General features: G+C 37.9%; 1 protein-coding gene and 1 long non-coding RNA gene across 6 annotated transcripts; one reads left to right on the top strand and one right to left on the bottom strand.

Annotated features, from left to right (window-relative positions):
- Window positions 1-60,031: 60,031 nt before the first annotated feature.
- LOC101724211 (histone H3.3A) lies at window positions 60,032-60,600 on the bottom strand. Its single transcript, XM_013068354.2, has one exon. It carries the CDS (start codon window positions 60,440-60,442, stop codon window positions 60,032-60,034), a length of 411 nt encoding a protein of 136 aa, XP_012923808.1. The 5' UTR covers window positions 60,443-60,600.
- A 19,159-nt stretch (window positions 60,601-79,759) lies between these two features.
- On the top strand, window positions 79,760-141,472 carry LOC101724561 (uncharacterized). 5 transcript variants are annotated; one of them, XR_002391638.2, is made up of 7 exons: window positions 79,760-80,346; window positions 103,494-103,582; window positions 104,952-105,064; window positions 133,329-133,426; window positions 136,008-136,075; window positions 136,652-136,771; window positions 136,965-141,472. It is a non-coding gene; the product is annotated as an uncharacterized LOC101724561 (long non-coding RNA). The 5 variants fall into 5 exon arrangements; XR_002391640.2 differs by lacking the exon at window positions 136,008-136,075 and having other exon boundaries at window positions 79,761-80,346; XR_002391639.2 differs by lacking the exons at window positions 79,760-80,346; window positions 103,494-103,582; window positions 104,952-105,064 and adding exons at window positions 130,410-131,964; window positions 132,713-132,798.
- The last annotated feature ends 2,707 nt before the right edge of the window (window positions 141,473-144,179 follow it).

Below are 144,179 nucleotides of genomic sequence, written 5' to 3'. Positions count from 1 at the left end.
AGCCCCTGTCCCACCTCTCCCAGCTCAGAGGAGGTAATCTGTGCAGGCGCTAACAGCCCGCTGCCCCAGTTGAAATGAGAAAACACATAAATAAGTCTCAAAACCAGACTTCCAGATCACCTAGAGCAACCCCAAAGGGAAATGAGATGGAACCCTCTGATACTCATCCACCTGGACCCACTGAACTGGCAACAAAAGGGGATCTGGAAAAAATGAAATCAGAAATAATTTCTCAGATAACAGGAGAAAGTGTGCCCTTACTGCAAGACATGATTAATAAATCTAGAGAGGAGCTGAGGAACATGATGGAATCCCAACATAGGAAACAAATGGAATCCATAAAACAGATGCAAATAGATTTCCAGGACATGAAAAACTCCATTGAAAGTCTACACAGAAGAATGAGCCAGTGTGAGGACAGAATTTCAGATATAGAAGATAAGATTGCAATTAGTGGCCAGGAAAAGAAAAATTGCTTCAAAATTATAAGGGAACAGGAGAAATCAATCCAGCAGCTGCTAGATGATGCAAAAAAGAATAACATAAGACTGATTGGGCTCAATGAAGAAACAGGAGAGAGTGCAGATGACAATAAAATCTCTTCACAGAAATAATGGCAGAAAACTTCCCAAGCAGGGGACAAGAGCTTGACATACAGATAAGTGAGGCATATAGGACTCCAAATAGCCTTGATCAAAAAAAATCTACACATAGGCATATAATTGTTAAGATTCCAGAAAAACAACAGAATAACAAAGTTCTCCAAGCAGTTAGAGAAAAGAAACAAATCACATAGAAAGGAAAGCCCATCAGAATCACAGCAGACTTCTCAACACAAACCATCAAGGCAAGAAGAGCTTGGAGTGACATATTCCAAGCCCTAAAAGAAAGCAGCCTCCAACCCAGATTGATGTGCCCTGCAAAACTGTCTTTCAAAATGAATGGAGAAATAAGATACTTTCATGACAAAGAGCACCTTAGGAACTTCGTGAATACCAAACCAGCACTCCAAACAATTATACACAGTGTCCTAGGAACAGACATTGAGGATCACAACCCCAGGAAGCAAAGCAGAATGAACCCATCTGGCATGACAAGAAATTAAATGTAAAGAGGGAGAACCCAACAAAAAGAAAAAGTCATGGCAATGACAAGTCAATACGTTTCAGTTATAACCAGCAATGTTAATGGTCTCAATTCACCAATCAAAAGAAATAGACTGGCAGAATGGGTCAAGAAGCAAAATCCAACAATATGCTGCATACAAGAAACACACTTCATTCAAAAGGAAACTCATAGACTGAAAGTTAAAGGGTGGAAAACAATACTGCATGTGACAGGAATCCGAAAAAAAGCAGGAGTAGCTATCCTCTTGGCAGATCAAGTAGATTTCAAACCAACACTAATTAAGAGAGACAAAGAAGAACACTACATCCTTGTAAAGGGAAGAATCCAAGAGGAAGAGATGACAATCATAAATATCTATGCACCAAACACTAGTGCACCCAACTATATAAAACAAATACTAACGGACATGAAAAGTCACATATGCACTAATACAATTGTAGTGGGGGACCTCAACACCCCACTGTCACAAATAGATAGATCAACTAGACTAAAAATAAGTAATGAAATACTAGAACTAAATCGAACTCTTGAACAAATGAACTTAGCAGATGTTTACAGAGTCTTCCACCCCACAAAATCAGAATACACATTCTTCTCAGCTGCACATGAGTCATTCTCCAAAACAGACCACATCCTCACACATAGAACATGTTTAAGTAAGTGTAAAGGAATTGAAGTTATCCCCTGTATATTATCAGACCATAGTCCAATGAAATTGGAGATCCATAGCAAAAGAAATTCAAAAAATTTCATAAACACATGGAAATTGAACAACACACTTCTGAATAACCAATGGGTCATAGAGGAAATTAAAGAAGAAATCAGACAGTTCCTTCAATTAAATGACAATGACAATACAACATATCAGAATCTATGGGACACAATGAAAGCAGTCTTAAGAGGGAAATTCATAACAGTGAATATGCACATTAGGAAAACAGAACGACCCCAATTAAACAACCTGATGCTGAACCTCAAGCTTCTAGCAAAAGAAGAGCAGGACAACCCCAAAGCTCATACAAGGGAGGAAATTATAAAGATCAGAGGAGAAATCAGTGCAATGGAGACTAAGAGAACGATACAAAAAAATCAATGAAGCCAAGAGTTGGTTCTTTGAAAGAATCAACAAAATTGACAAACCTTTAGCCAACCTTGTCAGAAAAAGGAAAGAAAAGGCCCAAATCCATGCAATTAGGAATGAAAAGGGTGAAATAACAACAGACCCAACAGAAATCCAGAGGATCATCAATACCTATTTCCAGAACCTATACGCCAATAAGATGGACAACACAGAAGAAATGGACAAATTCCTAGATACATATGAATTACCAAAGTTAAATGAAGAAGACCTAAAAATTCTGAACAACCCAATATCAACCAATGAAATTGAAAACATAATTAAAAACTTATCACCTAAGAAAAGCCTGGGCCCTGATGGCTTCACTGCTGAATTCTACAAGACATTTAGAGAGGAACTGCTGCCACTACTGTTTAAACTCTTCGATGAAATTGAAAAGAAAGCAATACTCCCAAATTCATTCCTGGAAGCAAGCATCACCTTGATCCCCAAAGCAGAGAAAGACCCAATTGAAAAAGAGAACTATAGGCCAATCTCACTAATCAACATAGATGCAAAAATCCTTAATAAGATACTGGCAAACAGAATGCAGAAGATCATCAAGAAGATCATACACCCTGATCAAGTGGGATTCATCCCAGGGATGAAGGGATGGTTCAATATACAAAAATCAATCAATGTAATACACTATATCAATAGAGCCAAGGACAAAAAACATATGATTATCTCCATAGACACAGAAAAAGCATTCGACAAAATCCAACATGCATTTATGATAAAAACCCTACAAAAAATTGGAATAGATGGTCTCTACCTCAAACTGATAGAAGCCATCTATGAAAAACCAACAGCCAATATCATACTAAATGGTCAAAAACTGAAATCCTTCACACTCAAATCAGGAACAAGACAAGGATGTCCACTATCACCACTCTTGTTCAATATAGTTCTGGAAACATTAGCCACAGCAATTAGACAAGAGGAAGAAATAAAAGGAATAAAGATAGGTAACGAAGAAGTCAAATTGTCATTATTTGCAGATGACATGATACTCTATATAGAAGACCCCAAGAACTCCACCAAAAGTCTTCTAGACTTAATAACCAAATTCAGTCAAGTAGCTGGTTACAAAGTCAACACACAAAAATCAATAGCTTTCCTCTACACGAATGACAGACTCACTGAGAGAGAAATAGGGCAAATAATTCCTTTCACAATAGCATCCAAAAAACTGAAATACCTAGGAATCAACCTAGTGAAAGAAATCAAAGACCTCTTCTCTGAAAACTATGGTACTCTGAAAAGAGAGATTGAAGATGATATCAGAAAATGGCCAGACATCCCCTGCTCCTGGGTAGGAAGGATTAATATAGTGAAAATGGCCATACTTCCAAAACTGCTATATAGATTGAATGTAATTCCAATTGTGATCCCAGCAGCATGTTTCATAGATCTTGAGAAAACAATCCAAAACTTCATTTGGAGCAAGAGGAGACCCAGAATAGCAAAAGCAATTCTAGGTAACAGAGACATGGCAGGGGGTATCACAATCCCCAACCTGCAACTCTACTACGAAGCTACTGTGATAAAAACAGCATGGTACTGGCAAAGAAACAGACCTGAGGACCAGCAGAACAGATTAGAAGATGCAGAAACAATGCCAGACACACTCAGCCATCTCATCTTTGATAAAGGAGCCAAACACCCTCACTGGAGGAAAGATAGCCTCTTTAATAAATGGTGCTGGAAAAATTGGGCTTCAACTTGCCAAAGATTAAAACTAGACCTGTATCTCTCACCATGCACTAAACTAAAATCAAAATGAATTAAAGATCTAAATATTAAAATAGAAACTCTAGCCATTTGGAACAGAGGTTAGGTAGAACCCTTGAAGACATCAGTGTAGGAAAAGATTTTATGAACCAAATCTCAGTTGCCCATGAACTAGCACAAACAATCAACAAGTGGGATCTCTTCTTATTAAAAGGCTTCTGCACAGCAAGAGAAATCACCAGCAGTGTGAAAAGACAACCCACAATGTGGGAAAAAGTCTTCACCTGCTCTTCCTCAGACAGAGGTCTATTATCTCGAATCTATAAAGAACTTCAAAAGATCAGACCTCCCAAATTTAAAGACCCAATCCAAAAATGGGCACCTGAAATGAACAGACTTTTCTCACACAAAGAAGTAGAAATAGCAAAAATAAATACATGAGAAAATGTTCAACATCACTGGTCATTCAAGAGATGCAGATGAAAACAACACTGAGATTCCACCTCACCCCAGAAAGAATGGCTGCTCTCATGAAATCAACCAATAACAAATGCTGGCAGGGCTGTGGGGAAAGAGGAACCCTGCTCCACTGCTGGTGGGAGTGTAGACTGGTGCAAGCACTGTGGAAATCAGTATGGATATACCTCAAAGAACTAGGAGTGGAAATCCCATTTGACCCCACTATTCCACTCTGGGGATCTTCCCCGAAGAACTAAAAGAATCATACCACAGTGATATATGTGCACCCATGTTCATAGCAGAGCAGTTTGTAATAGCTAAAACTTGGAAACAGCCCAAATGCCCATCAACTGGAGACTGGATAAAGAAAATGTGGATTTTTTTATAAAATGGAGTACTACTCAGCCATAAAAAATGAGAAATTAGAGACATTTATAGCTAAGTGGATGCACATTGAGGCAATACTCTTAAGTGAAATAAATAGGACACACATGAATAAATACCAAATAGTTTCTCTGGTGTGAGAAACTGAAAGTGTAAATAAGGACTAAATTTATAATAGGTCATGTGAAATAGGAAGAAAAGGGGCAAAGGGCAAGGAAGTGGGAGGGCTAGGGGAAAGAATAGAAGGGAATGGGATTAATATGAGAAAATGGAAAAATAGAACAAAATTTTTGTAAATAGAGAGGGCTGGAGGGGTTGAAGGGAGGGCTGGGCAAGGGTGAAAAACAAGATCCAAGAGAGACTAGGTAAAGGTGCAAATTTCCAATGATGAATGTCATTATATTGTATACCTAAAATGTACCAATGATTAGAATAAATAATCGATAATGTAAAATAGGAATAAAAGGTCCAAAAGGGTAGGGGTAGTGGGAGGGGTCAGGGGAAAGGAAAGAAGGGAAAGGAAAAAATGCTGAGAAATGGAAAAAATGGAAATAAAGTCTTTGTAAATAGGGAAGGGTGGAGGCAGTGAAGGGAGGGCTAGGAATGGGGAAAAAATAAGAACCAAGATGCATTATATAAAGGTACAATTCCCAATGAGAAATGTAATTGTGTTGTATACCTACAATGTACCAATAAAAGAATTTAATACAAAAAAAATATTTTTACCCATGGTTGGTTAAGTCTACGGGTGCAAAACCCACAAATAAGAGGACTGAGAGTATCTTCTATTACATTTATTTTAAAGGATTTTTATTGCCCTAGGAATGGATTGGTATCAATTATATTTAAGTAATTCAGAATTTAGTTATGAAGAAGCAGGCGTGTAGGGGAAATTGCCACTCTGACTACATACCTGTCTTCCAGGAAAGCACATGGGAAAGGTACATACTCTTAAGAGAGAATGTTAGTAAAGAGCAAAATAAAAGATAGATAATAGGAAATTGGGACATATATCTTTGAAAGCGGGAAGGAGACCAAGAGATGTAGGGAGGGGTGGGGAAGAGAGAAAGGAAGAAGAAAGAATTGAGATGTGTTATGTATATGTACCAAATTGGAATTAGCAAGACAGCTATTGTGATTATTGTATGAAAAGAACTTTGAATGTAAACTTGTTTAAGCTTTAGACAAAGAGAATGCTGACTGCATAGTCAGTAACTGTAAGTAGGATAATAGGCTTCAGTAAGCAATCAGATTTCCAGAAGATAATTAAACATTCTGGTTCAGATGGAGGAAGAATTAGAAGTTTGATCTTGCCTTGTTTCACAAATGACATTTAAGATAGAGAAATAGGGCCGGGGATTTAGCTCAGTGGTTCCGCTGCCTCCCTTGCAAGTGCAAGGACCTGAGTTTGATCCCTGGTACCAAAAAAAAAAAAAAAAAAGACAGAGAAATGAGATGGCCAGGAAGAGGGCTGAATATTCAAAAATTATTGAAGGTGTAAGGGTGTAAGGAAGTTAAAAAGGTAGAAAAATAAAGTTCATATGATTAATTTTTGCAATGGAGAGAAATAGACACCAGAAGGGATAGTTAGAACAGTCACAGGTCTTTAACACAAATCAAAGTAAAATTGCCCAATTCTTTTAGGAGAAAATGAAGTAAGGTCATATAGAGAGTACCATCTTCTCATTGTAAAGGATCCAGGATCGAATTCTTTTTCCAAGTCCTTGCTCATATTTTTCCTACTCCATTGAGTACTATAATAAAAGAGAATACAAAAGAACCCATTTAATAATCCATTCCATGCTGTCCATTAAAGAAAAGGTGTGGTTACTTGTACAATAGACACAGAGGTAGTATGTGTCTAGATAACCCTCTCTGGGAAGACCTTGAAGTCTCCTGCTCAGTTTCTCCCTGAAGCTCCCAGCCTGTCCGGGAGGTCACATCCTTCCAGGTGCTGATTCAGCCACTCACATGCTCTTGGGTTCTAACCCTTCCCCAGGTGTCTACTTCACAGTTTGAGTCTGTAGAAAGTACATCATTCCTCTAATTGACACACAGGTTTTCTTATTTGTGAAAGTAGGATAATAATGCAAAGCATGGATATGAAGAATGCATTTTAAATAATGTATGTTAAAAGATTAGTGTGGTGCCTGGTTCACAGCAGGTGTACAGTAATTGTCAACTCCATTTCCTTCCAACAATAGCAAAGCAAGAAAAAGACTATAATTTATGAATTCCATAAATATATTCCTGGGGGGAAAAACAGCAAAGTTGGGAGATTTTGAAAAAAATTGACTTGTTTGTTCATGTCATGTGTTGTTTGTAATGGAACAAAGTTTTCTGGATGTTAGTTTATAAAACTCATTAATGAAATAAGCAGAAAAATCATAGTTGGGCTATGTGTGTATGTGTGTGTGTGTGTGTGTGTGTGGGGTCTGAAGTAACATTTGTTGGAGCTGTAGTAAGGATAATGGTCTCTTGGGCTGGGGATTTAGCTCAGCAGTTCTGCTGCCTGCCTTGCAAGCACAAGGTCCCGAGTTTGATCTCTACCAAAAAAAAAAAAAAGAATAATAGTTTCTCACACCCAAAATGAATCTATAAACTTTCCTTCACATTTGGATATTACAGAAAGAAATCTCCATTGATAGTCTAAGACAGGTTGTACCAGCTACTGAATAGTAAGATTGGCTGGAGAGAAGAAGAATTATGATGGAGAATATGAGGAGGTAAACTCAAGGAGGGGACTTGGTAACTGTAAGAGTATAATAAAATGCATTGAGTTATAAAATTCAGCATCAAATTTTCATATAGCCTGTAATACTGTAAAATGTCTTCTCTGTAGTTCTTCACATTCCTGACATCAGTGGAATAAGCTTTGCTAACTGGATGAAAAATCTTGGCAGCTATGCTCTTGTAATGACACAGGTCAAGTCATGAGCTCTCAAAGTGCAAGATTGGCCTTACCTTGGAAATCATTGTACCTGCTATAACTTCAAGTTTCCAGGCACCTTGGAATCCATTCATGGCACTTAGGAAATCTTGAGGAGTAGGTGCTCTAGTTTTTATCTCTAGTATGAAATGGTATTTCAGCCTATAGCTCCTAAGGAGTGAAGCTGGTGTCAAAGATTTAATGCCTTTTCACATTAGTGATGTCAGCACAAAATGGCCATCTTCTCTGAATAATTTATCTTCCCACTGCATAATTTTCTTATCTTTTTTTCTACATTTTGGCTTTTTACTGTAGATGAGGAGGTAAATGGCTGTTAGTCTCTGACAAAACCTGTGGCGCATCCTTCCCATCAATCAATTAAAAAACACTTACCTTACATTCAACATGATTTATTTCTTGTTAATACAATTGTCTCACTATATCCTTCTATTATTATACCCTTAATTCCATTAGCCATTCACTTAATGCTCACTTTAAAGCTGACCCCCAAAGAGCTTGGAAGAGAGGGAAGTCCGTCTAATAGTGGCATTGCCAATAAAACTCTGGAAGCTCTTCTACTAAAGCCTTGTAGGTCACAGAAAAGATAGGTCACAGAATGTATCCTGCTTGAGAAGAGTAGAGCAATCTCCCATTTATTTGTTCTGATGGATACTGCCTGATGGCTTAAAAATCTTTAAGAGCTCTTATCTTAAAAGTCAACACAATAGGTCCACCAAGCACAATCCTATACATTGCAAGGGACGGCTGCCACTCTACCAGGCATTCCTTAAATACATTTCAAAGGGAGGAATAAAGGAAAAACCATTTATAGTTTGAAGATTAATGGCTCACTTGTTTTGGGGTGGGGCAAAAGGTTAACCTCTTAAACAGTTAAGTGACACAAAGAAATTGCAGTATTATTTCTCATAGTGGTAGTTACATGTTCTCTGGCCAATTTCCTCCATTTGGGTTGAATTCCGAAAGCTATAAAAAGAAATCCTTAGAGTGCACTTCTAAAATTATACATGAACAGATGCATAAGGACATATGCTTTCTTTCTGAAATTGAAATGTATAGATGTCTTCACACAATATGAAAGCAAATATATTTCCATACCAGTGCATAATGCCTCAGATCATATGTAGCAGATACTTGGTAACCTATTAGCCATTTCAGTTTCCTTGACAGAGACATAGCTTAATCAGGAGTTCACCCTTAGGAGACAGGAATCCCATCCACAGATTAGGGAAATCTGGTCAATGAAACCAGTACCATAATATGGAATCATAGTCCTTGCTGGTCATTGAAGTTTGGGCTGGCTTCTGGGACAGGATTGCTCATTGCTAAAAGTAACTGAATATGAATGTGGTTAAGACTCAGTGGTAGTTGAAGGTTTGATCTACACCTTGTATCCCTGGGGAGAGGTAGCAGTGGACAAATCCAACATCCTGGGACAACAGAGTCTGAGGACAGAAGGTATTTCACGGTAACATAACATCCCTGGGATTCATCAAACTGAGACTACCCTACTCCAGAACTTTTTACTCCATGAAATAATACACACAATCATTGTTTATGCCAGTTGTCTGTTAATGACAGCTGGAGGCATCCTTGCTGATATTCCTTAAATACTTCTTAAAATCAGACTTCCATATTTTTGCTAATTATTTTTCCCCAAAGCTATAACTATTCACAGTTTTACCAGCAGTTTGTGAGAAAAACTAATTCCCCAAAGGGTTACCAGCACTAAAGTTCACTTTTGCCAACTTGACTAACATAATTTGCTAACTCTGTTTTACTCCAGTTTGGGTCTTCCTCTCTGGTGGTGAGAAGGTTTTGTTTGCTGACCATTTGTATTTGCCCCCCGAGAAAGAGCACACCCTGACCGCTGTCTTTTTGTAGTTGTTGTGTGGCTTGTCTTTTACTTGTAAAATCCTGAGTTCTTTATATCATACAGATAGCAACTCTTTATCATTTACATTGTAATATTGTCATAAAAACAATTCTTTGTCTTTGGGTATTCGTACTTTTTAAATACAAATTTTAAATTGGCAAATATTTCCATATTTGTCCAGTTTCTAGGTTTACAGTTAAGAATTTTGTTCTACTCTACCCTCACCTTCATCTGTACTGTACAAATAAGACTATTTCTTACTTTAAAATCATAGTTTATTTTTTTTTAAATCCTACTATAGGTAAAAAGCCATTAAATTATGTACATGCAATATCCAGACTGATTTGACTTTTCATTTCTACTTTAGATCTTTTGCCACATAGATTGATTTGGTTTAAACTGTGCAGGCAAGCCTTTTAGATAGTGATAATAGCCAGCTGCAGCATGTGTGCTGTGGTTCATTACCGCTGCTAGCTGTTCAGGAGCAGCTTGTCTGGTTTCAGGCTTTTTAGTTAATAATTATTTTGTAAAGTAGCTTCTTGTGAACTACTTACGCCAAAGGTAGTAGAATCACTCTGTGCTTGTTTGTACTATACATTTTGTCTTTCATCTTTCTCTTATGGTACTTTCTCTATAGTATGTTAAGAAATTTTTATCTCCTATAATGTACTTTTTCTCTTTAGGTAAATGTCTTGATTTATTAAGCTATATATATATAAAGCTATATTAAGATATATATATATTAAGGTATATGTCTCTATACATACATATAGAGATATATAGCCTATAGAAGCAGAAAGTACAATATTACATCACTATATTTCACATTCAAAATTTTAGTAAGTGTAGGTTTCATTTTACATATTTTTTATTATAATAGAATATTTTATATGAATTTAAGAGGAATATTATTATGTATTTTATCACAACTTAAGAGGCAATCTAATTTTATGGACTAAAAATGTTCTACTTGGTGAAAATAAGTCTATGTAACTAATACGAACAAACAGAAAATAAATATCAATACATAAAACATATGTATGTTTTGGACTGCTTTTTCCTCTTTCTTTACTAGTCTCCCCACCAATTTTTCAGCTTTTTAGGAGATTCCTGGTTACCTTATATTCAAACTGCACAGAAAATCACCTTTAGATAAAAAATAAAAACTTAATAAGAGCATTTCTAAAGCTAGAAATAGTACATGTGCACAATAGATTGAAAATATGGAGAAAAATAATTTTTCATCCCTGTCACTTGACAGATATATGCAAACCAAAATATTTTGTTTTCATCCAAATAAGGCACTTAATCCAAATTTATTATACAGGCTAATCTCTGACTGAAAATTATGTCAAATAAATGGTGTGTCTGTCTGAAGTCAAAATGTCAAAATATAACTTATTTTAGTCCATTTATTTGACTTGGTTTGGTATGATAAAGTTATTATACCAAAAAGTAAAAAGAATCCTAATCCAAAAAGTGGTCTAATATTAGAACCACTGAAGACAAGTTGTTAACTGAATAGTTATTATGAGAAGATATTCTGTATTTCCCTAGATTTTTAAATTTAATTATTTTATATTTCACACTTGTGTGAAACACAGAAACTTATTTTTATAGACATCATAAGGGAAAATTCAACTCAGTTTTATTCAGAGGGATAGCATTTGAATTAATATCACTTTTTAAATATTCTATTTATTTTAAATATTACTTTTTCATGGTTATTTCTATATTTATATTCTCAGTTCCTTTCCATAGATGTATTTTGTCTACTCATACACCCAAATCATATTTGTTTTTCCCAACTTTATTGGCATATAATTGACAAATAAAATGGAATATTTTTATGATATATATGAAGTTGCTTAATAATCATTGCACAATTTGGTACATGTATCACTTTCCTGACTTCATTTAGTTTTATATATTTTTGTCTCTTGTAACTTACTGAGCTTTAAGACAGTTGTTTTGAATTCTTTTCGGGTAATTCATATGTCTCCATTTTATGGCCAGTCACTGTATTTTTCCTTTGGTGGTGTCATTTTTCCCTTGTTCATTGGTGATTCTGATGACCTTGTGTTGGTTGGTATCTGCTCGTGTGAAGACACAGACATCTCCTATAGATTGGCTTCAGCAAGGAAAGTCCTTTACATGTCAGGCATCAAGAGATTCCTGTGGGTCCTCTGCAGGTTTGATTTGTTTTTGGAGGGGCTTTCTAATGGAGTCCTCAGGGAGTCTGGCTGGCATCCTTGTCTGTGGAGGCAGGCCTGGAACCTGGGTCTACGGGTATGAGTTTCTTGCAAGGATCCACTGAGGTAACCCTGAGATGCCTGGATTGGCAGGTTCAGGCCTGGAGCATGGATCCCTAGAGGTGGGTCTGGTGCTGGGGTAAGCCTGGAACCTCACTCCATGCATGAGACTCTGATTGTTGGGTTTGTAGGGGCTGCTTGAAGGCTAGACCCATGATGGTGGGCCAGAAGCCTGGATCCACGGGAACCACCCCAATGCTGGATCTACTAGAGTGAATTTGGACCTTGAATTTGCTGGATCCTAGGTGTGTGGGTGTTGACCTTGAGCCTGGAACTATAGGGGCTGGCCTGGTATTGGGGCATGCCTGCACCGTGGTACCTGGAGCTATGGAGGTACCCAAGGGCAGCCTAGAGTCCGGGTCTGTGGGCCTAGGCTTGAGCCTGTGCCCATGAGCTTAGGCCAGGAAGCTGGCATTATGGTAGACCTAGAGCCTGAGCCCAAGGGTCTAGGTGGAGCCTAGGGCTGCTGGGGCTGAATGATGCTGGGGTTCACATGGGTCTAGGTCAAGGTTCTGTGGTGTACCCAGATTCTCACTTCATTCTGGTTCTTCCATGTGGAGGGAATCTCCGCACTGATATTCCCAGGCTTGGAAGAGGAACTGTGGAGTAATATGAAGTTGTCTTTCCTACCCTTTTAATTGTGACTTTTCTTATTTCTTTGATCCATGTGAGTGCTGTAATCTGCAACCTGAATTCCTTGGCTCTGATGAAGGTATTTTCATGTGTGGATGGTTGCTCAAGTTGATGGTTCTGAAAGGGGACAAGGGCTAGAAATTTGTATTCTACCAGCTTCCTGACATCAATCTCAGGATTTTCTTTTATTAAATGGATATAATAATATCCATCATATAGAATAATAATGATTATCAAATGAGGATAAAATACATAAAACATCCCAAACATTGTGAACCTTGTGTAAGGGTATTTCAGGTATTCTTTCCCCTCTCTTTCCTTCTTGTAGTAGGAGGCACTGGCCATATATTGCATGAGCTGTAGTTGAAATATCCATTGGGCTCTCTCTTCCAATTGGTAAGTCATTATCAAACCATTTTAGTAACACGGCAAAAGGTAGACGGAACATGTGGATAATGTTACAGTGGTAAGATAGCTAAATAAAAGCTAAATAAAAGACTGTTCACTACAGTGAAGACCATTCTAATCAAAGTCCTAAAGGGACTGCACCCCATTCTCTCACCATTCAGTCAGCTGAGAATCTAGGTTAGGACAGTAATGAATCTCTATAGCCACAGGCACAGACTCTTGGCCACAGGAGGCATCTGCTATATATTTGTTGCTTCATTGATTCTAAGAAGAAAGGACAAGATAGTGACCATTTTGAATGTAGGGATAAAAATCAATTTTCCAATTTTAATAATAAAATTATGAGAAGTCATTCAGTTTTTACTTTTCTTGTAATTTTCTATCACAATAATCTTTGTTTAGACTAACCAGAACCTATATACACAGAATAATTAAATTTACCATCTAAGAATCTGGATGTGCTACATTGAATGTAAATTTTTTACTTTAAATGGTCAAAGACTACATCTGGGTATCATAAGGAAACTTATACCATTAGTGATCATACGTTTAATTTCTTCAATGTACCAAATACATTAAAAGTTAAAGTATAAAAGGATAATATCACCAAAGGAGAAAACATACAGTACAGTATCTAACCCTAAAGAAATAAAGAAACTGAGGTTGAAGAATTACCTTAAAACAATTAAAACAACCTTCTTAAAGCTCAGTGAACTACATGAATTCAAAAGTCAAGTGCAAAAATTTATTTAAAAAACTCTCAGAGCAGATTTACTATTGATAATAAAGCTAAGAACATTTTGCCATTTATTTATTTATTTATTTTTTGGTACTGGGGATCAAACTCGGGACCTTATAAGGCAGGCAGCGGAACCACTGAGCTAAATCCCCAGCCCTGCCATTTATTTATTTATTTATTTATTTTTTCTGTTTCTCTTGAATATATATATTTATTGGTACATTTTAGGTAAAAAATACATTTACATTTATCATTGGGTGTTTGTACCAGAACATGATGCATCTTAGTTTTTATTTTTTCTCCCATTGCCTGTGCACCCTTCACCCCCTCCACCCTTCCCTATCTACACAGAGTTTGATTCCAATTTTTTTTTCTCATAATTTTTTTCTTTCCCTTCTTCCCTTTCCCCTTTCCCTTCCACCATCCCCAAACCCTTGGACCTTTTCTTATTTCAAATTATCAATTATTCATTTTAATCATTTTCATCCTTATTTACACTTTCAATTTCTCACACTAGAGAAACTATTCGGTATTTACACATGTGTGTCCTATCTATTTTACTTAAGAGTATGGCTTCAATATGCATCCATTTAGCTATAAATGTCTCTAGTTTCTCATTCTTTACAGCTGGGTAGTACTCCATTTTATAAAAAAACCACATCTTCTTTACCCAGTTTCCAGTCAATGGGCAGTTAGGCTGTTTCCAAGCTTTAGCTATTACAAAGTGTGCTGCTATAAACAAAGGTGCACATATATCACTGTGGTATGATTCTTTTAATTCTTTGGGGAAGATTCCCAGTAGGGGAATAGCTGGGTCAAATGGGACCTGTAGTCCTAGTTCTTTTTTTTTTTTTTGGGTACCGGAGATCGAACTTGGAGCTCGCGCTTGTTAGGCAGGCACCAGAACCACTGAGCTAAATCCCCAGCCATTAGTCCTAGTTCTTTGAGGTATCGCCATACTGATTTCCACAGTGGTTGCACCAATCTACATTCCCACCAACAATGGAGAAGGGTTCCTTTCTCTCTACATCCCTGCCAGCATTTGCTATTGGTTGATTTCTTGATAGCAGCCATTCTTTGTGGGGTGAGGTGGAATCTCAGTGTTGTTTTCATCTGCATCTCTCTATTGACCAGTGATGTTGAACAATTTTTCATATATTTACTTACTGTTTTTACTTCTTTGTCTGAGAAATGTCTGTTCATTTCGGATGCCCATTTTTGAATTGGGTCTTTGAATTTGGGAGGTCTGATTTTTTTCAGTTCTTTATATATTCTTGATAGTAGACCTTTGTCTGAGCTACAGCTGCTAAATATTTCTTCTCACATTGTAGGTTGTCTCTTAGCTCTGTTGGTAGTTTCTCTTGCAGTGCAGAAGCTTTTTAATAAGATGAGATCCCAGTTGTTGATTCTTTGTGCTAGTTCCCATGCTACTGATTTGTTCATAAAGTCTTTTCCTATGCCAATGTCATCAAGAGTTCTACCTAACTTATCTTCCAGCAAGTTTAGTGTTTCTGACTTAATATTTAGATCTGTAATCCACTTCAATCTTAGTTTAGTGTGTGGTGATAGGTATGGGTCTAGTTTTAATTTCTGACAGGTTGAAATCCAGTTTTTCCAACACCATTTATTAAATAGGCTATCTTTCCTCCAATGAGGGTGGTTGGCTCCTTTGTCAAAGATGAGGTGACTGAGTATGTCTGGAGTTGTTTCTGCATCTTCTAATCTGTTCTATTGATCTTTGGGTCTGTTTCTTTGCCAGTGCCATGCTGTTTTTATCACAGTAGCTTTGTAGTATAGTTTCAAGTTGGGGATTGTGATGCCCCCAGCCATGTCTCTGTTGCCTAGAATTGCTTTTGCTATTCTAGGTCTCTTCTGGTTCCAAATGAATTTTTGGATTGTTTTCTCTAGTTCTGTGAAGTATACTGTTGGAATTTCAATTGGCATTGCATTGAATCTATATAGTAGTTTTGGAAGTATGGCCATTTTCACTATATTGGTTCTTCCTACCCAGGAACAAAGGATATCTTTCCATTTTCTTATATCCTCTTCAATCTCCTTCAGAGTGTTGTAGTTTTCAGTGTAGAGGTCTTTTGCTTCCTTTGTTAGATTGATTCATAGACATTTCATTTTTTAGATGCTATTGTAAAAGGAATTATTTCCCGAATTTCTCTCTCAATGGGTCTGCTATTTGCGTATAAAAAGGCTATTGTTTTTTGAGTGTTAACCTTGTATCCAGCTATTCTACTGAATCTGTCAATTAGGTCTAGAAGACTTTTGACTGAGTTTTTTGAGTCTTCTATGTAAAGTATCATATCAGCAAATAATGACAGTTTCACTTCTTCCTTTCCTATCTTTATTCCTTTCATTTCTTTCTCTTGTCTAATTGCTATGGCTAATGTTTCCAGAACAATATTGACCAGGACTGGTGATAGTGGACATCCTTGTCTTGTTCCTGACTTTAGTGTGAAAGTTTTCAGTTTTTGACCATTTAGTATGATGTTGGCTGTTGGTTTTTCATAGATAGCCTTAATCAGGTTGAGATAAAGACCTCCTATTCCAATTTTCTGTAGCGTTTTTATCATGAATGGGTGTTGGATGTTGTCAAATGCTTTTTCTGCATCTATTGAGATGATCATGTGGTTTTTGTCCTTGACTCTGTTAATATAGTGTATTACATTTATTGATTTATGGATGTTGAACCATCCTTGCATCCTTGGGATAAATCCAACTTGGTCAGGGTGTATGATCTTGATGACACTCTGTATTCTGTTTGCCAGTATCTTGTTGAGGATTTTTGCATCTATGTTCATTAGAGAGATTGGTCTGTAGTTCTCATTTTGGGTTGAATCTTTCCCTGGTTTTGGAATCAAAGTAACACTTGCTTCCAGGAATGAATTTGGAAGCCTTGCTTCCCTTTCAATTTCCTTGATGAGTTTAAGGAGTAATGATGATAGTTCTTCTTTATATGTCTTGTAGAATTCAGCAGTGAAGCCATCAGGACCTGGGCTTTTCTTTGTTGGTAAGTTTTTTATTACATTTTCAATTTCACTCATTGTAATTGGGGTGTTTAGAATTTCTATATCTTCTTCATTTAATTTTGGCAATTCATATGTATCTAGGAATCTGTCCATTTCTTCTGTGTGTTCCATTTTATTAGTGTACAGGTTCTCAAAGTAGGTATTAATGATTCTCTGGATTTCTGCTGGATTTGTTGTGGTTTCACCTTTTTCATTCTTAATTGCATGTATTTGAGCCTTTTGTTTCCTTTTTTGATAAGGTTGGCTAAAGGTTTATCAATTTTATTTATTCTTTCAAAAAACCAACTCTTTGATTCATTGATTTTTTTGTATCATTCTCTTAGTCTCCATTGCATTTATTTCTGCTTGGATCTTTATAATTTCCTTTCTTGTATGAGCTTTGGGTTTGTTATGCTCTTCTTTTTCTAGGAGCTTGAGATTCTACGTTAAGTTATTTAACTGAGTTCTCTCTGTTGTCCTAACATGGACATTCACTGCTATGAATTTCCTGCATAGAACTGCTTTCATTGTGTCCCACAGATTCCTGTATGTTGTGCTGGCATTTTCATTTACTTGTAGAAACTGTCTGATTTCTTCTTTAATTTCCTCTGTTACCCATTAGTTGTTCAGGAGGGTGTTGTTCAATTTCCATGTGTTTGTGGGTGTTTTGCGGTTTCTTATGTTATTGATCTCCAATTTTATTCCACTATGGTCTGATAATATACAGGGGATAACTTCTATTCTTTTACATTTACTTAGATATGTCCTATGAGCTAGCATGTGATCTATTTTGGAGAATAACCCATGTGCAGCTGAAAAGAATATGTATTCTGATTTTGTGGGGTCGAACATTCTGTAAATATCTTTTAAGTCCATTTGTTCAATAGCTTTGTTTAGTTGTAGAATTTCATTGTTAATTTTTTTCCTAGTTGATCTGTCTATTTGTGAGAGAGGGGCATTGAGGTCCCCCACTACAATTGTATTAGTGCTTATTTGGTTTTTCATGTCCATTAATATTTGTTTTGTATAGTTGGGGGGCATTTGTATTTGGTGCATATATATTTAGGATTGTCATCTCTTCCTCTTGGATTGCTCCTTTCACAAGGATGTAGTGACCATCTTTGTCTCTCTTAATTAGCTTTGGTTTGAAATCTACTTTGTCTGCAAATAAGATGGCTACGCCTACTTTTTTTGGGTTCCTGTTGTGTGGAGAACTGTTTTCCATCCTTTTACTTTCAGTCTATGGATTTCCTTTTGAGTTAGGTGTGTTTCTTGTATACAGCATATTGCTGGGTTTTGCTTCTTAATCGATTCTGCCAGTCTATTTCTTTTGATTGGTGAATTGAGGCCATTAACATTGATAGTTATAATTGACAGATATTGACTCATCCTTGTCATGATGTTTTACTGTTGTTGGCTCTTTTCTTATTTTCCCCCCTTTTGCTTTAGTGTCTTACCTTGCATGGTGCCTTCTCTCTGTTGGGCCTCATGGAGTTGTGACCTTCATTGTCTTTTTCTAGGATATTGCTTAAAATTGTTTGGAGTGCTGGTTTGGTGTTCATGAAGTTTCTCAGGTGTTCTTTGTTATGGAAGTATCTAATTTCCCCATTGATTTTAAAAGATAATTTTGCTGGATACAACAGTCTAGGTTGGAAGTTTTTTGTTTTAGGGCTTGAAATACTTCATTCCAGGCTCTCCTTGATTTGAGGGTTTGTGTTGACAAATCTGCTGCGATTCTGATGGGTTTTCCTCTGTAAGTGATTTGTTTCTTTTCTCTAACTGCCTGTAGAATTTTGTTTTTCTGTTGGGTTTCTGGGAACTTGACTATTATATGTCTAGGTGTAGATTTTTTTGGTCATGGCTGGATGGAGTTCTATATGCCTCACTTATCTGTATGTCCAACTCTCTACCTCTGTCTGGGAAGTTATTTACTATTATTTCTGTGAACAGTTTTTTTTATGTCCGTTGTACTTTCTCCTGTTTTTTCATGGACTCCTATGAGTATTATGCTATTCTTCTTTTCATCATCTAGCAGCTGTTGGATTGATTTCTCTTAGTCCCTTACTATCTTTAAGAAATCTCTGTTTTCATGGTCCTTAACTGCAAACCTGTCTTCTATATCTGATACTCTGTCTTCAGATTCTCTTAGTCTGCTCTGCATGCTTTCAATGGGGTTTTTAATCTTCTGAATATCTGTTTGAATCTCTTTCATGGATTCCATTTCTTTCTTATGTTGAGTGGTCATGTTTTCCATTTCTTTCTCATGCTGGGCATTCATGGCTTCCAGCATGCTTCTGATCTCATCTATTTTCTTATCTGTTTCTGCTCTAGAGCTTCTAATTATGTCTTTCACTCTGCTCACCATGTCTGTATTTATCTGGAAGATTATTTCTGTTTTGAAATTTTCTAGAGCCTCATACATCTTCTTTGTTACTTCTTGTGCTATCAGTTCAGGGTGTCCAAGTGGTTGCTTATCAGAGTTTTCCACCTCATTTCCCCCAGAATTTCCTTTTTGTCCTGCCATTTATTTTTTTAAAAGTAATATTCTGAGTAGTGACAAGAATTAAAATTGGTGACTTCCTGGCTGAAATAGGTTTTCCTGCTACATGATAAAACTGACATTGTACCCCATTTAGAATGCATATATAAAATATTTTAGGAATATGTTGCGCAGTTGCTTCCTTTTTCAAACCTTTAAATGAACTTGATGTCTATTTTTCTAAGTGGTAGGAAATTTGGATCTAAAGTGAAAACAATATGATTGTTGTAAACTCTCTCCTTTCCTTCCTTCCTTCCTTCCTTCCTTCCTTCCTTCCTTCCTTCCTTCCTTCCTTCCTTCTTTCCCTCCCTTCCTCCCTCCCTTCCTTCTTTCTTTCTTTCTTTCTTTCTTTCTTTCTTTCTTTCTTTCTTTCTTTCTTTCTTTCTTTCTCTCTTTCTTTCTTTCTTTGTTTCTTTCTTCCTAAAGCCTCTGAATAAGTCAAATGCTGACCTTTGCCCAAAACCCAGGATTTGTGGGAACTGATATGCACTGCATGGGTCCTGTGGTGACACGGGTGTGACAAGAAGCAGAGATCCTCATGCACTGGTTGTTTTTCAGTCTCTATTTGCCAGCCTCTGGAGGGCTTGGATGTCAGCTTCATCTATTCTTAACATGAGGTGCAGTAGGTGTTGCTTCCTCAGCAAAGTTTTTCCCTCAGCCTGCCTTCATCAACCCACCTGCATCTCTTTTCTATTCTTGGGGTTTTGTGGATGGTTAACTGCTTGACTTCTGTGAAGGCAATTGATTCCTACTGACAAAGTGACTGAATGCCTGAGAACACCCTGTTGGCCACTGCGTTAAATTGGCCATTCCCTTCCTTTGTTTCATTGCTAGAATTGTGAGGCTTTATGGATCTGGAATAACAGGGATGGCAGAACTGGGGACCTGCCAGCCTCTCACTAATGGCCCTGCCTCTGCTCACTCTCCAGATCCCTCCCAGGAAAGCCCCGAGGCTCAGCCTGGGAGAGCCCTGCAGAATGAGGCTTCCACTGGGAGAGTGAATTCTGAGTGGTGGCCATGCAGAGGCTTTAAATGGTGCCAATTTGTGAGGAATTGTCTGGGAGCTCCACTAATTGCACCTTCTCTTTCAGTGAACAATGATGATTACCCTAGGTGCACCCCAGAGCTACTTCCCTGAGACTTTGTCCAGGGGCTCATTTCCACCACTTCATTCATGGTGGCTGCTCACTCAGCCTCTCCAAACCCATCATCTTCCTGAGCGGAGATTATGTCTCAGGTTCATGCTGACCTGCTTTGAAAATGAGAGGAGAAACAGAAGTACAGCTGAAAACGGAAAGAAAATCACTCAGATGTCTTTTGACCTAAAAGATGCTATAAAGACTTATGTTGTTATTATTCCCAAGGCTTAAAACAGCCTCACTGTCACCATGCTGAGTAAATGGCCCTCAAGATCCCTGCATGGTTTTGTGGCACCATTCTGCACCACATCCATGTGGAAAGATGTGCAGTGGCCCAGCCCTGCTGGCTTCAACAGAGAGCTATTTATGGAAATGTTCTGTGAAAGGAGAGAACTCTGGGATTATCCATTGTTCCAAATGGCCCCCTTGGCAAGTCAGAAACAAATGGAATCCAAATTAAGTTTTATATTATCATCGGTGGTATTTATGCAATTCAGTGTGGAAATGTTGGAAACTGATCCCTATGGTCGATTCTGGCTCTAGGCATGCTGTGTAGGCAATAGTCAATTATTTTCTCATTAAATACAATGTTAGCTTTTTGTTTCGTTGATGCCCAGAATGCAGGGAGGCAGCAGAAATGTAATAAAGGCTCTGGGGAGATGAATAGAAGGATGCAAAACTCTCACCCTCTGCTTTTATTCCATTGGCAGCAATAGATTCCTCTTAGACCCTTACAACAGGAATGGGATCAGAGCTATAATAAGAGATAAATAGTGTTTTCATGGGGAAAGGTCAAGATATATAGAGATGAAAAAAGTCAAGAATTAAGTTTTTTTTAACTATAGGAATCATTTTTAAAAGATAATTTAAGCCTGAAAAAATGTAACAAGTGAATTAAATAGAAAAGGCTCTCATTCATTTATTCAACAAGTATTTATTGAATGTCCCACTGTGTGCCAGGCACTAGATTATATTATAAGACTTGATCTTTGACCTTGAGGAATATATGCTCTGAGCAGATGAACTTCAAATGAGTGGCAAGCAATTAGCATCCTCTGTTTCTCTTCCTCTCTCCTTCCCTCTCTTCCTCTCTCTCTCCCTTCAGGCATGATATTGGAAACTAAATAAATAGATGCAGGTAGAAATTTTAACATTTCCACCCCCAACCTCTATCCTCTCACCTTCCCATGACCTAGCCCACATAGGTTAAACAGTACAACAGAGGCTTTGTGCCTGAGTCGCTGTCTCAGGACCCCACAGCCCTCTGCTCTGAGCTGGCAATCTGTGCTGGCGTTAGCTGCAGGTGGAGCTCCTCTCTGCTCCGGGTTCTAGCAGGTACTATTGAATTTTTGTGTCTTGAAACTGGTTATTCTACTTTGTTTTGCTTTGCTTCTTCTTTTAAAAAATCAACTCTACTGGCCTCTGAACTTTTACTTTTGTCAGGCTACTGTTATTAGAAATGCAATTGGGGCCGGGGATTTAGCTCAGTGGTTCCACCGCCTGCTTTGCAAGTGCAAGGACCCGAGTTCAATCCCAGGTACAGAAAAAAAAAAAAAAAGAAATGCAGTTGGATGAAGGGTACAGGAAATTCATTTAGTTTACACAATAAGAAGTTCGGGATAAGTTGCTCAGGGTTGGTTTGATTCTTTAGTAATGCCATTGGGCCCTGAGCTGTCTCCAGATTTTGCTCTGCTTTCTATGCATTTTTAAAAGAGAATATTATCAATACAGAATGATGGGGTTGATTTTAGGAAATTGGTACATGTCTTTAGCAACTTAACATATCTTGAATATTTTAATTTTATTACTACCCTCTTGTATTCCTCCCTCTTCCTATAAAACCCTTCCCTATCTCCAAAAGTCTACCTCTAGTTTCCTGTCATCTCTCCTTTATTAGTTAATTATTCATTTAGATTTCTTATAGAAGAGAAACTATGTTATATTTAACTTCTGGATCTGGCTTATTTCACTTATCATGATGGTCTACAATTTCATCCATTTTCTGCAAATTACAGTATTTTATGCTTCTTTATGGGTGAATAATGTTTCATTGGGTATATATACCACATTTTCTTTATCCTTTTATCTGTTGACAGATCTATAGATCCTATAGGTTGCTGGGAATGTAAACTAGAAAAAGCACTAAGGAAATCAGTATGGAGAGTCCTCAAAAAACTGATAAAAGAAAGTTCATTGGATCCAACTATGCCTCTCCTGGGCATATTTCTGAAAGAACTAAAGACAGCATACTTTAGTGATATACACATACCCATGTTTACAGCTGCACACTTCTTAGTATTCTTTTATCCTATTGATTGTTGTCTCATGATTACCATGTATTCTAATGTTCTGTAGGGTTTTTTTTTTTGCTTAAATTCTTTCATTGGTACAATTTAGGTATACAAATTCTGTAGGGTTTTTACCATAAATAGGTATTGGACCTTGTCAAATGCTTTTTCTGCATCTATTGAGATGATCATATGGGTTTTTTTGTGCTTGGCTTTGTTATTATAGTGTATAGCATTTGTTGATTTGTGTATGTTGAACCATCCCTGCGTTTCTGGGATGAATCCTACTTGTCATGGTGTATAATCTTCTTGATGATTTGCTACATTCTGTTTACCAGTATCTTATTGAGGATTATTGCATCTATGTTCTTTAGGGAGATTAGTCTGTACTTGTCTTTTTTAGTTGCATCCTTCCCTGGCTTTGGTACCAGGGCAACACTTCCAGGAATTAATTTGGATGTATTTCTTCCTTTTCAATTTCATTAAAGATTTTGAGAAACAGTGGCCATTGGTCTTCTCTAAATTTCTTGTAGAATTCAGCAGTGAATCCATCAGGGCCTGGACTTTTCTTTGTTGGTAGGTTTTTAATTACCTCTTCATCTTCATTGACTGGTATTGGATTACTTAAAATTTTTATATCTTCTTGGTTCAGCATTGTAATTCATATGTATCTAGAAATCTGTCCATTTCTTCTATGTTTTCCATCTTATTAGAATAACATGTTTTCAAAGTGGATATTGATGATCTTCTGAATCTCTGCAGGATCTACTTTGATTTCACTCTTTAAGTCCTAAGTGCCTGAATTTGAATCGTTTCTTTCCTTTTTTTGATAAGGTTGATTAAGGGCTTGCCAATTTTATCTAAACCTTTCAAGGAACCAACTCTTGGATTTATTGATTCTTTGTATTTGTTCTTAGCCTCTGTTGCATTAATTTCTCCTCTAATCTTTATAATTTCCTCCATCATTTGAGTTTTGGGCTTGACTTGCTCTTCTTTTTCTAGAAGCTTGAGGTTCACCATTGGGTTGCTAATTGGAGTGCTCTCTGTTTTTCTAATTGAGAATTTACCAGTATAAATTTCCTTCATAGGACTGCTTTCATTTCATCCCATAAGCTCTGGTATGTTGTATTGGTATTACCATTTAATTGTAGAAACTGTCTCATTTCTTTTTTAATTTCATCTGTGATCCATTGGTTATTCAGTAAGGTGTTATTTAATTTCCCTGTGTTTATAAAGTTTTTGTGGTTTCTTTTGCCATTGATTTCCCATTTCATTGCACTATGGTCTGATAATATGCATGGAATAATTTCAATTCATTTGCATTTACTTAAGCATGTTCTATGAAGTAGTATGTGGTCTATTTTGGAGAATGTCACATGTGTAGCTGAGAAAAATGTGCATTCTGATATGTGGTGGAACATTCTATAGATATTTACTAAGTTCATTTGTTCAAAAGTTTGGTTCAGTTCTGGTATTTGTTTGTTCTTTTTTTGTCTAGTCAATCTATTTGTGATAGTGGGGTATTGAAGTCCCCCATTACAATTGTATTAGTGCTTATTTGATTTTTATGTCTGTTAATATTTATTTTATATAGTAGAGTGTGATGGTATTTGCTACATATATATTTATGATTGTTACCTCTTGGATTGTTCTCTTTATAATCATGTAGTAACCTTCTTTGTCGCAATCAGTCTTGGCTTGAAATCCACTTTGTCTGCAAATAGAATAGCTACCCCTGCTTTTTTCCAGGTTCCTACCACATGGAGTATTGTTCTCCATTCATAGGCTTTCAGTCTATGCATTTCTTTTTGAATTAAATGTGTTTCTTGTATGCAGCATATTGTTGGATCTTACTTCTTAATCCATTCTGCCAGTTTCTTTCTTTTGATTGATGAATTGAGACCATTTACATTAATGATTTTAACTGATATGTATTGACTCATCTTTATCATATTACTTTCCTTTGTTGGTTTCCTTTCTTTTCCTTTTGTTTAATTACTTGCCTTGGCTGATGGCTTTATTCTGTTGGGGTTCATGGATTTATAGTCCTTGTTATCTCTATTTAGAATGTCCTTCAAAACATTTTGGGTTGCTGGTTTGATGGTCATGAATTTCTTCACATGTTCTTTTTCAAGGAAGACATGTTCTTTGCCCATAAATTTTGAAAGATAGTTTTGTGGAGGTACATCCATCTGTTTTCTTTTAGGGCTTGAAATTCTTCACTCCAAGCTCTCCTTGATTTCAGGAGAAAGTATATTGAGAAGTCTGCTGTGATTCTGATGGATTTTCCTTTCTTTGTTTCTTTTTTCTAACAGCTTTTAATATTCTGCTCTTGTGTTGAATTTCTGGAACCTTTTTTTTGTTTTTGTTTTTAGTACTGGGGATTGAACTCAGGACCTTGCACTTGCAAGTCAGGTGTGGTGTCACTGAGCTAAATCCCCAGCCTGAATTTCTGGAATTTTAACTGTTATATCTCTTCATGTAGTTTTTTTTAAAAAAAATTATGGCTAATTATGGCTATATGCCTGACTTATCTGTATGTCAAATTCTTTTTCCATTCTTGGGAACTTTTCTGCCATTACTTCTGTGAACAGGTTTTTTACATCATTTGGGCTATCTCTTGCTTTTTGACTGACTCCAAACACATGTTATTCTTCTTTGCATCCTGTAGCAGTTTTTGGACTGACTTTTCTTGGTCCTTTACTTTTTAAAGATGTTTCAGATATAATGATTGCTAACCTCAATCCAATGTTCTACATCTGATATTCTGTCCTCATATTGCTTCGTTCTTCTGGGTATGCTTTCAGTGAAAATTTTAATATCATGGATATTTGTTTCAAGGATTCCGTTTCTTTCCTATGTTGGGCTTTCATGGTTTGTTGCATTTTTCTAAGTTCCTCTCTTTTTTTTTTAATCTGTATTTGCTCTAGAGTCATTAACAATGTCCTTCATTATGGTCACCATCTTAGTAGTTATCTGAGAAATTATTTCTAAGATTTTTCTTAAATTTTATTAATTTTATTGGTACATTTTAGGTATACAATATAATGACATTCATCATTGGAAATTTGCACCTTTACATAATCTCTCTTGGTTCTTATTTATTCCCCATTCCCCTGCCCTCCTTTCAACCCCACCATGCTTCCCTATTTACAGAGGCTTTGTTTTCATTTTTAAATTTTCTCATATTAATTCCATTCCCTTCATTCCTTTCCCCTATCCTTCCCACTTCCCCTTCCCATTTGCCCCTTTCTTCCTATTTCACATCATCTATACCTTTTAGTCCTTATTTACACTTTCAGTTTCTCACACTAGAGAAACTATTCAGTATTTACACATGTGTGTACTATTTATTTCACTTAAGAGTATCATCAAAATGTGCACCCATTTAGCTATAAATGTCTCTAATTTCTTATTTTTAATGGTTGAGCAGTATTCCTAAAAAAACACATTTTCTTTATCCAGTCTCCAGTTGATGGGCATTTGGGCTGTTTCCAAGTTTTAGCTATTACAAACTGTGCTGCTATGAACATGGGTGAACATATATCAATGTGGTATGATTCTTTTAATTCTTTGGGGAAGATACTCAGCAGGGGAATAACTGGGTCAAGTGGGACTTCCAGTACAGTTCTTTGAGGTATCTACATACTGATTTCCACAGTGGTTGCACCAGTCTACACCCCAACTAGCAATGGACCAGTGTTCCTCTTTCCCCACAGCCCCGACAGCATTTGCTATTAGTTGATTTCATGATAACGCCATTCTTTGTGGGGTGAGGTGGAATCTCAGCATTGTTTTCATTTACATCTCTCAAATGACCAGTGATGTTGAACATTTTTTCATATGTTTATTTGATATTTCTACTTCTTTGCATGAGAAATGTCTGTTCATTTCAGATGCTCATTTTTGGATTGGGTCTTTAAATTTTAGGATCTGATTTTTTTTAAAGTTCTTTATAGATTCTAGATAGTAGACCTTTGTCTGAGGAAGAGCAGGTGAAATTTTTTCCCCACATTGTGGGTTGTCTCTTCACTCTGTTGGTGGTTCCTTGTGCTGTGCAGAAACTTTTTAGTAAGAAGAGATCCCACGTGTTGATTGTTTGTGCTAGTTCACAGGCAACTGAGGTTTTGCTCATAAAATATTTTCCTACACCAGTGTCTTAAAGAGTTCTACCTAATCTCTGTTCCAGCCAGTTCAGCATATCTGTTTTAATATTTAGATCTTTAATCGACTTTGATTTTAGTTTACTGCATGGTGAGAGATACAGGTCTAGTTTTAATCTTTGGCAAGTTGAAGCCCAATTTCTCCAGCACCATTTATTAAAGAGGCTATCTTTCCTCCAATGAGGGGGACTTGGCTCCTTTGTCAAAGATGAGGTGGTTGAGTGTGTCTGGCATTGTTTCTGCATCTTCTAATCTGTTCCACTGGTCCTCAGGTCTGTTTCTTTGCCAGTACCATGCTGTTTTTATCACAGTAGCTTTGTAGTAGAGTTGCAGGTTGAGGATTGTGATACCCCCTGCCATGTCTCTGTTACCTAGAATTGCTTTTGCTATTCTGGGTCTCTTCTTGTTCCAAATGAATTTTTGGATTGTTTTTTCAAGGTCTGTGAAGTATGCTGCTGGGATTTCAATTGGGATTGCATTGAATCTATATAGCAGTTTTGGAAGTATGGCCATTTTCACTAGGTTGAGTCTTCCTACCCAGGAGCAGGGGATGTCTTTCCATTTTCTGATATCATCTTCAATCTCTCTTTTGAGAAGGCTATAGTTTTCAGAGAAGAGGTCTTTGATTTCTTTCACTAGGTTGATTCCTAGGTATTTCAGTTTTTTGGATGCTATTGTGAAAGGAATTGTTTGCCTTATTTCTCTCTCAATGAATCTGTTGTTTGTGTAGAGGAAAGCTACTGATTTTTGTGTTGACCTTGTATCCAGCTACTTCACTGAATTTGATTATTAATTCTAGAGGACTCTTGGTGGAGTTCTTGGGGTCTTCTATATAGAGTATCACGTCATCTGCAAATAATGGCAATTTCACTTCTTCATTTTCTATCTTTAGTCCTTTTATTTCTTCTTGTTGTCTAATGGCCTTTGCTAATGTTTCCAAACCTAAACTGAACAGGAGTGGTGACAGTGGACATCCTTGTCTTATTCCTGATTTTAGTGTGAAGGATTTCAGTTTTTGACTATTTAGTATGATACTGGCTGTTGGTTTTTCATAGATGGATTTTATCAGTTTGAGGTAGAGACCATCTATTCCAATTTTTTGTAAGGTTTTTATCATAAATCTATGTTGGATTTTGTCAAATGCTTTTTCTGCATCTATTGAGATGATCATATGGTTTTTGTACTTTGCTTTATTGATATAGTGTATTACATTTATTGATTTGCATATGTTGAACCATCCCTGCATCCCTGGGATGGATCCCACTTGGTCAGGGTGTATGATCTTCTTGATGATCTTCTGTATTCTATTTGCCGGTATCTTATTAAGGATTTTTGCATCTATGTCCATTAGTGAGATTGGCCTATAGTTCTCTTTTTTGGTTGGGTCTTTCTCTGCTTTGGGGATCAAGGTGATGCTTGTTTCCAGGAATGAATTTGGGAGTGTTGCTTCCCTTTCAATTTCATTGAAGAGTTTAAACAGTAGTGGCAACAATTCTTCAGTAAAGGTCATGTAGAAATCAGCAGTGAAGCCATCAGGACCTGGCTTTTCTTTTCTTTTTCTTTTTTGTTTTTTTTTTAAAATTAAATTCTTTTATTGGTACATTGTAGGTATACAACACAATTACATTTCTCATTGGGAATTGTACCTTTATATAATGCATCTTGGTTTTAATTTTTTCCCCATTCTTAGCCCTTCCTTCACTCCCTCCACCCTTCTCTATTTACAAAGACTTTATTTCCATTTTTTCCATTTCTCATCATTTTTCCTTTCCCTTCTTTCCTTTCCCCTGCCCCTCCCACTACCCGTACCCCTTTGGACCTTTTTTCCTATTTTACATTATCGATTATTCATTCTAATCATTGGTACATTTTAGATATACAATATAATGACATTCATCATTGGAAATTTGCACCTTTTCATAGTCTCTCTTGGTCCTTATTTTTCACCCTTGCCCAGCCCTCCCTTCAACCCCTCCATTCCTCCCTATTTACAAAGATTTTGTTCCTATTTTTCCATTTTCTCATATTAATCCCATTCCCTTCTATCCTTTCCCCTAGCCCTCCCACTTCCTTCCCCTTTGCCCCTTTTCTTCCTATTTCACATGACCTATTATACATTTAGTCCTTATTTACACTTTCAGTTTCTCACACCAGAGAAACTATTCAGAATTTATTCATGTGTAGGACCCAGCTTTTCTTAGTTGGTAAGTTTTTAATTACAGTTTCAATTTCATTGGTTGATATTGGGTTGTTTAGAATTTTTAGGTCTTCTTTGTTCAACTTTGATAATTCACATGTATCTAGGAATCTGTCCATTTCTTCTGATCCATCTTATTGGCATATATATTCTCAAAGTAGTTATTGATGATCCTCTGTATTTCTCCTGTGTCTCTTGTAATTTCATCCATTTCATTCCTTATTGCATGGATTTGGGCCTTTTCTTTCCTTTTTCTGATAAGGTTGGCTAAGGGCTTGTCAAATTTGTTTATTCTTTCAAAGAATCAACTCCTGGCTTCATTGATTTTTTTGTATCATTCTCTTAGTCTCCATTGCATTGATTTCTGCTCTGGTCTTTATAATTTCCTCCTTTGCATGAGCTTTGGGTTTGTCCTGCTCTTCTTTTTCTAGAAGCTTGAGGTTTAGCACCAGGTTGTTTAATTGAGGTCGCACTGTTTTCCTCATATGAGTATCCACTGTTAATGTATTTCCCTCTTAAGACTGCTTTCATTGTGTTCCATAGATTCTGATATGTTGTATTGTTATTGTCATTTAATTGAAGGAACTTTCTGATTTCTTCTTTAATTTCCTCTGTGACCCATTGGTTATTCAGAAGTGTGTTGTTCAATTTCTATGTGTTTTTGAAATTCTTGCAGTTTCTTTTGCTATTGATCTCCAATTTCATCACACTATGGTCTGATAAAATACAGGAGATAATTTCAATTCTTTTACACTTACTTAAACATGTTCTATGAGCAAGCATGTGGTCTATTTTGGAGAATGACCTGTGTTAAGTTCATTTATTTCAGTGTTTGATTGAGTCCTAGTATTTTGTTGCTTATTTTTTGTCCAGTTGATCTTTCTATTTGTGACAGTGGGGTATTGAGGTCCCCCACTACTTTTATATTAGTGCTTATTTGATTTTTCATGTCCATTAGTATTTGTTTTATATAGTTAGGTGCATAGTGTTTGGTGGACATATGTTGATGACTGTCATCTCTTCCTCTTGGATTGTTCCCTTTTCAAGGATGTAGTGTCCCTCTTCATCTCTCTTAATCAGTGTTAGTTTGAAATCCACTTGATCTGCAAAGAAGATAGATATTCCTGCTTTTTTTGGGGTTCCTGTCACATGGAGCACTGTTTTCCACCCTTTAACTTTCAGCCCATGAGTTTCTTTTTGAATTAATTTTGAGTTTCTGTTTCTTTATGCAGCATATTGTTGGATCTTGCTTCTTGACCCATTCTGCCAGTCTATTTCTTTTGATTGGTGAATTGAGACCATTAATATTGATGGTTATATCTGGTACATATTGAGTTATCGTTGTAATGACTTTTTCTTTTTGTTGTATTCTCCCCCTTTACATTTAATTTCTTGACACTCCAAGGGTTCATTCTGCTGTGCTTCCTGGGGTTGTGATCTTCATTGTGTGTTCCTAGGATATTTTCTAAAATTTTTTGGAGTGCTGGTTTTGTATTCATGAGGTTTTTAAGGTGCTCTTTTTCATGAAAGTATCTCATTTCACCATCAATTTTGAAAGATAGTTTTGCAGGGTACATCAATCTGGGTTGGAGGCTGTTTTCCTTTAGGGCTTGGAATACATCACTCCAAGCTCTCCTTGCCTTGAGGGTTTGCATTGAGAAGTCTGCTGTGATTCTGATGCACTTTCCTTTGTATGTGATTTGTTTCTTTTCTCTGTTGTAGGATTTTGTTCTTCTGTTGGGTTTCTGGGATCTTGACTGTTATATGTGTAGGTGTATATATTTTTTTGATCGTGGCCAGTTGGAGTTCTACATGCCTCATTTTACTCTATGTCAAATTCTTTACCTCTGATTTGGAAGTTTTCTACTATTACTACTATTGTACACAAGTAACAGACTCACTGAGAGAGAAATTAGAGAAACAACTTCTTTCACAATAACATCCAAAAAAATGAAATATCTAGGAATCAACCTAACAAAGGAAGCAAAAGACCTCTACACTGAAAACTACAGCACTCTGAAAAAAGAGATTGAAGAGGATATAAGGGAATGGATACACATCCCCTGTTCTTGGGTAGGAAGAACAAATATAGTGAAAATGGTCATACTTCCAAAACTTCTATATAGATTTAATGCAATGCTGATTGAAATCCTAACAATATCTTTCACAGAGCTAGAGAAAATAATCCAAAAATTCATTGCAACCAGAAAAGACCTAGAATAGCAAAAGCAATTCTAGGCAATAGAGACATTGCAGGGGGTATCACAATCCCCAACTTGAAACTATACTATAAAGCCACTGTGATAAAAACAGCATGGTACTGGCAAAGAAACAGGCCTGAGGATCAGTGGAATAGATTTGGAGATGCAAAAACAACTCCAGACATACTCAACCACCTCATCTTTGACAAAGGAGCCAACCATCCTCCCTGGAGGAAAGATAGCCTATTTAATAAATGGTGTAATATAAACTGGTTTTCAACTTGCCAAAGATTAAAACTGGACCCATATCTATCACCATGCACTAAATTAAGATCAAAGTGGATTAAAGATCTAAATATTAAAAGAAAAACACTAAACTTGCTGGAAGATAAGTTAGGCAGAACTCTCGAAGACACTGGCATAGGAAAAGGCTTTATGAGCAAATTCTCAGTAGCCCAAGAACTAGCACCAAGAATCATCAGCTGGGTTCTCATCTTATTAAAAAGCTTCTGCACTGAAAGAGAAACCACCAACAGAACTAAGAGACAACCTACAATGTGGGAAAAAATTTTTAGCAGCTGTACCTCAGACAAAGGACTACTGTCTAGAATATATAAAGAATTTAAAAAAATCAGAATTCCAAAATAGGGATATGAAATGGATGAACATTTCTTAGACAAAGAAGTAAAAGCAGCAAATAAATATATGAAAAAATGTTCCACATCACTGGTCATTTGAGAGATGCAGATGAAAACAATGTTGAGATTCCACCTCACCCCAGAAAGAATGGCTGCTATCAAGACATCAACCAATAACAAATGCTGGCAGTGTTGTGGGGAGGAAGGAACCCTTCTCCATTGTTGACGGGAGTGTAGACTGGTGCAACCACTGTGGAAATCAGTATGGAGATACCTCAAAGAACTAGGACTGGAAGTTCCATTTGACCTAGATATTCCTCTGTATCTTCCCAAAAGAATTAAAAGAATCATACCACAGTGATATATGCTCACCCATGTTTATAGCGGCACAGTGTGTAATAGCTAAAGATTGCGAACTGCCAAAGTGCCCATCAACTGGAGACTGGATAAAGAAGATGTGGCTTTTTTATAATATGGAATACTATTCAGCCATAAAGAATGAGAAATTAGAGATATTTATAGCTAAATGGATGCACATCGAGGCAATACTCTTAAGTGAAATAAATAGGAAACACATGTGTAAATACCAAATAGCTTCTCTTCTGTTAGAAACTGAAAGTGTAAATAAGGATTAAAATGAATAATTGTTAATGTGAAATAGGAAGAAAAGGTCCAAAGGAGTAGGGGAAGTGGGAGTGGTAGGGGAAAGCGAACAAGGGAAAGAAAAAAATAAGAGAAAAGGAAAAAAAAATGGAATCAAACCTTTGTAAATAGGGAAGGGTAGAGGTGGTGAAGGGAGAGGAGGGGAATAGGGAAAAAATAAGAACCGAGATACATCATGTAAAAGTACAAGATCCCAATAATAAATGTAAATATATTGTACAATGTACCAATAAAAGAATTTATGTGGTGAAGAAAAGAAATAAAAGAAGAAAAATAATGTCCACTTCAAGGCATGTCTCTGCTATCACTGGTAGAGTAGGCAGCCCAGATCCATGTTGATTAATCTCAGCAAGCCATCAGTAGATTTACAGTATGACAGTGGATAATCCCTGAACATCTGCTCCTTTAGTTCCATTGGAGTTCAGGCTGGTTTCTGGTTGTAAGGCTGGAATTTGCTTTGTTCAGCCTGCAACAGTCCATGTGCCTCCTGCTAGTTTGAACTCAGCTTCCTGACAGCTTGAACTTGGCTCCTTGACTTCCTGCTGATTTGAATTCAGCTTTGCATCACCCTAACACTGGGAGCTGCTTGATGGAGCCAACCTGCAGCTGGTCTGTGTTCTGGCCTTACTTGGCTTCTCACCAAAATAGTGACCAGCCAATTGCCCTCTACTGGGGGATATCAGAATCGCAATAACTGACCAGCCACTGCAATCTGATGTGCCCACTGCTTTGTTCCCCTAGTACATTTCTCTATAGAAGCCTCTGGGGTCACCAGTGGTAATCATGAATCTGCAGGTTTGTGCTCCCCTTCCCACAGAGTGAGCAAGGGCTCAGGGAGAAAGCACCACTTGCCACCTCCTTCTTCTGTGTTGAAGTCCCTCTCTTCGCTCTCCCTGTGGGCTTCAATTCTCACTTCAGAGCCTTGCTGGGTCCCGGAGACTCACTCCCCTCCTTCTTCTCTTCTTCATGTTGCTATATCCCAGTACCTGGCCACTGAATTGTGGAAAGGCTCTTTCTCTGCAGTTCACCACTATGCTGTTTTCCTGGAAGTCACAATCAATATTTTTAAATATGTATTCGGACTTGCCTTACTTAGTTTTGACACCTGTAATAAATAACATGAACTATGGCTTGCATGACAAATATTTTTTTTCTCATTATTTTAGCAGTTGGAAACCCAAGATCAGGGTACCAAAAGATCCAATGTTTGGTGAGGAGACTTTCTGGCTTATACAAGGGATGATCAAAATATATAGTGGATGTTTACATTTTAAAAATTTACCGTTAAAGACAGATTGCCAAGAATGAAGGGATAAGTGTGTATTAAATGAGTGGGAGTATTTTGAGTATCTTGAGGGGGGATTGATGGCAATGTGTCTTTTATTGTAACAAATTTAAAAAACTTTAAAATATTTACAGCATTTCTTCAGCATATCTTGTAGAGAGCCACCTTCTCACCATATCTTCTTCTGGGGCAGGGAGAGGAGAGAGAATATCCTATTACTGGGAAACATCCTCAGGACCTTATCTAAACCTTATCTCACCTCCCAAAGGCCCTGTCTCCAAATACCATCCCATTGGAGGACAAGGGTTCAACATGTATTTTTTTTTTTTTTTTTTTTGGTACTGGGGATCAAACTCGGGACCTTGCACTTGTGAGGGAGTCAGCAGAGCCAATGAGCTAAATCCCTGGCCCTCAACATGTATGTTTTGAGGGCACACAAACATGTAGTCTATAATAGAACATCTTAAAAAATAGCAGATTTTCTTGAAACTAAAAGAAAATAAGCATTTTCCAAATTCCACCACAGATGCTGGGGTCAAACTGAAGTTTAGTTCCATGGGAACAAACTAAAAATAAAAGATGAACATAAATCAGTTGAACTTAAGTATTTTAGTGCTGGTTCTTGCTAGACTTTCTGTATCTTCCTTCACACTCTCAGGGTTCGGGCTATCATACTTTTCAGCTGAGACTTTTTATGGTGTTACCAATAGTGTTCTCATATGTGCCTCACAATCAAAAGATATACATTTGCTTAGAAAACACATTTCTTATTTCTTCAAAATAAGACAGAAAATAAAATAATCTGCCTTTAATTGCTAAATGACAGAAATCAATGAAAATATATCACTTTCCCCTTTTTGGTCATCCTGCCAGATGTCTTAGTTGTGGGAGCATGGATTCTTCCTCCATATATACAGGTTCTGCATCCACAGATTCAACTGAGGACTGAAAATATTAACAAACATTGTGTCTGTACTAAACATATGTAATGTTTGTGCTTTTCCTTGTAACTATTCTCCACAAAATATAGGGTTACAACTGTTTACATTGCATTAGGCACCAGTATAAGTGATCTTACAATGATTTCAGTCATCTCAGAGATGGTAGTTAACTTATGGGACTCATGCTGAAGGCAGCTATGTGTTATCATTGAAGGCTCTAAAAGGTTCACCATCACTGGCCTATGTAATATACAAATACTCTCCTATTTGGTATGAGAGACTTGAGATCTTTGCGTTGTGTGTTGTGTGGGTGTGTGGGCTGGGGCTGGGGCTGTGTCATAGCACCAGTGTCCTGCGCACACTGAGAGATATACCTGTGCACACTAAGAGTTTTCTCAAAACTCAACCTTCCTTGTTCAGTTTACAAATGAAAGTTTGTTTTGTTTTGTGTTAGCTTTGTAGGAATTTTTCTCCTGGGTCTAACTTTGCCTTTGGACCAAAAGAGATGGTGCTTAAGACTCAGCAAGATTAAATTTGAGAGTGGCAGCTTCTTGGGTACTCCAATCCATCACATCGGAGAACCCAATTACCTTAGTGATCAGTTGACTAACCACAGTAAGAGAATCTCCAAAATGTTGTCCTTCTAAGCCAAGGCCAAAGTCCAAATAAAACTTCCAGTTAACCAAAACACCCCATCGTTTCAACCTCCATTTACAATGCCATCCTTTAGAAGTCTGCCACTCTGATTCACTTGTTTTCAAAAAAAGGACCAATACCAGGGCATACTCACTTGTCCATTTGTAAGGTTCTAGTTTTTACAATGGTTGGTACATGTCCTTGTGCTTACATGGACCCACAGTTTCATGGAAGACAGATTCAATGAGGTGATTAGTCAGAGTGAGATAATAGGGCTTCTCTGTGTCTAGAATGAAATGAATCCAGCTAGAGAAGGGAGTGCAATCTTTCCCCACAACACATACATACCTATGGCTGGGAAAAGCGGTATTATGATAGTACATACCTATTGTTATGGACATTAAGCAATGTGGTATAGTTAAAGCGCACTACTGAGTGCTACCTAGTAAATATGAAAGTTTTGGGCTTTAAAGACTAAAAGACATGGATTCAAATCCAAGTGTAGCCATTTGCAAACTGCATAGTTTGGACAAGTCTCCAAATGTTTCTAAGCCCCAGTTTCCACATGGGGATGATAAAAGGACTTACTTATCTTGTCAAAATTAGTGAAGGTTAAATGAATGCATGCATGGAGTACTTGGTGGAATATGGTGTGTGGGAAGTAATGTGAAATAAATAATTCTGATTATTTTTTATCTGCATCTCTACTTTTGAAATATAATTCTGGCAAGTGTTTAGTAGCAGATTCAAAGTAGCAAGACTAGTGAAGAGGTTGTGAGAAGCCAGGCAAAGTTCAGAGCAGGTAGGTAGAGACAGAATATCCAGAAAGGCAGGGTAGCATGACCTGAGGCACAATTCAGTGACAGAGGGTATGAGATGGGGCTGATTGAAAAGGGGTATGGGGGTATAGGAATAAAAAGTAGACTGTGCGGTTTATGAGAGTCAACTCAGCTTTTTTATCTTGGTGATTAAAACAAATAGTCAAGCTAGCATTTGAGAAATGAGGAAAAACTGTAACACAAATTAGATTTTGAAACATAAGATGCATAAAGACAGACAGATGTAGAGATGGAGGGATTGGGGAAGGACCAGGAGGCAGATGGCAACACAGGGTGTTATGGCTTGTGTCTAGATGGTCCCCCAAAGCCTCATGTGGTCATAGGTAGGGCTTTTTCAGTGGTGGCTGGATCTAGGGTGTGTGATGCTGGGATCAAGGGTATGTGATTACTAAATTAGTCTACTAATTGGGTTGGCATAGTTCTGAGTGTGGATAATGGGAAGGCCCATCCTGGGTGTGAGTACTACCCACCCTAAGTATGTATAGCCTGGATATACTATAAGGAACAGAAAGAGGGTCATTGCTTGTTGCTTGCTACTTTGCTGGTTTTTTGCCTTCTGCCTGAAATGAACTGTTTCTCCTTTGCAATGTCCCTCTGTGATGCCACCCTGCCTCAGTGACAGCTGGTTATGGGCTGAAACCCTTATCAACAGTAAGCTAAATAAACCCTTCCTCCTTTTAACTTTGGTATTGGGTATTTTGTCTCAGCAAAGAGAAAAAAGTAACTAAGACACAGGCCTAAAGGGGAAAAGAGAGATCTGGGCTGGAAATGTATATTTTGAAATGAGTCATAAATAGATCATGGGGTTTTGCTATAAAGCTAGTGAATATTTTAGGCTAAAGGAGCAAGGCAACCTATGTTGCAACTTCTCAACTCTGCCAGGGCAGTCATAGACAAAAATCTAAAAGACTGAGTATGTCCATGTTCCAATAAGACTTTATTTACGAAAATAGGATGATGGAGAAATTAGTCCATGGATTTTACACGATCAACTCATGTAATGGTAAAGTTATAGGAGCAAATAAGCTTATGTAAGGATACAGAGTACAGCAAGGCAGAGGCTGGAGCAGGGAAACAACAGTGTCTGAGTAGGTGAGCAGGGTGGGGGTGGGGCTAGAAAGTTGAATATGGGCTATCTTACTTTGGACCTTTGTGTTTTCCTGAGAGCACTAGGAGAAGATGCTGAAACTAAGCCCTCATGCCCTAGTTCTTTAATCATGAATGAAAGCCTGTCAAGAGGTGGTAAAGAAAGGAAGGGCCATGCTACCATTTTAATGATGGTGCCAGCATGCACACTTTATGAGATTTACCAAACTTCATGTGTTCTGATGAAAACTTTCTTTCCTTTTCTCCTCATCTCTTGGTCTTATGCCTCTATTTCTTCCTCCTCCCTCCCTTTCTAAAGTTATTCTTCCTGCTGTCTTGCTCCCCACCCTGAAGAACCCACCACAATACCAGGCAGGTAACATGATAATCATCAAGCCAGCTATTATGAGCAGTACAAACAAATGACAGATCTCTGGACGTAGGAAAGTAACAAGAGGCTGATCAGTAGTTCTAGTTATCTTTCCTTCATGTTTATTGCAGTTTGCTGCAGTTATTTCTAAGGGCCTGACATTGATCGACAGCTTCTATTAAGGCCTATCCAGGGCAGCTGGATTGAACAGATACATTAAATAAAGCAGTTATTGCTTTTCATTGCCTTTCTGTAAAATATCACTGCTAAATAGCTTCTGCCATCAGATGCAGTTAGGTACACGGTTTTAATTTGAGGGACTGCTTTATAACACTGCACAATTGACACTGGCCTTTGTTTCCCCTACAATAATGATTGTGTACATCCTGGAGAATTGATGGGCTGTCCTTTGAGGTGGAGCTGGGGGGAGGCGGGGAGGAGGGGCGCTGGCTTTGTTGTTCTGCCTCTCCTTTTTATACATGCCAGGTTTCTCACTTGTCTGCAGCACTGGCAGGAACAATGTCAAGGGAGGGCCCTTATCTCAGGATGTTGTAATGTAGAGACTGTAAGCCTTTGCCTGGAGACGAGATAAGCACACCCTTACAAGCACGAGGAAGCCGGGTGGAAGGTGAGAGATTGAGACAACAATGGGGAGCTGTCAGGCGCCTAGTACAGCTCTTTCTGGTGCCATGGAAATATATGCATGTGGAATGGTGCATAACAAGCAAGAAAATAAAAGTCTGGAATGTACATCTAATAATGATGTATTTGGAGCCGGATTATGCTGCCCAATGATATTCTTGTTTTATCTCCTGGCTAAATGCTGGGGCAGCTGTGTGCTTTGGCACAGTCTTCTGTCCCTCTTTTTGTGCACTGCATATTAATCCTTTATTGAACTAATTAAATGTGTGCTTAATGGCAATGAGCTGGCCGAATGAACGTACAATTGAATTAGCAGTTATGATTGGGAGCATGCTACAAGATGAACTAAATGCAATTACTGTAGGCATTTCTTTCTCCAAGTCAATCTGGCTACATGACATGACTTAATTAGAGGTTGTTAGATACACTTACTCCCTGATCTCCTCTTGTATGCGGCCTGGATTGCGTTTACCCCCACCCCCACCCCTTTGCTCCCTGCACCAGCCCTAGTCAGACTTTGCTCAGACAAGACCCCTGGTTCCAGCTCTTCTGTCATGAAGACAAGTCTAGCTTTTCACAGACAAAATAAGAGCTCACGACATCTTCGGTGGAAATTTCCTTTGGTAAAGTCTCCTGATCGCTGGCCCAGCTGTTTTTGCAGGTGAGTGAGGGTCAGAGCCCGGGGAGAACCTGGCAGCTCTGTGGGCTCAGCAGGATGGATGCCCTGATATCAGCAGCAGAGCTTTACCCAGAGAGTGGAGCACACTTTAACCCTTCAGTTTTCCAGGCACTGAAGAGTCCAGGGGAGAGGGCCATTTTCTTATCCAGAGGTCTTGTGTGGAGGGGACCCGAAAACATTGTCAGACTTGAGGGGGATACCAAGGCAGGCACGCAAGCCTGTGCCCCATGGCTCAGTGGAGAGCTCTGAACACGATGCAAGTGGTGTGCTGTGCCATCCTCACTGAGAGCTTACATCTCTGCTCTTACATATTTGTTCACTTTATGCTTCTTGATCTTGCCTGCACACAAGAATTCCCTGGAGCACTGTTACAATATGGATGGTCCAGCACATCAGTAAAGATCCTGCTCATTTATAACTTCTCCCAAGTGATTTTTTTACAATAATATTAATATATTAATAGCAATATACAAATGCAACTATGTATTCTCTTTCCACAATGTACACAATTACACCAACGCACCAACCAAAAAAAGCCAAGCCAAAAACTCTTAAGTAATAATGATTTGAATGACAAAAGGATCTAGTCACTTACAAATTAAACAGCAAGCTACTAAACAGCTAATATTTATGGATTGTGGCAAAAGCACTTCTCCAAAAAATCTGTGACATTAAATATTTACATAATCTTTAGAAAGAAAAATGAAATAATTTAAGCATTCAAGTCAAATAGCTAGAAAAAGATTGAAGAAAACAAAAGGAAGAAACTGCTAAAAAGATAAATAAAATGGTAAAATAAATAAATAATTAAATAAATAAAGCTGGTCCCTTGAAAGTCTCAACAAACAGATGCAGTACTAGCTAAACTAATTTTTTAAAAGGAGAAAGTAGGATGAAATAAACACTCAAAATGACAAACTGAAAAATAATAAAAGAGAAATAATCACCAAGAGATAAAAGAGAGAGATAAGAAAAAGGAATATGAAATGAAGTACAGGCCGGGGATTTAGCTCAGTGGTTCTGCTGCCTGCCTCGCAAGTGCAGGGTCCTGAGTTTGATCCCTGGTACCAAAAAAAAAAAAAAAAAAAAAAAAAAAAAATCGATGAAATGAAGTACAGGAAGGAAGTCTATTTTTTTTCTTAAATTCTTTTATCGGTACATTTTAGGTATACAATACGTTTGCATTTATCATTGGGTGCTTGTACCTGTACATGATGTATCTTGGTTCTTATTTTTTTCCCTCTCAGGTGATTTTGGTTATACCAAGAACCAAGGATACTAATTTAGCTAGGATAAGATTTCTTTTTGAATTTTTAAAAATGTGGTCTCCCACCTTTCTTTTAATTGTGCTTCTTGGCACTCTTTCATATCTTGTTTGGAGGAGTGGGGAGCCTGACTCGAGGGTGTGAGTAATGGTGGATGTCAGCAGATGGTAATGGGTAATGGGCAGCAGTTGCCTTCCTTCGTACACAAAGCCATGCCTTCTTCTCATCCCAATGTGGAGCCTCAAGCTAACTTGGAAAAACGGTGCTAGGATTTATAATTTCATCAATTACTGACCTCCCTGATCTTCCCAACAAGAAAGGGCTCTCATTAGTTGTGCCCCTCTGTTTTGCTTAGAGTTATTTACCAAGAGGCCAATCAATATCCTACAAGCAGACAGTTGGGAGGAGAAGGCCTCATCAATCCATTCCTTTTCCTTTGCTCAAAATGGTGGATAGAAGCCAGAGAGCCACCTCACTCTAAAATTGAAGGCAAAATCCATGGTCACTTTTGAACACTTAGCATGTACATGTTTTTTATTTTTATTTGAGTGTAATGAGGCAGGACTTCTGGTCACCGAGAGCTCCTGGGTCTATTTTATAGCCTTCATTCTCTTTCCCAAGGCCATAAATGAAACCCTTTCAGCCCTAATGACCACAATGACTTTCCTCGATCATGTTATTGCTACTTTGGCACATTTATTGCTTTCACATGCACTAATGGATGAGTTTGGATATGTTAACAATTTATATATCATTTGATCCTAAAAAAGAAACCCTACCAAACTAACTTAGCCTCCACGATTGAGTAGCTTTTAAGGAGTATAAATGAATTTAATGCTTTAGAAAGAGCTTCTGTAAATTATGAACATGACACCTATTACATTAAGCTGCATTAAGCATTAATACATCTTCATTACTGGCAGGTTGCCCAAACCTCCAAGGTTGAAAAAGCTGCCTGATAATGTTCAATGTGACAGTCACCTAGGTAAAGATTGATGGTTCTTTTTTGGGGGGTGTGAGGAATACCTATTGACTAGGTCCCTCTTCTGCTTTCAGAGAAAGAAATATAAGTGGTGTCAACCAGAGTGCCCCAAAGGCTGAGTTTTAATAACCAGGCAAGAACTTCTGTATCTTCTGAGAGCTGGTCCATTACCATTCCTGGACAAGGTCCTCAAGGAGAGACATGTTAGGCACCCAAGCTTCTAAACTGAAAGGTTCGGGTGGGGACATGATGTTTCATTTTGAGAGTTGCACTAATTCTCATTATCATGTTACTGTATAGCAATGCTTATTGATAATAATGGCTGGTATTTCTTGACTATCATATGCCAACACTGCTAAACATTTTGTATGTTTTATGTCATTTAATCTCTTTATTGACTCTGTGAGTTAGATATTATTATTTATTGCCCAAGGGTACTGTGGGCTGCTATAACAAAACATCATGAACTAGATGACTTAAGACAATACTAGTTTATTCTTCCATAGTTCTGGAGGCTACAAGTCTGAAATCAAGTCATCGCAAGGCCATGCTCTCCCTGAAGGCTTCAGAGGAGAACTTGTCCATGTGCCTTTCTTTTAGCTCTGGCAGTCCTTGGTATGCCTTGGCATGTAGCTGTCTCCACCACTGTCTTTGCACAGTGGTTTATATGTGTCTCCATGTCTGTCTCTTCTTATGAGGACACAGTCATACTGGGGTAAAGGTACTTTCTATGCTAGAGTAATCTCATTTTACCTTAAAAAAGTACATCTGCAATGACCTTATTTCCAATATAAGGTGTGTGGGGAGGGCAGCACCTCAAATTTGGTCAATTTCAGATAAAAAGGTTTTATTTCAATAAGACATAGGATTCACTGGTATTATAACACCTAAACAATTGTGACACTTGTGGTTTATTCTGTGTGACTAGAAAGGTAGAATAGCAACTAAAGTGGACAAGCATCTCAAATTTTCACAGATTCTATTGACTCAGATCTACTTTATTTGAGTCATGTCAAAGGTCAATACTGTTAGTAACTGTACACCTCAACATGTCCCTTGAAAAATCAGGAGGAGTTTGAACCTGAACATGTGGTCTTTGAGCCCAGAAATAATTTCTTTAAACCAGGATAAAAATTCCCACTGTAGTTAGTTGGGCAGAGGTCGGTATATCTGACAAACATTTATTCCTCAACTGCTGCATTAATGATAAGGGAACAGGCTCCTGGATGAAAGGAAGAGTCAGAAAAACTAATAAAAGCACTGATAGAAGAACACACGCCTATGAAGAGGAGGAAAAGGACACGAGGTGATCATGGAGTTGGACTGGACTATCCAGAGAGTCTGGATTTTTGATATTACGAGCCTCTAGTCACAGATGTTAGATAAGTTATAGGACCTTTCTAGGTCTCAATTTCTTGGTGTATAAATGTGGCACCAATATCTTCTTCTCAGTATTACTTTGTATTTGAAGTGAGAAATCATTTGTGAATTAGTAAGGACTTTGTTGGTCATTGGTAATAATCCCATTCTAGTCAGTTAAAATACAAAAGACAATTCATTGGCTTATATAATTTGGACATTATGGGTCCAGCCACAGACACGTCCAGGTATTCAGTGCTGCCACCAAGGTACTATCTTCATCTTTATGTGGGTGGACTTAATTCTCAGATAGGCTGTTCTAGAATAGGGGCTTTGCCCATATCAGTGAGAAGTGGATGTTGCTGTACTCACAGTTCCTGCAGAAGTCCTGGAGGAATCTCACTCACTAAACTTGAAAAGTATCATCTTTTCTCAAAGTTGGGAAGAAGGTGGGACCTATCACTGAGATTGAGGGAACAGTGGGATGTGCTGGTCAAGAGGAGAAGATATGCTCACCGTATAGACATGGAGAGCTAATGACATTTATTATGCCCTCCAGGGCCTGTCTATCATCTATTATTATCTATTATGGTTTTTAAGTCAACCATCCTAGATCCTAATCTGTCTCTAAGAAAACCTGGGCTTCCAAATATGGAGGTGGATATGAATAGAATGTGCAAAATAGCTGAATTTGAAACAGAGAGAGAAAAATAATGTTTAAAAATGATAGGGTCTATTTTGTATGAAGAGTCCAAAGAGGCAGAATTATTATCCATATATCTGCTATTTTTTGCCAATAAAATATAGAGCAATCAAAAAGAAATTGGTTAGTATAGTCATGTTTTTTCTTATTAAACAAAATTTGATTCATTCCTTTATAGACAGAATAATAATATCTAGTAGTTATATAGTATGTATTATATGCCAGGCACTGTTCTAATTAATTTATTTACATCAATTTTTTAATGCTATGAAGTTGGTTCCATTTTATTGCCATTTTAGAGAGTGAAATATTGGTTCATGGAGAAGTTAAGAATCTTGCTCAAGTTCATGTGACTAGTGAGGGACAGAGCTGGGACTCTAATCTTGTCCTGCTTCAGAGGCCAACATAATGAATACACTCCTTCCATAAAATATGAAAAGTACAACAGCAAAAGAAAGTCTGTCATTATACTGTTCATGAGACACAATTACTAATGATCTAGTGTATTTGTACTGTTTTCCTTTAAACTCATAGTTTTTAATTGCATTAATGGAATTCAACTGTGTGATGTTGAATATTTTTGTATCACCTTTAATTTCCTTTATATCCATGAGTATTTCCCCTCATTGCCATTTTCCCTTTAACAGAGTTTTTGTTTGTTTTGTATGTTAGCATGTAGATATGAGAGATCTTAAATATAATTTTGATTGCATTTTAGATTATTGACAATATTTTACTCTGAAAATAACTGCTTGATTTTTTCTTTGTACAGTATTGGTTGACTTGTCCTTACAAATAGGTATTAGTTTTATGAATATATTTAAATAGAAATCTATGCTGTAAAAACAGAGTAGCTTTTGTGATCAGTTCACAAATTTTGCTATCAGACAGATGTGGCTCGAATCTGTCTCTGGCCACTCAGATCTAGGACCTTGGACACCAATTTTATGACCAATGAAATAAGATAATATGTGATGTTCCTTTTTTTTTTTCGTCTTCCACCCTTCCCTATTTACAAAGACTTTATTTCCATTTCTCATTATTTTTCCCTTCCCTTCTTTCCTTTCCCCTGCCTCTCCCACTACCCCTACCCTTTGGGCCTTTTCTGCCTATTTTACATTACTGATTATTCATTCTAATCATCAGTACATTTTAGGTATACAATATAATGACATTCATCATTGGAAATTTGCATCTTTACACAGTCTCTCTTGGTTCTTATTTTTCACCCTTGCCCAGCCCTCCCTTCAACCCCTCCAGTCCTCCCTATTTACAAAGATTTTGTTCCTATTTTTCCATTTTCTCATATTAATCCCATTCCCTTCTATCCTTTCCCCTGGCCCGCCCACTTCCTTCCCTTTGCCCCTTTTCTTCCTATTTCACATTACCTATTATACATTTAGTCCTTATTTACACTTTCAGTTTCTCACACCAGAGAAACTATTCGGAATTTATTCATGTGTGTCCTATTTATTTCGCTTAAGAGTATCGCCTCAATGTGCATCCACTTAGCTATAAATGTCTCTAATTTCTCATTTTTTATGGCTGAGTAGTACTCCATTTTATAAAGAAACACATTTTCTTTATCCAGTCTCCAGTTGATGGACATTTGGGCTGTTTCCAAGTTTTAGCTATTGCAAACTGTGCTGCTATGAACATGGGTTCACATATATCACTGTGGTATGATTCTTTTAATTCTTTGGGGAAGAGCCCCAGCAGTGGAATAGTGGGGTCAAATGGGAATTCCAGTCTTAGTTCTTTGAGGTATCTCCATACTGATTTCCACAGTGCTTGCACCAGTCTACACTCCCACCAGCAGTGGAGCAGGGTTCCTCTTTCCCCACAGCCCTGCCAGCATTTGTTATTGGTTGATTTCATGATAGCAGCCATTCTTTCTGGAGTGAAGTGGAATCTCAGCATTGTTTTCATTTGCATCTCTCAAATGACCAGTGATGTTGAACATTTTTTCATGTATTTATTTGCTATTTCTACTTCTTTGTGTGAGAAATGTCTGTTCATTTCAGATGCCCATTTTCAGATTGGGTCTTTAAATTTGGGAGGTCTGATCTTTTTAAGTTCTTTATAGATTCAAGATAATAGACCTTTGTCTGAGGAAGAGCAGGTGAAGACTTTTTCCCACATTGTGGGTTGTCTCTTCACACTGCTGGTGGTTTCTCTTGCTGTGCAGAAGCCTTTTAATAAGAAGAGATCCCACTTGTTGATTGTTTGTGCTAGTTCACGGGCAACTGAGGTTTTGTTCATAAAATCTTTTCCTACACCGATGTCTTCAAGGGTTCTACCTAACCTCTGTTCCAACTGGCTAGAGTTTCTATTTTAATATTTAGATCTTTAATTCATTTTGATTTTAGTTTAGTGCATGGTGAGAGATATAGCTCTAGTTTTAATCTTTGGCAAGTTGAAGCCCAATTTTTCCAGCACCATTTATTAAAGAGGCTATCTTTCCTCCAGTGAGGGTGTTTGGCTCCTTTATCAAAGATGAGATGGCTGAGTGTGTTTGGTGTTGTTTCTGCATCTTCTAATCTGTTCCACTGGTCCTCAGGTCTGTTTCTTTGTCAGTACCATGCTGTTTTTTATCACAATAGCTTTGTAGTATAGTTTCAGGTTGGGGATTGTGATAATCCCTGCCGTGTCTCTGTTACCTAGAATTGTTTTTGCTATTCTGGGTCTCTTCTTGCTCCAAATGAAATTTTGGATTTTTTTTCTTGAGGTCTATGAAGTATGCTGCTGGGATCTCAGTTGGAATTGCATTCAATCTATATAGCAGTTTTGGAAGTATGGCCATTCTCACTATATTAATCCTTCCTACCCAGGAGCAGGGGATGTCTGTCCATTTTCTGATATCATCTTCAATCTCTCTCTTCAGAGTGCCATAGTTTTCAGAGAAGAGGTCTTTGATTTCTTTCATTAGGTTGATTCCTAGGTATTTCAGTTTTTTGGATGCTATTGTGAAAGGAATTATTTGCCCTATTTCTCTCTCAGTGAGTCTGTCATTCATGTAGAGGAAAGCTATTGATTTTTGTGTGTTGACCTTGTAACCAGCTACTTGACTGAATTTGGTTATTAAGTCTAGAAGACTTTTGGTGGAGTTCTTGGGGTCTTCTATATAGAGTATCATGTCATCTGCAAATAGTGACAATTTGACTTCTTCATTACCTATCTTTATTCCTTTTATTTCTTTCTTTTGTCCAATTGCCATTGCTAATGTTCCCAGAACTATATTGAACAAGAGTGGTGATAGTGGACATCCTTGTCTTGTTCCTGATTTTAGTGTGAAGGATTTCAGTTTTTGACCATTTAGTATGGTATTGGCTGTTGGTTTTTCATAGATGGCTTCTATCAGTTTGAGGTAGAGACCATCTATTCCAATTTTTTGTAGGGTTTTTATCATAAATGCATGTTGGATTTTGTCGAATGCTTTTTCTGCATCTATGGAGGTAATCATGGTTTTTGTCCTTGGCTCTATTGATATAGTGTATTACATTGATTGATTTTCATATATTGAACCATCCCTTCATCCCTGGGATGAATCCCACTTGATCAGGGTGTATGATCTTCTTAATGATCTTCTGCATTCTGTTTGCCATTATCTTATTAAGGATTTTTGCATCTATGTTGATTAGTGAGATTGGCCTATAGTTCTCTTTTTCAGTTGGGTCTTTCTCTGCTTTGGGGATCAAGGTGATGCTTGCTTCCAGGAATGAATTTGGGAGTATTGCTTCCCTTTCAATTTCACTGAAGAGTTTAAATAGTAGTGGCAGCAGTTCCTCTCTAAATGTCTTGTAGAATTCAGCAGTGAAGCCATCAGGGCCCAGGCTTTTCTTAGTTGATAAGTGTTGAATTACATTTTCAATTTCATTGGTTGATATTGGTTTGTTCAGAACTTTTAGGTCTTCTTCGTTCAACTTTGGTAATTCATATGTATCTAGGAATCTGTCCATTTCTTCTGTGTTGTCCATCTTATTGGCGTATAGGTTCTGGAAGTAATTGATGATCCTCTGGATTTCTGCTGGGTCTGTTGTAATTTCACCCTTTTCATTCCTAATTGCATGGATTTGGACCTTTTCTTTCCTTTTTCTGACAAGGTTGGCTAAAGGTTTGTCAATTTTGTTGATTCTTTCCAAGAACCAACTCTTGGCTTCATTGATTTTTTGTATTGTTTTCTTAGACTCCATTGCATTGATTTCTCCTCTGATCTTTATAATTTTCTCCCTTGTATGAGCTTTGGGGTTGTCCTGATCTCCTTTTTCTAGAAGTTTCAGGTTCAGCATCAGGTTATTTAATTGGGCTCTTTCTGTTTTCCTAATATGCGTATTCAATGCTATGTATTTCCCTCATAAGACTGCTTTCATTGTGTCCCATAGATTCCGATATGTTGTATTGTCATTGTCATTTAATTGAAGGAACTGTCTGGTTTCTTCTTTAATTTCCTCTGTGATGCATTGGTTATTCAGAAGTGTGTTGTTCAATTTCCATGTGTTTATGAAATTTTTTGAGTTTCTTTTGCTATGGATCTCCAATTTCACTGGACTATGGTCTGATAATATACAGGGGATAACTTCAATTCCTTTGCACTTACTTAAACATGTTCTATGTGTGAGGATGTGGTCTATTTTGGAGAATGACCCATGTGCAGCTGAGAAGAATGTGTATTCTGATTTTGTGGGGTGGAAGACTCTGTAAACATCTGTTAAGTTCATTTGTTCAAGAGTTCGATTGAGTTCTAGTATTTCCTTACTTATTTTTAGTCTAGTTGATCTATCTATTTGTGACAGTGGGGTGTTGAGGTCCCCCACTACAATTGTATTAGTGCCTATATGACTTTTCATGTCCATTAGTATTTGTTTTATATAGTTGGGTGCACTAGTGTTTGGTGCATAGATATTTATGATTGTCATCTCTTCCTCTTGGATTGTTCCCTTTACAAGGATGTAGTGTCCTTCTTCATCTGTCTTAATCAGTGTTGGTTTGAAATCTACTTGATCTGCAAAGAGGATAGCTACTCTTGCTTTTTTTCGGGTTCCTGTCACATGCAGTATTGTTTTCCACCCTTTAACTTTCAGTCTATGAGTTTCCTTTTGAATTAAGTGTGTTTCTTGTATGCAGCATATTGTTGGATTTTGCTTCTTGACCCATTCTGCCAATCTATTTCTTTTGATTGGTGAATTGAGACCATTAACATTGATGGTTATAACTGAAATGTATTGACTTGTCATTGCCATGACTTTTTCTTTTTGTTTGGTTCTCCCTCTTTCCATTTAATTTCTTGTCATGCCAGATGTGTTCATTCTACTTTGCTTCCTGGGGTTGTGATCCTCAATATCTCTTCCTAGGATGTTGTGTAAAATTCTTTGGAGTGCTGGTTTGGTGTTCATGAAGTTCCTAAGGTGCTCTGTGTCATGAAAGTATCTTATTTCTCCATCCATTTAGAAAGATAGTTTTTCAGGGCACATCAATCTGGGTTGGAGGTTCTTTTCTTTTAGGGCTTGGAATATGTCACTCCAAGCTCTTCTTACCTTGATGGTTTGTGTTGAGAAGTCTGCTGTGATTCTGATGGGCTTTCCTTTCTATGTGATTTGTTTCTTTTCTCTGACTGCTTGGAGAACTTTGTTCTTCTGTTGAGTTTGTGGGATCTTAACATTTATATGCCTATGTGTAGATTTTTTTTGATCAAGGCTATTTGGAGTCCTATATGCCTCACTTATCTGTATGTCAAGCTTTTGTCCCCTGCTTGGGAAGTTTTCTGCCATTATTTCTGTGAAGAGATTTTTTGTCATCTGCACTCTCTCCTGTTTCTTCATTGAGCCCAATCAGTTTTATGTTATTCTTCTTTGCATCATCTAGCAGCTGCTGGATTGATTTCTCATGTTCCCTTATAATTTTGAAGCAATTTTTCTTTTCCTGGTCACTAATTGCAATCTTATCTTCTATATCTGAAATTCTGTCCTCACATTGGCTCATTCTTCTGTGTAGACTTTCAATGGAGTTTTTCATATCCTGGAAATCTATTTGCATCTGTTTTATGGATTCCATTTGTTTCTTATTTTGGGATTCCATCATGTTCCTGATCTCCTCTCTAGATTTATTAATCATGTCTTGCACTAGAGGCACAATTTCTTCTGTTATCTCAGAAATTATTTCTGATTTCATTTTTTCAAGATTCCCCTTTTTTGCCAGTTCAGTGGGTCCAGGTCGTTGAGTATGTGATGTTCTTAAGACAATGTCACTCACTAAATTATCAATATTCTGCTCATAATTTACTTTGCCCATTGTATTGAGAGATGAACATTAAGTTTTTATTTAGTTCTTTTAAATTCAGAAAATACAAAATGTGTGACAAAGAAAATAAACATCTGCTGTAACTGTACCACTTAATAGTGGTAAGTGATACAAATATTTTCTTGTATTTCTTTGCAGGCTTTTTTCTATGTATATGTAGATATGTTTAAAATGTATTTATATAGCAAATAGTAATATAAATTAATCTCTTTCAAGATTGGAATTTCTAATTGTTTCATTTAACTTTATATTATCAAATATTCTTAGCATGCATTTTAATGGGTTGTAAATATATTATCTTTAGAATATGCCTTAATAATAAGTTATTCATTTATTTTTGGACTTTTAGTTTATTCTAATTAGTTTTGCAATACTGCAGTGAAGAATTTCCATTAATGTGACTTAATTATCTGCATATATCCCAGCCTTGGAGGCTGTGCGTTCAGGTGATACTTTGTTAAAGAGCTTTCTCCTCCCATCCAAAGCTGCTGTGCATTCCTGCCTGCCATATTCGAACACATGACCTAGTTTATATTTTATATTCTTCATAGCATTTATTATTACCTGCAATTTTCTTATTCATTCATCACTCTTACTTTTTATGATCTATCTTCCCTGCTGTTCCAGGAACAGGCTCTCTGTCTGCAGAGCTCTTCTGCCATGCTGGGCATGTGCTAAGGCCAGTTATTATATGGGGCTTCGAGGCCAGGCTGGCCAGGCTCAGGCTCAGCCACTACTTGTAGTGTTGCATCCCTTTTGTTAGGTTTGCCATTACACCTACATAAAGGTCATAATATAACCTATCTGGGAGAGTAGCGGTGAGGATTAAACGAATGAAAGCAAGAAAAGCTTTTCAATCAAAAGCTAACACATGATAAAAACAAAACATATATAGCTTTTCACAATGTGTGCCAGACACTGTGTTCTTAGTGCTTTATAAGTGACAACTTGTTTAACCTCACACAAAGCCCTCTATTATTATTTCCATTTTTACATGAGGAAACTGAGGTATGGGAGGTCAAGTTGCCAAAGCTGGTCCATGAATAGCTGAGCTAAGATTTAAGCCCCAGTAATCTGGCTTAGGAGCCTGTGTTCTTCACCACTACCTCATACTGCTCTCCAAACCTGGCAAATACCAGAGTAAGCTTTAATGCATGTTAACTAATGAATAAATCCCATTAATCTCTCAAGATTTCTTTCTAGAACTGGATATATTAAACACTTGTTTAGAAATAAATTACTGCACTTATGATAATAAGTAGTTCTAAAGCTGTTAGTATATGTTTCCAGAAGATGCTGGAGCCAGGGAACACATTAAGACATTTGATGTCCCAATGCCAATTTTCTATGGTTTTGATCTAAAATGTTCCCCAAAGTGTCATGTGTGAAGGTGGGGCCTGGTTGGAAGGGTGGGACACTGAGGGAGTGACCTGGAAAGATGTATTCTTATCTCCAGCCCTTCCCTTCTCTCTGCTTCCTGGCTGGCATTGTGTGAGCAGCTTTTTCCTGTCTTGGGGCCAGCCAACCGTAGACTAAGCTCACTGAAACTGTGAACCAAAGTAAACCTCTTCTCTTTTAAGTTGCAAGTATTACATATTTTATCCTAGCAATGAGAAAATGCCTGATTTGCCATTGACCATTCAGTAAGTGTTTAACAAATATATGAATAACAAATTATCTCTAAAAGGACTGGCTATATCAGTATACACTATTGCACTAAATATAGAAGAAGTATGTTCATTTCACCAGGAGCACCATAATTTTCTTTTTCAATTTGATAGGTAAAAATAGTTTCTAAGTTTTTGGTTTGCATCTATAACTCTTTGAGTTCCTTAATAAAACAAATACTTCTTGTATGTCTACAGTGTTCTAGGCACTGTTGTAGGTATTGTAAATGTAGTGGCCAATGAGATCCCTGAAGAAGATTCACATACCTGCCTAGCACATGTGCTCTGACGATTAAACTATACCAATAAATACTTTAGAAAAATGCAGCAGAGATGAAGACTGAACCAGAGTGTTAGAACTCTGTAAATGTGACTGGGGAATAGGGAGATAGTAATTGGAATTCATGGCTCCCAAGGGTGCAGTGGCTCTGGTGACCATCCAGGTTTTCATGTGAAAACTCTCTCAGTAGCTACATCTTAAGAGTTAAGGCTACCTTTTGTAATTAAGAGCAAAAGAAATAGATCAGGCTTCACAATGACAGAATTCTAGCCTTGAGTAGAAAAAGCAATCAGTTTCATTCCCTGTGTTAGAAGAAATTAAATTCCTTCTGGTGGTTGATAACATCATCTGGAATATAAAATTTTTATACACAAATATGCAGTGTGTACATAAATCACCAAGAATGTCAATGTCAATGATCTTTTTTCTACCAGATCAAATAGGTGAAAACCAAGAAAAGAAGTAATAAGAGCAGAATCATAAATGACCCAGAAATTGAAATTATTAGATGTAGGCTATTAAATAACTATTATTAATATGTGCAAGAAAACAGAAGAACATAATATATTTTAATAAAGGGCTGGAATCTATAAAATTAAATAAAACAGGAAGAGTACATTATGGGTAAATTGGGTGAAATGCAAATAACCCTGGGGATTATTATTAGAGATATACCAATATCAGTTCCCTATTTTTTTTTTTTTTTTTGGTACCGGGGATCAAACTCAGGACCTTACACTTGCGAGGCAGGTGGCAGCACCACTGAGCTAAATCCCTAGCCCCTCAGTTCCCTATTTTTGACAAATATATCATGGTAATATAAAAAGTTAACAATAGGGGAAATGGCTAAGGGATATGCAGGAACTCTATACTGCCTTTTTAACATTGTTGTATATCTAAAATTTCTTTCCTATTAATCATTAAAATATAAACTACATAAAGGTAGGGATTTGTTTTTTGTTTGTTGCTGTTTCCATAGTAACTTGAGCAGTAGCATGTCCTCAGTAAATACTTGTTGATTAAGGCAGTGTTTATATTTATGCTTTTGCTTTTATTTTTATCAATTTTTAAATTATTTTTATAATTTATTCTACTTACCTTGGGTTTAATCTATTTTTTTTAAATTCTTGAGTTTGATACCTATTGAATTAATTTTTTTACGTTTTCTCCTTTCTAATATGTGTTCTTGAGCCCTAAGGCACTCTCTAATTTCTGCATTATTATGATCTTAATATGGAATATGTTCATTACTGTACAATTGTAAGTATTTTCTTTCATTAAGATTCTTTTTTGAATAACAGTTACTTAGATTGGGCTTTTCATAATTTCCAGACAAGCCAAATGTTTTTATTTATGGGTATCATTTTGTTATTGATTTCTAATACTGACAATGAAGTTTCCAGCTTGCAGTTACTTCGTCCTGCATAGGCTCCAGCACGCGCTTCCTATCCTCTCTGGTGTGGAAGCCTCTTCCTGTCGCTTCTGCTCTGACACTCATGCCAGGACATAGGATGGTTGCTCCTGTCCTGTTCAGGCCACATCTGTGGTGTGATGTTCTTCTCAACTCCAGGTTCCCCAGATGCCATCTGACATCCCCGGAGAGCCTACACAGGTGCCCTGCTCCATCCACCGGTGGCCATGGCTTCCTGAGCAGGACTATGACCTTCCTGAGAGATAGCTTAGTGACCCTGCCTTCACAATTCCTCCCAGCCTGCCCTTCCCAACTAAGTCTTTAGGAATAAAAAATATAGGGAGCAGTTCCTCTACCTCATAAAATTTAGTGTGTATTCTTAACCTAATAAAATCTAAAGCTAATTATCTTTGTCTTCTTCACAAATAGTTCAGATGCTTTAAAATACCTTAAATCTGATAACTTTCTCCCCTTATTTGTATGTTTTTGTCCAATTTTCAGTCTCTTTGCACTTTCACACCAGCTTTCTTTTGGGTAGCACTTGTCTGCAATATCCTGTTCCATCTGTTAACTTGTACCTTGATATGTTCTGTAATGCCTGATACCCTCCCAGGGCACTGGGGCTTAAGCAAATCATACAAGTGTTTGAATCTTACTTTCATTATTTTGAAATTTAAATAAGCCTGGGTTAATCTTTCAAAGTTTTATTTTTAACTCTAAAATTGTAGAAGTCATGCTATCTGTGAATGATATTATTTGAGAAAATAATTGGAAAACTTAAAATGCTACTAAAAAGGGAGTAAACATCAAGCCCTCAACACATGGTTTGTTCCATCCATTTGTTATATAATTCCCAGTGCTGTGATGTACAGTGCAAACTCAGTAGCTACTTAAAGAGCAGGATACCCTAGGAAGGGCCCTGACTGAGACTTAGAGAAGACTTTTAAATAATTTCCCATGGCCCATGTTTTGGTGCTGGACCTGGTGTTGCCATGAATCTTTCCCAGGCTACCCTTGTTTCCTGGTTTCTTCCTCCTAAACCACAATAGAGGATAATCATATAAGAAATTCAACAAATACTTGTAAATTGGACTAGTTTGAATTTTTTCACTCTCAAGAACTAAGGATGGCCAGGCTATGAGATCTGTGGTGTAGCCGGGCTACCTCTGGGTGCAGCCCCTTCATGGTTCCCAGCTAAGGCCTGCTCATCCTCTCACTTGAGGTCTTCAGGGACTGTGCTAAGTTCAGTGTCATCACAGATGACAAAGCATAGATGAGTGGGAGGGGCACATGCATAATCACAGTACACAGTGCTACCATGACACACTTGTGTGCAAGAGAAGAATGGAGAAGGAGCAGCAGCATGGAAGTCAGGGGTTTCTAAGGCCAGGTGCAGCCTGTCTGAGAGTTAAAGCCAGTGTTGCATCAGAACGGGGAAGGATGAGTGGACACAGGGACCTTGATGTCCCTCTGGGAGAGCATGAACAAAGGGGGTGATGGTTAAGGCTGGAGCAGGGAGGAGGTGATGCTGTGATGTTTTTGGGTGTCTCAGAGGGTGATGGTGAGGAGCTGGGTCTTGGGCTGGACTTGACTTTTGATGTTCCTGACCTTGGAAGTTATGAAGCCTTTCTGTGCCTTCGCCCTATCATTGGAAAACTGAGGAAATAAATTGTAAATACTTTATAGGGACAGAGTGAGGTTTAAATGATCGTCAATTTAAAAAGCTTACCATAATGTCATAAGTGATCAGAGTGTTAGATGTTATCATATTATCATCACTGTTACTAAGTGAGGAAATAATGGAAAATCAAGCAGGAAAGGTAGCTAAGAGCTAGAGACTGAAATCTGGATTTTATTTTGTAGGTTATGAATTAAGGTGATGTAAAAGAATTAAGCAGGGAAGAGGCATGGCCAGGTTTATTGTTTGAAAAGGACTGCAGCCTCCATGTTGAGTGTCAACCAGAGAAAATGAGACTATGGCTCAGCTCACTTTAAACGTTCATTCACTCGCTCTTCATTCATTAAAAAGAGTGACTAGGTGTCAACTCTGACCAGGAACTACTGCTGCACAGCCATCCAGGGAGATGTCCAGAGACTGAGGGAATATAGGAAGCGGGGACAGGAGGGAGCTGGACTGGAGAGACATGAGAGAAGAGTGTGTCAGCACATGGCACCTGCTTCCATGTGGAAAGGGAGTGGATTTCTAAAGAGACTACTTGGACATTGGGGTCGAAATAATGGAGCAGGAGTCAGACTCCTTAGAGAGAAACTGAGTTCAGCCTTGAACAGGCTCAGCGTGAATGTGGAGTAGAGATGGAATGCAATGAGATTGCAGGTGGGCAGAATGTAGAGAGCATGGCCCACAAAGCAGGGTGTGGTGGTACACACTTGTAATCCCAGCAACTCTGGGAGTCTGAGGTAGGAGGATATCAAGTTTGAGCCCAGCCTGGGCAATGTAAGGAGTTAATGAGACCTTCTCTCCAAAAAGAAAAAAAAAAAGGGCTAGAGATAAGTTCAATCCCCAATATCTTAGAGAGTGTGTGTGTGTGTGTGGGGGGCTGTTAAGTCAGAGAGTTGGATGAGAGTTATTCTCAAGGAGAATCATGGAGAAAATGATGACTAAGAAGAGGCTGTGGTGTACACTTAAGGACTCAGTAGAGGGTTCAGATTTAGTAGTTCCCCACATGTGATAAGAGACCTAAGGAACTACAGTTTCCATGTAGGATGGAGGTGGAGCCGCTTTGCTCCACCCTGAGTCAGGGGGTGATAGGAGGTAATCATGGTTTATTTTTACTTATATTTAAATTTTTATTGGTACATGTTTGCAGTACATTCAGTTTACAGTCATCTTGAAGAGTGGGTACACTTAAATAATGCAGCTTGGTTCTTTTGTTCTTTTTTTTTGAATTTTATTTTTTTTAAATTTTTTCTCATTAAGTTTATTGGCACATTTTAGGTATAAAATACAGTTACATTCATCATTGGGATCTTGTACCATTACATTAAGTATCTTGGTTTTTATTTTTTTCCCCTTCTCTTGCCTTCCCTTCACCCCCTCCACCCTTCCATATTTGGAAAGACTTTGTTTCCATTTTTTCCCTTTTCTCATATTTTTTCTTTTCCCTTTTTCCTTTCCCCAACCCCTCCCACTTCCCCTGCTCCTTTAGACCTTTTCTTCCTGTTACATAATATCAATTATGCATTTTTTAATTGCAATATCAAGATGTAGGAGACATTACCACAGATTTTACAGAATTTAAAAGGATATAGAAAGCATATTACAAAAATCTCTTTTGAAATAAATTTGACAACTTCTAAGAAGTACCTTGGAAGACAAATTAATGAAACTAACTCTGGAGGAAATAAAAATTTGAATAGCACCTATTAAAGAAAGTATATTCCTAGCTTGAAAACTTACCTATATGACAACAGCAGGCTCATATACATTTTAACTGATAAATTATATCAAACAATTAAAGCAGAAAAAAGAAGGAACACTTCTCCCCTCATTTTAGGAACTCAACATTGTGCTAATCCTAAAACTGGATAAAGATAATAGAAGAAAAAAGTATGAACATAGATAGAAATTTGTTTAACAAAACAAACTATTAGAAGTCAGATCTGGCAGGATGTAGAAAGTAGTTTTGTTATAGGTTTGGCAGTGTTGGTTCAGCATTGGAAGATCCACCCCCAAAAGTCATCATTTTAACAGAGGAAAGGATAAAGCCATATGATCCTGTCACTATTTGGAGAAAAAATATTGGACTGAATTCCACAGCTGTTCATGATAAAAGCTATCAGGAGACTAAAAGTAGAACAGAACCTTCCCAACAGAATAAAGACATGTACTCCATACTTCCAGCGAGAATGCCTTATATGAATGGAGAAGATACAATGCTTTCCCCTTAAGGTGGGGAACAAGGGCAGATATGCTTACTCTTTATCTGTCCATTAAACTTTGAAACCTAGGCCCAACCAAAATAGTCTGGCAATAAAATGACACAATTAGGATAGGATTGGCAAGGTGGAAGCAAAATCTTTATATGTGGATGAAATGATCATCTATGAAGAAAATACTAAGAAATCTCTAGGAGCCCCTAGAACTTGTATTTGAGTTTAGCAGGATCAGAAAACACAAGGCATATATAAAAATTCAAGTCTATGTATGCTTGCTATAAATGAAGAATTGGATATTGAAATTTAAAAGTTATGTAGGAGTACAAAGGACATAGAAAAGGTAGAAAAAAAAAGTGTTGGAAGAAGTTTAGTATCTAATTTTAAGACTCCTTCTAAAGCTACAGTAATCAAGGCAGTGTTGGTGTAAGGAAAGACATATAGGTCATTTGAATAAAACAGAGAATCTAGAAATAGAACCACACATATATGGTCCCCTGAGTTCTGAAAGATTATTTAACATTAGCATTTTATAGAATATAAACTCAATTCAAGAGCCAAGGAAGAGATAGTGTTTTCAGCAAACAGCACTAGAACACCTGGTATCTGTATGTGAAAAATTAACCTGAACCCTTTATTTCCATACATGAAAATAACTTGAAGGGATCTGTGAACCTAAGTAAGAAAGCCTAAAAGTATAAAACTTTAAGAAGAAATTATAAGGGAAAATGTTTATGAATTCAGGGTAGGCAAAAACTACCTAGTATGCAAAAGACATGATGTATAAAAGAAAAAAATTGATAAATGAGATTCCATCAAAATTTAGAACTTTAAATTGCATCATTAAAATGAAAAGCAGTCCTTAAACAGACCATATTTACAATGCATATAACCTATGACCAGAATATATAAAGAATTCTTAGAGCTCATTAATAAACAACCCAATTAAAAAGTAGACATAAGAAGATGATAAATAGTCAGTATAGCATAAGGAAAGGTGTGCAACTCTAGAATCAGGAAAAATACTAATCAGTACAATAACAAGATTGAATTACACACTCATTAGGGAGATGAAGTTAAAAGTTTTAAAAGCCTTGTCATGACTTCTTCTTTTTGTTGGATTCTCCTCCTTTGCATTTAATTTGTCACGCCCAATGGATTCATTCTGCTGAGTTTCCTGGGGTTGTGATCCTCATTGTCTTTTCCTAGGGTATTGTCTAAAATTTTTTGGAGGGCTGATTTGATATTCTTGAAGTTCCTGAGGTGCTCTTTATCATGAAAGTATCTTATTTCTCCATCAATTTTGAAAGATAGTTTTGCAGGGTACATGAATCTGGGTTGGAGGCTGTTTTCCTTTAGGGCTTGAAATACATCACTCCAAGCTCTTCTTGCCTTGAGGGTTTGCATTGAGAAGTCTGCTGTGATTCTGATGGGCTTTCCTTTGTATGTGATTTGTTTCTTTTTTTTCACTGCTTATAGAATTTTGTTCTTCTGTTGGATTTCTGGAATCCTAACTATTATATGTCTATGTGTAGATATTTTTTGATCAAGGATAGCTGGAGTCCTGTATGCCTCACTTATCTGTATGTGAAGTTCTTTTCCCATCCTTGGGTAGTTTTCTGCCATCACTTCTGTGAACAATTTTTTTTATGTCATCTGCACTCTCTCCTCTTTCTTCATTGACTCCAATCAGTCTTATGTTATTCTTCTTTGCATCATCTAGCAGCTGCTGGATTGATTTCTCGTATTCCTTTACAATTTTAAAGCAATTTTTCTTTTCCTGGTCACTAATTGCAATCTTATCTTCTATATCTGAAATTCTATCTTCACATTGGTTCATTCTGCTGTGCAGACTTTTGATGGAGTTTTTAATCTCCTAGAAATCTGTTTGCATCTATTTTATGAATTCCATTTGTTTCCTCTGTTGGGATTCCATCATGTTCCTCAGATCCTCTTTTTTTTAATGTGTCCTCTCTAGATTTATTAATCATGTCTTGCACTATGAGCATAATCTTTGCTGTTATCTGAGTAATTATTTCTGATTTCATTTTTCCCAGATCCTCTTTTGTTACCAGTTCAGAGTCCAGGTGGCTGAGTATCAGAGTGTTGCATCTCGTTTCCCTTTGGGGTTGCTGTAGGTGATCCAGAAGTCTGTTTTTGAGGCTTGTTTACGTGTCTTCTCATTTCCACGGGGGTTGGAGGATGCTTCTGGCACCCATGTATCTCTCCTTCTCTGCCCTAGGAGCTTGGGATGGTGGCATGGGAGCTTCCTTCCAGTGCTCGGACTGGCTCAGCTTCCCTGCCCTAGGAGGGTGGGATGGCAGTGGGGGAGCGTCCTTCCAGGTGCTCAGCTTGGTTCTTTTTTTTTATGTCCCTCCCCTTCTCTCCCTCTCCCTCCCTCCACCTCTAAATGCCCCCCTTTTTTTGATACCAGGGATCGAGCTCAGGACCTTGCCCTTGCAAGGCAGGCACGGCACCACTGAGCTAAATTCCTGGCCCCTCCTTTACCTATTTTTGTTCTTGTTGATATTATTAACCATTTCATATTTATGACATATAATATTTGCTTACATTTATTTATTTATTTATTTATTTATTTTTTACAGTTTAATGTATTTTAACAGCAAACTTATAGGAACAGCACAGAAAGACAGCATTGAAAACATGTACTAGCATGTTTAAGACAACTCAGGAAAGTATAATGACTAGATGGAATCTACTGTATGATAAAAATGCTACAAATACCATTTAGTTGCTGTCAATAAGAAATTTACTTATTTTAACAAAATCCAAATGCTGGCATTGTCCAGAAAAATTTAACAGGTTTATTTATAATTGTTATAAAGTTGAACTGCTGAAACTTGTTCACTGAAACATTTTGACTTGCATCAATGCTTTACATCCCCGCATTAATATTAAAAATTCACACACAAATGAAAATGGAAAAACTGCCAATACCTGATTTCTGTCCCCTATTTTCCACTCGCAATCATGTACTTAGGTCCCTTTTGACCCCATGGAAAAAAATATATCTAACATTCAGAACTACCAATAACAGGAAGAAGAGGAAAAAAATTTTTTTATAATGAAATGTTTCCCACCATAATGGACTCTTAAGCACGTTCTCCATGTATGTGGCTTGCTAGTTGGATATCTTTTGGTATAATTGTTACATGTTTGGCATGGATAGCACACAGGTTGGCATCTTCAAACAGGCCAACCAGATAGGCCTCACTTGTCCGCTGCAAAGCACCAACAGCTGCACTCTGGAAGCGCAGATCTGTTTTGAAGTCCTGAGCAATTTCTCGCACCAGATGCTGGAAAGGGAGTTTGCGAATCAGAAGTTCAGTGGACTTCTGATAACGTCTAATTTCACGTAGTGCCACAGTCCAGGGCCTGTAACGATGAGGTTTCTTCACCCCTCCAGTAGAGGGCGCACTCTTGCAAGCGGCTTTTGTAGCCAGTTGTTTCCTGGGCGCTTTACCACCAGTGGATTTGCGGGCAGTCTGCTTTGTCCGAGTCATGGTACAGGGACCTCCTTACCCCCTTCTCCTTCGGCCGGAGCTTGGCGAGCTAGAGGCAGTGCTGGCATTGGAGAGTGACGGCCTGCTTACATTTATTGAGGTTATTAGTACCTATACATGGCATAACTTTATTCTCCTTATTTCCCCTTCCCTTGCCCCTTTCCCCTCACCATTGGTCTCCCGGACCCCTTCCCATTTATAAGAGATTCACCCCCTTGTCTCCTTCTATCTATCTTTGTGTGTGCTTTTTGTTTATACTTTACCTTACTCAAAGGAGAGATACCATATGGTATTTAAGGTCAAGTGCCTGATTTATTTCATTCAACATTATGTTTTCCAGGCATAGATCCCAAATGTCCCCTGAATCTCTTGGGTAGAAGGTGATTGGATCTATACTCATCAGTAAACTCACCTGTTGATGAGTTCAGTAGCTGAATGTGCTGTTAAGAGGGGGTCTATGTGGACGTGGTCACTGGGCCAGACCCAGAAGGGTACATTCTTATCCCCTGCTCCTCCCCTCTCTCTGCTTCCTGGCTGCCATGGGTTGAGGAGCTGTCCTTTGCTGGCCCCTTCTACCATGCTGTTTCTGCCTTGGAGCCAGCAGACCATGGACTGAAATAAACCTCTCCTCCTTTAAGTTGTAGATGTCCAGTGTTTTGTCCCAGTGATAGGAAAGTGACTAAGACAGATTGAAGAGGGCACAGAGTGAAAGAAGGCTCAAAGTTCAAGAGTGGTTCATAATCAGGCTTGATAGTTTCTCCTGGGAACAATGGCAATGTGTGGAGTTTTTGCTGTTCATGGATATGCTCCTGGAATCTAGTGCTACTGGACTCCAGGGATGCTACAGGGGACAGGGCAGTCCTGATGCCATGTGTTACCTGCCTCAAGCTGTCAGTAGTAGTGGGATCGAGAAGCTCCACTAAAAACAAGAAGGAGAATGATGGAATAGTTGGTAGACTAAATGTGAGCACTGAAAAGCTATGAGGGGAGGGGGGAAAATGAGAGATCTTTATTAGGATAAAAAAAGAGCAATGAAGATTGGATAATTGAATGAAAAAATGAATGAGAAATGACTGAATCATTGGTGGTGAAAAATTTTGTAGGCAATATCAGAAGGACGCAGGAGCATAATTATGTGGATTACAGTGATCCCCAGGAAGGATTCCTCTCTTCTGAACAAGGGCATGGAGGTAGAAACTGAAGTGTGAATATAGATATATTTTGTATCGTGTCAGAGAAGGTAAAGTGTTAACAGCTTTCATTATAGAATTTTGGTCTTGCAACGTCTTTTTATGAGTATATTGTTTTGTGTATATTAGATTAGAACTCACAAAGTGATATCTAAAATTAAAATCAATTATATTGCAACATGTCTGAAAAATGTTAAGAAAACCAAATTAGTTGTATAGTAATATACATACTTTTTAAATAGCATATTAAAAACAAAATCTTGCAATGTACTTAATAGCTAGCATAATTTTGAAATTATGATAAGAGTAAATTATATCGAGAGACTTGCAACAACTGCAATAAAATATGAAAACATCACTGATTTCTCTTGGCAAAAAAGTCACAGATAATGACTGCTATTACCACTCTATACTGCCCTCATCTTAAGGAAAGAAATGCACAAAGTCAGCTACAGATTAGTAAGAGTAAAAACATTATTTTTTTTCTTATCCAAGTTCATAGATGGCCTGAATTCTTAACCATCAGCCCTGGCCATGTCTCATGGTCAGTCCCATTTTTCTTCCCTGTCTTTTCTTATTCTTTGTTTTCTAGTCTTTCCCACCCTTTGCTCTTCTGACTTTAGGTCTATGTTGGCCCCCTTATCACTGTGAACTATGATAGTATCTCTCTGGAGAAGGTATTGGTCCTGCAGTGATTAATGTGGCCCTCCCAACACTCCTCCTTACTGCTGGCCAAAAGGAGGACCACACATGGACAGCTGCTCTCAGAATCTGGAGCAAGGTCATCTCTATAGGTGAGTGGGGGCAGAGAATGCCCCAAAGTTCAGAACAGCCTTTAAGGGAAGGTGAGTGAAGCTGACTCAGAACAGGTTGAAACATGGTGTGGAGTATTTGGTGGGAGTAAAAATACCTATATCTGTGATGGCATCCCTCTGCAGTGTTACATGAGTCTCTCCAGCTGTGCTGGGCATTCTTGGTCTAGGCATGGAGAAGATAAATTGCTGGAGGAATATGGAGTTGGAGGTTGGGAGGGGTCATGTGGCAGAAGGCAAAGGGGCCAGGAAATTGAAGGTGCTGACAAGGGAGGGGTTGAAATGGTGCACCATGGGGTGCTGGCTCAGTAGGGTAGGAAATGAAGCCAGAGGGGGCTGATGGACCAGCAGAGAATGGCGAGATGCAGGGAGGGGAGGTCTCACTGAGGTCAACACGCTGGTAAAAAATTGAAATAGGATGTAAGGGAGCTGGACCTCCTCGTCTCCATCCCTGTTTCTGCATGGCTGTAATTAGTGAGGCTGGCATGGCCCTCCCTAGTGTATGCCTTAATGACTCAAAACATTATTACAAATGGGCCCTAAATGTGCCATTAAAATAGTTCTGCTTTACATTCAAGTATGCTCCACAAGACAGACTGGACTCAATCAACTACTGGAATGAGAGAGAAAGGAGAAATGTAGGGAGTAAGCCAAAAAAAAAAAAAAAAAAAAAAAAAAGCCCTCAGTCATTTTTTGCAAATTGCTTAAAACCATTAAATAAATTAAGCTGCTGGGCACACATTTCATGGAGTTCCAATTTAGCAATTACTGTTCCTGCTGCAAAATCAATAAAATATGCATACATAATCATAGAGAGAAAACATGTCTGAGGACCAAGTCTGATCTTGGTGCAGAAACTGTCCTTAGGGAAGGCTAACTAGTTAAGGTGTGGTGGGTTTAGCACGGGACTGTGGTTGCTAAAAACATGTTATTGGACTTTTTGAAGTGGCTGTAGTACATGGTCTAGAAATCAAAATGCCACCAATGGTGTATGCGAAAATTCTCAATTTCATCTTATCCTTATCTACCTTGGGCCCCTTCATCCTGTATTTTAATTTCTCCAGTGCTTCCTGTGCCAGCCAAACAGATAAAAATACATGTGTGTTCATTCTCTTGCCTTTCCCGCACACAGGTTGGCATAGCATAAATATTTTAAGCATCTTGATTTTGTTTCCCACTTAATAGATCCAGAGTACCAGTTTACGGGTGTCATTTTTTTCAGGTGTGTAGAATTTCACGGTGTTGATGTGCCATAATTTAACCAACCCTGCCCAGGTAGCTTCTAATCTTTTCTGAATATTTTATAGACTAGATTACTTTACATAGGTCCAAGTACATCTCTACAGACAGTCTCAGTTGTATCATTGCCAGGCTCTCAGGTCAATACATGGTAACTATTGCCAGATTCCAATCCAAAGGGATCTGTACTCCTACTAATGCCAATGAATGTGAGAGCTCCTGGTCAGGGAAATGGTTGAGTACTGAGTTTAATCTATGAATGACACATGTAGGGGTCAGATTGTGATTTTAAAAGTTGGCCACCATATTGTGAAAATAACGAATACCATGCACAGGACCGTGGCTGTGCTTGTGCCTTGTCCTGAACCTCATCTGCAAGGCTGATTGTGACAACCAATGGGACACAGGCTGTGACAATGTTGCATCACCAGCTGTAGTGTCTGCACAGTGATTTTTGCTTTCAAAGGGCTTCAGTGTTCATGTATTTAACACGCCTTTATGAAGCATTTACTATAATTTATGGGGAACAGGACCTACTATTGGTTCTTTCCCTCTGCATGTAGGGCAGTCTTCAAAGTGTGTTCATGTGTGCACTTTAGGAGAATCTTGAAAGCTTGAAAAGCTTAGAATCTCCTTATGTATTTTAAGAATCAATAGAATTGTTTAAATGATGGATATGTACCATACAGTATATATTTACCTCTTAAAATATTACACATTATCTAATCTGTAAATAAAATTGTTACATTACCTTCTAAAATGGATCCAATGGAATCTAAATACTAATAGGATATCAACCATCACCTATTTAAAAATACAGAAACACATTCTCCTTTTAACAGGCTGAATGCATACAACATTCATTTATTTTTCTTTAGAAGTATTTTCCATTCCATTTTCCCCAGGCAATTTTATCTTTATGTAACACATTTCATATTTGAAGTTCTTATAGACCCCTGCCCAATAATTCTCTGCTAAAAATATGTATATACACTGGAATTTTAATTAAATTTCTTCCATCCCACCTCAAGTTGTAAATGTTACAATATTATTGACTGAATTATTTTTGATTATTAATAATACACAATCGGTCAAAGGAACATAAATATACTTTTTGATAAATATTTTTAAAATACAGGCTTTTATTGAAAATGCATCTCTTATAGATGCCTGGGCTGTGTTTATTTTATTAGTTCAATGGAATTGTGACTGTCCCAGTATTGCCAGAGTGAGACAGGGTTCAGCATCATTTCCATTTGACTATATTCTCCTTCAATGTGGCTCAGAGAAAAGACTTGAAAACTAGTGACAGACACAGATAATTTCCCATTGTCTCTTTGTTTGACACCCTTGGGATCTTTATGCTCTCAGACTTTGCTGATAAAAACATGCTTTTATGTGCAAGAGGGAGAAATGAAAGCAGAAGTGGGAAATAAGTGTACAATAGCTTGTTTCTTAGAGTAGTCTTTCTGAAAGGTAAATTAGAATTAGGAAACAGTATGCATAAAAGTCCAAAATCTGGGAAGGTGATATGGGGGAAGAGCTGTAACTCCCAAACCTACTAGATATCCGAAACACGAGTTCGTGTTCTCTAAAATTGAAGAATGAATTTTAGGAACAATGGAGGTTAAGAGTAGGACAAATTTATTAGGAAAAAGAAAGTTTCTGCCTAAGAGAGACAGAAGGGGGACCAGAAAGTGTGTTGCCCACCCACCCCACTTTTCAAAGATGTTTTATACAGCAAAATCATATGGTGAGGCGGGTACAAAGTGGGACAAAACTATATGACCCAATGGAAATTTACAAGGTGGGCATGAGGTGGGACAAAACCATGACCAACCAATAAGATTACAAGTGCAGTCACCCAGGTAATATTGATTAAATGGGGGTCAAATGAAAAGACAAGTCACATACAAGGAATTTCCCATTTAGAATATCAATCACTGCTCTCTATCTCTAGGAGAAGTAGTGCTTCTTTTCCTTTTTATAATGCTAACCAGTGAATACCCCAATTGTTCTCCATGTTGGTTCCTTTCTGTGTTGGCTCCTGGAGGCCTGGTGCCTTAAGGGAGGACCTGTCTACCCACCAACAAGATATCTAATTAACTTACTTATCTATAATAAAGGGACTGTCTTCAAAGCTCCCCTGGGCACCCTATCTGGGAAGGCTATATGCTCCTGCAGGTGCCTGTGCTCAAGTTCCAAGACCACGGGTGTGTGTGACCTCTAGGAGGAAGAGCAAGTTTACAATGAAGTCACCAGACAATGGAAGACCAGAGTCCAGGAATAGCCCCAAATGAGGAACTGTCAAGAAACCAAGAAAGAGGATAAGAGGGGAAGAAAATACCAGCCACAGAGAAGTATCTGAAGGTATTTCACAGTGAGGACATTGCAGACTATGTGCTCCAGTACAGCATTCCTAAGGCCAGCCAGGTTCATTCAAAATAACCACAACACCATCCAGTCACCAGAAAGCGTGTGTCTATATATATAATATAATCACACAATACCTGCATAGGGTGAGATCCCAGATGGCCAAGAAGGAGGTGGTGTCCTGAGGACGAGCTCATGTCTGAGTGCATCACCTTGAACCTCCATTCCACTAGTTCACAAACTCAGGCAAGTTACTATACTATTCTAACTGCTACCTTTTTATGCTTGTTAGTAGTTGTACCTAGTTCAGGTGGTTAATGGAAGAATTGAATAAAATAATTTAATAAAGCTCTGAACACAGTGCCAGGTCATTTAATATTGGTTCAACCAAAAATGCTAAGTTATGTGCTCACAAACTAATAAAGGGAGACAGTGCTGCACACATACAGGCCAGAAAGTGTCATTAAGCAGGTATCTGTGGTAGGTATGGTTAATCCCATTATCCAGATGGGGATAAGGAGGCCACAGGAATTGAAATTATTTGCTTAAATTTACCAGCTGGTGAGTGGCAGAGCACAGACTTGACAGAAAACAGAAGGATGGATTCTCATAGCCTCTTCAAGAATGTGGAGGCATTCTTGCTCCTGGGTCCCATGTTCTGCAACCTTCCTTGTCATTCCAGATCAGAGAAAGGCTCTGGACACACACGCATCATGACAGCCTATAGCTGAGCCTCTTGATCCCTGGCCTGTGAGTGCCTTGGCAGCTCTGTAGGCGAGGGAGACCATCCCACTATGCATGAAGGGCATTCCAAGGTCAACAAAGTGCTTCAAGCTCCATAAAGAAAGCAGCTATATAAATGGGGGTTCTTGTTAAGATAATAAAGCTTGAAAGGCCACTTTCGAAAAGAGAGGTCACTTGAAGGGTTACCAGGAAAAGCCACATGCCCCAGATATGCTAGTTAATCTGCAGTTTTCATAAAATATACACATGCTATTGGAATATATTTTTAATTATTTTACTTTTAGAAGATGATGGCTTTATCATTGTTTAAATAAATTAAGCCAATTCCCATTAGTAGAGGCAAAAGTGTCTTGCATTTTACACGTGGTGGCAGGGAGGAATGGAGTCACCAGAAAGCTCATTAAATGTGTCATTGCTGCTGGTCAAATCCTAGAAACTCTTTGGAGCAGGATATGGTTCCAACTGTCTATGGTTGTGCATTAATAGCGGAGAGTGCCTCCGAGTATTTCCTTGTTTTGAAAAAATTGTGGTATTAAATTCACAGCCTTCCTTCATCAGAAAGGGAAAATGATTTGACCCTCACATTCCTTGGGGCTGAACTCACACTTTGGAGGCTCACTTCAAAGCTCTGTAAATACTATGAGTAACACTTTGGCCCCTTCTGAAGCAGGAGGGCAATTCGCTTTCTGAGGAACACCCAAGTCTTTAAAAAGAAATGGTCAGGTTTAAATATCTCACTGTTTTTCTTGCTTGAGGCTCCATGCTGAGGATTTTATTTTCCTTATGCCGCCCCAGCTCCTTTCTCAGAGGTTGGCTGGCGTTGGCGTGCAGGGCAGCTTGAGGTTTGCAGCGCAGTTTATTTGTAGTGTGCCTGGGGCGGGCTGAAGATTCTTTTAGGATGCGGGAGGCTCCCTGAGTTTGGAATATCAATGGCACTTCAAAGGGCTGGAGCTGCGAATTAGCAGTCAGGCTTCTTCTCAGGCCCCAGAATAGAATAAAATAACCCCCAGAGAAGTGTTTCAAGATAGGGAAGGGGAGACCTGTCTGCAGTGGCCCAACAGCAAAGCAGAAGCCCAGGTCTTCACAGATGTCTTGGCGTCTCTCTGGGCGCAGGAAACTGTCATGGATTTTCCAGAAACCCCCAAATCTCCCCGACTGAAATCATACACACAGTGCTTGGCATGGCCCCAGCCAGCCAAGTCTCCCCAGTTCCATTTATGATAACCCCCACTGAGCTTTCAAAAAAGGGTAACTCAAAACTGTGTAGCCTAATTTATTTCCAAAAGGTCAAGCACCATGTAGATTTCAAGGTTTTCTAACATATTCATCCCCCGCCCCTTCTCCTTTTCTGTGAACCCCTGGCAAAAGATAAGGAAAGTTAGGGCCTTTTAAAAAATCCCCTTCAAATCTTCAATATGAGTCAGCACCTGTCCGGCCACAGTCAGGCAAACAAAACAAAACTCAGCAGAATCATGAGCTTTCTCATCACTCCAATATGTGAGCATGTTTAAGTAATTCTAGAAAGAAAATCAGTTCTATTCGGAACAGGCAAGGCTTTACAGCTCTAGGATTCAACTCCCAGTGCCTCTTTCCCGTTCTATTTAAAAGAAAATGGAAAGTATACATGGGGAGGCTGGAGCTGCATCAGTGCTCACGTTGATTGGCCTGCTGGTTCTCATGGTCATGGTTATTCACCCAGCTCTGGGGTTCTTCCAGTGGAGTTTTGCCTCCCAGGTCTTCTTTAAGAAAGGACTAAGCCTTCAAAGGCAAGAGTGGGAAGTGCCCAGGACTGGGACTCACCTGCAGTTGGCCCATCACTTGGCCTCCCTGGTCCTCAATTTTCTCATTCGCTGATAGCTTCCGATTGGCTGGAGTTGAGTGCAAGCACCCACTAAAGCGTGAGTGTGGATGGCCTCTATTTTAGTTATTTTTTCATTGTTGAGGCAAAATATCTAACATCTATAAGTTAAGGGAGGAAAGGTTTATTTAGCTCATGGTTTGTAGAGGTTTTAGTCCATAATCAGCTGGCTCCAAGGGAGGGTAGCATGGCAGACAGGTATTGAAGAGGAGAAACAGTTTACAGTGAAGTGAAACAACAGGGAGTGACCACAGCTCTTTTTATCCCTTTTATCTTATCCAGGCTACTTAGGGCGGGCAGCACTCACACCCTTAATCCTAGCACCCTTGATCCCACCATTGCACCAGGAATCAATTCCAGTATTCCACGCCCTAGATCCAGCCACCTCTGAAAAAACCCCACCTATGACCATGTGGGGCTTTGGGGGGACATCTAGACACAAGCCATAACAGCCTCCTTTATGTTTCTGTTAGTCCATGTTTGCAGAACAAGATGATTTCATTCCTCATGGGGGGTTGTGCATGTACATAACACCTCTTTTGCACCCTCTTCCCTGCCATTCTCTCCCTCCACCTCTTGATCTCCTTCACCTTTGAGAAAGATGTTTCCATACTTCCCATTATCTATCTTTTATTTTGCTCTTTATTTATATTTTGAGTTTCCCATGTAAAATTTGAATTTGTGTATGTGATTTATTTCCCTTAATATTATGGTCTCAAGGTGCATCCATTTTCCAACAAATGACTCAAGTTTATCTTTCTTTATGGCAGAGCAGTGCTTATATATTCTAGATAGTAGTCCTTTGTTTGAGGAATAGCTGGCAATTTTTTTCCCATTCTGAAGGTCGTCTCTTCACTCTTTTAATTGTTTTCTTTTCTGTGCAGAAACTTTTAAATTTGATATGATCCCACTTGTTGATTCTTGGTACTATTTCCTATGCCATCAGGTTTTGGTTCAGGATGCTCTTGCTCATGCCTATGACTTCAAGAGTTTACCTATTTTATATTTCAGCAGATTAAGTGTTTCTGTTTTAATTTGATCTTTGATCCATTTTGATTTTAGTTTAGTGCATGGTGAGAGAGATACGGGTCTAGACTCAATCTTTTGCATATGAATACCCAGCTTTCTCATTTATTATATGTGCTGCCAAGGTGAGCACATTCAGCACCATTTGTTAAAGAGGCTACCTTTCCTCCAGTGTATATCATTCTTTAAATGATGCACCTTCTTTTTCATTCATTTATGCTATTTGTCCAGCTCCTAGGCATTTTGATCTGTATCCTGTGGCCCTAAATGTCACCTCTAGGCCTTCACTCCCCTGGTTTTCTCTGGAATACTCTCCCTTTTTATTTGGCTGACTCTGAATGAGGTGCTTTAAGTCAGCAGCAATCCAGCAAAGTGTCAGTCTTGGCCATCTTTAGCATTCTTTGGCATCTTCAACCTTCCCATCACAGGTTCTATTGTGCTGCATAATTATCTATGGGATCCCTTGCTGAGTTGGAAGCTAACCGGACAGGAATTGCATCCTTTTTGTTTATTATTTTATCCTGGGTACTTAGCATAGCATCTGGAATCTGGTAGATGCGCAACAAAATTTTTTTGTATTAATTAATTAACCAATCAATCAAAGTGAGCTTTGAACATTACTCTGAATTTTAGAGGATCATTAAAAAATTTCTTCCAATATTTATTTGCCTGATTTCAACTGTACTGAAATGTTAAAAAAACACACACACAATGAATAGTCCTATAGCCTCTATTTAGATTCAACAATCATGCAGTTTTTACCAAGTATGTATAGAAATGGATGATTTTTGCTATTAGAAAGTCCATTGCCCATATCATGATACTTTATGCCTAAAGACTTCTGCATTTCACTTTGAAAAAGGAGTAAAAATGTTAATCTTTCATATGAAACAATACCATTAAAATACTTAAGAAAATTAATAATTCCATGATGTCATCTAATATCAGTTCACATTTAAGTTACACCAAATTTCAATGCAATTATATTTTTTTAAAAAATCAAGATGAAATTCACAGAAGAGGAAATTAGTCATTTTAAAGTGTACAATTTGGGGCATGTAGAACATTTGAAATGCTGTACAACCATCACTTCTTCTGAGTTCCACATCACCTTCATCACCCCCCAAATTCACTTTCATCACCCAGAAAAGAAGATCACCCACTAAGCAGTCACTCATTCTCCTCACTTCCCAGTCCCTAGCACCTACTTTCTGTCTCTATAGGTATACTTATTTTGGATATTTTAGGTATAATGAAACCATAAAACATGTAATCTTCTGTGTTCCCTCAAATTGCCTGATATCTATTTTTTATGAAGAAATTTTGAATAAGAAAAGAAATAAAAACTGTTTTTCAGTATCATTACCTCGACGACTATTTTGAAAAGATGATATTACATTTTGATCTGAGGTCTTCTCCAGCCCTACTCTAATGTCTCCTACCCAGCCACGCTGACAAAGGGAAACATCCATGAAAACAGATACATGGTCTGCACTTTAGGAAAAGGGACCCAGGCATTTGCCCTAATCTCTTGGTCCGTTAGGTATATCAGGAACAGCCACAGGCTGACTTCAGCTAGGAAGTGGTCTCTGTTGTTACTATAAAGGTTCCACCTGTAATCATAGGCCCAGCATGGTCAGGTAGCCCTGATCAATGTGAATGGTGGTGATCTATTTGCTTACAAAGAAGTGTTTCTCTCCCAGACTAATTCTACATGACCAGTTTGGATGACTTACCCTTTTTGCTTCAGCTGCCAAAGACATGTTTCACAACATTTTTTGTTCTGTAGAAGAAATTGGATCTTTGAGATCTAGTAATAATCATTTCCTTTCTTAACACCCCATCCTAATCCACCTGCTTGTGCTTTTCCAGGGTGACCCTATGTGTTCAATAGCAACTTCAAGGGATTTTTGGCTGATTAGCAGCTCAGGCTTCAACTGTACTGTTTTCCAGTGGGCAGGATAGTTTGAAAGAATGGCAAGCTCTACAGGTTTGGAAGACTTCCTGCCTCAGTGTTTAAAATTCTACCGAGCAGTATCACAAGACTTTAAATTGGTAATATGTGTTTTGTATACAGCAGGAGGGACAAATGTCTGGCATCATGTACCATTTCCTTGTTCTTTTGCCCATGACAGCTGTTCTTATTTGGTTGCAGAAATTTTTCTCATTGAGCTTAAATACTAGCCTAGCATATTTTTCAACAAAGTCCCCCAGGGAACCAACAGATATTTAGCTGGACTTGGCATTCAAGAGGAAACTTTTTTTTCCCAATGCTGTGGGATGGTCTTCCCAACTCTCCAACTGTCTGAATAAACAGACACTCTGACACTCTGAGCAACAGAGCTTAAGGGGACTCTCAACAGGAGGCCACTGAGTGTTTGTGTTTATTGGTTAAACTGCCATCCCCAGCAAGTCTTTAAAATGCCAATTCTACAGCTTTCTGGGTAATGACTCCAAATTTATAGCAAAAAATAATTACGTGAAGAGGTAATGTGGTACATAATTAGTGTTTAGAAGTAGGCTTGTGTGAATTTACATACCAAGATGCTTCCCCTACCTGGAGAACTGATGTGCAAAGTGATGTTGGATCTTTTTGGAGATGAGATTTATGATGGATCTTCTTTTGGAGATCTTGTTAAATGACAGGGTGATGCTATACACCTTGATGGCAAAAGACTGTGGTGCAGTGAAACGGAAGTTGTGTGGATCTTCCTGGCCAGAAGCAGCTAAGGCTGAATCATTCTGTTCTTCATCCTTGGGCCCCAGACGCTAACCTTTACTGCAGCCTGTTTCCTGATAACTGGTATTTTCATGGGAGCCGGAGCAGGAGTCTGTGACCTGTATGAAATTTTCAGTCTTCCCAAGAGTCTTTTTTAATGTTGCTAAGTTGCCCTTGGTTTTAATTTATGTCTATTTGTTGAGTATTTCCTGAGGAAGAAATATGAATTTTAATCTTATTGGATCACTGAGTAAAAATGGGTTTTTGAAAAAAACTTCCCCCTATTTTTGACCTGTTCATTTCTTCATCTAACTTATGACCTGTGTTATTTTGCCATGTTTTACTTATCTCTATAGGTCACCTTATATCTCTTTTGGGACAACTAGGGCATGAATCATCAATGGTAGTAGTAGAAATAATAACAATAAGCTATAATTTATGGAATGGTTGAAGGCTTGCTGTGGCTTAGTGCTTCCTGTGTTGGGTGTTTTAGTGTCTGTGTGCATCAGTGTGATCTTATTTTATCTGCCCAAAGTTCCGTGAGGAGAACATCTTTATTCCCATTTTTAAAGGAGGGAAACAATCCCAGAAACTTATCTACCCGGTGAACACCAGATTAGGGATTCGAACACTGGTCTTGCTGACTGGAAGCCTGGGTCTTGATTGCTGCAGAGAAGCTTTTCAGCGCTGGATTTTCCTCAGAGGGCTGCCTGAGTCGGTGGAAGCTGCTGATCTCTTTTGCTGAATCTTCCATTGGTTTCACCAGGATGACTGATTTAGGATGTGCTCTTTAAAAACCATTGTACTATCACTTCTGGGTATTATTAAAGTTAAAATAATAGAAAAGTAATTCACCTGACCCTGGTATTTGAAAAACAAAGAGGAAACTTAAATTTGCTTAATATACAAAAAAAGCACCCAACTCTGGTATGCCTAGTGCCCAGAGAGTAGCAGTATCACTTCTCGGATGCCGCCAGCAAGGTTGCTCCCTGCATCACCCATTGTTTTACCACGACCACAGAACCTGATCACACAAGTCGCTAGCTTGCTTCTTTAAGGCAGCGGCCCGGCCCATCCCGACGGGGTTCTAGTCCCCGCCGCCCCCTGGGCTCCGCGGAATCCGCTGTGGTTCAGGAGTCTGCGGTAAGTTTAGCTCTCCATTGAAGGGGCTCTGCTGGGCCTGCTTTGATAGCACAGCCAAGCAACTGCGGGGCGCAATGCAAAAGATGCCAGAGGGTAAAAAAGCGTCAGCAAACCCAGTCGCCGGAGGAAGGCGCACATCTTCTTGCCATAAAACCTTAAAAACCAGTTTGGGAGAGAGGATTAGACAACAAACGCTCTCCCCTTCCGACTGCCTTATGGAAGCACCTGCATTTCCAAAAAAGCCAGGGAGACAGGTTTCCTGCACCTTCCCCCAGGGCCTCCCCAGCCCTCCCTGTTGTTTCTTCAGAAAGCCAGCTGGAGAGGTGGTTCGGTCGTGCCTGTCCACGGAAGTGCAAGAACCTGAGGTTGGAGTGACTTTTCTCCACTGTGGATCCCCACCGCGATCATTCTGACTCTGCACTTTGCTCTTCATATTTATGGACCATTTCCAACCAAGAATAGTTGTAGCTCAATGATCACCTCAACTCTGCACTACCCTTTTCTGCTTGGAGAAGGCTTTATACAAAATGAAAAGGTTTTAGATGACATGTGGATGCAGGATAAAAAGACCATCTTAAGAATCATTTAAATATGTTTAAGAGAAAATCATTAATAGTGTACAAATGTCCCAAAGTCATAAGCTAAGAGTGGTTACTGGGAAAAACTTTGATTTGTTATTTTACACTCACATTTGTCATAAAGTGTAATATGTTTTGAAGGAGATTGATTTAATTCTTGCTTTTCTAATGTTTATATTTAATGTTACCTGTAGCTGGGGGAGTAGAAAGCCAACACAAGAAAGAGCTGGATAAAAACTTATGGAAAGGCTGAGGCAGGAAGATCATAAATTTGAGCCCATCCTGGACAATTTAGTGAGACTTTGTTTTGAAAAAAAAGAAAAAAAACCGAGATGTAGCTCAGTACAAAAGTCATAGGTTCAATCCTCACTGACACACACATATGTGCACGCGCACACACACACACACACTATTATGGTGTGTATGTAGATGTCCCCCCAAAGTCTCATGCACTCGTAGGTGGGGCTTTGGGAGTGACTGGATCATGGGTGTGTGATGCTAGATCATGAGTGTGTGACACTGGATTAGTCCACTGATTGGTTTAGCATAGTTCTGGGTGTGGGTGATGTATTTACTGAAGAGGAAAGACCCACACTGGGTAGGAGTAGCACCAACTATTAGGCTTATAGCCTGGATGGAATAGAAAGGGAAAGCAGAAGGAAGCCTGCTGCTTCTTGCTTGCCATGCCAGGGACTGTCCTCTGCCATGCCACCTAGCCTTGGAGCTAGCTGACTGTGGACTGAAACCTTTACAAACTGTGAGCTGAAATAAACCCTTCCTCCTTTAACTTGTGAGTGTTGCATATTTTGTCCCAGAAACAGGAAACTAAGTAGGACAAACACACACACTCACACACCTTGTGAAAAGGGAATGGAGTTGGTGACTTGATGTTTTCTTCCTCACTCTTGGTTTCTAAAGCAATAAGGCGAGACTACTATTTGAGCTCTGGAGACATCTCATCCAGGTTTTGTAGCATTCCAGACAGAAGATTCCAGTTCTGTGGAACAGCAGTGCCAAGAAAATCTTAAAGAAGTCTTCTCCATATTTTATGTTTGTCTTGGCCTTCTAGTTTATCCAAATGCGCTGTTATTAAAAAACACACTCATTGCATGTGTGTGAGATTCTTTCATGGTGCAGATGGAGATAAAGAGACCAAGTACCTACTTCTGGTACCTAAATGCACTTCAGCTGAAGTTTGTGCTTTTAAATAGAGATGGCTTCTTTCCTTCTCTCCTCTGTCTTTAGATCTAAGTCCTATCTACATTTATTTAGCAGCATACATGACTCATTATGTCTTTCATGTGTTCTGCTCAGGAAAATGCAGAATGGCTGAAAAGATCTATGAAAGCTTGGGCCAGGGATAGCTCAGTGGTTTCGCCACCTGCTGCGCAAGCACAAGGACCTGAGTTCGATCCCCGGTACCTAAAAAAAAAAGAAGAGACTTTTAAGAAAAAGAAAAAAAGAAAAAGATCTATGAAAGCTTCTAGAATACCTGGAGAAAAGGAGAGTGAAGTATGTGCATGCTATTCAATGGTAGCAAAATATCTTTGGAGGCCAGCTTGCTGCTCAGCCACCTGCATGTGTACACCTTGCCAAGCATGGGCAGGGCTTGGAGCAATGTGTGACCTCAGGTGGAGCTCAGGTGCTTTTGTCTGAACTTGGGTTTGCAGGAGGTAAAATTTATGGAATTATTAGTTTCCCATAATCCAGCAATAAAATATGATAATTTTTGTAGAATAACCACTCACACTTCCAATTGCAATGGGCCACATAAATGATTAGCATATATATATATATATATATATATATATATGTGATTTTTTTTCAAAGGCAGGATCACCTAAGCAGTGATTAATCATATAGTATTACTGCTTTTCTAAGAAATAAAGCAGAACTAATTGCCTTGTGGGAACTTCTTTATGTTACAGCTTTTTGCAGCCAACATCAAGGATATTAGGAGATTGTTATTAGAATGACAAGTTCTGATTGTTAGGCCTGGCTATGCTACTAATAACTAAGTTTGAATAATTGCTTAACTATTTCTTTTTTTTTGGTCCCGGGGATCAAACTCGGGTCCTTCCGCTTGCAAGGCAGGCGGCAGAACCACTGAGCTAGATCCCCGGCCCCAGTTTAACAAATTCTTATAAAGCAATCCCCCATGCTTTATTCATTAGAAGAGCCCTAGGATATAGTTGTAAAAACAAACAAAACAAAAATAAACCAAAACAAACCTTGACCCCAAATCCTAATTCCTTGAATATATAATGAATTGGAAAGCAGATTAATTGGCTTTGGAAATTGAAAAAGTATAGAATTCAAATGGCTAATAAAGTTAAAGAAAATAAAGTCAAGTTCCAGTAAGAACTAAAAGCAAATCAGTAAGATACCATTTTTCTTGCCTATCAATTAAGAAAACTTTTAAAATTAATGATGATTATTATTGATGAGAGTATGGAAGAAGTTTATACTGAGATAACATTAGGGAAGGCTCAACTTGTTATTATAAAAGCATTTTCCACCTAAACTAGTAATTTAATTGTCATGGTTTAGATGGAGAATGTACCCCCACAGCCTCATGAGCTCATAGGCAGTGCTTCTGGAAGAGAGGTGGACCATGGAGGCACAATAGCTGGCTTCTTGTTAGGAGCCAGGGCTTGGGTCCTGGGAATTGGGGCCTCTCCACACTCTGCTTCCAGCTGCAGTGCTAATCCCTCCACTGTGCCCTCTGCCATGCTGTTTCTGCCTTGTAGCTGGCTGTTATGGTTTGGGCCTAGATGTCCTCCCCTCCCCCACCAAGTCTCATGTGGTCACAGGCTTGATCTAGAGTGTGTGAAGCTGGAATTGATTCATGATGCACTGCTAGGCTCAAGGGCACCAGGCTTAAGGGTGTGAGCGTTGGCCATCCTAAGTAGCCTGGATAAGATAAAAGGGACAGAAAGATGCAGGTACCTCCCTTGTTGCCTTTGCTGCCTTGTGCACGCCATGTTGTTTCCCCTCTATGATGACTGTTTGCCATCCCAGTCTTGGAGCCAGCCAACTGTGGACTGAAATCTCCATGAACTGTAAGCCAAATAAACCCCTTCCCCTCCAACTTTGGGTGTTGGGTATTTTGTCTCAGCAGTGAGAGAAAAGTAACTAACACACTGGCTGACCATGGACTGTAACTGTTAGCCAAAATAAACTTCTCCTCCTTAGGTTATGGGTGTCAGGTATTTTTGTCCCAGTGAGGAAGAAAGTGACCAAGACACTAGTTTTAATAATATATTCCAAAGAAATGGAAATGTGCATAGTGAATTATATCTCTTAAGCACTGTATCTCTAATAATAAAATATTGAAAATAGCCTACACATCCTATTATAGGGGTCCATTTCAATAATTTATTGTGGATTTGGATTCTGGAATACTATGTTATTTTTAAGAATGCTATGGAGTAGCGACTCCTAGAAGTCTCCCGAGAGCCTGCTTTCTTCCAGGCCCACCTGGGGCCAAGGCTGCAAGAGATAACAGCAGTGTGTTGCCTGAGCTTGTGCTCTATAATCAGCCTCCTACCCTCAGCTGTCCCTGACTGCCTGAACAAGGCAGAAGTGGGGCAAGGAAGGGGCCAAACAAGGATTTATGTAGACATACAATATTTGTGCAGCCTGAGACCTCCCAGAAGATGCCTCTGATCACACCTGGGCAGCAGGACTTTCATCATAGCTAACAGAAAAAGTCCACGTAAGATCCTGGGCAGGGATTCATCATGCAATTGAACACATCTCTTGTCTATTTCTAAAATGAACAGTGCTAAGTATCTTTCAATAATATTGTATCTCATAGTTAGATCCATTTCTTTTTCATAGAACTATTAAAATTTTCTATTTTAAACATAAATTTGTCATAGTCACAGTTTTTAAAAACTTAGGGTAAAGGTTGAGTGTGGTGGTGCACACCTGTAACCCAAGCACTGAGGAGGCTGAAGCAGGAAGGTCACCATGAGTTCGAAGCCAGCCTAGGCTACATAGTGAATTCAATGCAGTCTGAACTGCATAGTGAGACTCTGTGAAAAAAAAAAAAAAGAAAAATATCTCAGAGTAATAACTTTTTTTTTAAACCTCAGCTGTCATGGTAGAAATACTTTCTTAAATATTAGAGATGGAGGAAACCCGAGAGGGATATTAGAACAGATTAAATGCTAATCCTCTGAAGCACTCAGGGCTCCACTACCTTTTAAATGTTTGTGACTTTTTATTTATTCATATATTTATTATTTATGTTTTGTTTGTTTTGAAAAAATTCAAATGAGATGACAAGAAATGTCAAGATGTCTATTAAAACAAGAAAAGTGGACATATCCTGTACTTCTTGAAGAAATACTTTGGCCAGTAACATGCCCATTTCAACATTATTTTGTTAGTGAAAGATGTGAAGGAAACTGAAGCTCTGAAAAGAAGGCATAAGTTAAATCATATGCTTGTTTTTGGTGTTGTTGCCCTTTGGGGCTGGGTAGTTCTCATTCATGGAGGCTGACTTGTGTGTGGGGCAATGCTTAGCAGCTTCCGTGACCTCCATCCACCAGACACCAGTAGAACTGCCCTCAGTTATGACAACAAAAACTTCTCCAGACAGGAGCAGATCATCCTTGTTGAGAAACACGAGGTTTTGTAAATGTGTTATTATATTAGTTTTCTAGAGCTGCCATAAAAATTATCACACACTAGGAGTAGAGAGATGTACTTTCCTAGTTCTGGAGTCAGAAATCCAAACTCTTAGGTGCACTGGTTCCTTCTGAAGGTGCTAAGGGAGAATCTATTCCATGCCTCTCACCTGGCTTCTGGGGGTTGCTGGGAACTCTTAGAGTTCCTTGGCTTGTAGATTCATCCTTCTTGCTGACTTCCTTCTTCATATAGCATTCTGTCTTAGGTGTTTGTATCTAAATGTCCCTGATTTTTAATACAGACACCAGTCATTGGATAAGGGGCTATTCTAATCAGTGCCACCTCATCTTAATTCTATCTGCAAAGACCCTACTTCCAAACGAGGTCGCACTCACAGGTTAGGACTTGAACATATCTTTGTAAGGGACACAATAGCAAGAATATACCTTAAAGGCCTTTAAATAGTTTTGACACTGCAGAAGTACCATTTAACTTTTTTTTACCATTTAATTATCGACAATGGTTTTCATTTAGAAATAGAGGCATCACATGTGGATAGAGCATTTTTTAATTGTCCTTTCGAGGGGGTTACTGTGAAGTTACCATGAACATGGATGCAAGTGCTGTAGATAAGATATAGAGTGTCCTAGCTCTTTAAATTGTGTGTGTCTTTTAACAGGCACTGAGTTTGCAAAATAACAGACATGCTTTCTGCTTTGATAAAAGTTGCATATGGTTGATGCTGCAAAACTTTTGTAGTCCTTGAAATATGGGTATGTGTGTTTTGTTTCAGTCGTTGGTTTTAGATAGTATTACCAGACCAAACCGGGAGGAACTTGTAGTTACTTCTTGCTGATGAGAATGTGAAATATCTGGCCTGGTGTTGGCATAGTGTTACTTAACACAATTAACCCTGACTTTGGGAAGTACACGGTTAATTTCTCTGATCAAAGTTCAGGTCCATGAACTCCAGTCTATGTCCACCAGGTAAGGATGATATCTTCTCTTGAGTGTGTATGTACATGTGTGACTGTGTCTGTATGTAATGGGTTTCTATTGTCAAACATCACTCTGGGGAAGATCTGGAATATTTTAGCGTGAGGGAGTAAATAACTTTCCTTGCTTTGAAGGCAAACGGGAGGGTAGGGTGAGGACTTTGGGGCTACAGTTACCTATAAATGGCTTTTGGTGGCCCTGTCCTGTGGAGAATCCTGGAAAAGCTCAGTTGGTAGTTAGTAAATCATTAACCATAGGTTTTTGCTAAAATCCTGTGTAATTTGTGGCCCAATGTTAGCTGGATTTCAGGGATAAGGGCAGAGTGTACATTCACTTTGGGTCAGAGGATTAAAGGAGCTTGTCTTCTCTGCCCAGACTGGCCTCCTCCCCTCTGAACCTGGTTGGTGATGGCTATATTTCTTCAAGGGGAAAGGGGTCTGGGTGTCTTGGGCTGAGGGCTCCTGACAGAACAGGGAGCAATGGTTAGGTGCCAGCTAACAGTGCAGGCATGCGCTATGGAGACAAATGTCACAAGGACAGTTTTTCAGAAGGGGTGGACAACCTTGTTTTGGGAACTCTCAGTATCAGGTAAGGAAATTTGAATATCCTGCATATCAAACTAGGGAGATTATTGTTATTTTGGCATCCAAGAAAGGGTAATTTCTGAAAGTTGGAGAAATTGGAAACCTAGGAATTACAATAGTTTAAATCATATAACTGAAAATAGTTAATAACACAAAGATTTGCTTTTTTGGATATAATGTGAAGGTAAGAAAGATTTCAAATTGTCTATACAATGTGATACTAATTTTCTTTATTAAGGTAAAAGCTATACCAAAATATCAAAATCTTAACATTATTTTGAAGTGGAGGAATTGCAGGTGAATTTTTCCCTCTTTTTTCCCTGTGATTTCTGACATTTTCAGTGAACACACATGAATTTAAGAACCAGGTAAAAAACTATGAGTGGTAGAAATAAAAGTTCTGCTGACCAAAACAGAGGGGATAACACAGTGAGTAGTAGCATTTTTATTAGTCCTTAAAGAAAGACAGTGTACCTGGTGATTATGAGTAAATAACAATCCTGGTGGTGGTGGTGGGAGGTGTTCTCTCATCCACTATTCGCAGGGCCCTGAGCCTGGTATCTCTGGGCCTGGAAGTAACTGTGTGTATCACACGCCAACACTGAAGCAGGCACTCTGAGCTTTCTTTGCACTTGGCTTCCACCTCCTCCTTCCCCCAAGTGAGTCTTTTGTAGGCCAAGAGCCACCCAGAAGCTGTAATGGCAGGCCTTACTACCAGGAAAATCCCAGATGACAAATTCATCCTTTGTGCTGATACAATTGACTTGTCACCTCATTTTTACAGCTAATTAGCTCTTTAGTAAGCAATGGCTAGTGTCAGAGGTCATCTGATACCTGATTCTGGTAAATTGACCGTAAATATTACTGTCCATCTGTATTTGCTGTTCAAAACCCTGCTTAGTGACCAGATTTTAAACTCCTTTTTTGTAGGAGACCCCGCTTATTTTTGTGGCAAGATAAAGTTTCCAGACAATGAATTGCATCTTCTGCTCAAGTTATCAGGATGCTGCTCCATTAGGCTTTTCAGTTGGTCTCACCACCCACGAGGATAGTGCTGCTTCCAGTGTTTCCCAGTTTCTTGTTTCTTCCTCTAAATTTGAAAGTCACTGAAGGAACTCTTGTTCTGATTTTATCCATCACTATTACTCCTTCTAGGGACACTTGATTGCTTTATAACAAAAATGCTGGTAATACCAAGCGCAGCTAGTAATTATTGAAGGGTCACTACATACCAGGCACTATACTAAAATGATCATATGTGTTTAAGATCATGTCTTTTAATTCTAACAACCTATGTAGAGATATTATTATTTCTTAAATAATGGATGAGGAAATTAAGGCTTAGAGGGTTTAACCTTTTGCCCAGTTATCATGCATAGATCAGAGCCCTGCTCAGGTCTGCCTGGCTTCTAAGTCAGATCTCTTAGCCTCTTAGGTGCATGGCTTTATGAATCTAGTTATTACTATACTTGGCTTCTTAAAATATTAACTGTGAAAAAATTGATGGGTTAAAGTGTGTGTTGAAATTGTTATTTGTTACAGGACATTTGGAAATGAGGAATATCAAAAAAATGTGGGAAAACAAGCAAAGCAGATCAGAGATAGACTAATGGTTGTATTCCAGAGGGAGTTCGGTAACCTGGCAAGAGACTGGCAGTGGGAATTGGAGTAAGAGAAGGCTGTGAGCAGACTTTCTTCTTTCTGGTGCTACTTGGAGGCCCAGAGACAGTGTTCTGGAGCAAAGTAAAAGTAGCAGCATCAGATGGGTGGGTGTGCAAGGCACAAGCTTTTTACATTTGTGCGAGTGACTGGAGAGCAGATTCTGGCTGTGTTCCTTAAGTACTGGAGAACATGTTCTTATGTAGGCAAGAGTCAGTTGTTTCTAAACCCAAGATGTATTTTCAGACTTTAGCAGCCTTCTCCACCTCCCTCTCCATCCATGTCACACCTCTGCCCGAGGGACAGAGTAATGAGGAAGCTTTCTTGGAAGGCATATTAAAAGGATTAGGTCATTGATCACTAATGAGATGTCCAGGATCTAGTAACAAATAGCATCTCAGACCCTAACCTTGACGAGTTTGTGTTGAGATGGTAACAGAAATCAAAGAATACAGAGACAGCAACTTCTTTTATGACAGGCTGAACAGACATAGTAAATAGCATTGATAATAATAAAGATATGTAATGAGCAAGATTTTACTTTTTCTTTAGAGTAGAGCTGGATGTACCTGACCGCAATGTAGACTCAGATTGTAGATTTAAAAATATGAGAGGTTATGCAAATGTGGGACTCAGCATAATCAATCAGCCAGCCAGCCCTGAGTGTATTGAATAGCTCTGACTAATACAGTCAGCTCTGTGTGCCATGCCAAATGATGACACAGTCTTTGACCTTCTCTAGAGAGGTGAAGAGGTGGAGAGGAGACAGATGAGGGCCAGTTGAGAAGAGAGATTCTATGGACAAAGGAATTCAGCAGTTAGCTTAAATTAAGAGAAAAGAGATTTTGGTTGGGAATCAGCTCTATTTGTGACTTTGCCATAGTAGTGGAGTGAACTTGAACAGGCAAAATTCTCTCTCCAGCCTTTCTATTATCCATCTGTAAAATGAAGGAGTTGAAGATGGCGATCTCTAAGGTCTTTCTAGAACTAATGTTCTAATATAATGGGACCTGTGGGTCTAAATTATTGGAGGAGTTAGCTCCTAAGTGGGCTAGAAATGAGCAACATGGACAGTGCACGCGTGAGTGTATGTGTGTATGTGTGTAAAATAGAGAGAAAGCAAAGTAGGTGTGAGGTTTGGGAGCAGGGGAAGGGGAGGAAGAAGGATTGGTTTAGAATCACGCACGTGGTAGGAGAGGGGGTGGGTATGGCAGCAAAGCCAGTCCCTCTAAGCCTCAGTGCCTTGATGTGAAGCAATGACACAATCAAGCCAAAAACTAAGACATCATTTTAAATTCCTCTCTTTCCCTTACTAGTCACATCTAAGTCCATCAAGAATATATGCTCTGATCAATTGACTTCTATCACCACCTACTTAGTTCAGCTGCCAACAGCGCTCTTCTGGAAGAAAGTCTTGAATCTGTCAACTTTAGAGTTCCTACCCTAGGAAGGAGCCTGGGCAGTCTTTAAAGATTACGTGGATTGCATCACTCCTCTGCCTGAGTCCTCCACTGCTTTGGCTTACACTTGGAATGAAAGCTGTTCTCTGTCTTCTCCTTGCTGCACTTGCAGGAAGCCACCCAAGTCCCTCTTCCTCGCCATCCTTGCCTCTTGGCCTGTGCACTCTCACCTTAGCCTCTTGCTCATCTGTACACATTTCCAGCTCATCCTTAGGGGTTTTGCACCTGCTTTTCTTTTTGCCTGGAATATTCTTCTCTGATGTCTTTCCTAAATGGCCTTTTCCTTTCCAAGTGTATGCTCAAGCTCACTTCCCTCCTCAAGCTCCAGTTCAGTTGTACTTTATCAAAATACCCTGTTTCATTGACTCCAAAGAAAAATTAGAAATTACTCTGTGTATCCTCTGTCTCATGAGCATATTGTCTGTTTCCTTCACTATAGTGTAAGACCCAAGGAAGTAGGAATCCATTCCAAATTGTTCGAATTTGTTTCCTGTCTTTTTAAGAGTCATTCAATAGATGATTGTTGGATGAATGAAAGAATATTTAATAAATGGGAGTGAAACATAACAATATAGTATGGTTTCAAGCACCATGGGCAAATTATCAGGCAGCCTGGATTCAAATCCTAAGATTGCCACTTCTTTGGGATCCAAGTGACTCTGAACAAGTTTTGTAATCTCTGTACCCCAGGTGTGACAGGCTAGGAAAGTGGTGTCAGCATCACTGGGTTGGGAGGTGATGAGGTAAAATACAGCCTTGAGCTCAGTGCTACACAGAATCAACTTCTTGTTTCTTTTTATGTTTTGTCTATGGCCTCCTTTTCTTTAGGAAAATGGTATATAATTCATAGACAATTCTATCTGTCTCTCTGCATCCTCGTTTTTCCTCCCTCCCTTTCTCCTTCCCTTTCTCTCTCATTTTTCTTATCTTCCCCTTTTCTCCCATATTTTTATATTTCGTGTTTATTTATATAGATGTTTCTGTGCTTAAAGGCAAGTACTAAATATTCATTGAATAAAGGCAAATGTGATAGAAATATTTTTACTGTTATATTATTCAATTTTCATTGTGAAAAAACATATAGGTAAAATAATATATTAACTACATAAAAACTGTCCTTCAAATGAATAAAATGAATTTTTAATATATCAATAATAAACATTTACATACCACTTTGCTTTATAAGTGATATTCAATAGCAGAGTTTTATCTGATTTGATTTGAGTTGATAGGGTTTTCACATGATGCACAGGAAAACAAAAGTTTAGGGTGTGGGTTGCAGTAGGCGCCCAAATGGTTTGTCCAAGTTCTGTCCTCTGGTACCTGTGAATGAGACCTGCAAATAGGGTCTCTGAAGATGTAATTAAGATCTGGGGACTGAGAGTGGGCCCCAAACCTGGTGACCTTATAAGAGGAAGGGGAGGGAGATTTGAGACCTAAAGACATCCAGGAAAGAAGGACATGTGAAGACAGCAGGGACTGAGATGATGCATGACATTATTCTAGCCACCAGATCCGAGCAGACAGGTGAGGGACACATTCTCCCTCTGAGCTCCAGAAGGAACTAATACCAATGGCACTTTGCACTTCTGGCCTCCAGTGTTGTAGGAAGTAAATTATTGTTGTAAGCTACTAAATTTGTGATGATTTTTGAAAAAATTTTATTTTATTGGTACATTTTAGGTATACAGTATAATGACATTTATCATTGGAAATTTGCACCTTTACATAGTCTCTCTTGGTTCTTATTTTTCCCCCTTCCCCTACCTTCCCTTCAACCCTTCCATCCCTCCCTATTTACAAAGACTTTGTTTCCATTTTTTCCTTTTCTCATATTAATTTCGTTCCCTTCTTTAATTTCCCCTGCCCTTCCCACTTCCCACTTCCCCTTCCCCTTTGCCCCTTTTCTTTTTTTTTCTTTTTAATTTTTTTGGTACAGGGGATCAAACTTGGGTCCTTGCGCTTGCGCAGCAGGAGGCAAAACCACTGAGCTAAATCCCCGGGCCCCTTTGCCCCTTTTCTTATTTACACTTTCAGTTTCTCACACTAGAGAAACTATTTGGTATTTATACATGTGTGTCCTGTTTATTTCACATAAGAGTATTGCCTCAATGTGCATCCATTTAGCTATAAATGTCACTAATTTCTCATTTTTTATGACTGAGTAGTACTCCATTTTATTTAAAAAACCACATTTTCTTTATCCAGTCTCCAGTTGATGGGCATTTGGGCTGCTTCCAAGTTTTAACTATTACAAACTGTGCTGCTATAAACATGGGTTCACATATATCACTGTGGTATGATTCTTTTAATTCTTTGGGGAAGATCCCCAGCAGGGGAATAGCAGGGTCAAATGGGACTTCCAGTCCTAGTTTTTTGAGGTATCTCCATACTGATTTCCAAAGTGGTTGCACCAATCTACACTCCCACCAGCAGTGGAGCAGGGTTCTTCTTTCCCCACAGCCCCACCAGCATTTGTTATTGGTTGATTTCATGTTAGCAGCCATTCTTTCTGGAGTGAGGTGGAATCTCAGTGTTGTTTTCATTTGCATCTCTCGAATGACCAGTGATGTTGAGCACTTTTTCACACTTTTATTTGCCATTTCTACTTCTTTGTGTGAGAAATGTCTGTTCATTTCAGATGCCCATTTTCAGATTGAGTCTTTAAATTTGGGAGATCTGGTGTTTTTAAGTTCTTTATAGATTCAAGATAGTAGACCTTTGTCTGAGGAACAGCAGGTGAAGATTTTTTCCTATATTGTGCGTTGTCTCTTCACACTGCTGGTGGTTTCTCTTGCTGTGCAGAGGCTTTTTAATAAGAAGAGATCCCACTTGTTGATTGTTTGTGCTAGTTCATGGGCAACTGAGGTTTTGTTCATAAAATCTTTTCCTACACCAATGTCTTCAAGAGTTCTACCTAACCTCTGTTCTAGGCAATTCAAAGTTTCTATTTTAATATTTAGATCCTTAATCCGTTTGATTTTAATTTAGTGCATAGTGAGAGATATAGGTCTAGTTTTAATCTTTGGCAAGTTGAAACCCAATTTTTCCAGCACCATTTATTAAAGAGGCTATCTTCCCTCCAGTGAGGGTGTTTGGCTCCTTTATCAAAATTGAGATGACTGAGTGTGTCTGGAGTTGTTTCTGCATCTTCTAATCTGTTCCACTGTTCCTCTGGTCTGTTTCTTTGCCAGTACTATGTGTTTTTTGTTTTTGTTTTTTTTAATCACAGTAGTTTTCTAGTATAGTTTCAAGTTGGGGTTTGTGATACCCTCTGCTATGTTTCTGTTACCTAGAATTGCTTTTGCTATTCTGAGTCTCTTCTTGCTCCAAAAGAATTTTTTGGATTGTTTTCTTTTCTTTTTTTTTCCATTAAGTTTATTGGTACATTTTAGATGTAAAATACAGTTACATTCATCATTGGGCTCTTGTACCTTTACATGAGTATCTTGGTTCTTATTGTTTACCCTTCCCCTGCACTCGCTTCACTCCCTCCACCCTTCCCTATTTGCAAAGACTTTTTTATTTTTGCTTAAATTCTTTTATTGGTACATTTTAGGTATACAATATGTTTACATTTATCATTGGGTGCTTGTACCTGTACATGATATATCTTGGTTCTTATTTTTTCCCCATTCCCTATGTGCCCTTCACCCCTCCACCCTTCCCTATTTACGTAGACTTCGTTTCCATTTTTTTTCTCTTCTCATAATTTTTTCTTTCCATTCTTTCCTTTCCCCATCTCCTCCCACCACCCCTACCCCCTTGGACCTTTTCTTATTTCAAAGTATCAATTATTCATTATTAATCCTTTTAATCCTTATTTACACTCTCAGTTTCTCACACTAGAGATGCTATTTGGTATTTACACATGTGTGTCTTATTTATTTCACTTAAGAGTATGGCCTCAATATGCATCCATTTAGCTACAAATGTCTCTAGTTTCTCGTTCTTTATGGCTGAATAGTACTCCATTTTATAAAAAACCCCACATCTTCTTTATCCAGTTTCCAGTTGATGGGCACTTGGTTTCCTTTTTTTTTTCCTTTTCTAGTATTTTTTCTTTTCTCTTTTTTCCTTTCTCCTACCCCTCCCACTTCCCTTGCTCCTTTAGACCTTTTCTTCCTATTACACAATATCAATTATACATTTTTAAAATTACAATATCAAGATCTAGAAGACATTACCACAGATTTTACAGAATTTATAAGGATATGGAAAGCATATTACAAAAATCTTTTTTGAAATAAATTTCACAACTTCTAACAAGTACCTTGGAAGACAAATTAATGAAACTTGACTCTGGAGGAAATATAAAATTTGAATAGCACCTATTGACGAAGGTATATTCCTGGCTTGAAAACCTACCTATATGACAACAACAGGCTCATATACATTTTAATTGATAAATTATATCAAACATTTAAAGCAAAAAAAAAGAAGGAACACTTCTCCCCTCATTTTAGGAAATCAACATTGTGGTAATACTAAAACTGGATAAAGACAATAGAAGAAAAAAGTATAAAATTGATAGAAATTTGTTTAACAAAACAAACTATTAAAGTCAAATCTGGGAGTATGTAGAAAGTAGTTTTATTATAGGAATGGCAGTGTCCATTCAGCATTGGAAGATCCACCCCCAAAAGTCATCATTTTAACAGAGGAAAGGAAAATCCGTATGATCCTGCCTGTAGTTGCAGGCAAAGTATTGGACTAAGTTCTACAGCTGTTCATGGTAAAAGCTACCAGGAGTCTAGAAGTAGAACAGAAACTTCTCAACAGATCAAAGACGTGTACTCCATACTTCCAGCAAAAACACTTTATATGAATGGAGAAGGTACAATGCTTTCTCCCTAAGGTGGGGAACAAGGGCAGATATGCCTACTTTTCATCTGTCCAGTAAACTTTGAACCATAAGCTCAAACCAAAATAGTCTGGCAAAAAAGTGACCCAGTTAGGATAGGATTGGCAAGGTAGGAGTAAAATCTTTATATGTAGATGAAATGATCATCTACAGAGAGAATACTAAGAAATTTCTAGGAGCCCCTAGAACTTGTAATTGAACTTAGCAGGATTAGAAAACACAAAGTATATATAAAAATTCAGGTCTATGCATACTTGCTATACATGAAGAATTGGATATTGAAATTTAAAAGTTATGTAGTAGTACAGAGGACCGAGAAACCTAAAAAGAAAAAGAAGAAGAAAAAATAGTGTTGGAAGATGTTTAGTACCTAATTTTAAGTCCTCTAAAGCTACAGTAATCAAGGCAGTGTTGGTGTAAGGAAAGACATATAGATTATTGGAATAAAGCAGAAAATCTAGAAATAGAAACACACATATATGGTCCACTGAGTATTGAAAGATTATTTAACATTACCATTTTATGGAACATAAACTCAATTCAAGAGCAGAGGAAAAGATAGTGTCTTCAGCAAATGGTACTAGAACACCTGGTATCTGTATATAAAAAATTAACCTCAACCCTTTATTTCCATATATAAAAATAACTTGAAAGGATCTATGAACCTAAATATGAAAGACTAAAATTATAAGGGAAAATGTTCATGAATTTAGGTTCAGCAAGAATTTCCTAGGATATAAAAAACATGATGTATAAAAGAAAAAAATTGATAAATGAGTTTCCATCAAAATTTAGAACTTTATAAGACATCATTAAGAAAATGAAAAGTAGTCTTTAAACAGACCATGTTTATAATGCATATAACCTATGACCAGAATATATAAAGAACTCTCACAGCTCATTAATAGATAATACAATTAAAAAGTAGACACAAGAATATGATAAATAGCCAGCACAGCACAAGGAAAGGTGTGCAACACTAGAATTAGAAAAATACTAATCAGTACAATAACAAGATTGAATTATACACTCATTAGGGAGATTAAGTTAAAAGTTTTAAAAGAACAAATGTCAGCTTAGGTGTGAACCATTTAGAACTTTGAAATACTACTAATGTGAATGCAAAATGATAAAACCATTTTGGAAAACAATATAGAAATTTCTTGTATTACTGTTAAGAATCAACAGTCCTGTTCTTAAGTTTTTACTTGAGAGGAATGAAAGCACATGTTCACAATAGATTTATACATATAAGTTGACTATCCCTTATCTGAAATTCTTGGGACCAGAGTGTTTCAGATTTTGGTTTGAAATACACTTGATTTGCAAAGAGGATAGCTACTCCTGCTTTTTTTTTGTGGGTTCCTGTCACATGGAGTATTGTTTTCCACCGTTTAACTTTCAGACTATGAGTTTCTTTCTGAATTAAGTGTGTTTCTTGTATGCAGCATATTGTTGTATCTTGCTTCTTGATCCATTCTGCCGGTTTATTTCTTTTGACTGGTGAATTGAGACCATTAACCTTGATGGTTATAACTCATACATATTGATTTATCATTGTCATGGCTTTTTCTTTTTGTTGGATTCTCACCCTTTGCTTTTAATTTCTTGTCCCACCTGATGGATTCATTCTGCTGGGCTTCCAGGGGTTGTGTTCTTCATTTTCTTTTCCTAGGATATTGTCTAAAATTTTTTGGAATGCTGGTTTGGTATTCATGAAGTTCCTAAGGTGCTCTTTTCCATGAAAGTATCTTATTTCTCCATCAATTTTGAAAGATAATTTTTCAGGGTACATCAATCTGGGTTGGAGGCTGTTTTCTTTTAGGGCTTTAAATACATCACTCCAAGCTCTTCTTGCCTGGAGGGTTTGCATTGAGAAGTCTGCTGTGATTCTGATGGGCTTTCCTTTGTATGTGATTTGTTTCTTTTCTCTCACTGCTTATAGAATTTTGTTCTGTTGGGTTTCTGGAATCTTAACAATTATATGCCTATGTGTAGATTTTTTTTAAATCAAGGCTAGGTGGAGTCCTATATGCCTCACTTATCTGCATGTGAAGTTCTTTTCCCTTCCTTGGAAAGTTTTCTGTCACACTTTATGGAACAGTTTTTTATGTCATCTATACTCTCTCCTGTTTCTTCATTGACTCCAATCCGTCTTATGTTGTTCTTCCTTGCAGCATCTAGCAGTTGTTGGATTGATTTTTCATGGTCCCTTACAATTTTAAAGCAATTTTTATTTTCCTGGTCACTAATTGCAATCTTATCTTCTATATCTGAAATTCTGTCCTAACATTGGTTTATTCTGCTGCATAAACTTTCTATGGAGTTTTTAATCTCCTGGAAATCTGTTTGCATCTGTTTTATGGATTCTATTTGTTTCCTATGTTGGGATTCCATCATGTTTCTCAACTCCTCTGTTTTTTATCTGTGTCCTCTCTAGATTTATTCGTCATGTCTTGCACTATGGGCACAACCTCTGTTGTTATCTGAGAAATTATTTCTGATTTCATTTTTTCCTCTTTTTCCAGATCCTCTTTTTTTGCCAGTTCAGGGAATCCAGGGGGTTGAATATCACAATGTTCCATCTTGTTTCCCTTTGGGGTTGTTTTAGGTGATCTGGAAGTCTGGTTTTGAAACTTGTTTATGTGTCTTCTCATTTCATCGTGATGGGGATGTGTGTGCTGCTAGCGCCTGCATGGCTCACCTCCTCTGTGCTAAAGGGGGTGGTACGGTGGCCCGGAAGCCTCCTCTTGTGCACTGGGAGTGGCTCACCTCCTCTGTCTGGATTTTTTTCTCAAAGTCTGAGAAGTATGCTGCTGGAATTTCAATTGGGATAGCATTGACTCTATACAGCAGTTTGGGAAGTGTGGCCATTTTCACCATATTGATCCTTCCTACCCAGGAGCAGGGGATGTCTTTCCTTTTTCTGATATCATCTTCATTCTCTCTTTTCACAGTGCTATTGTTTTCAGAGAAGAGGTCTTTGATTTCTTCATTAGGTTGATTCCTAGGTATTTCAGTTTTTTGGGTGCTATTGTGAAAGGAACTGTTTGCCCTGTTTCTGTTCCAGTGAGTCTATTGTTTGTGTAGAGGAAAGCTATTGATATTTGGGTGTTGACCTTGTATCGAACTACTCTACTGAATTTGGTTATAAAGTCTAGAAGGCTTTTGGTGGAGTTCTTGGGTTCTTCTATATAGAGTATCATGTCATCTGCAAATAATGACAATTTAACTTCTTCATTTCCTTCTTTATTTCTTTTATTTCTTTCTCTCGTCTAATTGCCATGGCTAATGTTTCCAGAACTATATTGAACAAGAGTGGTGATAGTGGACATCCTTGTCTTGTTCCTGATTTTAGTGTGAAGGATTTCAGTTTTTGACCACTTAGTATGATATTGGCTTAGTATGATAGATGGCTTTTATCAGATTGAGGTAGAGACCATCTATCCCAATTTTTTGTAGGGTTTTTATCATGAATGGGTGTTGGATTTTGTCAAATGCTTTTTCTGAATCTATGGAGATAATCATATGGTTTTTGTCCTTGGCTCTATTGATATAGTGTATTACATTGATTGATTTGCATATGTTAAACCATCCCTGCAACCCTGAGATGAATCCCACTTGGTCAGGGTGTATGACCTTCTTGATGATCTTCTGCATTCTATTTGCCAGTATCTTAATAAGGATTTCTGCATCTATGTTCATTAGTGAGATTGGTCTATAGTTCTCTTTTTCAGTCAGGTCTTTCTTTGCTTTGGGGATCAAGGTGATGCTTGCTTTCAGGAATCAATTTGGGAGTATTGCTTCCCTTTCAATTTCATTGGAGAGTTTCAGCAGTAGTTCTTCTCTAAACATCTTGTAGAATTCAGTAGTGAAGCCATCAGGACCTGGGCTTTTCTTTGTTGCTAAGTTTTTAATTACATTTTTAATTTCATTGGTTGATATTGGGTTGTTTAGAATTTTTGTCTTCATTCAACTTTGGTAATTCATACATTTCTAGGAATCTGTCCATTTCTTCTGTGTTGTCCATCTTATTGGCATATAGATTTGGAAGTAGGTACTGATGATCCTCTGGATTTCTGCTGGGTCTGTTGTAATTTCACCCTTTTCATTCTTAATTGCATGGATTTGGGCCTTTTCTTTCCTTTTTTTGTTAAGGTTGGCTAAGCGTTTGTCAATGTTGTTGATTCTTTCAAAGAACCATCTCTTAGCTTCATTGATTTTTTTGTATCAGTCTCTTAGTCTCCATTGCATTGATTTCTTCTCTGATCTTTTTTTTTTTTTTTGGTACTGGGAATCGAACTCAGGATCTTGTGCTTGTGAGGCACGTGGCAGAACCATTGAGCTAAATCCCTGGCCCTCTGCTCTGATCTCTATAATTTCCTACCTTGTATGAGCTTTGGTTTCTTCTGCTCTTCTTTTAGTAGAAGGTTAAGCTTTAGCATCAGGTTGTTTAATTGGGCTCATTCTGTTTTCCCAATATGCATATTCACTGCTATAAATTTCCCTCCTAAGACTGCTTTCATTGTGTCCCATAGATTCTGATATGTTGTATTGTCATTGTCACTTAATTGTAGGAACTGTCTCTCTGTGACCCATTGGTTATTCAGAAGTGTTCAATTTCCATGTGTTTATGTAATATTTGTGCTTTCTTTTGCTATTGATCTCCAATTTCATTGCACTATGATATAATAATATACAGGCGATAATATCAATTGATTTGCACTTACTTAAACACATTCTATGAGTGAGTATGTGCTCTATTTTGGAGAAGGACCCATGTGCAGCTGAAAAGAATGTGTATTTTGATTTTGTGGGGTGGAAGAGTCTGTAAACATCTGTTAAGTTCATTTGTTCAAGAGTTTGATTGAGTTCTAGTATTTCATTACTTATTTTTTGTCTAGTTGATCTATCTATTTGTGACAGTGGGGTATTGAGGCCCCCCACTACTATTGTGTTGGTGCATATATGACTTTTCACATCCTTTAGTATTTGTTTTATGTAGTTGGGCTCACTAGTGTTTGGCGCATAGATATTTATGATTGTCATCTCTTCCTGCTGGATTGTTTCCTTTACAAGCATGTAGTGTCCTTCTTTGTCTCTCTTAATCAGTGTTCATTTGAAATCCACTTGATCTCCCAGAGAATAGCTAATCCTACTTTTTTCCAGATTATGGTCGCATGGAGTATTGTTTTCCACTCTTTAACTTTCAATCTATGGGTTTCTTTTTGAATTAAGTGTGTTTCTTCTATGCAGCATATTTTTGAGTTTTGCTTCTTGAGCCATTCTACCAGTCTATTTCTTTTGATTCATGAATTGATACTATTAACATTGATAGTTATAACTGATACATATTGATTTGTCACTGTCATGACTTTTCCTTTTTGTTGGATTCTCCCCCTTTATATTTAATTTCTTCTTGTGCCTGATGGATTCATTCTGCTGTGCTTCCTGGGGTTGTGATCCTCATTGTCTGTTCCTAGTATATTATCTAAAATTTTTGAAGTGCTGGTTTGCTATTCATGATGTTCCTAATGTGCTCTTTGTCATGAAAGTTTCTTATTTCTCCATCAGTTTTGAAAGATAGTTTTGCAGGGTACATCAATCTGGGTTGGAGGCTGTTTTCCTTTAGGGCTTGAAATACATCACTCCAAGCTCTTCTTACCTTGAGGGTTTGCTTTGAGAAGTCTATTGTTATTCTGATGGGCTTTCCTTTGTATGTGATTTGTTTCTTTTCTCTAACTGCTTGTAGAATTTTGTTCTTCTGTTGGGTTTCTGTTATCTTAACAATTATATGCCTATGTGTAGATTTTTTTTTTTGATCAAGGCTAGTTGGAGTCCTATATGCCTCCCTTATCTGTATGTCAAATATTTTTCCCCTGCTTGGGAAGTTTTCTGACATCACTTCTGTGAACAATTTTTTCATGTCATCTGCATTCTCCCCTGTTTCCTTGTTGACTTCAATCAGTCTTATGTTATTTTTCTCTGCATCATTTAGCAGTTGCTGGATTGATTTCTCATGGTCCCTTACAATTTTGAAGCAATTTTTTTTTCCTGGTCACTTATTGAAATCTTATCTTCTATATCTGAAATTTTTTCCTCACATTGGCTCATTCTGCTCTGTAGACTTTCGATGGAGTTTTTAATCTCCTGGAAATCTGTTTGCATCTGTGTCCCAGCCCGCGGGTAAGTCAACGAAGACCCTAGAGGGGGAGCGAGGATGAGAGGGGACAGGGGACACGAGAGATGGAGTCAAGACAGGTTTCTGATCAAGTCTCGTTTATTGCGGAAGCTGCTACAACATATATACTGTAGGGCTAGAGGGGAGGAGCAAGAGGAGTGTACTGGGGCTGCTTCCTTGTTGCCGGGTAGATCTACAACAAACCCGGGCATGTCCGTCAAAGGCCTGCAGCAAGCCTGGGCATGTCCGTAGAAGGCACTCAAGAGTTCCAGCGGGGGGGCAGGGCCCCCTACACATCTGTTTTATGGATTCCATTTGTTTCCTTTGTTGGGATTCCGTCATGTTCCTCAGCTCCTCTCTAGATTTATTAATCATGTCTTGCACTATGAGCACAATCTCTGTAGTTATCTAAGAAATTATTTCTGATTTTATTTTTTTCCAGATCCTCTTTTGTTGCCAGTTCAGGGAGTCCATGTGGTTGAGTATTAGAGCATTCCATCTCCTTTCCCTTTGGGGTTGCTATAGGTGATCTGGAAGTCTGGTTTTAAGACTTGTTTATGTGTCTTTCCATTTAGGTGGGGGGGTACTGTTGACACCCACATAGCTCACCTCCTCTGTGCTGGGAGCTGTGAAGTGGTGGCCCGGAAGCCCCTTCCTCTGGCCTGGGAGTGAAGGAACAGGGGCCCAGGAGCCCCTCCTTCTGGGTTGGGAGCAGTGGAATGGCAACCCATAAGAAGGCCCTTCCTCTGGGCTTGGAGTGGTGGCATGGCAACCTAGATGCCTCTCTGTGGTGATTTTTAATAGCATTCTTAGAAAACTAATTTATTCAGTGAATTCACAAAGGTATGATGCTGAGAACAGAGACCATCCATGAAGCCACTTGGACAATATATATAAGACTTATAGATTTAGAAAGATTTTTTCCAGACTGGAGCCCAATCTTACTCTGGTTTTACCATGTTATAACAAATACAATCAGCTTTGAAAATGCACTTTGATTTTGTGTACTTCTACCTGTACAACTGCAACCCCAATTTATTCAGTTATCCCTATTTTGTAGATCCTGAAACAGAATTTTAACTGCCACTCATTTCCACCCATCCCTCCTACCAATTCTTCCCTTGTACAGGTGCAAAGAAAGAATTGACTAACTTGAACTCTAAATGGGTTATGGTATTCTAAATGTATTGAGAAACCTGAGCCTTATGTCTTCAGTGCCTTCCCAATGAAATTAGAGTAAAACACTCACCCTTTACCATGGCTTCAGGGCTCTTCATGACCAGGTGCATGGTTCTCTCTAAACTCACCCTACTCTTTCTTACCCTGTGTCAGCTTTTCCACAGATTATACACCCTGGTTGAGAAGAAACCTTAATTGTCCTGTTCAACTTTGCATTCTCAGTGCCTACTGAAGTGCTTACACTTGGTAGATACTGGAAAGATACTTATTGATTTGATAGATAAACACATGACATAGGAAAGTCCTCCATTCTTTTGAAATGACTCTCTTTTTTATGGTCCTGGAGTCCTTTTGATAGGAGTATATTAGTTCTAGATGATGTTTTTGCTAGGACGGTTTCATTATCTACAGATTGCCATTATAGTGGTTTTTTTGTACTTGAACAACCAACCTAGGAATCCAGCCAATTGGAACAGTTAAATAGGAGATTGCTCATTAAAAGAGGGTTTAATAAATCTTTCATTTCCCCACAAGCTTTCTTTTCAGTTTTCATCTGTCTTGTTTGGGTCTTATGAATTGGTTGTCCCAGCTCTTCCACTTTGCTTTGCTCATTCCCTGGGGAGGCCAATGATCACACATAGATAATCACTCCCTGGCTTGCTCAGCAGCTGGCTTCTGTTTCTTCAGCTCACAGTAGGTATTAGTAGGAGACTGGAGGCTGAAAGAGGGAGAAAGTAGGGCATTTCCTTCCTGACCCTCCATTTTCTAGACACATTTCCTGGTAGTGGCTGTTTCCCTCCCATGGATCTTCTGCTTCTCTGTGTTTCCATGCTCACGAGGTCTAAGGAACACCAAAGGTCTTGTTGCCCCACTAGGAATGCATTATAGGTTCTAAAAGATTCTTGGCTTCTGGGTAGCTCATCACCCATTTCTGGTTGGCTCAAGTCTATCAGAACCTTTGCAAATAGTCCCCCATTAAAATGTTTATCTCCTTCTTTCCTTCCTTCCTTCCTTCCTTCCTTCTTTCTTTCTTTCTTTCTTTCTTTCTTTCTTTCTTTCTTTCTTTCTTTCTTTCTTTCTTTCTTTCTTTCTTTCTTTCTTTCTTTCTTTTTCCACCTTTCCTGTACCGGGGATCAAACTCAGGACGTAGCACTTGCCAGACAGGTGAGGCCCCACTGAGCCACATCCCCAGCCCTTCATTAAAACCTCTTAGAGCTGGGTATTTAGCTCAGTGGTTCCACCACCTGCCTCAGAAGTGGAAGGCCCCGAGTTCGATCCCCTCTCACCAAAAAAAAAAAAAAAAAAATCCTCTGAAATGATCAGTGTTGGATTCTCTTTTCTGCTGGAACCTTGACTTTAGCACTGTACTGACTGTTAGGACAGGAGAATAAGACTCTAGGTTTAGACTTTGTTTACTGGATCTTGGCTCACAACCAAGTTGTGGCTTTAGCTTTGTCCTCATTGGTTGAACTTCATTTTCATCATTTTTTTAAAAAACCTTCAGTCTAATTGAATGGGTTTCATTCCATGTCCTAGATGTACTTCTCAGTCAGTATCACTTGTTTCTTTGTGTTGGAGATATTCAAAATCTTCTTTTCTAGTTATTTTGAAATATACACTAAGTTATAGCTGTTAGCTGTCAATACTTTACTATGCTATAGAGCAGTAGAACTTGATCCTAATTTGTGCTGCATTTTTGTGCCCATTAACCAACATTTCTGTCTTGTTCCCACTCTCCTTTCTATTTCAGTTTCTGGTAATCATTATTCCATTCTCTACTTCTTTGAAATCAACTTTTTAGCTCCACAATTGAGGGTGAACACACGGTGTCTGTCTTTCTGAGCCTGACATATTTCACTTAACATAATGCTCTCCAGTCCCCTCAAGTGGCCACAATGAGTTAGGTTTTGAACATCCTTTCAGTATATCATCTTTTAGATATTTTGCCTGCTGAGATGAGATGTTTTGGTTATTTCATTGCCTTTTGGGTTCAAGCTGCTCACTTATGTCTCATTTACAATACATTTACAAATCTGAAAATCTTTTCAAAGTTGTCGATATCAGATAACTTTCTGTAAAACAAAGCATTCCAGTATTCAACGCTCAGACAAGACTCAAGCTTTATTATTGCTCATGTCTGTAATTCAGCTGTATTGATGCACTGACTTGAATTGGGGTCAAGGGACCCCAGCAAGACTCACTCAGGCATCTGCTATGAGAGCCATGTGGTGGCTGTCACCTACGTGGCTGATTGGCGGCTGGAATGGGAGAGCCATTGGACTGAGTGCATACCTCTCATGACCAACAGCCTCACTCAGGCTATCCATAAGAATTCCAGGGTTTTATGAGAGTGAGATGTGTCCAGGGACTCACCAGGCCCAGGTCAAGAAGGTGCACACTACCATTCCAGCCATATTCTAGTTTCCTAAGCAAGTCATAAGGCCAGGCCAGATCCATGGGGCTGTTGTACTGTAGTAGAGTCCATTTCTTGATGAGCAGAGACATAAAATCCCATTTTTAAGGGAGAGGATGCAGGGAACTGTGAATACTGGAGCCAGTACTGTAATCCTCTGTGCCACTGTCAGATCTTCCCACTCCCACAAGCTTTGTGTTTTTCTTCACATTCACAATTCTAGGATCACCATGTTAATCGCCTTACATTCCTCAGAATTCAGTCTTTTATTTATTTATATCCAGCTTTTCCAGACATTATGTAAGATAGTAGAAATAGAGAATTAAAGACAAAGTTCCTGAGCTACAGAAGCTAGAGTCTTGTAGGGGAGATAAGTGTGCAATAGAAAAATTGCAGCCCTACTGCTATCAAGAAAACAATGAATAACAAATGATGATGGGGCTGTGGGGAAAAAGGAACCCTTCTCCATTGATGATGGGAGTGCAGACTGGTGCAACCACTCTGGAATTCAGTGTGGAGATTACTCAAAAAACTAAAATTAGAGATTCCATTTGACCTAGCTGTTCCCTTTTCTGGTATCTTCCCAAAAGAATTAAAACCATCATACCACAGCAACATATGCACACCAATGTTTATAGCGGCACAGTTTGTAATAGCTAAATCTTGGAAACAGCCCAAATGCCCATCAACTAGTGATTGAATAAAGAAGATGTGTTTTTTAAAAAATTAAAATGGAGTACTACTCAGCTATAAAGAAAGCTAAATTAGAGACATTTATAGCCAAATGGATGCATTTAGCTTGAGGCCATACTCTTAAGTAAAATAAATAGGACACATATGTGTGAACACCACATTGTTTCTCTGGTGTGAGAAATTGGAAGTGTAAGTGAGGACCAAAATGTGTAATAGATACTGTGAAATAGGAAGGAAATGTTCAAAGGGGTAGGGGAACTAGGGAGAAGGGCAGGGGAAAGGAAAGAAGGGAAAGAAAAAAATGAGAATAAAGGAAACAGCTTTTGTAAATAGGGAGGGGTGGAGGGGTTGAAGAGATGGAAGGGAAATGGGAAAAAATAAGAACCAAGATATATCATGTACAGGTACAAATTCCCAATGATGAATGTGATCATAATGTTTACCTAAAATATACCAATAAATTTAATAAATAAAAAAAGAAAAATTGCAGCCCTGGAGTATAATACAGAAGTGTTATAATACCAGAGGTCCACAGTGTAGAGGAGGGAGAAGTTGCCTATGTGGGGTGGTGGATCAGTGGCAGAGCCAGGTAAGAAGAGGCTTTTGAAGAAATAGATGACTAGACTTATTCAGATATGAAGTTATGTACAGTTGTGCCTACATTCTTTTGTTTAGTTATTAAGATTTGTTGCCATGCAGCACAGTCTTACTGCTCTTTCATAGGTATAATATTAACTTGACTGGATTTGTCGCCTTCATTATGGAAATAATAACCCAGTATTTTTTTTCCCTTATAAAGTGGAGATAAAAATTAACTTACTCAAGGAGGTTTTTGTAAATATTTAATGTAATTAAATATATGGGAGACAGTTTTAACAATGCGTAGCATATCATAAGTACATTTTAAGCATATATTATTGTCATTCTATTGATATTATATTGAACTAACCAAAGAATTGGAGCCATCTCTTAATTTCTAGGAGTTTAGAAACATTTTACTTCTTATTTTATAGTGTTCTCTTTCACCAGACAGGGGTTAAGATTGATTTAATTAATTTTACATTGAGGGAAAGTCAAGGTTTCCTGAGAGAAACATCAAGGCAGTGTTTGAGAAGGTAGAGGGGGTTGTGCATGATCAAATAGATGCATTATGTGAGGAAAAGGGATCCTTGGGTTATACCACTTCAGAAAGGTCCATCCACATAGCCTCTCCCTTGGTGACAGCCCCTCCTGTGACTTAGCCCCCACCCATATCTTCTAGTCACTTGCCTTTTGATTATGCAGGTAGCTGATCCCAGATTGCAGTGTTTACTGTCTCCAACAGGTATTAGCAACCTGCTGCGAAGATGCTAACACAAGTAATCAATAGAGCAAAGAAAGATGAACCACTGAAAAGAATATAATTAGATGGTAGACGTCACCTCAAATACATTGTGGTTGGATAATTATAGGATTTTCTGACTAAATTTAAAGTGACTCTAATAGAGTATATGCACAGAATATCTGGCACATAGTGAAAACTGAATAACTCTTAAATGAATGAATGGTGAGATTATAAAACATGCTTATACTAACATCGAATCCATACTACTTAAAAGCTGTGTTTTGATTATTTTACTAAGAGTGAAGAGGTTTTCTTAGCACTTTGAAATATCTATCACAGTTGTTCCTCTAAATACTTAATGAATTCCATAACATTGTGGTGTCCTGATGGAATTTGTAATTTAAAGACCACAGGTAAGCAAAATCTAATAGAATCGAGATGTCAATCTATGCCAATGTCTCGTCAGGTCATTTGTTGCTGTATTTGATTATGCTCTAAAGACTTATTTGATTCTAAAACTTGGCCATGGGAAGAGTCCTGGCTTTGGAGTCGAGTAGACCCAGAGTTGTGGCTAGGGGCACACACTTACAAGGGGCATCAGTCATGTAACTGGAATTTTCCTGATCCTCCACAGTGTCATCCAGAGGGATGAATTCAAATCCCTACTGTGTTACATGCTAGCTCTGTGACACAGAGGAAGTCAATTCACCTCTCCATGTTCAATTTCATCTACTGTTAGCATGAGAGCTAAACTGGGTAACATAGTAGCATTTACAGTTATTTAGGCAATGTTTAGCTTTCTGCCTCTTGTTGATGGACTGTGGGAAAGCATTGACTCTGGATCTGTATTTGTACAGGCATTTTTGCATCTGAATATTTTGCCTCACCAAGGAGCAGTTTTGTGGAGGGTAATTGTTAAGTACATAGATTCAAGGATCAGATCCCCAGGGTTGGCCTTCTGGCTCTTCCATTTAATCAACTTTGTGACCTCAGGTGTATTAAATACTTCTCTTCAGCTTCCTCCCCTGTAGGATATGGCAATGATGGGAGCACACACCTTACAGTAGTGTTAGGAGAACTGAATGAACCAGCACGTACAAGGTACTTGGAACAGTTTCAGTTATATATTTAGTAGCAGATATCTGTTAAAGTAAAATCTGAAGGGAACCCAAGGAGCTGTAGACTGATAATGTAGAGAAATGGGTGACTTCCTTTGTGGACTGCGTGGGGACTATTTTTTCCCATAGCACGAGCTGCTTGAATTAATCAGGTTGTGTGGCTTGATCTGTCATCAAAAGCATGTGGGCTTTAAATTTTCAGTTACTGTTTTGGTGGACATCCTCATTATATCAAAGTTTATGTATAAATGAAAATGGTGGACAGAATTATGATTTCAATCTGCAAACATAAGACAAAATGAAAATAAATAATAAACAGCTTTAATGTTTTGAATTGAGGCATAGAGGCATAGGGCTCTGCCTTGAAAATATATATATATATATATATATATATATGTACGTATGAATGTATGTTTATACACGCAAATCTATGTTTATATAGGTACATGTATGTTTGTATTTACTCTTTCATTCCCAGTAATTTTCTTTTTTCCCCCTTTCCCTGTTTGGCAACCATTGTGATGTGTTCAGTGTGCATGTTTTGTTAGAATGTGTATTCTCATCTCTGTATGTATATGTATCATTTATATAAAGCTTATTGCGAAACACATTTCATTTTGTTCCTTGATTTTCTTTTGTCACTTGCTTTTGGAAGCAATCCATGTTACTCTTTTGCCTTGCTTCTTTTTTCTTGTTTGTTTTTTTGTTTTTTGGTACTGGGGATTGAACTCAGGCCTTTGGGCTTGTGAGGCAGGTGGTGGCACCACTGAGCTAAATCCCCAGCCCCTGTCTTGCTTCTAATGCTGTGAGTGCTGCAGGAGGTAAACATCACCTGTCACCTATCTCCTCTCCGGATGGTGGGCACTTACATTGCTCCCAACTTCCTCCCATGCCAGTGAATGCCTTCCTTCATAGCCTGTGACAGATTCTGCCTGAGAATTTCCACCAAAATTGTGAAGTTATTATTCTCTTGTCTGCTACTTTAAGAATTTTGATGACAATCTGATTATCATAGTTTTATAAATATGAAAAGAAGGCTTCCTTCAAAAGTATTTGGGGTACTTGGTTAGTTAATTGAAAATTTATTTAAACTGGAGATTTGTAAAAACTCAGAGATAATTTAAAGATTTGGTTTTAACTTTGAATGTTTTAAGTGTACTTTATTCGCTTTTTAAAAAATATAGGGTCAGGGTTTTTCTTTGCTGTATATGTTTACTTTTGTCTTTGTAGCATGGATCAAATTTTGGAATCCATTTTCATGGTTGTTTTTGTAAATGAACATGCTGAGTGCCTTATATGTTTTCCCCTTTTACTTTCTTTAAAGTGAAATAAAGTAAATACATTATGAAGAAATCACGTGCACATTTATTCCCAATTTTAAAATTTTCTTTTACAATCATCCTACCAAAACTACTTGTCTTTATCAAATATTTCCAAAGCATTCAACTTAGTTTCCATAATAGAAATTGCTTCACTCCCACATTTTATTAGTTTAAATATGTCATCTGTAGTTACACAGAACAAAATAAAAGGAATTCTACAAATGTGGAATTCTACAAAGGTTTTTAATTTGGAGAAGCCCTAGTTATTAATGGTTGTGTCTGGACCTCAGGCTTTCTTTACTTGAGTTACTTAGGAGCTTGGAGGCTGTAAGCCATGTTTTTATATTTTTCATAATAATAATGTCCTTCAAAGTTTAAAGACATGGTAGATGTAGAGGCATATCCTGCATGGCTATGTGAGTTTTATAATGTGGTTTACTTTCTGTCTTTTGTCTTCCCTATAACCTTAGTGTTTGGCCTAGTCACTGGCATGTAACTGGAGGCTAAAACAAACATTTGTTCAATAAATGAATAAATTAAGACAAGGAGACCCCTTAAGTGTGATATCTGAGGTTATCCTATCTTATCTGAACACTGTGGTGTTGAGTACCACATTTAAAGGACATCTTTGGGCTATTGCATTTTAAATAGAAATTCAAGGAGTATTTTCTTTTGTTTTCCCAGTAAAAGAAAACAATACCTTCCCTTTTTCTCTATGTTAGTGATGCTTACATTTAAACAAAGGTTGCTAAAATATTTTTGTACAGATTTGTTTTGCACGGGGTTTACTGCTAATTGAACTACTTTCGTTTTGGATAGTAACAAGAAAAATAAAGTTAGAGCAAGTTTTTTATTCTATACTCTAAGAAACAAAACTATAATAGGTGGCTGGCTGGGCAAATGTCAATTATATTTTTATTTATTCCCTCATTCAACAGATATTTATTAACATTCTATTGGGCAGTCACTCTGATGAAAATATTGACAAAGTTATCTCCATGGAGTTTGCATTCATATCAAGTGGAAGGTAAAAATAAAAAAAATAAAAAATTGATCAAACATAGCAATGATATACTCTGATAAGAAGTAGAAAGTAAACAAGGGGCAGGTCCAAAGACAGTGAATAACAGAGAACACAGGCTTGCATTTTGGATGGCTGCTCTGAAGAGGTGACATTTATGCTGTGACCCAGACAGACAGGTTTGAGGGACCAGGGATGGCCACACTCTCAGAGGGAGCTGCGGTTTTGGGTACTCTGAGATGTTCATGAATTGCTTCAAGGAAGCTAAGAGGTGTGTGAAATCCAATAAAGATAACCCATTTTTGAAAAATGGTGCCAATGGAGATCCCCTCACACCCCAAGGCTATTTAGGACTCATGCAGACACCATCTGCACCTGCTCTCTGCAAAATCTTCTAACGGCAATGTATTTATGCCCACTTTTCTCTCAAGGAATCTTGTGTGTAAGGTTGGACACTTCCCTCTCCCTCAACCCCTGTTTTAATAGAAATGTGCAGACTGGCAAAGGAAATAAAAAAGGGACAAAATGTGACCAGTCAGTTTTAAGAACCTGGATAGCTCATTCTCAGCAGATTAAGGGCTGTTCCCCAGTTCAGATGATTCTGTTCTGTGATTCTCACTTTTCCTCTTTTCTCTCCTTTTGGTTTACACTGCTCATTAGCATTTCTATTAAGCACTCCTGAAGAGGAGAAAAATCAATCAGGGAAAGGAGCTTCAATTTAAGGCTTGGTGGGTGAGAAGTGGAATCCATTGGCTACAATCAGCTTATTTTTGGATTCTCTGTGGATTTCCTTGATCTATGTCATTTCTGTCCCTGTGTAGACCCAACATGAGTTGATGATATTGTGTAGCATGCATGTATACTAAGCTAAGGATTTTTGGTGGATGGATGTATTTAAACTAAAACTTCTAGGTAACAAAATTATTTAAATGATTACAATATGAAGAATATCAAGGAGATGCTAGTGGTAAAAACAGATTCTACTTAAAAGACATATTGTTGTAGGGGCTGGGGATTTAGCTCAGTGGTTTTGTCACCTGCTGCGCAAGCGCAAGGACCAGAGTTCAATCCCTGGTACCAAAAAAAAAAAAAGGATATATTGTTCCTCATAGTCATGGGTCCAGCACTTTACAATACGGGATTCTTTACATTCTTGAAGTAGCTGACCCTGCATATTATATTTGCAGCCCTTTGTTATTCCTGACAATTCCCTTTAACTCACACAAGCTGAGTGTCTGTTATTTATGGTCTAGGGCCTCATGAATAGTATATTTGAAATATTGACAATGTGAGAAAAGCCCAAGCATATAACCCCAAATCATAATCATCCTCCTCTTTATGTTTGCAAATTTCTTGAAATTCTCTTTGTTCTTAGTGCTTAGGCCTGAGGCTTTTTCTCTTGAATGATCTACCATGTTCCCAGGAGTTCCAGAGCCATACATCTGTGGATGCTTGAAGAAAAGGAGAACCTAAGACCAAGTTCCATGGGTAGGTCAGAAAAGGACACAGATTCTGTGTCCTTGGTGGAGATGGGTTTGTGCTGAACTTGCAAAATGTATGAGTTCAGTGTCATTTGTTTTCAGTATTTCCTGAACAATTGATTTATCCCACATTATTAATGAACTTTGCAGCAGTTCTACTTGTCAGAGCCTACTCTGTAGGTGTCAATAATGTGAGGAAACCTGATGTTAGTGAATCTAGCTTAAATGATTCTGTCATGCTAATGATTCAATACATCAGGACAAATGTCAGCTTCTTCCAATATGTTAATTCCTCTGATCCTATTTACATAAACTACAGTCAATGAAATACAAGTTACCCCCTAAGACAGTTAATGGGGATTTATAAAGGATTTTTAATTTACTATTTTTTTTGTAGCCTCCAACATAAATTCTTGAGTTGAGAAAAGGGACAGAGAAAGAGCAAGGATCACAGATTGGGAAAAGGATGCAAAATATTTCAAAATCTCAAATATAAAAGACATAAAATGTATTGTTTAGTCCTTTCTTAAAAGTTCCATGCATTTGCATCTATTGCTTTCAACAGGAATATCAACTTTCTAAAGAAACTTGATCACAAAGCATTGATGAATATTTCTTACATTTTGGGTTGAGGTTTCAGTTTCTCTAGTTTCCTGAAATAATTTACCAGTTCATTAGTTTTCCCAAAGGATGGTTAAATCTGGGTTTCTCATCTCTGCTATTAAGCCTTCTTATCTCCCTGGGACCACTGACATATGATAGCAATGTTTATTGTGTAATTGCTACTTCTTTTACTCTCAGTTCTAGGTGCCTATACATAACAACTTATAATTAAGATTGAGAAATCAGTTTCCTTTTCTGTGATAAAACACATAGTTAACTCATTTGTCCAAGGAAGTCATTATTTTTTTCTTCCTTTTCCTGGTTCATCTTCCAAGCTCTAAGGTTTCTATTTACTTGGGGTTCTTTTTATAAGTTTTATCAATTGATAAACAGCTGGGATTTATATTCTTCCTATACCATTACTTGTACCATTAGCATCTCTATTTTTCATTCTTGCAAACATCTCTCTTGTCTGATAATTTCCTTGGCTGTTTTGGGATAGGTCTCAACATTTTACTTCTTTACCTACACCATCTAATGTAGACTACTTATCCATGTAACCTTTGTGGAGACTAAAAAACTAATGATAGACCTAGAATTGTATTGCTGACATTTGTGTAAGTAGTTTAATGCCTCCTGCACAGTCCCTGAGGTAGTTTTCTGTCTCACTTAAGGTGATACAACAATGATATAGCTAATGCCAGTGGCACCATCAATCATCAAAGAACAGCATCAGCAATGGGGACTGCTTTTTTCATTTTTACTGCAGTGTTTACCAGCCAGCAGCCTGGTGACTTGTTCCTTTGTCTATATTTTAGGTTGCAAAATTAGTTTAATAAAGTTATACAAATCATCTCTCTTACCTTAGTTGTTTTGTTTAACACACACACACATTACCCCTGCTCCCCATTTAGTTTCAAATATGCAGAACCTAATACTTTAAGTGTCAGCACAGTGCATTGTCTGGATCATATTTTGGTCATTATTTTCCTTAATGCATAGAATGTGGATTAGTATTCTACTTGTCATTGCCTATGATGAATAGGTAAGAGTATTTTATTAAGGCATGTGTACTATGTGAAGGAGAAAACTGTGGTCTTGGATGACAGTTCCAGTTCATAACTGAGCCATTAGCAGCATCTTCATTTTCTGAAGATGGCTTCTGCTATGCAAATAAGGCAAGTATTTTCATAGGTAACTTTAGAGGGTTCATTTGATTTTGAAATTTACTTTGATGAGTCACTCAGGTTTTAAATTCCATGGGATCAAGGTCTGATTTTCTTTTGTTTCACATGATGTTAAGCATAATGTCATGCTTTGTAGTAAAAAAATGTCTAGATATTGTGTAGAGTTTTTCCAAATGGTATTGTGTCTTTGTAGCATCTGTGTTGCTTTAAAAAGTTATTGAGGTATGATTGACATAACAAAGGCAATGTATATTTAATTATAGGACTTAATGAGTTTGGAGATGTGTACACCATAGAAACATCGGCACAATCTGTATCATGAACATATCCATGATTTCCAGTATTTCCTCCTGCTATCACTATTATTACTACTAGTATTTTTTTTGTGCATGCCAAAAACAGTTAACTTAAGATCTATCATCTTAGCAAATTTTGAAGTATACAACCTGGAATTGTTAACTAACTATAGACACTATATGGTAGATCTCTAGTCTTACTCATCTTGCATAACTGAAAGTCTATGCTTTTAACTAGTAGCTCCTTGTTTACTCTCTCTCTCTCTAGACCCAGGTAACCACCATTCTACTCTGCTTCTTTGAGTTTGCTTTCTCAGATTCTTCAGAAAAGTGGCCTACTGTAATGTTTGTCCTTGAATGTCTGGCTTATGTCACTTGTTGTAATGTCCTCCAGGTTCATTTACATTGTAAACAGAAGAATTTTATTCTTTTTAAGGTGAAATAATATTCTCAGTATACATACTATATTTTTAAAATCTATTTATCTGTCTGTGGCCATTTATGTTGTTTCCATGTCTTGTCTATTGTGAATAATGCCTCAGTGCACAAGGAAATGCAAATGTGTCTTTGAGAGGCTTGTTATAAATCCTTTGGGTATATACCCAGAAGTGAGATTATTGGATTATATGGCAATTGGGTTTTTACTTTTTTGAGGAATTTCCATATACTGTTTTTCATAGTGGCTGCACCAATTTGTACTCTTATTGATAGTGTCCAACAGTTCTCTCTCTCTACATCTTTGCCAATACATGATCTCCTTTATTTTTGACAGTAGCTATTCTAACAGGTGTGAGTCATTCTAACAGAGTAAAAAAAGCTATGATTTTGATACATTTCTCTGATGATTAATGAGTTTGAGCCCATTTTCATATGCCTGTTTGTTGTTTGTATGTCATTTTTTGAGAAAATGTCCATTCAAGTCCTTTGCCCATTTTAAATCAGGGTTATATATTGTTTTGCTGTCAGGTTATTTGAGTCCTTTATATATTTTGGATATTAAGTTCTTATTGGATACATGGTTTACAAATACAGTAAAACTTTTGTTTTAGAGCATAATCCATTCCAGAAACATGCTTGTAACATAAAGAACTTACATATCAAAGTAAATTTTTCCATCAGAAATAATGGACACTCAGATAATTCATTCTAACCCCCCCATTCATATAAAATGATTAGAGTTCTGTAGTGTTATACAAAATAAAAAGAAAGTGCAAAATATTTAAAAAAGCACAAATTAACCTGTACTTATCTTTGAAAACCTTCGTGGCTAGTGTGAAGGAGACAAGAGAGAAGAGGGTTATTATGTAGGATGACTTTCACTATCACTCATGGAATCACTTCTATCTATTGGTACAACAGAATCTTTTTTTTCCATGCAATTTTAACAAAGAACCCATCCAACAACACTTGTTTTTGCCTCCTTTTGAAGTGCAGGAGACCACAGTATTGATTATGCCCAAAGCAGGTGGTAAGCAGTGCTGGATGTGAAGAGTTAACCCCACAATTGACTTGTTTATAGAAGTGAGTCAGGCTGAAGGTTTGAGTAACTCACACTCAAATTCCATTCCCACATCTAAGACCTTCTTAACTAGAAGGGCAATGTTCTAATTATAACCATATATTTTGTCTATTTTGTTCCTAATTCGAGAATACTTTGTCTTGTCCTTTATCAGCCTTGCTTTCATTAGTTTCCATAGAAACTGGACAGACTGTGCATCTTTACATGTAGTCCTATCCTTGCGAGTAGCTCGCCTTTACCCAAATTGATTACCAATAAAAATCAATGGCTTGGATGGACCAGTGTCTTTTGCTGGTGATCCAGCATTGGCTATCCCAGCTCACACTTTTTTCTTTAATTCTGTCTTTGAGTTTTTCGTTTTATTTATTTATTTATTTTTTCTTGTTTTTTTTCTTTTCTTTTCTTGGAGTTTTTCTTTAGCCTTGCATCACATATTGAGCAGGAGACTAAAAACTACTGCAGAAGTCTCTAGTATTGAGATTTTGCAGAAATGTGATATTGTAGTGTTGTTAAACAGATTCATTGCTTGTACTACCTCAGCCTTATTTTGGGTGGTACGTTTCACAAGATTTTGCAGTTTCCCACATTTTACACATCTCCCTACTCTCATTTGAAGTGAAGGATTCCTCCACCTTTATTTTTGTCTACAGATGAGATCTTCTCCATGTCCTCTTGCTTTTGGGAGATGATCAGCCAAATCCTTCAGTGCATAGGATGGGGTGGGGAGAAGAGGAGAGAAAAGAACCATTGGCTTAGTTGTGATCACGTGATCTTTGACATCAGGTACTACTCATATTGTAAGACATTACTTCTTTTTTAAGTTAAAATTTTTTTCCATTAAGTTTATTGGTACATTTTAGGTATAAAATACAGTTACATTCATCATTGGGATCTTGTACGTTTACATGATGTATCTTGGTTTTTATTTTCTTCCCCTTCCTCTGCCCTCCCTTCACCCCCTCCACCCTTCCCTATTTGCAAAGAATTTGTTTCCATTTTTTTCTTTTCTCGTATTTTTTCTTTTCCCTTCTTTCCTTTACTCCTCCCGCTTCCCCTACTCCTTTAGACCTTTTCTTCCTGTTACATAATATCAATTATACATTGTTTGAATTACAATATAAAAATTTAGAGGACATTACCACAGATTTTACAGAATTTGAAAGGATATAGAAAGCATATTACAAAAATTCTTTTTGAAAAAAATTTGACAACTTCTAACAAGTTCCTTGGAAGACAAATTAATGAAACTGACTCTGGAGGAAATATAAAATTTGAATAGAATCTATTAAAGAAGGTATATTCCTAGCTTGAAAACCTACCTATATGACAACAGCAGGCTCATATATATTTTAAATGATGAATTATATAAAACTTTCAAAGCAGAAAAAAGAAGGAACACTTCTCCCCTCATTTTAGAAAATCAACATTGTGCTAATCTTAAAACTGGATAAAGATAATAGAAGAATAAATTATGAATCTAAATAAAAATTTGTTAAATAAAACAAACTAATAGAAGTGAGATCTGGCAGTATGTAGAAAATGGTTTTATTATAGGGATGGCAGCGTTGGTTAAGCATTGGAAGATCTACCACCAAAAGTCATCATTTTAACAGAGAAAAGGAAAAATCCATATGATCCTGTCAGTAGTTGCAGGCAAAGTATTGCACTAAATTCTACAGCTGTTCATGGCAAAAGCTATCAGGAGACTAGAAGGAGAACAGAACCTTCTCAGCAGATCAAAGACATGTACTCCATACTTCCATCAATAACGTGTTATATGAATGGAAAAGATACAATGCTTTCTCACTAAGGTGGGGAACAAGGGCAGATATGCCTACTTTTCATCTGTCCAGTAAACTTTGAAACATAGGCCCAAACCAAAATAGTCTGGCAATAAAATGACACAATTAGAATAGGATTGTCAAGGTAGATAGAAGTAAAATCTTTATATGTAGATGAAATGATCATCTACAGAGAAAATACTAAAAACTCTCTAGGAGCCCCTAGAGGTTGTATTTGAATTTAGCAGGATTAGAAAATACAAGATATATATGAAAATTCAGGTCTATGTATACTTGCTATAAATGAAGAATTGGATACTGAAATTTAAAAGTTACATAGGAGGGTGGGGGATTTAGTTCAGTGGTTCCGGCGTCTGCCTTGCAAGTGGAAGGACCAGAGTTCGATGCCTGGTGCCAATAAATAAATAAATAAATAAATAAAAGTTATGTAGGAGTACAAAGGACCTAGAAAAGTAAAAAGAAAAAAAGAATAAAAAGTGTTGGAAGACATTTATTATCTAATTTTAACACTTCCTCTAAAGCTACAGTAATCAAGGCAGTGTTGGCATAAAGAAAGACATATAGATCATTGGGAATAAAACAGAGAATCTAGAAATAGAACCGCACATATGTGGTCCACTGAGTTTTGAAAGATTATTTAACATTAACATTTTATAGAACATATACTTAGCTCAGGAGCAGAGGAAAAGATAGTGTTTTCAGCAAATGGTACTAGAATACCTGTTATCCATATGTAAAAAATTAACCTCAACCCTTTATTTTCATACACAAAAATAACTTGAAAGGATCTATGAACCTGAATATGAAAGATTAAAACTATAAAACTTTAAGAAGAAATTATAAGGGAAAATGTTCCTGAATTTAGGGTAGGCAAGAATTTCCTAGTATACCAAAAACATGATGTAAAAAAGAAAAAAATTGATAAATGAGATTCCAGCAAAATTTAGAACTTTAAATGACATTGTTAAGAAAATGAAAATTAGTCCTTAAACAGACCATATTTATAATACATATAACCTATGACCAGAATATATAAAGGACACTTAGAGCTCATTAATAGACAACCCAGTTAAAATGTAGACACAAAAAGATGATAAATAGCCAGTACAGCACAAGGAAAGGTGTGGAACACTAGAATCAGAAAAATACTAATCAGTACAATAACAAGATTGAATTATACACTCATTAGGGAGATTAAGTCAAAAGTTTTAAAAGAACAAATGTCACCGTAGGTATGCACCATTTAGAACTTTCTAATACTGCTAATGTGAATGTAAATTGATAAAACGATTTTGGAAAACAATTTAGAAATTTCTTGTATTACTGTTAAGAACCAACAGTTCCGTTCTTAAGTTTTTACTTAAGAGAAATGAAAACACATGTTCACAATAGATTTGTACATACCAGTTGACTATCCCTTATCTGAAATTCTTGGGACCAGAAGTGTTTCAGATTTTGGTTTGAAATCCACTTGATCTGCAAAGAGGATAGCTACTCTTGCTTTTTTTTTCAGGTTCTTGTCACATGGAGTATTGTTTTCCACCCTTTAACTTTCAGTCTATGAGTTTCTTTTTGAATTAAGTGTGTTTCTTGTATGCAGCATATTGTTGATCTTGCTTCTTGGTTCATTCTGCCAGTCTTTCTTTTGACTGGTGAATTGAGACCGTTAATGTTGATGGTTATAATGTATACATATTGATTTATCATTGTCATGGCTTTTTCTTTTTGTTGGATTCTCCCCCTTTGCATTTAATTTCTTGTTGCTCCTGCTGGATTCATTCTGCTGGGCTTCCTGTGATTGTGATCCTCATTTTCTTTTCCTAGGATATTGTCAAAATTTTTTGGAGTGCTGGTTTGGTATTCATGAAGTTCTTCAAGTGCTCTTTTTCATGAAAGTATCTTATTTCTCCATCAATTTTGAAAGGTAGTTTTGCAGGGTACATCAATATGGGTTGGAGGCTATTTTACTTTAAGGCTTGAAATACATCACTCCAATCTCTTCTTGCCTTGAGGGTTTGCAATGAGAAGTCTGCTGTGATTCTGCTGGGCTTTCTTTTGTATATGATTTGTTTCTTTTCTCTCGCTGTTTGTAGAATTTTGTTCTTCTGTTGGTTTTCTGTTATCTTAACAATTATATGCCTATGTGTAGATTTTTTTGATCAAAGTTAGTTGGAGTCCTATATGCCTCACCTATTTGTATGTCAAGTTCTTTTCCCCTGCTTGGGACGTTTTCTGACATCACTTCTCTGAACAGTTTTTTTATGTCATCTGCACTCTCTCTTGTTTCTTCATTGACTCCAATCAGCTCTATGTTATTCTTCTTGCATCATACAGCAGCTGCTGGTTTGATTTCTCTTGGCCCCTTAACAATTTTAAAGAAACTTTTCTTTTCCTGGTCACTCATTGCAGTCTTATCTAATATATCTGAAATTCTGTCCTCACATTGGCTCATTCTGCTGCATAAGCTTTCAATGGAGTTTTTAATCTCCTGGAAATCTGTTTGTATCTGTTTTATGGATTCCATTTGTTTCCTATGTTGGAATTCCATCATGTTCCTCAGTTTCTCTAATTTTTTTAAATCTGTGTCCTCTCTACATTTATTAATCATGTCTAACACTATGGGTACAATCTCTCCTGTTATCTGAGAAATTTTTTCTGATTTCATTTTTTCCAGATCCTCTTTTGTTGCCTGTTCAAGGAGTCCAGGTGGTTGAGTATCATATTGTTCCATCTTGTTTCTCTTTGGGGTTGTTTTAGTTGATCTGGAAGTCTGGTTTTGAGACTTGTTTACCGGTCTTCTCATTTTGACAGGGGAGGGGGTTGCTTCTGGCACCCATATGGTTCACCTCCTCTTCACTGGGGGTAGGTGGTATGGTGGCCCGGAAGCCTCCTCCTGGGGTCTGGGAGTGGCTCATCTCCCCTGTGCTGGGTTGTGGGGGGGGTGTGGTATGGTGGCCTGGAAGCCTCCTCCTCTCAAGTTAAAATTTATTAGAAATATTTGCTCATCTTGAAGAACACTCATAGAATAAGTTACATACAATTCAAGGCTTTACTGTATTTTCTCCCTTTCCACAGATTATCTTTTCACTGTCATTGGTTATTTCCTTTGGTAAGTGGAAACTTTTAAATTTGATGTAGTTTTGCTTGTATAGTTTTGCTTTTATTATTTGTCATCTTTGCCCAACCAAATGTCTCGGAGCTTCCTCCTGTATTTTCATAAAGAACTTCTATGGATTTAGGGCTTATATGTTAGTGTTTATGTCATTTTGACATGATGATTTTTGTGATGCTGTGAGATAAAAATCCAATCTTATTTTTCTACATGGAGGTATCTGATTTTTCCAACACCATTTGTTGAAGATATTATCCTTTTTCCACTGTGTACTTACAGCATCTTTGATGAAGTTTACTTGGTTATATATGCAAAGCTCTCTAGGCTTCTTTCTATTCTACTTCACTGGTCTATGTTTTTATACTAGTATCATGCTGTTTTGATTCCCATAGCTTTCTAATATAATTTAAAATCATGAAGTATGATTCTTCCTGCTTTGTTCTTGCTCAAGATTCCATTAACTATTCAGTCTTTTGTGGTTTCTTATAAATTTTAGAAGTTTTTCTTATTTCTTTGAAAAATGCCATTTGAATTCTGTAAGGATTGCTCTGACTCTATAGACTGCTTTGGGTAGTATGACATTTCAACAATACTGATTCTTCCCATCCATACATATAGGATATTTTCCATGTATTTGTGTCTTCATCTATTTCTCTCATTAATGGTTTTACTCTCTAATGTACAGCTCTTTTACCATGTTGGTTAAATTTATCCCTAAATATTTTTAGTTTTGATTCTATGGTAACTAATATTATTTTCTTAATTTTTTCAGGCAGTTTGTTAGACTGTAGAAATACAACTGATTTTTGTATATTGATTTTTTATTCTGAAACTATTGAATTTATTAGTTCTACCAGTTTTTCCTCTATAAATTTACCTTACTCTCATGTGCTTTTGTCTTGTTGTTTAATGTCCTTTGTTTTAACCTAAAAAACAACTTTAGGTGATACAGTGGCATATATCTATAATATCATCTCCTCCTTGGGAGGCTGAGGTGGAAGTATCATGAATTTGAGGCCATCCCTAGCAACATAGTGAGACCTTGTTTTTTTAAAAAAAATAGAAAGAAGAAAAAAAAAGAAAGAAGCTCCCTTTAGCATTTGTTATAAAAAAGAATCCTAGCATTCTAGTGGTGACTCCCTCAGTTTTTATTTGTTTGAAAAGTCTTTATTCTAATTTCATTTTTAAAGGAAAGTTTTGTCTTGATTGGGAAACTTCCCCCTGGAACTTTCGTGTTTCATCACCCTCTTGCCTGTGAGGTTTCTGCAGAGAAATCTGGTTATAGTCTTATGATGATTCTCTTGTATGTGGCAAGTGTTTTTTCTTGCTGCCTTCAAATCCTTTGTCTTCTGCTTTGGACAATTTAATTTTAATATGTTCTAGTGTAGACCTCTTTAGATTCAAAATATATGGAGTTTTTTTGTTCATGAATCTGGATGTCCATTTCCCTTCCCAGATTTAGGGAGTTTGCTTTCACAATTTTTTTTTAAAATAAAATTTCTCTCCCTTTCTTCTGTCTTTTCCTACTTGTATTTCTGAAATATATGTATTGATTTGTTTGATGGTATCTGATAAATACTATCAGCTTTCTTCAAGCTTTTGTATCCCTGTTTCTTGTTCCTCTGTGTGGATAATTTTAGTGATCTGGCTAAGTTTGTGAGTTCTTTTTTTCTGCTCAGCAGAAGTCATTCTGGTGTTGAAGCTCTCTATGAAACTTTTCACTTCTGCCGCTGTGTTCTTTAGCACCTGAATTTCTGTTTATAACTTTTTAATGGTAATTTTTTAAAAAATCATTAATTTTATTGGCACATTTTTGGTTCTACAATATGATGACATTCATCATTGGGAATTTGTACCTTTACATGATATATCTTGGTTCTTATTTTTTCCCATTCCCCTGCCCTCCCTTCAACCCCTCCACCCCTCCCTATTTACAAAGACTTTGTTTCCATTTTTTCCTTCTCTCATAATGGTAATTTTTATCTTTTTGTTGAACATCTGTTTTTGTTCATATATTGTTTTCTTAATTTTGTTTAGTTATCTGTCTCTGTTCTCTCATTGCTATTAAAGATTCTTTAACATAACTATTTTGAATTCTTTATCAGGCAGTTTGTAGATCTCCACTTCTTTAGGATCAGTAACTAAGAACTTTATTTCTTTTCTCCTTTAATGTTGTCACATTTCTTTGGCTCTTCTTTACCCTTCACCAGTCACTTCAACCAAAGATTCTGGGGGTGCCTGCTTCTTCAAGCCACATTCCAGCTATGGAAATCTGACATGGGTGGACAGCCTGCCCCTTGCCTTTGCTGTTAAATACCCAAAGGCAATTTATAGAGTTCTATAGTGTTCTCAATGAAGTCACCACCCTGAAAGACCAAAGAAGTTGAATGTTTGCTTTAGTCTCCTTTTCCTCTGTGGGAGAGTTTGCAGGACCAGGGACTCTCTTTAGGCTGAACCATGCTGGCTCAGGGGAAAGGCTCACATGGGTCCTTTCCGACACTTCTTCTCATTCCTATGTTCCACTCGGTGCCATAGCTTTCCTTTGGATTCCAAAGCTATCACAAAAGTACTTTTGACAGTGAATGGTTAGAGAACTGAGACCTGCTATTCCACTGTCTTGCTATTTTATGCCTTGCATCTATATTGCTATATGTAATGATTTGTTAAAAGTGGGGGGATCCTCAAATTGGGGTTGGTGGCTGTTGGGAACTCAATGAGTGTTAAAATTATTTACTCATTTCTCATACTAAAATCTATTAATTTTAGTGGAGTCAAGAAACTAGTGTGTTATAAAAACTGTTTAAATAATCACAGCTCCATTTATCTTGGTCTTCCTGTTCATATGTTAGGGCTTCCTGGCCAGTGTTTTCCAGGCCTGCCTGCTATTCCCTCTCTCTCCTCTCTTACGTTCTGCAACGTCAGACTTTCTGAGTACAGAATCATCAACTTACTTTGATAACCAAATTTGGGCTCATATCCTACCAGGATCATTGGGGAAAGCACAGGGCTTCATCTGTTTCCTCAATACCTGTGATTGTGCATGAGGTTCCTTGTGGAGACACTTGTGTTTTCTTATCACCTTATATGTACAAGGGGAAGACAGGCAACTAAAAACCTGAAGGAGTGTGTTTTCTGTCCTCTATCAGTAATTAATAGTGCTTGATTTTAGAAATTCTCTTAATCTGTCTGATTAATATCATTATCTTCTAAACAGGCAGGATCAAGTGAGTGAGTATATGTGCAGGTGCTACATATTACTTATATGCAATGTATGGTATTATTATAGACAGCTAAGTCAGACAGAAATATTACAGGCAGTCAGATAGGGATAGGCCTTTGAGCAAGTTGGAACAGAGGTAAAACATCACAACTGTGGCCAGAGACACATCTGTTGGTGAACAGGGTTCAAGATAAAGACAAGATGACCAGGCTTATATACTTCCTCAAAGGACACTGAACCTAATGAAGTCTAGATAGACATCAGTCATCTCAGTGGGTGACTGGAGACCTCTGGACCCATCATTTCCTAGAAGAAGTCTTTGTTCTTTCTACCCACACTTGTTAACATGACTTATTTCCCAATTGGTCCACTATTACCTAAACGACTATACTTGTAACCTTATTGGTTGATCATAGCTATAACCATATTTTACTTCTGTGGGTTTTGCTCTGCAAAACTTCCCTGTGAAGTGGGGTCCCTGGCTACCCATTTGGGACTCCTCCTGCCTCTCAGGAGCTATCCTATCAATAAATATTTTCCTACTTTTTTTTTTAGTACCAGGTATCAAACTTGGGACCTTGTGCTTGCGAGGCAGGAGGTGGCACCACTGAGCTAAATCCCTGGGTATCTTCCTACTCTTAACCTCTATTGTTCCTAGAGTTCATTCTTCAATTTTTAGAGAACATGAGTTCAGCATAACAGATGTCTAATGGGTTGAGAGATATAGTATTTTTATATTTCATATCATTACATTTGAATATAGTATGTTATTATATAGTATATTATATACAGCACACACACGCATATATAATTTTATATATATATAAAATAGACTATGAATCATTCTTTCAAAGTAAGGGTCTACCTTGTTTCATCTCTTTTTTTCTTTCCCTTTATTCCTTTCTTTGCTCAGTGACTGTTTCCCTTTCTTCTTTCCCAGTTTTCTTTATCTCTCTCTTCCTTTCTTTTTATTTTATCCTATTTTCTTCCCTTTTTCTCTCTCAGCCACCTTCCTTCCCTTCTTCTAGGTTTTCTAATCTTCTTACTCCTCATACTGACCCTCATATTTTAGTTCTTTAAAAACACAGTTGTTCACTAGAACAACTTTACAAAAATTTTAAGAAGAGAGAAGAAAAAAAGATGATTACAAAAAGAAAAAGTACAAAACTGGAAAGAGGGAAGAAGAGTAATATGATTGGATAAAATAATTTCATTGTTTTTAAAGAAGAAAGTATACATTCTTGAGGAAAGATGATTTTACTGGTAATTAGGAGATTGGCAGTAAATTTCTTACATGAATCTTCTTAAGGGTGCCACATATATATTGTTCTCAGTAAGATCTGTGCAATTAAAACAATAGTAGCTTTCCAGATGTTTATAAGATTCCTTAACATAATCTGAGGCCACGGAGCAAGAATCTCAATTATGCTTGGGGCTCTAACATGGTCTATTTTTCTGGTGGCTTAGCTTCCTGATGAAAATGTTTAATCCAAGAATAAAACCTAGGGTACAGAAGGCAGCCTGAGTTTCCCCCAGTGGTGGTGCATTGATAGTAAGAACCTGCAGTTGGCTTGTCCTTGCATCCTTCCTGATGATAATGGACCCAGTCTTTTGCAAAATCTCTTCAGTTATTACTTGTGACATCAGGCCAATCTCAAATATAGTCACAGACAAGTTGGTGAGCTATAGTGTACACACACACACACACACACACACACACACACAGATCTGCTGATTTCTTCATTTCTTTCTCTGGTTCTTTTTCTTAAGCCTTTTGGTTTTGAAACTATTTGAGAGTTTGTCCTGAATCCATCATAACCAGTGCCTTCCTAAGCTTTATTAACAGTGCCATGGGTAAGAGTGCTCAAAAAGATGCTACCATTATGCAATGTCTTAGTCACCTTTCTTGTCACTGGGACACTTCCTGACACAGGGAACTGAATGGGAGGAGAGGTTTATTTTGGCTCATGTTTCAGTAGTCTCAGTCCTTGCATGGTTGGCTGGCTCCAACACAGGACATCATGGCAGAGAGGAGTGGGGGAGAAGTGCTTAGGTAGACAGGAAGCTGGAGAGGGAGATACATTCTTCCAGCGACTCAACCCCTGTGACCTGCCTCTTCCGACCAGACTCCATCTCCTAAGAGCAAGTCCACAATGGGTCCTCATAATCCAGTCACCTCCACAAGCCCTGCCTATGAGATCATGAGGCTCTTGTGGGACATATAGATTTGAACCATAACTTTTAGTGTTTCCTGAGGGGCCAAACATCCAGGGATTTTCTGTTTCTCTATCTCTGGAGTGCTCAATGAGCCAACATGGTAAGTTTAGCCATGGTAAACTTGGGAGAGTCTCTTCTCATTGACTGTTAGTCACCTTGCTAAGTACCAAATCAGAGCTGCTTGTAACTCATCTGTCACTTCAGGGCTACTTTCTTCCTTCAGACTTTTCTGCAGAGCACATTACTGATTCATGGAGCAAAGACACATATGCCCTCTTCTTGCCTCTGAAACATGGAGACCTTTCTCAAGCTCCAGCAAAGACAAAGACTAACCTCATCTAATGAATACTAAAGGGTATCTGGCCCAACAGTTCACTGTGTATCACTGAATACATCAGCATTCCCACAGTGAACCCAATTTAGACTCAAATTTGGAACCAGTTATGCCTTGAAGAATAAGTTTCAATCTTTTGATTCAGTTAAATTAATTATCTTGAATAAAAGAATCTTGAAAAATAAACATAACCCTCCACAGGGTGCTCCTCAAGTAGAATTTCTTTATATCATTACATATATTTTGACTATTATTTGTGACTATAATTTGAGGAAATTTCAGGGTAGAAAAGAGGGAAGCAAACATTGTTCCTTTGGCTGAAAATAGCAGAAAATTCTGACTCAGATTGCCCTGTTGAAAGGATAGAGTTTCAGGTGTAGAGCATTTCAGGATGCTAGATTTTCTCCTGTGTGATTTGTGTGGCTCAACTCTCTCCTCTGCTCGCCTCCTTGTAGGCAAGATGGCAGCATCTGGTCATGTCCAGAGAAGTCCACATCCAGAAGAAGAAGGAGCATTATTTCTCTCTCTTTGTCACTTTCTTCTGTCTGAGTAAGGAAACTCTCTCATGGCACTGCCAAGCAACCCTCCATTCATGTACCAGTGGCTAGAAGGAGCTCATATATCCAGTCTTAAACCAGCCAGTTAGACAGGAAACATAGCCTAACAGGCCTACAGGTGGACAGGAAGCTGGGGGGCAACTGCAGGGCCTCTCCAGTGCTTAGGAAGTCAGACAGGAGGTGTCTGGCCTTCTTCTCCTGCCTGATGAACATCTAGTGGTACTCACTGTGTTGTAGCCTGATAATTTGTGTGTAGGTAGATGCAAACCAGTTATAAATCTTTTTCTGTTATTCTTTCTTATAGGATTTTCAAGTAGAAAATTAATCAAGTCAAATATTATCAATGTCCTCTTTCTCCTATTCATTCTGATACATTTACCTCTACCCCTGACCCTTTTGCAAACTTCAGTTGTGTGTGTCCAGTGATACCCTGGCATTTACATAGCAGCATGAATGGCTTGGTGCTTTGGCCCTGTCTCCCTCATAGTTTACTGTAATCAGGCCCTTTTCGAAAGTTCACAGTCTGAAAAACTGAAAAAATAAAAAAGAAAGAAAAAAGAAAAAAGAAAAACAAAACCAAACAAAACACCACATCTCCCAGATTCCCTTATAGTTAGGGCTTCTGGGTTAAAATGCCTACTGGAAGCATTCAGGTGAGGATCAGGGGAAGGAAGGAGAGAAAGCCAGGTCCAGCTGCACTGGCATCGTATGGTGTGGGCCCCAAGCAAGGGACTTCCACAGCCCTGAATGAGTCCAGTTGCCTGCTTTGTGGCTGTGGACAGCAGGTGTGGTGACAGCACCAGCTTCTAATGATGGGTTCCTGAAGCAAGAGCTGTAGCAGGAGCCTCTGGTCCCAACCTTCCTGACAGTCGTTTAAGAACAGCTTCCCTGGAAGGTCAGCTCAGAGCTCCTTGGCTTTTTATTTCTGAAGGCCAAGCTTGGAATCCTTCCCCCTTGTATTCCCAATTACTTTTAAACATTTAATTACTTTTAAAAAATCCTTTTCTGCTTAAATTAACTAAGCATGTTCTGGCAGAAACCTGTCTAGTCAACAGTCTATTGTCACTTAAAATTCAATTTATTTAAAACCAACCAGTATCGTCTCTCTGAACCTGTTCTTATTTCGAATATCCTTGTGTATCATCACCCAGGGTAATATATCCTTCATCCTTTCATGGGTGATTTAATCCTTCAAAAGATATCTTTTTTTTTTTTTTTTTTGGTACCCGGGGATCGAACTTGGGACTTTGTGCTTGTGAGGCAGCAGAAACACTAAGCTAAATTCCAGACCCCAAAATATATCTTTTAACTAGACCTTTCTTTCTAGTCCTCATGTTTGCATCAAAATTAGACACTAGTTCTTTTTAGACCTGGGTTTGGTCTCTTGCTATTTTTCTCAAGTGCTCAACTTCATTTCTCTTTACTTATTAACCTGTCATGCCTCCAAAGGTCAAATTTATCTTCCTAAGACATTTGTTTTTGTTTTGATCACAGGACATTCACACTGAGCTACATCTCCAGCCTGTTTTTTTATGTTTTGTTTTGAGACAGAGTCTCACTAATTCACTAAGTTGCCTAGGCTGGGCTTGAACTTGTGATCTTCCTTCCTCAGCCTTCCATTACAGGCATGTACCACTACTACCTGGCAAGATACCCTTTTTTAGCATGTCATTACAACTTAGGGCATGTATTCATGTGTTTGGGGTACTGTAATGAATTATTATAGATTGGGAGGCTTAGACAACAAATTATTCCTCAGAGTTCTGGAGGCTAAGGAGCCCAAGATAAAGGTACTGGTTGATTTGATTCTTAGAGAGGACCTCTTCTTGGTTTGTAGGTCTTGTTGTATCGTCACATGACAGAGAGAAGGAAAGAGAGAAAGCCTCTGTGTCTCTGATAGACATGGTACCATTACAACTGTGCTACCCTCAGGACCCAGTGACCTTCTAAAGGCCCCATCTCCAGATGTTTCCATGATGGGGATTAAGATTTCAATTTAAGAATGTGAGGAGGATCTATCAATTCATAGTAATGCAAGAAATCCTAAGTGGTTTTTAAAAACTCTTAACTGTGTTCTTTAAAATATTGTCTTAACCTATAGTTTCAATCTCCCGGAGGTGCATGATTTATAGAGGAAATTATTATGTAAGAGGTGCTGTATTAAGTGCTTAGCCAATTTCATTAAAACTTAATAGAAGTCCTTCAAGGTAAGTATGGTTTTCTTTATTTTCCAGGGAAGCTAACTGCAATTTAGGTAGGTTGGGTAGCTATCCCAGCCTAACACAGTGCACTAACAGTACATTTCTTTTTTTCCCTATTAAGTTTATTGGTACATTTTAGGTATAAAATACAGTTACATTCATCACTGGGATCTTGTACCTTTACATGAGTATCTTGGTTCTTATTTTTTCCCCTTCCCTTGTCCACCCTTCCCTATTTGCAAAGACTTTGTTTCCATTTTTTTCCTTTTCTCATATTTTTTCTTTTCCCTTCTTTCCTTTCCCCTACCCATCCCACTTCCTCTACTCCTTTAGAACTTTTCTTCCTATTACACAATATCAATTATACATTGTTTTAATTACAATATCAAAATTTAGAGGAAATTATCATAGATTTTACAGAATTTAAAAGGATATAGAAAGCATATTACAAAAATCTTTTTTGAAACAAATTTGAAAACTTCTAAGAAGTACCTTGGAAGACAAATTAATGAAACTGACTCTGGAGGAAATATAAAATTTGAATAGCACCTATTAAAGAAAGTATATTCCTAGCTTGAAAACCTACCTATATGACAACAAGCTCATATATATTTTAACTGATAAATTATATCAAATATTTAAAACAAAAAAAAGAAGGAACACTTCTCCCCTCATTTTAGAAAATCAACATTGTGCTAATACTAAAACTGGATAAAGATAATAGAAGAATAAATTATAAATCTAAATAAAAATTTGTTTAACAAAACAAACTATTACAAGTCAGATCTGGCAGTATGTAGAAAGTGGTTTTATTATAGAGATGGCAGTGTTGGTTCAGCTTTGGAAGATCCACCCCAAAAGTCATCATTTTAACAGAGAAAAGGAAAAAGTCATATGATGATCCTGTCAGTAGTTGCAGACAAAGTATTGGACTAAATTCTAAAGCTGTTCATGGTAAAAGCTATCAGGAAACTAGAAGTAGAACAAAACCTTCTCAACAGATCAAAGACATGTACGTACTACATACTTCCAGCAAAAACACCTTATATGAATGGAGAAAATACAACGCTTTCTCCTTAAGGTGGGAAACAAGGGCAGATATGCTTACTCTTCATCTGTCCACTAAACTTTGAAACCTAGGCCCAAACCAAAATAGTCTGGCAAAAAAATGACACAATTAGGATAGGATTGGCAAGGTAGAAGTAAAATCTTTATATGTGAAGAATTGGATATTGAAATTTAAAAGTTATGTAGGAGTACAAAGGACCTAGAAAAGTAAAAAGAGAAAAAAGAATAAAAACAGTGTTGGAAGACATTTAGTACCTAATTTTAAAACATCCTCTAAAGCTACAGTAATCAAGGCAGTGTTGTTATAAGAAAAGACCTATAGATCATTGAAGTAAAACAGAGAATCTAGAAATAGAACCACACATATATGGTCCACTGAGTTTTGAAAGATTATTTAACATTAACATTTTATAGAACATAAAGTCAATTCAAAAACAGAGGAAAAGATAGTGTTTTCAGCAAATGACACTGAAACACCTGGTACCATATATAAAAAATTAACCTCAACCCTTTATTTTCATACACAAAAATAACTTGAAAGGATCTATGAACCTAAATATGAAAGACTAAAACTATAAAACTTTAAGAAGAAATTATAAGGGAAAATGTTTCTGAATTTAGGGTAGGCAAGAATTTCCTAGGATATAAAAAACATGATGTATAAAAGGAAAGAATTGATAAATGAGATTCCAGCAAAATTTAGAACTTTAAATGACATTGTTAAGAAAATGAAAATTAGTCCTTAAACAGACCATATTTATAATGCATATAACCTATTACCAGAATATATAAAGAACTCTTACAGCTCATTAATAGATAACCCAATTAAAAAGTAGACACAAGAAGATGATAAAGTTTTTTGTTTTTGTTTTGGTACCGGGGATCGAACTTGGGACCTTGTACTTGGGAGGCAGGCGCTAGAACCACTGAGCTAAATCCCCAGCCCTAAGAAGATGATAAATAGCCAGTACAGCACAAGGAAAGGTGTGCAACACTAGAATTAGAAAAATACTAATCAGTACAATAACAAGATTGAATTATACACTCATTAGGGAGATTAAGTTAAAAGTTTTAAAAGAACAAATGTCAGCTTAGGTGTGAACCATTTAGAACTTTGTAATACTGCTAATGTGAATGTAAAATGATAAAACAATTTTGGAAAACAATATAGAAATTTCTTGTACAACTGTTAAGAACCAACAGTCCTATTTTTAAGTTTTTACTTGAGAGGAATGAAAACACATGTTCACAATAGATTTGTACATACAAGTTGCCTATCCCTTATCTGAAATTCTTGGGACCAGAGTGTTTCAGATTTTGGTTTGAAATCCACTTGATCTGCAAAGAGGACAGCTACTCCTGCTTGTTTTTTTTTTTCAGGTTCCTGTCACATGGAGTATTGTTTTCCACCCTTTAACTTTCAGACTACGAGTTTCTTTTTGAATTAAATGTGTTTCTTGTATGCATCATATTGTTGCATTTTGCTTCTTGACCCATTCTGCCAGTTTATTTCTTTTGATTGGTGAATTGAGACCATTAACATTGATGGTTATAACTCATACATGTTGAATTATCATTGTCATGACATTTTCTGTTTGTTGGATTCTCCCCCTTTGCATTTAATTTCTTGTCGCACCCAATGGATTTATTCTGCTGGGCTTCCTGGGGTTGTAATTCTCATTGTCTTTTCCTGGGTTTTGTCTAAAATTTTTTGGAATGCTGGATTGGTATTCATGAAGTTCCTAAGGTGCTCTTTATCATGAAAGTATCTTATTTCTCCATCAGTTTTGAAAGATAATTTTGCAGAGTGCATCAATCTGGGTTGGAGGCTGTTTTCCTTTAGAGTTTGGAATACGTCACTCCAAGCTCTTCTTGCCTTGAGGGTTTACATTGAGAAGTCTGTTGTGATGCTGCTGGGCTTTCCTTTGTATGCGATTTGTTTCTTTTCTCTAACTGCTTGTAGAACTTTGTTCTTCTGTTGACTTTCTGGCGTCTTAACACTTATATGCCTATGTGTAGATTTTTTTTTTATCAAGGCTAGCTGGAGTCCTCTATGCCTCACTTACCTGTATATCAAGTTCTTTTCCCCTGCTTGGGAAGTTTTCTGTCATCACTTCTGTGAAGAGTTTTTTATGGCATCTGCACTCTCTCCTGTTTATTTATTGACTCCAATCAGTCTTACGTTATTCTTCTTTGCATCTTCCAGCAGCTGCTGGATTGATTTCTCATGGTCCCTTAAAATTTTAAAGCAATTTTTCTTTTCCTGGTCACTAATTGCAACCTTATCTTCTATATCTGAAATTCTGTCCTCACGTTGGCTCATTCTGTTCCGCAGACTTTCAATGGAGTTTTTAATCTCCTGGAAATCTGTTTGCATCTGTTTTATTGATTCCATTTGTTTCCTATGTTGTGATTCCATCCTGTACCTGAGCTCCTCTATAGATTTATTAATCATGTCTTGTACTATGGGCACAATCTCTGCTGTTATCTGAGAAATTATTTCTGATTTTATTTTTTCCAGATCCCCTTTTCTTGCCAGTTCAGGGAGTCCAGGTTGTTGAGTATCAGTTTTCCATCTCATTTCCCTTTGGGGTTGCTGTAGAAGATCTGGAAGTCTGGTTTTAAGACTTGTTTATGTGTCTTCTCATTTTGATGGGGAGGGGGGTACTGCTGATGCCCGTGTGGGTTACCTCCTCCATGACGGTGGGTGTCGTATGGCAGCCTGGAAGCTTCCTCTTGTGTGCTGGGAGCAGCTCACCTCCTCTGTGCTGGTGGTGGTGGTATGGTGGCCCGTAAGCCTCCTCCTGTGGACTGGGAGTGGCTCACCTCCTCTGTGCTGGCAGGGGTGGTATGGCAGTCCAGGAGCCTCCTCTTGTGCGCTGGGAGTGGCTCAGTGGCTCACCTCCTCTGTTCTGGTGATGGTGGTGTGGCAGCCCAGAAGCCTCCTCCTGTGTGTTGGGAGCAGCTCATGCCCCTCTCTCACTAACAGTACATTTGATCTGCTAGCCTAATCTGAGTGTTTCTAACTCAGCCTAATAAGTATCTGTGTAAATTCCTGTATATTCCCTTTCCTGTGTTTATGTCCTAATCTTTTTTTCTCCTTTCTCTTCATGTGGAATTCCCAACACCCCTATTACACTCCTATTCATCTTACTAACTTTCAAACCCTCAAACTGCTCCTATTCCCTCACTTATTAGCCTTTGGAACTTTCTCCCAGCAATTAAGTTCTAGGAATAGTTTTCTTTACTTGTAAAATAAAGCTAAAATTGGCTTTCCATTCTTCCTTATGAAGGCTTTGGTTCTTGGAAGCTTTAAGACTCTGATGGAAGTCATAGACTTTACTGATGAACAAACTGACTTGTGCACAAACACATAAACTACTTACATAATCTAGAAAATTCCTATGCTTCTTGAAGCCATCTATGGACTTAGGTTTAACCTCTTTCAAAAGGTTACTCCTAGGATTAGATAAAATATTGTATGGAGAATTTCCATACAAATATAAAATGATACATGAAGTAAACTGGTACTCAGTGAAAGATTAAATGAATGAATGAATGAAACTTAAGACTGGTCAAGATCACCTATTTTATCCTTCCTGTTTTGAAGAACTGTGACCTTAGAACTTTCATTAACCTTTTTCCCTCATGCTTATATGAATCAAGGGAGGTTTCGGTGGTATACAGATGTTTAGGAAAAAAAGTCTGTGGGATTTAGAATCTGAAACACCTCTTTTGGGTCCCAGTTCAGTCTTTTTCTATTTATATATAATTTTTAGGATTCTTAAACCTCCCTCAAATCTTCTTATCTGTATGTGGTAATAAGAATACTGCATGCATAATTATATACCTAATTAAAGTCAAAGGATTGTAGTAATGGTCAAATGGGATAACGTATTTGAGAGAGCTTTACAAACCCCAAAGTACTTTGCAGATGGAGTTGTATTTGTTTTCTTGTTGAGCATATTGACAAAGGAAAGGGATAAATAAGGAGGAGGAGTTGCTTCAGAGAGGTAGAGAAGCCTCATTCTTCCAGACCCCTCAGGTTTTGGATGGAAGATGTTAGTATGCACCACAGTGGGACTATGTCATGCCTTCCTATTTGCTTCTCCTGCCTCATTCTTTGCTTCCATCCTTGTCCTTATTAAAACCTCAAATAAGTACGCTAAGAGAAAACTTGTCACTTTTTAAACAGCCAATATTGGTGTGGTTTTACTTTTTACCATCTCTGAAAACCGACATGTGACAAAGCATTTTGCCTCTGGTAGCAATGATATATGGGACTATATGTTCCTTTAATACATGAAAGGCATAATGAAATTCAAGAGAGGCAAGGAAAGAAAGGAATGGTGATAAATTTCCACATAAATGTCTCATGTCGGTATGAGATCATCTATAATCCTCTTATTCCTCAATAAAGAAATTGAGATTTGGGGAGTTGGAGCCACCTTTTTTGTGGCAGAATCAAAACTCAAGTGCAGGTCCTCGTAATAAGCTCAGATGATTGATCCTAGTTGTCTCTAGCCCTTGTTTCTTGGATTCACCAAAAACTTCAAGACCGGGGCACATAATTTGTCATCTTGTATTTTACTCAGGGAATGTCATCAAGCCTTTTGTGTTTATGATTGTGTGTGACTACGTGAAAATGTAGAAGAATCTTAAAGTGGCAGACTTTCCCATATTCACACAGGGTAGAGTCACTATTATATCATGAAAACATTCCTTAGGTCCTATCATTTGATTTTAAGAATCAGTAGTAAATGGTATGTGCTGGATATTTTGTTTTGTGGTGGTCAGATCTATCTGATTCTCTTTATTCAGTGTTCTTATATTAGTTTAAAAAGATGGACCTGGGCTGTCATTTGGTTATGCTCCAGTCCTCACTCCAGATTTCACAGTAATTAATGCAAAGGGGATTTTCTTTCCTTTCGTGGACTGCAGATGTGAGTGTGTTAAAGTTTCTAGGGACAAAAATTTAAGTGGCTGCTGCTTTGTTTTCTCTTGCTTCCTCCATATATGAAACGTTCTGATAGATCTGCAGGAAGAGATTTAGTTGCAGATGGCAGAGGTCAGTGTCTTGTGTATTCAATGTAGTCAATAATAAAGTCAGTACTTATGCTAACTGAATGCTAATAAGAAGCACAAGGACCTTGGAAAGTCATTATGTCTGGTCATTGCTTCATAATATTACTCCAACAGGCTCAGGAGGCCAATGGAAGGAGATTTTTAAACAAGTATCAAGAAAAGACCAGAAAAATAAGAAAACAATTGAAATGCTACATAGATTGTAAGATTCATGTGATATACCATATTTCAGCAGAAGGAGAGTTTCAAAGTGTCATTTCTTTATAGCAGAAGAATACTAATATTTCCCATTGAAGGAAATCTGGTCCTCATCCAAATCTAAATGTTATGTTTTTCTTGTCTAAAGAGTATGATTCCTTGTAAACATCTAGTAGGCTTCTATAGGCACTAATTACAGGCTCTTCAAATAAAGTTAATTATGTGCAACTAGTAACACTTCTCATGGGAGGACATTTCTGTATCACTGCATTTGGGTGGGTGTGTAGGGAGAAGCAAAAGCTGAGAGGCTGGTACAGATGCTTCTAAGTATCAACCGGAGCTCAGCCATCATCTCTGCATTGTCCTCCAAGATATTACCACTTCACAATATGAAGAGTGACACTCTGGTCTACACATGTAGGCCAGACGTGGTTTCCCCCTTCACCTCTTTCTAGTCCTTCATTCTTTATCCTTAGGGGACATTTATGCCCCTGAACCAGAGAAGGAAGCAATGTAGCAAGTCAGACATACACATAAAATAGAAGAAACTTATCAGTAGGCAATGATAAGGCCCACAGGGCCTGTCCATAAAAAGAAAGAAAAATCCCAGTTCCTCAATTCCTCAAGGTAGGCACAGTGAGATCTTTCTTCCATATTAATCTCTATGTGCTAGGAAATCATTATTGTAAAGGTTTTGCTAATCGACTGATGTTAAAAGATTATACAATTTTACAGCTTAAAAATAACTTCAGAATTTGTACCATTTTCTCTTGCTATTTCATATGTATCTGTCCATCTCTCTGTCTACATATCCATCCACCCATTCACCTATGCCCCCAGGCCCTCATACATGCATCCCCATCCATTCACCCATCCATTTATTCTTAAATTGCTCTTCTATGATTTCTAAGAATATCTGCTGGCTATTTGGAAGCTTTTGTCTTCTTGGCTCATAGACCTCTACAGTTTTCCTCTGCTCTTCCTGTACTGATTGTGGCAGCATGTACATCTTATAGTTATCTGTAGTTTACCCCATTTGTTTTATTTGGGATTCATGTTACCTGGATCTTTGTCATTTAGTTTTGTGGTAAATGTGGTCTATAAGTTTCCGATTTTGCTGCCTTATTGCTTTGTCTAGTTTAATAGGAGAGTTGGGGATTACTGCTATGCCAGTTCCTCAGCTCTATTGTAATTCCCTTGAAGAATAAATTATTTAAAAATCTTTGTGAGCTTTTTTGTTAGAAGGACCAGGTCTCAGTTCCATTTGAGCAAAGTACCTAGGGGCTCCATCAGAATTTGGCTTGAAATGTCACATTGCTCTAGACCTGTGGGGTTTCCAGTTGTTTCCCATTGCTTTTACCCTGAGAGGGACTCACAATGTCTGATTTTTAAATTTCATTCACATTGCATTTTTTTGAGGCAGAGTCTCACTAAGAAGTTTAGCCTAGAGTTGAACTCACTATGTAGCCTGGGCTGGCCTCAAACTTGTGGTGATTCTCCTGCCTCAAATTCCTGAGTTCTGGCATTATACACATACACCACCATGTCCAGCTCACATGGAATCTTAAGTTCTTTTCCTGCTCAAGTGTTATATGTCTACCCTAGACATATAATACATGTCACTCAACTGGCTAGTTACTTAGTTCCTGTACCTCTCCTGTATCTCTTGTCAATATTTAGAACTTCAGTACAAATTTAAGACTTATTTAAGCTAGATGTTTGGCTTTAATAAAACTCAAGATACATATATATATATATATCATATATAAAGCATATATATGATGTATACATGGTAAATATATGTGTGTGTGTGTGTGTGTGTGTATATATATATATATATATATATATATATATAGTAACTCATATAGTATACCTAGTTACTTTGTAAAATTTCAGTGTTGAAGCATATTTACAGATCCTCTGACAAGGTTTCTTTCTTGGCATTTTTGGGATTTTGGGGTAGATAGTTCTTTGGAGACTGTTACATACATGGTAGGTAGTTTAGCAGCAGAGCTGGCCTCTACCCACTAGATGTCAGTAGCAACCCCCAGTTGTGACACCCCCCAAAATGTCTCCATTCCCACATGTCTTGGGTGGGAACGGGAAGGTGGATTATGGTGGCATGGTGGGTGGGGGTTGCCCCTGTTGAGAACCCCTGGACTAACAGTTTTCTCACTTTATAATTGAAGAACAGGTAGACAGAGGAACAATCATTATACATGTTTGCACCATTGTATCAAACTGTTCTCTAGATTCTCCTGGAGGACATAATCACAAAACATGGATAATTATGTCTACTAATATTTTATAGTTTGAAACTGAATGCTTAAAAGGTTTTGGAAATAAGAATATAGGCTTTTATGGACCAAATTATTTAGATGGCCTCTCCTGTGAATATTGATTGCAAGAAGAAAGAGTGTTCACTGTTGGCTCTTGGAATGCAGACTAACACTCCACCGGCATGCTTTTGGACTTTGGGGAGAACTGGAAAGTAGTTGTTAAGACAATGAGATCCTGTGGGTTTGTTGATTTCTAGTAAGAGCATTATTTTGAGATTGCTTTCTCTTGGTATTTCCTGTGATGGAGTTGGCCAAAATGAAGAAGAAAAATACTGCTAAGAATTCACCATCACTAAAGACTACTGGGAAGGCAGCCAAACTGGCAAAGGAACAGAAGGCTACTAGCATCTTTTTAACTAGTGGGAAGAATACTAAGTTCATTTTGGTAATGCCTTTCTCTGTCACCATCTGCTAGAGATTTATAACAATATACTGTTGCAAATCCTGTTATATCTTAAAACAGTTGGCAGAAATGAGGGAGAGAGAGAGAGATAGAAGGGACTAAAAGGACAGTGTACATTAAAAAATTTGGCAAAGTTTTTTGCTAAATATATCTTAATGGTAGCATCACTAACTCTTTTGGTGTTTTATCGAATAATGTCTTACTATTCGCATGTTTTTCCTAAAAGCATAAGTTTTAGATGTACTAGAAGAAGAATGTGGGGAAGACTTTCCTAAGTTTTAGCAGTAAAGCTGGCCTATGCAGTAGTTCATAGATGGTTTTAGGTTGGACAGTGATATATATGGGTGAAATATGTTTTCTAGATTCAACAAATCTTCTCTCTAACACTTTTTGTCGATGTTAGCCAGTGGAATTATCTCATAGGTAAGACTTCTAAAAAGATATCTTTTCATATCTTAGGAAATTGTTCACTCTTTCCTCATGGAATCCAGTGCAAGTGTTCCTTATTTTTATTTCATTTAGTGGCAAGTGATGTTGGAACAGCATGAAGATAGAAAATGAGATAGAGGGGATTGTAGGACCCTGGTCTCTTCCCCTTCCTCTCTCTCACATCCTGACCATAGGTGAATGGTTTTGCTATGTGGTCCTGCTATGATGTACTGTTCTGCCACAGGAACAAGAGCAGTGAGGCAACCAGTCATGGGATGAAGCCTACAGAACTGTGAGCCAAAATGAACCTCTTCTCCACATTAGCTGATTGCTACAGGTATAGATTACTGTCCCAGGGCACTCACTGACAGCAGGGAGGAATTAGTACCCACATGGACTCTCTATAAGTGCTCATTCCCACCCTTCCTCTGGAAAACTCTCTCCTGAGCAAGCTTCCACTGTGTATGACCTATCTTTGAGATCCACTGGTGACTGACACTTATTTTGAGATGATGTATTTTGCAACCATTCTCATATGTTTGACTCAGGTCACCTGATCCCAGACATGGAAATATTCTTTGGAAGTAATCAGTGACCTCAGAAGCAACTCCACTTCTAAAGCCTTCTTTGTGACATTAGGTTAGCAAGTATGACTCCAAGAGTGGGACACAAAGCACAGGACATTTTTTTAATTGTTCAGGAGGCACTGCAAGGACCATTTTGGTGGGAGAAAAAGAACAAGGTTGAAATTCAGAGAGGCACTTGCCCTTTGGTGGGGTTATTCTTTATTAGTATTCTTAGGAACTGTATCAGTGCTTTGGGGCTGTCTTCCAAAATGGCAATGAGAAAATCTGTGTTCTTCTAGGAGTCCCATTGAGTTATAAAACTATTTTTATTTCATCAAAGTTATTGTGCAGCTCTATCCTGATGAATATATGTCATAGGGAAAAACAGAACAATTTTTTGCATTTTCCTTTTTGTGTTTAATTTCAACCCTAGTTCCCATATGCATTCCAGAGACAGAAGGATCTAAGATTTCTAATATGTACAGTTATGTGCATTTTAACAAACTTTAAATTTCATAGATTAATGAAGCTTTCCTTTTCTGCTGTATGCTAATGAAGAATGGAGGAAAAGGAGGGAAGGAAACTCTTATATAGATTATGCCTGGGTAAGAATTTAGCTTTCATCAAGTTTACTGGTAATCCTAAATCTTCATATGGAAATGTAACTCATTTCTTTGAGCTGTTTACACATACATTCAGAATACTAAAAAGCAGGCATACATTTTTATCTTATACCCCTTATCTCTAATAAAAATCATTTTAGCATGAAATGATTAATAATGACAAATTTAATAGGATAAGTTAATGAGGGTTAATTTTGTATAGGGAAGAAAAGTGAAGGAAGAGAATAGAATTTATGTATCTTAATTTTCTGAATGTAGAGTTATCCAAGATTGTTTTGGTAAATTATATTGCTTTTATATGAAAAGAACAATTTGTCTGAAGAAATGTTTTGGAAATCATCAAGTGCTAATCAAATATTAGTGTTTACAACTGAAGATTATTTTTAATATAACCTGAGTTTCCTTCAGGCCTTACATAATGTGTTTGTGGGATAACCTTTACAGGAATAACACAAAATTCACTTGCCTGAATTCACTATAAACTCCAGTGTTCTTTCTCCTATTAAACACAGATTGAAAACAACAGCAGTAGCAACCACTAAACATAAAGTTATGCCCAGGGGCTGCTCCTCATACTCTCAGAAACAAGTTGGTCCAGGATGATTTCCAGGTATGACAGTTAAACTGAATTTTCAACTTGATTGGCCTGTGAGTCACCTAGGGGATTAGTAAAACACACCTCTGGTGTGCCTGGATTGGGCATGGAGGTGTGACAGTGGATATTATGTCTGGTCCCTGGCTGTTTCCTCTTTGGTGCTCTTCCCCTACTCTACTTCCTGGCTACTGTGAACTAAACATCTTTGCCACACCAGGTCCTTCAGCCATGAAGTTTCTAGCTTAGAGCCAGTCAACCATCAATTAGGTCCGCTGAAACCATGAGTCAAATAAACCTCTCCTTCTCTTAGTTTTGGGCATTGGATATTTTGCACTAGCAGTGGGAAAGTGGACTAAAGATACCAGGTGTTCTTCAATGCTTTTGTACTTTTCTATGTCTGTCTCTCTCTCTAGCTTTGTTGTATCTCTGGGGCAGGGAAATACTTGATTTGAGTTTGTACTTCTGTAATTATCTAGCATAGTACATGGTTTATTCAGGATAACCGGTAAATAACTGTTACATTGAATTAACAGATTTTCCTTTGTCTTCCCACACACTAGCTATTTCACCTGGGGGTGTATCAGCAGCTTGACTGTGCCCTCACCATTGTTATTAATGATGAAAATAATTTTTCACAGAATTTGTTCCCATTTGGAGTAGAGGGTTGGGCATGAATGAACTCTAATGTAAGTTACAATTTCCAGGGACTTTTATCATTTTAGTTAACATGGACTTTGGGTTCAGACAGACCTAGGTATGGATCTTGGTTTTTTTTTCTTTTAAACAAGAAGTTTATTTAAACAACAAAACACTTGACTTAAAGGGAAAACTATCTAGGATTCTTTTTCTTTTAAAGAGTAATTTACTCCTACATAAAGATGGATTGCCCTACATGTAACAGTTACATACAAAACAGTTATAAAATTGTCCTTGGTTTTACAATGATAAATGAAAAACATTAAAATTCTCCAATCAAACAAAGTATGCAAGGATTTTTATGTTGTTGTCTTTTCTGTTAAAACAGTGAGAACAAAATAACTTACTGGAATATAAAGATAAGAGCTGACGAGCATGCCACTAATGGAGAGAAGGAATTATTTTCATAGAACCAGTATCTCCCCATCCCGTCTCCAACTGATGTCAATCAAAACATATTGTTGGCCATTTAATTAAAAAAAATGCAATATGCTTGTGCACATACACCAGATACTTTATGTACAATAAAGGAATGGGGAAGGGGTAAATGAAAGAATAGAGAAAACTATACTGTAGTAGTCAGGATGTAGTGGAACCAAATTGCAGTTTTTTAAATTGAGAATGTATTCTTGGTCTGTAAGAACAGAGTTCTGGAGTAGAGTTGTTGCAGGTTCCCTTTTTAGTAGACACCTCCTGTATGCTGCTAGAACACATCAATTGTATCTTCGCCTTCCATTTCCAACTGTGCAGGTGTGTCTGTTTCATTGATTGGCTGTCCATCAAATTGGAATCTGATCTGCCTCATTGACAAACGCTGTTATTCACTATAAGCTTTCATTAGTTTACTAAGTGGTGTATGCCTCTTAATCTTAAACTGCACCACAGAACCATCCTGCCCTGCCACCTTCAAATTAATATGATCATTGTTCTCAGTCTTGACTCCTTCCTTGGGCTTTTCGTTGGCCATAGCGAGCACCTGAGTCTTCTCAGCTACCGCTTCACAAAAGAGGTACCAGGTCCGCACCAAACAAGCAAACAAGCAGCTCCATGAGCAGCAGAAGGAGGTGGCAGTGGTGGCCGAGGGAGAGGGCACGTGCACGTCATGCACTTCTTTCCCGCCTGAATCTTGGTTTTGCCGTCTGCTAGTGTTGTCTTGGGAAAGTTTCTCAACTTTGAATGGCTGAACTGGAGGTGCCCAATAAATATATTGTGAGTGAATGGTATGTGAGCTTCATTGCTATTTTCCCTAAAATGTAATATATAGATAGTGTTGTTAAATCATTCATCTGGCAAATTCAAAAGGAAGGTAGAAAAATATTTTGATGTTTTACAAACATACTTTTGGGTATTCACCTGCCAAGTTTTGTGCCCTTTCTACATACTTGTAGTTACTTCTGAATTATCTTTACTTATATATTTTTAATTTTAGGAAAGATTTGCATCTAAAATTATCTTGTATTACTATGACTTTCTTTTCTTCCATATATATGTTTAATTTTATCATCACAGCAACTGTCTGGGGTCATTGAAGTTATCATCCACATTTTACAGACCAGAGAGAAATCTCAACCCCAGAAACAATTTGCTTTACCTGAAGTTACAGCCATGTGCCTAGAACCTAGATTTTCTTAGAATCTGCCAGATCTTTCCCAGTACCCTATTGTTTTCTTAGTGAACAGGATTTTTAAAATGAGCTGAACATTTATTTATCTCCGCACACCAGGTCCTTTCCATGAAACACAAGAGGAAGGAGAGTGGAGCCCCAAGCTATTGGGTGGCTTTTATGCTAGTACATTTAGGCAACTTTTTTGATCTCTACAGTTTGTTTGTGGGTGGAATGTGGAAGAAGAGAAACAGAGAAATAGTCCATTAAGCCCGACAGCTGTGTTTGTGTTTGCAGCTGTTCCTGTGCACACAGCGCCACTGGGAGACAGAATAGCTGGTCTCATGGCCATGGACAGGCTAGAGGTGAGAGCAACACAGCCTCCTTTGTGGGCATTTGGGAATCACTGAAGCATGAGAAAAGTTAAGAAGAAATGCCAAAGTCGTGTTCAAACTAGGATTTTCCAGCTTGAAGCATGATTATCTCCTCTTTTAACAATAATAGACAAGCCCATGCCTGACAGGCTCAATGGTGCAGGTTAGCTCTGGTAGGGTAGGGCTGCTCGAGGTGGACTGGCTGCTGATGGTTTCAAATAGACCAAAATATTGGTTTCAAGTGTAGATTGTGGAGCTAATTGGGCACTTATCAGGTGTAGGTACTTTGGATCTAGCAGTAGGAAAAAAATCCCTACTGTAATTGAGTTTACATTTTAGGAGAAATAGAAAAATAACAAAATCAATAAGTAAATGATATAATACATTAGAAGGTTATAAGTGCCATGGAGAAAAATTCATCCTGCAAAGGGATGGGATCCACTAATGATATTTTCCCTTCTTTTCTGGCCCATGATAAATATTTCTTGACTCAATATTTTAATGCTCAGCTCTTAATTCTTGGGCTATCTTGATTCTCTACTAACTCCATCTGTCTTTCTTTTCTAGGAAAGAGTAGGTTCTGAGGTTTGCATTTGGTGAGAGTATGTTGCCCTCCACATGGCAAAGATTCAGGAATGAATAAAGACAAGGAAAGGAATGAGCAGAAATGAAAATCATTATTGAGAGGTAAGTAGACATTAAAAGTCCATACTAAATTTCAGCTTTCTTTTCTTTCTGTTTGTTTTTTTCATGTATTTTGTATATCCATAATATTGAATTAGTTCTGACTTGTCTAAGACCCAGTTCCAAATGTAGAAATTTTTACTGCTCAGTGGAGTACTATTTGTAATCTCTATACCATCCTTTTTCTATTCAAAAGAAACTTGGGCATCTGCTGTCAGAATGAAAAGAAAAAGCCTCCATCAACACATGAAAGGAAGTCCAGACTGAGGGAAGGAAGAGTCTGCAATTACACAGTACCAGGGTCAATATTCAGAAGCCTTGGAGTCTTCCAGCAGTTATGGCCAAGAGGAGGACTTGCACCAACTTATCACAGCAAGTGAAGCTTTTCTTGCACTGTATTTCTTAAGGAAATTCTCACACTGGACAATCAGTGAGGGAACTGGACAATTTTGTCATTCACAGCTTTAGAGAGAACACAGATCTCTGATCTTCAGTTGCTTCCATCAGTTCTTCCCATCCTCCTGAGGCTTCTTAAGAAGTCAAGGGATGGGGCTCTGGAAATGTGCTTGAAGCCAGGTGGAGTTACCTTGTCTCCATGGCAAAGACAGGCAGGTGCTCAGGGCCTTTGGAGAAACAGGAGGATGTTTTTTTGTGACCATTCCTTAGCCTTCCATTTACTCTTGGACCTCTGTCTGTGACTATGAATAGCTTGGCCATGCAGCACAGTAAGACACATATTCTACCTAACCATCCCATGAGCACATTCACACTTGCCACATGTGTGCACTCAGATCATTTCAAACAATAATCCCCCAAATTCCCTGAGCAATATTTTCTCATGTCACAGTGAACTGCTCTGATTCTTAAAATGCTATCAATTCTATTTTTAAAGTGTTGCTTGTCACCAACTGAAAAATTAATTTCATGACTCACAATGGGTCATGACTTGTGATTTGAAAAACAGTACTCTGAATCCTTTGTTCTCAACCAAGACAGCTGTTCAAACTTTACTCATTTGTGTCCCTGGATGATATAATACATACCCACTAATGTATATATGTGGTAAAATATCCTTAGTGATTCTAGTGTGCCCCTTACCATCCCCTAGCCAATCCAAAGTGACAAGATGCTAGGAAAAATAAACAAAAGGGAGAGAAGAGGAAGAATTTTTCCTAAGATTTAGAGCACAGCTTGTCTTTTCTGTCCCAGAGAGTACCAGCTCCTAATAAAAAAGAAGTTCTAGATTCCAACTAGGACACAAGAAAGCTGGATGTGATGGCACATGCCCGTTATGCCAGAACTCTAGTAGGGTGAGGCAGGAGGTTCAAAAGTTTGTGTCTAACCTGAGCCACTCAGTGAGACCCTGTGTTAAAAGCTAATTAACTAAATATATTGATAGATGAATAAAAAATTTAAAAAGGGGCTGGAGTGTAGCTCAGTGCAAAGACTGTGTTTCAATCTCCATTAACACACACACACACACACACACACACTCACACCACAAGATATGAGTGATTGCACTACAGTTTCCAGGAGATAAATTGAATATATTCATGTTGTATAAATGACACTAAATCTGAGGTGAGTCCACCCTTACTTAAAGCTTGCCCTTTTATCCTTTATGTGTTTGAGAAAAGTTTTCCTTCAAGGCCAGAGTTCTAAATGCAATAGCATGCATGTGTTCTTGAAGGCAGATGATGACAGGGACCAACTCAAGCTATATCTCTACCTCCATCTTTATTGGATGTCCGGAGACCTGATAGGGTTTGAGCTAAGTGTTCCTGGATTTTAACTTCCCAGGATCCATTATACTAGGGTGGCCAGGACTTTTGCAGACAGCATCTACACAGTACAGAAATACACTGAATCCAACACCCACAGGGCAGTAATCTCTCTGGGTGTGAGCTTTCAGTCCACAGTTAAGCAGATGGGAAGTGTAGGACTTATCATATTTGATGACTAACATATTTGATACCCAAAGGAATCAGTCTTTAATAACTTTCTTTTATGCGACCAAATGATTTCCACTAATAATTCAGAAATGAAATAAAAATATGAATTGAAAAGAAATGTTGATATTTTAAAATTGATCTTGATAGGGTTAATCATGCTAGTAAAAATAAAATTAAAAACATAAAATAAAATAAATACTATAGTACCAAAAAAGAGAATTGTAGATTAAAACATTTAATTACAGGAACATGTATTTTAAAAGTCTTGTATGTCACAGTAATGAGTAATAACACAATAACTTTAATTTGTTTTTAAGCTCTAACTTCTCCAGATTTGTCAAGGACATTGTTAAAATTGCTCTGTGCCTTCATGTTCAGAGTTACTAGCAGATATGTCCATCTATCTTTGCTCATAGTTGACTGAAGGACATTTTTTATTAAATTGCAATTTACAACTTTTCTTTCCTATGAAGAGGCAGATATCTAAAAGAGGAAAAGGCTTAAATGTAACAATAGATTTATCAGAAGTTCTTAAATGATCCCATTTCACAAGAAAAATTCCAGAGACTTCAATACTATCCATTTTGTTTTTTCTTTACTTCAATTTTGAAAGCTTTCAAATGTCTCTGCATCCAAAATTTTCCACTAAAAATCTTTAGAGAAGACTATCTTAAATTTCTATCATTCAGTGAAATCTGAAGTGTTCCATCTTTTGCAACAATCAAAGAATGGCTGAACAGTAGTGAACATCAGCACTATTTAAAGCACTGTTTTATGCTGAGCTACAAAGCTGAACAGACTCAAGTTTCGTTTCTTCATCCTTACATCCACTGTGCTATTACCATTTATTAAGAAATTGTGTGTGTGATACCACAGTGATTGGAGGGTCCAGACCACGACCAAAGGAAGCTTGAGCTACTGTGTGATTGAAAGTTCTCTGAATTAGCTGCCATGTAGAATATGATGGTTATCACAGCATAAGCAATGCAAAGGTAATGCTTTGGAGCTTATGCAGTGTATTGTTAACATTCAGTGCTACCTGACGTTTAGAATTAACAGTGTACTGTGACATTACAAAGCAGACCAGCTTGTATCTGTTTTTTGGTAATGCTGGGGGTGGAACCCAGGGTCTTGTGTGCTAGGCAGGTATTCTACCACTGAGCTACATCCCCAGTTTGCTTGGTTTCCTCATTCTCTATTAAGTTCTGCACAGACAACCCCCTCCCTCGCCACCCCACCCCCCCATTGCCTGCACTGGGGGGCTCATCAGGAGTCCCATTTCTGGTACATCCTTGGGAACAAGACCTGGTGAAGATTGGAAGATTTGGTGCCTGACCTGTGTCCCAGTGTGATGCTTACTCACTTCTGCCCGCCCCCCAGATTGGTTCAGTGGCTCATCCCTCTCAAGCTTCTTCTCCTTCTGTACCTCAGTGGTGAGCTTCTAACCTGGGATTCTACTATTTCTCTGTGGGTAGAGAGAGGGAGGTAGACAGGGAGAGAGAAAGAAGAAAAACAAGTTTAATCTCCTGCAAGGCATTTGCTACAAGGGACATGAATCTTCACCTTGTATCGCATTCTGGGTCTCCAAGACCTGAGCCAGCAGCAATTGTTCTCTGTGGGTGTCGAGGGAAACTTGCTCTGCTGGAGCCCAGCCTCAGATAAGAGGCAGCACGTGCCAGGGGCCTGCATCCCAGCACTATATCCCCAGAGAAGTCACTGGTTGCTTGTGCAACTTCAGGCCAGATACCAAGTCCTCTGTGTGGAGCAACGTCCTCATGCAAGTGGCATCATAACAGTGCCCTCCTCACAGAATCTCTGTGGGGACTAAAGGAGACCATGTGTGCAAGGTGCCTAATCCATACCTGTGAATAAAAGAACATGCCATAAAAATTAGTTAGGACTTTTACTCTTCTGTATAATGATAATTAAAGACATGAGGGAAATACACGAATACAGACAATTCTTTCATAGGTTTAGTAAATATTACAAAAGTTGTTATTTCTGAGACTGACTTGATTCTAGTTTAAGTGAAAACTGGTTTGTCTCATTAGCAGTATTCTTTTATTTATTTATTTTTATTTATATATTTATTGGTACATTTTAGGTATACAATACATTTACATTTATCATTGGGTGTTTGTACCTGAACATGATGTATCTTAGTTCTTATTTTTTCTTCCATTACCTGTGTGCCCTTCACCCCCTCAGCAGTATTCTTTTAAAAGGCTACATCATTAGACATTCTGACTCCATGTACAAGGTGGGACTAGACTGAATCTGAGTACAAATGACAAGAGGATCTGGGACCTCAAGTTACCTTTAACTGTGCAGCAAATCACATTTCTATGAAAATCCAGGGGAACAACTCACTTAGAGGAGATGCCACAAGTGTGTGAGTGTGAGGAGCCAATCTTCACCAGTGGATTAGTACTTGATGAGTTCATAGCTGACTTGTTGTTCGGAGGGGGATCCAGTTAGTTGGAACAGGTAGGTCACTGGGGGCCTGGCCTGGAAGGGTTTATCTCTTCCTGGCTTCTTACTTCATTCTGTCTCTGCCCATGGATGCCAGGGCCTGAGCAGCTCACACCACCAGGCCTCTCTGCCACCCTGCCTTGGAGCCAGCAGGATGTGGACTGGGACCTCTACAAACTGTGAGGCAAAAAAACCTTTCTTCCCTTAAGGTGTGGGAGTAAGGTATTTTGTCCCAGGGACAAAGAAAGTGACTAAAATGGAGCTGTAACATTTCAGGAAGTGTCCTCTCCTGGCTGCTGACTTTAGTTCCACACACCAGGGTCCTTTTTATCCCTTTTGCCAGTGGCCACACAGCTGGGAATATTGATTGTGCTGCTCTAGCTGGCATTTTTAAGGATAAGGGTTTTGTCTTTTCCTTCACTTGTTTTGTTGAACAGAGGCAAGTGTTAGAAGCTAGTGTGGGCTCACTTTCATTTTAAGTCCAAAATAACGTTTGTCACAGGAACAGCAATACAAAATGCAAATAGGAATATTTTGATGGAATTTTTATAGGAGTTGTTTTTAGTGTTTGTATATGGGATAAGGTCATTTTAAAGTAACGTTTATCACCAGACACAAAAGAGCCTGTACTATTCTTTTAATATAAAATACTTATTTATTTAAATGTTTAAATATTAAGAACTGCCATGGACTTCTTCTGACAAGTGTCTATTCATTGCATTTGCCCATTTTTGATTGGGTCTTTTATTGTGAATGGTCTAAGGTTTTTTTAGATCTTTGTACATCCTACATATTACCAGTCCTCTGTCTGAGGAATAGCTGACAAAATTTTTTCGCATTCTGTGGGTTTCCTTTTTCTCTGTTGATTGTTTCCTTTGCTGTGTGGAAGCTTTTAAATTTGATATGATCCCATTTGTTGATTCTCAATGCTATTTCTTGTGCAATTTGAGTTCTGTTCAGCAAGTCCTTGCCTGTGTCTGTGAATTCAAGAGTTTTACCTGCATTATCTTCCAGCAGGCTAAGTGTTTCTGCTTCAATATTTAGGTCTTTGAATCAACATGTAGTAATAAAAAATTTTAAAATAGTAAGAATGAACACCATGATTTCTGACTAGCTAGCTAAAGAGAATGCTTTAGGAGACATGTCTGTAAAAAAAAGATTCCTCAGGGAACCTTAATAAAATACATTCTATTTTTATGTGGACTTCTAGGAAACTGGAAAATTAAAACATGCTTAAGATGGTACATCTGTGCTTATATGATGCATTGGAACAAATGCAATTGTAATAATAAAAGGGCAATTCAGAGGTACAGCTGAGTTATGCCACTGATAGAATTCTTAAAGATAAAACTTTGGATTCTGATTTGGCTCATCTCAGATTTGTTTGATGGAAAGTAGAAAAATTGAGGGGATGTATTCTCTTTGTGTCACATGTATTTATTTCCTCCTGCTAACATAGTAATTATTTTTTCAGTGTAATTCTGGAAGCATTTATTGAGTACCTACTATGTACCAGATATTGTGTCAGGTGCTCTAGATGACTCAAAATTAAATAAGATGTACTTTACATCAGTAATCAAGACATACATTACTAACTGTGATATTTGTACGAATGCTGTGAATGCTGCAGGCAAGTCTATCTTGATAGAGAGGTTCACAGGGAGGCAGATTCTGTTGGTGCTGAAGCAAAGGAAGAAGTTTGAGCCCAGGGATGTCTTGGAGGGTTTAGAGTGATGGAGGATGGACAGCAAGGACTCTGCACAGCAGAGTGAAGGGCAGAATAGGTTACTGCAGGCCTTACCTGCATGTTGGAGGCATTGCCTCCCTTCCAAAGCAATGGAAGAGCACCAGTGTTTAAAGAAGAGCATGACAGGCAAGTTACTGGTGTTGATTCCTAATGGCCCCAAGTCTTCTGCAGGAGTAAATGGCAGGATTTCTGCTGAGCCCAAGAATTTAGCATTGAGATTGGGGATACTGGGGCAGTGTAGTCAAGTGCTTAATAGTTGCTATTTGGATTGGAAAGGAAGCCAATCAGTAATGAATAAAAGGACTGGTGAACTGCATATAGCAAAAGATGGAAAAACATTACAAATTTATCATGCAGCCAATTAGCACCATTGTACCAACTTTCTGTGGTGACATTCAACAGTCAAGGTGAAGACAGTTGTGTTGAATTATTGATAATTGCTAATTTCATAGGTGTATGTTTTTGTTATCCCCCTTGTCCCTCAAATGCTGCTAGTTATGCATCTTTCATCAAGATCTGTAAGGAAGGCTAAAATGTGCTGGTGTGTCCTGAAGGGTAGGGGTAGAAATATTTTACCAAGAGTAGACATGACGCCTTTTTGACAAGAGACAAATGTTTCATTCAAATGCTGCATTTCGCATATTGGAAACTGTAATGAATTTCCATGCACCCCTCTACTTAGTTCATAATGTCATGCCCAGGCGTGGCAACACCTCAGGCTTTCCTCACAAAATTAAATTTAATGTTACACCCTCCAGTAGAATGGTGCATAAATCAAGCCTTTGATTTGCATGGACTGTAGCAAGCAGCTCTGTTCTGGACAAATATAAACCCGACTCTGAATATTATGTCAGGGAGAGGAACAAAGCAATCTAGGACTTCCAATAAAAGTCGGGTACCCAGTGTAATTCATGCTGGTATTACACTGCTCTGTGTCAAGCTTATTATTAAAACTCTTGTTTTAGCTTCCTTTTTTCATTTCAAAAGAAAATGTTTTTCTTGACCTTCCTGTATTCAGAAAACCAGCACATAGTCCAACCAGTACTATTTATAAACTGGTGTCTACTAGAGACAACCATGGGCATATTTATTTTCTCTCCCATCTATCCTCACCCAGCATAGAGTACGGGAAGGGGTACATATGAGTAATCAAGTGGGAAGGAACAAAACAAAGGCCATGGAATAAAATACCCCAAGGAGATTGGATATTCACTAATGTTCTACCTCCGGTCACAGCCCT

This window comes from Heterocephalus glaber, unplaced genomic scaffold, assembly GCF_053883595.1.
Source record: "Heterocephalus glaber isolate CG9 unplaced genomic scaffold, H.glaber_assembly_v1.0 deba00001698, whole genome shotgun sequence".
NCBI classification, from domain to species: Eukaryota; Metazoa; Chordata; class Mammalia; order Rodentia; family Bathyergidae; genus Heterocephalus; species Heterocephalus glaber.
The sequence above is the reverse complement of the archived record's forward strand: the minus strand, read 5'-3'. Positions and strand labels throughout refer to the sequence as shown.

Excerpts from the sequence above, each read along its gene's own strand:
- LOC101724211 (XM_013068354.2), bottom strand. The coding sequence starts at position 60,442 with ATGACTCGGACAAAGCAGACTGCCCGCAAATCCACTGGTGGTAAAGCG.